A 144179-nucleotide genomic window follows, 5' to 3' on the forward strand; every position below is an offset into this window, starting at 1 on the left:
GTGACTTCATTAGATGAAAACTAAACTATTTCAAAATAAAGCTTGAGGAAAGGCACTTTGGAGACGAGGGGAAGGAGCACAAGTCTACGAGTTTATGCCAAACACCTTTCTGGACTGTGTGAGGAAATTGAAGGAAAGGGAATTAGATTGAGTGAGAATTTAAAAATGTTAAAGATATTTATGCATGCCAAATAAAAAAGAAAAAAAAAAGGGGGCTTCAGGTCAAATGCAAAGAAAATGTTTAAACACACAACTTGCTGTGCTCTATACATGACCATGGCCAGTGATAGTGTATATGAGCAGAGATATGATCAAATTATTGATCCACAACTGGTGGGATGTCCATGTACACGGCGAGATGGTTACCTTATGCTAACTTTCACCTGTTATGTCTCATTCTCATCCAGTCAACTGGAAAAAAAAAACAGAAAAATACCAACCAACCAACCACCCAATCATCCAAACTGTCCAAAAATCACTATAATGTTCCCACAATGAGAATCCCATGCTCCACTAATGCCCTGCTGAAGGGCTGTAATTTCACAGCAGAGCCTGTTTCAGTCTTGATTTAGGACGGCAGCTTCACATCTGATCAAGTCTGATGAATACTGTTATCTCAGTCTCTGCAACAATCCAAATAAATGTGCTTTCCTGAAAGCCAAACCTTCCCTCTTTCGCGCTGTCCTAAATTGGATTGCGAGGTACAATTTCCACCCAGTTAAACAAAATGAGGCATTTTTTCCTCTGTGGCTGCAGACGCATGATGAGGCCCAGCAGAGGTGGGCTGCTGCTGGAAAGCTGCGCTGACAGATAAGAGGCCGTCCCTTGTTACTAAGCAGAGCTGCCAAGAGGCCGGAGAAAACAATCAGCGTCAGGGGCAATTAGGCCTCTGAGGGGGGGGGGCACAGCTGGTATCTGTCCTTCACTATAAACCACATCACTGTCAAGACAGAAATACCAGCCAGGAAACGTGCTCCTGCAGAGAGTTGAAATGTGGTTCCGATCAGCTTCGGGACGTACCAGCAGCCGTTAATGACCCCGATCAATACTAATCAATCTCTGCTGAGGTGTTATTTCATTCTGCATTAAAAACACTGATGATTTTTTTGGATGTCTTCCTCCCCCTTTCTCACCAATGCATGGTCTTTGTCTCCTTCTCTTTAAGGGTGTTAAAGGTGAAGTGGGCAGCGGACGCCTCGGTCTGAATGTTCCACATTCCTTCCACACCTGCCTCCAGAAGTGAGTGTGACTCACTGGTGGCTCCACATCTGAGAAGTGACAGCGAGAGAGCATGAGAGCCCACCACAGCAGTGACAGTAAAGACCTCCTGACTGACTGACTGACTGACTGACTGACTGAGCCCAAATACGGTCTCACGGTGCGCGACCAGACCAGCCGCTGACACATTTCTCGTCCAGAGGGGGGTTTCCTGGAAAAGGCCCGCAGTCAAGACCGCACTGATCACCGTGAGCCACTTCTAGACAAACCCAGAGAGCGCGGCGGTTTTTTTGCTCACGCTCATGCAAACATTACGGCTCCTTTATTTTAGGGTTATTCTGATGCAGGCTCGTCTCGCAGCTGAGAGACTCTAAAAATACCCCGATGACATCTGAGCAATCCTGAGACCTGGAGATGAGGTTTTCGAGCTGAAATGAAATCATGTCATGGACGAAAAAAAGAAAGAAGAAATAATAAAGAAAAAAAAAACGGACATAAACTTAGTTTCTGTTGTAAAGATGGAAACTTGAGTGTTTCCTGTGTGACACATAACCTCGCTTCGGTGAACATTCATACTGGACTTTCTCAATAAGAAGATGTGACTATAACGGACTTCATCAGTCAGATCTGGACCGCGTCAGGCGATAACAGTCGATGATTGACGTAATTCACACCATTCCAAACGTTTCCACTGGTTTGAGCAGAAAATGGAACAAGAAAATGATGAAACACACATTTAGAGAACTTTTTACTACTTTTTAGCCGTTATAGATCAGACTTTTTTCAATTCTAAAAATAAGTTAAAAGAGCAAAAATATGTCATAAATTTGAAATCATATGATTGCAACACAGGATACAGATTTTGTATGTACAGCAGAAATATACAACAGTGTGAGCTTGGATATCTCTTTTTGTAAACATGTTTTGCAGCACTAGATGAACTTTATTTGGAGGAAAGTGGAAAAAAACAACTCTGTTAGCAATAAAGGTTTGAAGACCCCGGGACTAATCAGCCCCTGAATGCACCACAAAGACTGTGACTGAAGCGACTAAACACACAGAAGACCCTGAAAGCATCATTATGAAACCCTCTCACGTGCCAGTTTCAGACCACAGGAAGCCGTGCCACGTCTGAAACTCAGAGGTCGACTTAACATCAACACAAATTTCAGTTTGTTACCAAATTCAGCATGTCTGATCATTTCCTCCACTAATATCTAAGAATAAAGAATCAACACAGTAGCAACATGACAGAGCCCTGATAGAGGAAACTTCCACTTTGCTTTGGTTTGATTCAGACTGATGACTCCAACATTTCTCAACACGTTTCATTGCTCATTCTCAACATACACAGCCCAGAAGCACCATGACAGTCGTGTCTGTGTGAAAAGAAAAAAAAAAAAGAAAAAAATCAAGTGGGGCGTGTGCCATGACAACCAGGTTGCTGCAGTTTGCAGAGCGCTGCAGCGTCTCGCTGCCATGGCCCCGGAGTGGTCAGCCTGAGGAAGTGGCAGGTTTTATACGCCGAAGGAAACAGAGCAGAGCTTGACTTCCTTCCTACATGTGTTTCACACGCGAGCTGCTGCAGCATGGAGACGCATTTCACTTTCGTTTGGGTTCCTGTGAGAGGACAGAGCGTTCGCATCTTCGACCGCAGAAACTGAGAGATGGCAAATACGACAAGTCAGCAAAGGAGGGGGTTTTTTTTGGTTTGTTTTTTAATGTAGAATTTTGAATATTTGTCACCTGAATTTCCAGACAGTCTCAGAAGTAAAAAAAAAAAAGCTTGTCCACATGCACACAAACACACACACACACACAAGGATTACTGAACTTTGAGCCTCGACAGACAGCTACTACACTTTACCATCAAGAGAGACTCTAAATATCTACAAAACAGCATTGAAATGAGTCAGCATGAGAAATAACAACAACAATATAGAATCAGAAAATGACCAGAGAAGAGAAACAAACAGATAACAGAGACCTGACATGACTCCAGACAGCTGTGTGTGTCTGTATGGGGGCATCCTGCTGTCTCAGACTCGTGTCTTCAGAAATCAAGGAGTTGGAAAAGTACCTTGTGCAGTAAATTCAAATTTCTTCCTTATTTTGGATGTGTAGACAGTTCACACCTTGACTGAGCTGGTGGCTCTCAATATTTCTATCTTTTTCAGTTAATCAGTCATTGTTAAGTAAGAGGAATACGGTTTTACAGCAATCATGCTTAACTCAACGTCTGGGACATATTAAACTCTTTATCTCTTGTACAGCGCCCTCTAAATTTGCACATGAAATTTTCTTTTTAAATGCGGTGTTATCTTTTCGGTCAAACTTTCAACAACACAGAAAAGCACCATGGTTCACAATTTCCTGAAAGAACTAAAACTGCTGAAATGCTTAAAAAAAACAGCTAAATCAGTTGAAATGGCAAACAGCGAAATGGCAAAAACAAACAAAAACAAACAAAAAAAAAACACCTGAAACAACTAATGCAGCTAAACGACATAGAAAACAAGCTACGACTAAAAGGGAAAAAATAACTGACACTGTTATGACACCAGATCACAGATGAGTTTTTAAATTTCATAAATGCAATAAAGTGCAGGTTTTTTAAAAAGGCAATATTTTTTTATGCATTTTAGCTCAAGGTAAATTTACTTGGTGGTAAAAATGTCTGTCGGTTAAAAACAGAATGCAGGTCGAAGTGCGGTCAGTGTGTGAGACTGACGTTCAGCTGAAGCTACATCGATCAGCCGGAAGTGAAAAGGTGTTCGACATCTTAGTTTGTGCTTTTTTAGGTTATCAGACTCTGATATCCTGAATATAATAGTCTACAACCTCAGCGTAACAATCGTTTTATGAGAGAAAAATGGATCAACGAAGAAAAGAGTCCAAACAACCAACTTAGATGGCAACCGGAAAATGTTTAAAAAGGGAATTTAATGTTTATTTGGTCACTAATATTTATCAGTGCTGACTTATATAATTATTATTACATTTTTTGACTGCAGTTATTAGAATTTCAAAGGATTGTCAATGCAACCTTAACAATGGAATACCCAGCAAGTAGTCTAATTCATAGTGAAAATGTTATTACCGTATTGCATGATTGACTTTATTCCATGTAAAAGTGTTAAAATTGTCATGTTATTGGCAAATACTCCATTATGGAGAATTAATTCATGATGTGCTGCCACAGCGGCCTCACGGAGAGACAGCAGCTCAGCAACTGATCATACATAACACATTTTTGTGAGGCTTCGTAACTGTATCTGCTCCACTGACGTTATAACAGCAGTGATTCAGACGGTTCATCAGGCAGGAGGCTCAAACGTCAAGTAATCCACCCATGCAGACGGTTCTCACACATCCGGGCACTCAAACAACAAATAATTATTTTAAAAAATGTACAAAATCCTAATAATAACACAGGCTTTGAAAAAACAAAAACAGGGTATATTTGGCAGGAAGAAAACGTATTTCTGTCGGAGGTCTTTCCTGCTGCTCTCCAACATTCCCTCAGTAACATTTCCACGTTTCAGATCTCATCAGAGGTGAAGGTTCCGAAAAGGTCACAATCAATACATTTGTCTGTGGGATCAATAGTCCTTCAGTCAATAGACGTTTGCCTCTCCCTTCTTCTGTCAAGTTCCCGTTTTTCCGCAGTGAGGAAATTCTTTGGAGGAGTTCAGAAGACGAGACGGTTCATGTATAAATGCCAACAAATGGCTTCCACTACATTAAAAAACAAAAAAAAATCTGACAAACAAGAAAACAAATGGATGGAATTTAAGGCTGTGATTGATTTGGTGTGAAAACAGGAAACTTTTAAACCTGTTTAATGTTTCCTGACTGTGTCCGTATCATGGCTTCCGTCAGGATTTAAAGCTCTGCTGGGTGAAAGTCTCGGCCTTCAGGCCGTCTGCAGGAAGGTCTTGAGCCGTAGCGTCTCCTCCACGGATAGCCTGTCGTGGTAGAAGCTGAGTCCGGTCAGCAGCTCGATGTCTCGGACTCGAGCGGAGTGGAGCTGCAGCCAGTCCTCCACCCACAACAAGTCCGACCCATCCTGGAGAGGAGGAGGAAAACGACATCAAAACGTGGATCATATTCAGATTTATGTATTTTCTGCTCTCAGCGATGTGAGGCCTCGGCGGGGCAGCTCACCGCGCAGCTCTCGGAGTGGTCCGGTCTGTGGGGCAGGATGAAGGCCCGGGTCTGGAGGGGACCCTCACAGGCCACGGGGCTGAAGGTGGAGTTCCTGCAGCCGGTCAGGATCAGGAAGAAATGTGTCGGGATGGGAGCCTCGTTCCTGAACAGACACAGACACAGATTTTTGATGTGATTACACTAAAAACGACATTATCTCATCTAAAAATGAACAAATGACCTTAAAAGTGACCTCAGTGTCCTGAAGGCTCCTTCAAAATAAGATGCACTACTGCTCTTCGTATTTTTATTGTTGTGACAGAGCTACGGGGAGACCTGGAGACGGTCTTCCTGCTGATGTCTTACCCTGAAATTTTTTGCAGTGCGTCAACATTTCCATCATAGTCCTCATCGAACACGGGCCCACTCATGACGTTGACCCCGTTCAGCTCCTGAGAGTATTTTGGAAGCAGGACATCATGGAAATAAGTCCAAACATCTGCAAAAAAAAAAAAAAAAGAAAAAAGAAAAAAAGTAAGTTTTATGCTCAGAAATATAACTGATGTCAGTCTGATCTGCAGAGAGCAAGAAAATGCATAATTGTGTACCAACAGCTTCAAACCACCAGGGGGCAGCATCCGCCACATGATTGAATTTGGACTTAATTTTGTTCTTTATGACCTCAAATAAGTTCCAGACTTTCCACAGTCTGCCACAAACTGAGCAGGCTCATTCGAAACCCAGCAGGAGCCTTGTTGTCTGTGTCTCTCACCTTTTAATTTACTCTGAAATGTAAAATTACCAGCAGAAGTGACACGTTGCAACACAAAGAGTGACTCAGCACCGGTGAGGAGTAAGAAAATCATCACACGGCACCGAAATGTGTTTGTACTTTCAACAGATTTCAGTCTGCGAGGGCAAGTAAGGAAAGTTAGAACATCTGTGGCTGTCCTGAATGAAGCAACATGATCGCCGAAATATGATGACACAACATTACGGAGTAAAAAGTGGCACAAAACTGGACAAAACCCCACATATTTGATCTATTTCTAGATCTCCCTCAGAGTTCAAGTATACATTAAACAGCTCAAGTTTTAACAAAACATTAGGAGAAATGTTCAGTGTAGTTTGTGATTCACCACAGTTTCTGTTCACAAGGCCGACCGGAGCGAAAAGCAAAGACAATTTGTCAAAGCGACTGACCTTTGAATGCAGGAAACATGGGCGCCATGTTGCTGCTGATTAGAGAATCTGTCACCGGACCGCTGGCATTCAGACCTGTGGAGGAACCAAGAGGGGAGAGAAAAGCTGAGAGCTCCCAGCGGAGGACTTGGCACAGGAATCAAACCTGGATCACACGTTGGGAAAGTCTGACACGTCTGCTGGGAAGAACTAAGACGTCCACAGCAGGTGAAGGCGGAGTAATGAGGGGCTGCAGGAGACACTGACTGCTGCATAAACATCCAGTGGATGAGGAAAAAAAAAGTGGAAACACAGATTTCCGTTTGGACTCGAGCTTGATTTAATGATCAATAAATTGTCAAAGCATAAACTTGTAGACTTTATTAAACTCCACACATGGCAGCGTGGGGTAACTGTCAAACAGCCAGATGAAGATAAAACGTCTGATTCTGGCAGCTGTAGCTGCCTGTGGTTACTCTCCTGCAGCTGTTAAGCTGACAAGTTCCCTTCTTTTTTTTTTAAACGAGAAACTACCTGAAAAAAAAAAATCTGCATTTCTTTTTAAATGCAGCCTATCTCTGGGGGGACGGGACGCTCTCCTCTCCCACAGCGTTTTTACATGAGAATGTGGCTCAGGAACGCGTCAACTCGAATTCCACACCGTGGACGGCGAGCTGCGAGCGGCGAGCTCCCCGCCTGGACGCCACACACACACGCCGCAGACACACACTCACTGGGGGGATGCAGGAGGCCGTAGGACAGAGTGGGGTCGTCCTCGTAGCGCGCGCACAGCTGGCTGGACGCCGCCGGGACGCGCACGTCGGCGCGGACGCACGCCTCCGCCTCGGGGATCGGGGGTCTCGCTTCGGCCTGAGAGGGGAGATCGGTCAGAGGAGGACGGACAGACGCAGCGTTGCGTAACAGCATTCAGCTTTGGTTTCACTTCGCCTGTGTGTGTGTGTGTGTGTGTGTGTGTGTGTATGTGGGTCAGTGAGGGCGTCGCACGTCAGGGACGGCACAGCTCTCTAGGAACTAAAATCTTTCTGGCACTCAGAGCAACAGCAGCAGGTTTATTCTGACTATTAAACACAGAAGACAATTGCTTTTTAATTAATTTATGCTTCATGTATATTTTCAATGTACTTTCCCACTTCCTGTTTCTAACCTCGGTAAAGCAGTTTACAACGTAGATAACATCCACTGTGCCAGGATGTTATCAGTGAAGTCTTACAAAACAATCTGGCATCATTAGTGGATTATTGATATAACATAAGGCTCAACTTTAGAGAAACCAGTTTAGATCAAATGTTTTCAGAAATATATGATCTATAAAGTTAATAATAAACACACACAGTCAATACATGTTTTGGTACCTGGAACGGGACACATTCGTGCCACTTTCCAGAACTCCTGAGGAGTTTTCTTCTTACAGTTTTACATCCAGTCACAGACCTGCTCCTCCTGCAGTGAGTCACCCTGGCTGTTATCATACATGTTAAGATATCAGTGTTTAAAAGCTCTTCTGACAGCGAGTTGCTAACAACACCGTCCAGCAGCTGAGGCCGAAGTTTCGCCGTCAGATGTTACATCACATGCAGCATGTGTGTGTATGGTTGTGTAAGTGTGTTTATGTGTGTAACATCTGAGTGTGTCACCAGGTCACACGGATATTTAGTGGTCGGACTCGGAACAAATATTTTTTTCTTCATTTTACTGTCGTTGTCAGGGACAGGGTAGTCTTGGAGTCAGTGGAGTCTGTTGGTTGTTTTGTTGCGGCTGTGAGATTCATTGGGTTCTTTGTATACATGATAAGTTGTTTTTGTTTTGTTTGTCCTCCTTCATGTCCCGGAGCGGGGTGGAAAACCGACGCTGAGGCCGACTTTATAAGGAGATGCTGGACTGGCTGTGAAACTGATGTGGAAAGCCACGACAGTCTCAAACACTGTGACGAGAGTTTAGCTTCTAACAATAATAAAAGCCGCAGATGCAGAACAAGCAATATTTTAATAGTCGAGCATCTACGTGACAGTGGAACGGAAACAAATCCTGAACCTCGCTGAGGACGTGATCGTTGGATGAATGTTTTTTGAAGCAGCGAGATGATTTAGAATAGAGAGTAAACGCCGCCTGAGGTCATAATTTACAAGAAGGGTCTAACCAGAGCAGAGGAGAAGAGCTACAGCTGCTCGGAGGACGGACTGAAATGCCCGGCGGAGGCCCTCACCAGAGGCTGGACGGTGTACGACACCCAGAGGGGCATGAGGCGGTCCCTGCTGTAGCCGCTCAGGTAGTCCGGCTGGTGCAGCAGGCAGAAGGAGGCGTCCGGCTGGACGACGCTCGGAGTCCCGAAAGGGTGGTGGAGGCGCCGCAAGCTGGCCTTCACACCTGAGGAGAGGAAACCATCATCCTCAAACTTAAATACGTCCCAGAAAAAGACCGCAGACGGAAAGGGAAAGACACTCACTTGAATCAACTGACAGGAGATCTGCGTTCAGCCTCGTCTCCTGAAAGGAAAGACACACAGCTTTCACTTTGATGTGACAGAAACCTTCATGGAAACACACAGGTCACTTTGTGGAATCAATAACTTTTACCTTATATTGAGAGAAGTGAGAGAAAAAAAAACTATTTTAGAGTTTGTTAAAGTTTTTCTAATGTCTGTAATTTTATTGTGATCAATAACACAAACTGAACTATGAACTGAATCAATGAACCACGAAAGGAACTTCCTGGAAACATTCAGTGAAATAAAAGCACTTTTGGTTATTTTGAGTTGGAAAATAAAAGAGTGCAGAATTGAGTGAAGTATATATGAGCACATGAGTCTCTTTTCAAGAAGGTCCAAATAATCTGAATATGTATTTAGATACATATTCAATCTTATTCCCAGTTCCAGAGAAATCTATTCTTGACAACAGGACAGAATAGCACCAAAGCCAACAACCAAGATAATGGTGAAACTTTCAAACAACACGTTCTCAACACAACACTGAGATGAACTCGAGCTACTTTGTTATGAAAATGCAAACCAGCATTAGTCTCTTGCAGTCAGAGTGAGTCAGTGAAAACATGAGGATGCAGCAGCTGCTCTGCAGGAGGAGGTTTTGGACATTTTACTGTATTTTGCATTAAAATCGGCTTCATGTTGAGATTGATATCAACGTTCAATGTGGTTTTTCTCTGCTGCAAGTTAATCTGTATTTCAAAAAGTCTGACTGATATTTCAAAATCTCACGTCTGAAACCTGTCAGTACTTTCCCACAAGGCTTTTCTCTCAGGTGACTCACACTAAAGCATTACTTCATATTTCCTCCTTCTTCAGCTGCTGATTAAACAATCAGAGCCTCCAAAACCCACCACTTATTTGTATTTATGTCCTCAAATCAATGGAAACTCAGTTGATAAAATGTATTCTGTGAGAAAGAAAGCAAGTAAAACTGCTCAATAATTTCATCATCTGGCGACTACCAGGAATCCTGTCGTATACGAGTACCGTATCCGGGGTCAGCGAGGGGCAGGAGCACCGCAGGCCGTCGGAGGGGGCGGGGCCGCCGGCCTCGCAGGGGGTGTCGTGGGAGAGCTGCGCCGGGTGGACGGGCTGGTGGGCGGGGCGCTTCAGCAGGTGGTTCAGACTGCCGTGGCTGCCGTTGTTGGGAGCGGGACGGATACCCAGGAGATCTGGAGGAAGACAGAGAGCGTTCACGATTAAGACAACGTCGGATTAATCTGATCTACTAATCAGATTAAGATGAAACTTACGTAAGATTTCAGGAGCCATCATGAAAAGTATATTTCCAAAAACAACAACGTGACTTACCACACATCACGTTGTACAGTTCAATGTTTTCAAAGGGAGGAACCACTGTCTTCACTTTAAACGCCGGACCGTAGCCGATGAAGATGGCCTGAAACACAGTTAAAATGAATTTAGCTTGGAGATGGAGCTAACAAACAATGCCTGAGACCTCAAATTAAACAAAACAAGACGTTGAACACTCAATTATACCCTGTGTATTCATTTAAAAACGGCCTCGTGTGGCTTTAAAGCAGCTGCCAGATGTAGGAGGATGAACCGGGTGGATTTTCAGGATATTTGTAGATGAATAAATCATCTATTTCAAGCACAACTAGCTGCTTTTCTCTGATTTAGACAAGTCAACAGCGCTCTGAGCTAATTTTATGGAGTAAATTTCCAGTCAGACACACTCACTGTAATCGGCGTGAGAAAATGTCTCAACAGGAGTCATTGCAGCACATCAGGAAACTTTCAGTATTTCCTCATTTAAATCTGCTTCTTATTTCTGCAGATGAAATTCAGGCTCCCTCGATTCATTATATCCAAATTAATTAACAAGAAACACCTTTTAGACTATTCTGAAACTAATTCTGAACCTTCCAGAAATCTATGTAATCTTTTACTATGATCCTGGACAAATTATCACGATCTAATACAACTTTTCCTGCATTTCAGAGGAATTGATTCATTACCAACCACACAATGAGAGTGCTTTACATCACTGGTTCACACATGGGTGGCAAAAACTGCGAAAATAAATGTGGGAAGGCGTGAAATGAAGAACAGAAACAAAGTACTATCTGTTTGGTCACATGGAAGGTGTTTGTTTTCAAGATGTTCAAGACAGTTTTTCTGTATTTCTATACATATATTGAGCGTTCAGCAGTCATAAAACAAAAGGGAATTACCGCCGAACAATGCTGAACATCTCTGGGAAATCTGTTGTTTTGGATCTTGATTGAAAGTGTTTTTTATTCCCAGCAACAGACTCAAAGTGGTTTTTATAAAACGATTCTGTCTTTCTGCTGTAGATGAAAGTAGAGTTTCCAACCGAACTTAACTCTCAATAAGCTGTGAATAAATGCAAATATTTGAATATGAATATAACATTAAAGAGATTTAAACAATTAAAAATGTTTTTAAAAGTGGATAAAATGTGAAAAAGAGAAAAAACCACTAAAGTGGGCGTGTTTACCCAACACGCCCACTTTGTCCACTGTGTTGCTTTATGAGCCGAAAAAACAAAGGTTCACGGTAAAGTCAACAGTGACGCAGGCGGCTATTGTCCCGCTCCTTTATAGCGACGCGTGTCCCGCTGGACAACCTAAACAGAACGTGGAGATTAAAGCCCATCGCGGCGCCCTTCCTTCCTCTGACCTGCATGTTGGCGAAGACGTTATCCGAGCCGTGGAATCCTCCGCTGCAGTACTTGATCTCCTTTCTGCTGCTGCAGAGACACACAAATACATATTTCAAGAGATAGCCTAATAATTGTGCTCCCGTGACTACTGTCTGTTTATTCCTGCAGCCTGAAGCAATTTTCTGTGATCACAGCGACGATTGATGAAAAGGATTCCTCCACATGTGATTGTTTATAGAAATCACCAAAAGAGCTCCAGCTTCTGGGTGGCCAGACACAGATAAAGTGACTCGTGTGTCTTTCTCACTTCACCGCATAACCAACAAATGTGTGCAAATGTTTTTTATTCTCTCAGATGAGCAGCTTTTCTCTTTCTGGAAACAGTTTTAACAAAACCGGCAGGAACGAAACAGCAAATGGAATTTGTTTTGGGAAGTAAACGTCTGGCGCACCGTCTCGTAAACTGTCTCATGTTTCAGACGATGTTGTTTTTATGCAGCATTCAGCTCGGAAGAATGTAAATACCTCTGCAAGAACTTCTAAAGCAAACTGACGGATCCATGAGACATGGTGAATCAATCAAATTGTGTATTTTTGGTGGATAAAGTTTGTCAGTGTGAGCTCCCTGGCTACAGCACAACTAAACTGACTGGATGATGATCATGTGACGAACTTTAGGAGCCTCTCTGTGACCCTGACTTGAACCCAACAGGCAGGTGAACATTAACAGATATGTTCGAGGGAGACGACATTTGTACTTTGGACTCGCAGTCAATGTAAAAGTCACGTTAAAAAGTCGTGTGAAAGCAGCAGTTTCTGGTGTGAGTGAAACCTCAGCCCGGCTCACTCACATCGCCGCCTGCCAGCCGGCCTTCATGTAGAGGTGACCCCGCTCGATGCGCTTGTTGTTGGCGAAGTGCAACCGTTTGGGGAGGTTTTCTTTGAGGTACGGCCTCATTGGCTGGTCGGGGATCCTGCACTTCAGGACAGACAAAGGCAGGGGGAGAATGGGATTGTTTGACCTGAAGTCAAGCCAGCAGATAATCCTTCATTCTTCCTCTAAACGCTGGAGGCACAGTGGGAATATTTGGCATACCGACAGGTGGTTCACCAGGCCCTCGTAGTCGACTGGGGAGAGAGCGGCAGAGATTCAGTGATTCTGGATCCGAACAGGGTGACATGAGGCGCTCTAAGATCAGGAACTCACAGGAGAAGTAATCGTTCGGGAGGTCTTTGGGTCGGATGCGAGCCGCCGGGCCCTGGATCACGGTGAAGTTGGAAACATCGTCCACATAATTTGAAACGAAAGTGGCCTTTTCGCAGGAGGCCTCCTCCATGCCTGGGAAATGAAAACCGAATGTAAAAAACACTTATTTTTCAAGTGATCTTGTAACTTTCGAATAAGGATGCCATGTTTTGTTGGATCAATAAAGTATGAACACCTGGCTGCTTCTCCAGGAACTACAGTGCTAAAGTTCTCATAATCCTCTTTGTCCCCTCGACTCACATCTGAACTCATAACTCAGACTTAGTGTCCGTGTCTTCCTCGCTATCCGTCCATCTTACAACCTAATTTGTCTAACTGAGACCATTACATGAAGAAACCTGACGTAGCTTGATGTGACTGACAGTAATTGATTCCATGAACATCACAGTCTCTATTAGCCTGACCTGATCTGCACAGCTACTCTGACATATGAAGGGGGCTGGCGCCATTCTTCACCTACCTGCAGGCTAAAAGTAACCGTGAAATGAGCAACAAGAGTTTGAGGCCCCTTTCTAAATTCTCTACAATGCAAACTTTATTTCTCAAAACTCTCATTTTCAATTTTTTTTTCTTTTCAAATTGACAAACTAGTTGATTTCTATGATTTCTCCACTTGAACTGACAGTATGACAGAGTTTTTCCCCTTCATGACCAGCTCCACACTGATGACTGGTCCAGTCTTTTAGATTTATTCTCTCCTCTGGTAGAAACATCTTTCATGTGAATATGTGGGAAATCGCCCACGTTTGCTCCATTCGTCTCTATCGCACGTAATTACAAGGCTGAACATATGGTCGCCAGATATGGAGAAAGACTTGTGCCTGTGTGTGTGTGTGTGTGTGTGTGTGTGTGTGTGTGTGTGTGTGTGTGTGTGTGTGTGTGTGTGTGTGTGTATGTGTGTGTACTCTGCACTGTGTCTGAGTTCATCTCATTTTTCATTGACTTCCTCTCTGGCTCCGGCCTGCAGCTTCCTCCACAGCAGGTGCAGCGACTCAACCAAGGCAAACATTTGGAGCCTCAAAAGTCCCTCCTCTCTGGCGCTCACGCTCTGAAATGATGCTGCGCCTCGCTATCGTGAAACCACACACGCTCCAGACAGCTGCACCATGTCTGTCTTACTTTATGTACACAAAAAAATGCACAAGTATGTAACGGTGCAGTTTATACGACACCCCGGAGAGCTGTCCAAGAACGCAACACTTACACAGCTAATTATACTAAAAGCATTATATTAATCAAAATCACATGTTTACTATTGTTTTTTCATTATTAATTATACCAGTGCATCTTAGGGTTAGAAATTATGTAATTGGAAAATCCTATTTTTATCCTAACTTTGCAGTCATAACACAAGTAAACGATATCTATGGCCACTGCATAAACAGGACAAACACCAGATCTTTTGACATTTTCAGACATTTTATGACAAAGTGCTGTTCATTTTAATAACATATGGCAAAATGCCAAGAATATATTTTTAAATTTTTAATTTTATGAGTAAAAAAAAAAAAAAAAAAAAAAAAAAACTATAATCTTTTATTTGTTGCACTTCTATTTCATCATTCTTTTTATTTTTTATTGTTAGGTGTCCTTGTGACGCATAACTTTAGGTTCAGTTAATGGAATTTAAAAAGTCAGAACATGAACAGAATCCATACATATCTAAAGATAAAGAAATATTTGGTCAACATGGTGTTGCATTGAGTAGCAGCAGTCAACTACGAATCAATACGCTAATGAAGGCAAATATTTAATGCATAACGAATTGAGGTGAACTTTTAATTGTCTATTCAGGGAAAAGTGGAGCCCCAGGCAGCTCTGAATAAACCATTTAAACATCTTTTTTTTAAATGATTTATTAAAGTTCAACCAGTAGTTTCAAAGAATTTTGACAAATGTAGCTAATACCCAATTCAAAGTCAAACATTTCACCACGTTTCGTGTGTTTTGAATCGGTGAGGACATGTGTGATAATCTCACCGTGATCTGAGATGATCATGATGTTGACGCAGTGGTGCAGGTCTCTCATCATCAGGCCGTCCATCAGCAGACCCATGATCCTGTCCACATCTTTTAAAGCCTCAAGCACCTGAAGAAACGAGGAATGGAAGCATGAACAGTGGACGAGATAATCAATCTTTCTTAAACGGGGGTTCTCTTGATATAGCTTTATTTATTTTAGAGACCAATAAGAAGGATTCAAGCAGTCAATTAAATGAAATGCTAGTTGCTCTGAGCTAAAACCGCAGAGATTTGTCACTCATTCTCCACAGTAGGTTGTTACAAAATGAAAACTTAGCAGTTTCCGTGACAGTGAAGAAAACTTTGTACGTCAAGTTCTGGGAAATGCCAAAGTTAAGTTCTCTATTTTTCCACTAAAGTCAGTGAATAAGTCACCTCTTGACTTTCTGGCCCGTAGCGGTGTCCTGATGAGTCAGGTTCCTCCAAGTACAAAGTATAAAAGTCAGGTCTGAAATGAGAAAAAAAAGACAAGTTAAAGCACAACATTCTGCCTGCTTGACAAACTGACCTCTGAAACAGTGAATCAGAGGAGCGGGACCTTTGATCTTCGGGTAAACTGAGCCACTCGAACACCGTCGACACTCTGTTTTCAAACGCAATGCTCCTGCAGGAGGGAAAAGACTTCATGTGATTTATGAATTCATTCTTCTAATTTTTAAATGCAAAATTATTCAACATGACAATGAGTTAAGACAATGTTCAGAATCAGCCAGCCACTGAATGCTTTTAACAAGAAAGAGTCCAACCAAAAATATTAACCATACAACACAACAGAACAGAATGACCTTGCTCTTACTTATCGTAGATTTTATATAAAGTTGGGAAGGTGCCATTGACGGCGACGTCAGAGCCCGGCCAGAAAAAAGTCGCCGTTTTAAGTTTTTGACGGGAAGCGGTGACCCAGACCTGAAGAGAGGAATGAGAAAAAAATAAGACTGATGGTAAAGACAGTAAAGAACAGTAAAGAAGGAAAGTAAAGGAAGGAAAAGTAAAGAAATGTGAAGGCAAAAGAGAGGAAAAATAAAAATCATTAAAAAAAGAGAAGAAAAGGGTGGAGTGGGAATGTGAAGTAATGAAGGATGATAAATGAGATGGAAAGAGGTAGAAGAAAAGAGGTGAAAGGAGAGAACATAAAAACAGAACACTGAGAGGAGAACAGGATGATCAACTGGGATCCAGTGAGTAATGATCTAACAGCAAACTCAGCATCACAGCCAGAGTTTGATCCATTAGGATGAAAGTGTCATCCCTCACAGCCCCGTCAACTCAAATGGAAATCCAACAGCACTTTTCTTATTCCAAATCAATATCTATTTGACCAATCTGCATTTCGACCAGTGTTTTCTTTGTGCAGCTGGCTTATAAACACATTCTGGCAGCTGCACTTAGTTGTATTAGTTTGGAAGTCATCGTGAAAAGATCCATCCATCCCAGCAGAGAAACCCGGCTGGACAGGAGTCATCCGTCTCCCCCGTCCTCCTGAAGCATCGCCGCGGAGCCTCGTATCTTAAGGAGGAGCGGCTTGTCACACAGTTGAGGAATGTGATTTAAGGGGCCCCACATTTAAATGAAAACCGCCACGATGCATTGAAAACAAGCACAACACCCCCCCCACACACACACACTTCAATCCAGGGCTGTATCGTGAAAGCTCAGCGTGTAGAGAGAGATGAAACCGACTGAGCAGCTGAACGGTTCTTGTCTCTCCCTCTATGTGGCATCTGGTGGTCGGACGCCGACTCACCGGCTCTCCTTGGTACCACCTTGGGTCGAACTTCTCGTCGGTTTTCAAGCTGAAGAAAGCGTGCCGGGTCACGTCGTACATCTTGTTGTCCACGATGCCATGGGACTCGGGATAAAGACCCTGCAGATGTCAGAGGTGAAACCAACACACAGTCACAACGAGGCCCTTTGATCAAACGGGCGATCTCCTCCTCTCTCTCTCTCTCTCTCTCTCTCTCTCTCTCTCTCTCTCTCTCTCTCTCTCTCTCTCTCTAATCTTTAAAAATCTTACGTGTTACTGTAACCGCAGCAGTTTAGTTTAATTACAGGGTCCGTTTTCAACTGCACAGAGGCTGATTCCACTTTGCTGGGCCTCAATTCTACCGTGGAACTTTGCCAAACACATGTAAACCATTAAGATGCAACAGAGTGTTTTTTACTATCAGAAACTGAGTTGTAATTGCTGGGAAAAGCCCCGACGCTCACTGTTACCCTGCTGCAGCAGCAGCATGGCTCTAACATGTAGTAATACTTTTAGACTGTGAGATAGTTATACTTCGAATATTTTACTACTTCAAGTATCTATGCATTACAACAAAACACAGAGCTTCTAGTTTGTGCTCAGGAGAAAAAAACTGCTGTCAAAACACACATTTCTAATTCAATGTGAAGATTGAGGGAAAAAAAAAATTCTCCTGGAAACTCCCGGACAAAAAGTTCTGTTTTTTTTAAGCCCACAAAAGACACACTTCCTTTCTAAACCCTGGCAGATGGTTTCATTTAAATGGGCATTTGAGTTTAAAGGATGCAAACCAATCACAGCAAATATCACAGAGATACATAACAGTTTACACATATTTGTTTCAAAAAGGTTTGACTTTCCTCTTTTCCTACTTTTCAGACGTTTGCACCACCTTAACTTGTGACAGTATGAATCATAACAGAATGACCCGGACAGTTCAAACAACTGATAAATTCACTCTGAGTGTATTTTGTTAAGATATCCTGAATAAATGAGATGATTAAAAGCAATGCACCAGTTGGTGAGACTTACAGTCACAATGCTGTAGTGGTTGGGGAAGGTCTTTGTGGGATAAACAGGCCTGATGTATGGCGCTGTTGTTCCTGTGTTTCCTGTAACAAAGTGACACTCAGTCACGCCAGGACGGCGGGGAGAAGGTGAACAGGGGCAACCGTGCGCCGGCAACTTACGTAACTTGTTGATGACGGGGATGTGAGCGACGTGATCCTTCATGTACGCTGCCCGGAAGCCGTCCAGGGACACCAGGAGGAGCGGAGACTTGGAAAAGCTGGACAGGAAACGACACGGGAGTGAGTTCTTTATCGGCAGACGTGGATATCTCCGGCACCAGCAGCGGAGAGGTCGTGCCGAACGGCCGCTTGCGAGGACAAAGCGGCTCTTTGAGCGAGCCACCAGGAGGAGAAGCAAGGTCAATGCAGAGAAGAGTGGAGAAGTGTGTCAGGGGCCGACGGAGGGAATCTTGGTGGATTTTTGTTCCCTAAAATGACACAGTTTTTTTCCAGAGAATGAAACACGTCATTGCTCTAAAAACACTGTATCGCTGCTCATTTTGTGCAAAACATGTTCCAAGGATTTGAGTGCTGCAGCTGATTTGTAGAGGTTTTAAAAAGTCTATATCTGCTTTATCATGTGTCTCATGATGTATTATCACATGCATAACATGAACGTGGTTTATAGCAGAGTTGTCCTGTCAGAGGGTCTGATCCAACCCGTGAGATGACTAAAAACTTACCAAGAAGACACCGAGCAGAAGCCCTCAATAAAAAGTATCTGTTGTGCCAGTTTGTTTACCAGGGATTGCAGTGCTTCAGTGGCGGCTGAGGACTACAGAGGTTATAAACGTAGCATTGAATGGGAGCTACCACATTTCCCAGATTATAAACTGTAGTTTTTTTTTTAGTTATTTAGCTGATAATGCAACTTTTTTTAATCAACATATACTAATGCGCACCATGACCATACAACACCAGAATGCTGCACCAATACAACAGAAACATCTCTATTATTACTGTGTTTCGCTGCAAGTGCAATGCTGGCAAAGCAGAAAATGCTACACAGAGCAGAATTTGAAGTATATGCAACAGAAAACAGAAAAAGAGCAGCAGAAAGAGGTCAGAGATTCTTTTTTTTCACAGATGCATAGTCGGGAAAGTACAGTGCCTTACCGCTAATAAAGCAGCATTAGAATTAGCATTCGCACTAGCATTAGCATCACCTGGTCAAGATTCATCTGTAAGCTAAAGGCTGCAAAACACCTCAAAATAAAGCACATTTGTTTTGATATTTCACTGAATACTGCAATATTTAAAATGACATGATGTTAAAATTGCACAATATTTAACTTGTTTTGATTTTTATATCTTATACTACATTTAATGGGGTTTTTTGTTAGTTTTTTTTTTTTTTTTTTGTATTAGTAGCTCTTTTGTCTAAATCTTTGCATCTAAAGGTTATTTTTGCTACTATTCCACTCGGGATCAACAATGTAATCACAAAGACAATTTGAAAGTTTTAAAATAACACCTAACCCTTGCAATCAGCATTAAAAAGAGTAGAGAGAGAACCACACAAACAAATAGGTGTTTACCGACAGAACGACACACAAACCAGCTTTGACACAAGAATCTCAGCACAGAATTACTTTCAGACTGTAGCCTCATGTGGAGACGCAGGTTTTCATTCCCAAAGAGAGATGAGTCTGTCTGAGGTTGCCCTCCCACTGACGCAGGAACACACACACACACGTGACCGTGCTTTCATGTGAACCCACACACACATAGAACTCACCAACACATGCCTGATTACTCACAGTCATTAGCCCAGTTTCCCTAGAAACAGTTTATTTCCCAATAAAGTCACACCACTGGAAAAATGTAGTCAACTAAAAAAAAAAACAAAAAACTGAACGACAGATAACGTGGATGGTTTAAAAAGTGACAGAAGAGTTTTATTTCTAATTTCTGTAGAAATTTTTAGAATAGCTCAGGGAACAATAGTTTCAACTCATGAAAACTGTGGGCGAAGCCTTTCAATAGTTTCTTTCTCAGCACAAAACCTAAGTCAGCTGAGATCAGAGTCATTATTTTCCATTAACACAGACACAGGCGCACACACACACACACACACACACACACACACACACACACACACACACACACACACACACACACACACACACACACACACACTCACACACAGATCAGTTCTCACATAGCAACAGTAGAAAAAAGGGGTGTTTCATTACCCTGCTGGACACCGCGGCTGCAGAACTTCTTCAGAGGAAACATGGAGCCACAGCTCTCCTTCTGCAGGACACAAGAAAGGTCATTGTTGTAAAATCTAAAAAAGATTAAAATTATACACTTGGCCTGTTTGTTTTGCATGCTCACAAAATGAATTGGGTGAAACAAGAATAAACACAAGACTGTAGACACTTATTATGTTTTCAATATGAAGACAAATCATCAATCATGCTGTTATAGATCAGTGGTTCTTAAAGCTGCAGAGGCAATCTAGGAGAAGCCTTGTAGCAACTGATATCTGTTAATCATAGACAAATTTGGAAATTTTAAATGTAATGAATCCAATAGAATAACAATAACTTGTCAAAACTAAGATTAAAATATAAATACTGTTTGTTTTTTATATAACAGGTTTTCACAGCCATGCAGCCTCAGACTAAACTTGTAACTCGCAAAGTGTAGTTTGTAACTCCCAAACAAAGACGTGAGCTTGTACACTCCAGTTGTTGGATGAGTTTTCTCCTTAATCTCCCTCAGACTGTAACTTAGTCTGCATTCACTCACCAAGAGATTGTTTGTTCTCCTTCTTAGTTTGAACCCTTTTGTGTGTTTCGTTGAGTCTTCCGGGGAAGTTGTGTTCATGTCACGCTGCTCCCCCGTGGTTAATGTTTGCAACCAGTGTTTAGCACTCTCAAATTACACTGAGAAGGTTGTGGGTTCAAATACTGGCCTGTATGGAGTTTGCATGTTCTCCCTGTGTGTATGCGGATTTTCTCCCACAATCCAAAATCATGCATTAGTTCAACTGATGACTCTATTTTTCCCTTATGAGTGCAGATACGTAAATATGGAAGATTAACTACCGAATTATCGGTAAAAAACAATCCTCTAGCTTCTCAGTATGGTTGCAGATAAGGGGGCTTGAAATGTTGCAAGCAGGCATCCAGTCGCTCTGTGCCAAGAAGCATCCTCTCCTCTCCTCTCTGTGAGGCGTCGCCTCAAATCCAATGACGGTTTATTTTTTTTCGCAATAAATCTAGAAACAATATGATGAAATGGGATTTGTGAATCATCAGTGTCCTCTAACAGGATATGAAAGTGCTCAAACAGACATTCAATCAGCTTTGTTGTCCACATTCATGACGTAACCACAAACGATGTGTAACCGAGAGGTTTCCGCTCTCTGTGTTTCTGCTCTCTGTGTTTCTGCTCTCTGTGTTTCTGCTCTCTATGTTTCTTTAACAAGAAAACAGCACAACTCTTTCCAAACGACCACGGACAGAACCAGACCTCATGAAGTGAGGAAGAAAAAACTGCCTGATCATCACATTTTTAAGGCAGGTTCTGTTCTGGACAACACAATGAGTCAAATTACAATGAAAACCAGCTGGATATTGTTGTTGCAGAAGCAAATGAAGAAGACAAAAAAAAAAAAACCTGTAAAGGAGTAAAATCAGGGACGGAGTGATCATAGGGTAGTGCTGTGTTTACACCACTTGCTCCTACTTGAGCATTAACAGTGCCAGTAGAACATTAAGTGTAATTTTAATGTCTTTTTATTGTGTTGATTGCTATATGCATGGTGCTGACATAGCATGTGGAGTTTCCATGTTTTCCTCACGTGTTCGAGGTTATTTGGAAACTCCGACGCTGCTCACAGGTCTAGATGTGCCCGACCGTGACCTGTCCAGAGTGCAACCTGCCTCCACCCACAGTCAGCTAGGGCCGGCGCCAGGGTTCAGTGTCCTTAAACCGCACACCACATGCTAATGTTGGTTTGTCAATAAAGTCTGAGGTGAGAATATGCACAATAACGCTGGAGCAGTGTGGAAACAAACCTAAAAGCAAACACAAATGCCCGACTCAAGGACTTTCCCACAGACAAGGTGACACCAACCAGGAAGCCCAGAACCTCGTCTTTCTCCGTTTTTAAAAAAAAAAAAACAACTGTCTCGCCAGCCCATTCGTCAGCCGGCCTGCGGCTGGCTGGACCCCTGACAGAGGCGGCCTCCGCACGCCGGTGAGAAATCCCCTCCTCACGGCCTCTCCAGGCCAGCAGTGCGGTCTGGACCCAACGCGGCGACGCTCTGTCACAGGAGACGGGTTACTGTGGTCTGTAATCCAGTGGAAAACCCGCTCTCTGTGTTTCACACTGCACACTCTGAGTCTCCAGGAAGAAGAAGAAGTTATTTTTCTCTTCTTTTAATCTCTTTCCAAAGGCCTCCCCCCGAGACGCGGAGGTTCAGGCAAAGTGAACGACTTCTAAATGAGAGTTCGGATGAGTGAAAAGTCAAGACGTATTCCTCCCATATGGCTTTCATATTGGTTGGGTAGGAAATATAAGTTGAGGGGAAATGCCGCAGCAGAGGGAGCGCCCCGCCCAGGCTGAGGACAGCTGCCCACAGTCACCACCGCTGCCCCCGAAATGGAAGAGGAGTGTTCTGGCCTGGCGGTTTGCAACAAAGAGCGCACTGACGCCGCGGCCCTCGTCTAAACCAGAGCGAATCTGAAGCCGCAGGAAACACTCCTGCCTTCCCGAAACTCGAGTTTAGGACAACTTGGGCGAAGCACGAGGACGAATCACACCGAGAGGTGAGGAGTCTCCTCTGTTTTCCTCGTTCACGGACTGCTTGGTAACTCGAGCTTCCCTCCTCTGCTACTCTAAATACTCCAAAGTCTCAAGTTTCCAAACGCCTGCAGCGAGTTGTGTGCTCGTCAGATCGAGTTGCTCCACAATGGAGGCTTGGATTGTTTTTCCGCCTTCTGACCGCAGAGCCAAACAAGTTTGCAGTAGGAAAGAAAACCCAAATGTAACCTGGGATGAGGCTGATGCTCTTCAGTCCATGTTGAGTGAATACAGTGACCTTAACACAGTTCAGGCAGAAAATGTTGCCGTGGTACTTCTAAATATGGGTGAAAGGAAAAACAAGCACCAAGCAACCTGCGTTTAAGGAATGCTCTCGCAGAATGACGTCTCCAGAAAGAGAAACGATGTCAAGTGTGAATGTTGCTTTGTTTGCCTAGTTTTTATGCCCAGAAGTTAATTTTTAAACAGATTAACCTTGAAAATACCTTCAACTTTGTGTTTTTAAGGAATCAGCGGGTCACTTTGTGTTTCAGTGTTTTCGAAGGGTGGGGGCCACCCGTTTATTTTTATCCAAGTCCTGCTGACAGCTCAACTTCCCAAATATTCCAGCCTGGAATGAAGACGGTTGCTTACTAGTTCCAACTAAACAGAAGCAAGCAGATGTTTCAATGACAGAATAAAAACATTCAATGAGTTTATAAGATAAAACCCATTTTTAGTGAGAAAAAGTCTCTGATAGCTTCACTGCTACTTTATCTGATTGGACGGTATGACGACACTACATGATCCGTTACATCCATGGACTCACACACTAATGTGATGTTAAGGTGCTCACACACCAAGGGGAAATTGATTAAGGACACTATGGCATAAAGACAGAGTGAGGTGATTGGATGCCATCTAATATCCCTCAGTAACCCTACGAAAAGCTCATACAGAGCAAGATGAGAGGACTCTGTCAAGTTTTTCAGGAAACTACCACTTTTGTTAAATTTTATAAACAGACATCAAATGTAAATGAAGATAGCAAGAAATCAGAGTGACTGTGGACAAAAAAATAAAAGGGTTTTAATGTTAAAATAATTATTTGGATAGCTATTTTTTTCAAATCTGGCCTTTTACTTATGCGGAAGCATTAACAAAACGACTTAAAACTATGTAATGAAGTTTGTGACACTACCTTGTAATAACCAATAATGCAGTCAAATAATACACTTTTTTCTAACCATACTTTAAAGAGAGTGCTGCTGAGTACATATATTCAATCAAAAAGTAAAGAAATGATGCCATCCACTATGTCTATTTTCATTAAGTAAGCTGCATAAAACCAGGATAAAACTGCTTTAATTTCCAAGTAACATAGCCCTATGTGTGCATTATTGACTGCAGTTATTACATTTAAATGGATTTTTTAATGCTCCTGCAATCAGCTTAATAAATTATTGGTAAAATGTTACTACGATTAATGGATCAAATATCATATGGGCAAACTATGGCCTCTGAGTTGTCTTTTAATATGAAAAGTGCATTATGAATCAAGATTGATTTGATTACATTTGATTCATTACATTGCTGGTTATCACATACCTCTGTGTTCTCTTGTGTGACTTAAATAGTTTTCACACTGACCGGGCAACCCACTCAGCAGGAGCAGGGTCAGCGTGAGGGAAACGAGGGGAATTCTGCTGATCTGAGTCGAGATTTTGACCCTGAGTCATGAAATTCGTCAAACGCCAATGAATCATAGAGGCAGAAACATTCTAAACTAGTGAGTTTCAGTCTAAAAATAGCTTTAGTTTAATGATTTCTGCACCACAGCCACGAACAACGATGTGATATTCCTCAGTGTTACAGTTGATCAATGTTGACAGCTTTCGGAAAGCTGGAAAAATACTGACAGAAAACTGCTGCTTCGACTTTACTGTATTTTAACAGCATTTCTCAAATTTTGTATAAATTCAACTCTGACTATAGAAAACTAACCTGAACTAACATTCGCCTTGTTCAACACATGCTTTACAGGTGATCAAATTTTTTTTGCTTCTTTAAAATGATAAGTATATACATTAAAACAACTACAAAACACATTAAATATATAAATAAAACAAAACATAGTTTTGCAGGACAGCAGTACCACGTGGTGATCAAGAAGAAGCTTTCTGAAGACACATGTGAAAATTTTACCATATTTAAAGTCCTGAGATACCATGGCTTTTGGTTTTAACAACGCCCAAGTGTTGAAATTCTCCATGAAAGTTTTATCCAAGCTTTTATTTAAAAAGTGTCACGATTATGTAAGGAACTTTACACCTACTGAATGCTTGATAATATTTTAACTCTGATAAAGGTTTGATGTTGTAATGTCAGTTATTGATTACACCTTTATGTGAGTCCAGTAGAGTACAATGGAACCTAAACAAGGTGCTGCTTTAGTCACGGCCCAGACTGCGCAGCGTTGAATGGACGGTCAATACAGAGCTTTGCTTCATTACTGGGATCAATAAAGACTATGATCATCACTGCAGGGCTGGTTTGGGAGTTATGGAGGATTTGCTGCTTGTATCTGATGGGTATATTGTAAAATGCAGATTCGTTGCAGACGCTAAAGCTTTATCTGTTGCCCAATAAAAGCTTCACCTCGCTTTTGTCATTTTACCTGTTTAAGATTGTTCCGAAAGATGTTTGTAATCTAATTCTAATGGCCTCTCTTTACCTTTTAAAAGTATTTTTTTTTTCCATTTTTGTTTTGTGTTTTCCTGTTCTTTCTTATTTTACCATGTTATCATTATATCAATCTTCCAATGAGGTTAATGCAGTTGCACCAATCTACACAAACGCTGCTGTGGCAGAGACTCAAAAAGCTTTCTTTCAATTTAAACACCATTTAAATCAACTATCTTCAGTGGTATCGCTGCTCCTTCTGCTTTACAGACCCATAAAACACATGGAAACCCATTACAACACGCTACAAATGTAACGCTGAATGATAAAATGCCTCTTCAGGGTGATAAACCTGGTGACGAGGCTGTCTGAGGAAACGCGGGTTGCGCCCGGCCTTACCTGCTCCGCTGGCGCTCTGCCTCAGAGAGAGCGCCACAGCCAGGATGACCACCAGCAAGCACAGCAGCAGCACCTGAAAAACACACAGCAAATGGCAGCATGCACGTTAAAACCACACGCACGTGTGAAATACAACTGTAACATCAAACCCTGTGCAACATCTTTAACAATGGCTTTGTAAGTGAATTAAAATATTACATAATTTTAATACTGCAAGCACGATAAGTGGTACTTTTTTTTTTTTGAGAGGACTGGGTTTCAGGTTTCTTGCGCCGGCCCTTCACAGACACACTCCACAGTCGGCTGCATGCCTTTGTGACCATAATACAAACACGCTGGAGCAGACCTTTGGCTGCGAGCGAGGAGCCGTAAATCAACCCCACTGGTAAATATAACAGCTACTCTCACACACTCCGAGCATTAACAACGTTCACCCCGTTCGGACGGACAGCTCTGTGTAAATACCCATGCCCCCCCCCCCCCAGAGGATGATCGTATTTGAATTGAGCCTGTTACTTTATTAGTGCCATACAGTGCAAAGTTTACTTTACTGACTCTTTCACCAAATAAGGCAGCGAATGCTGAATGGACCTTCATATCGGTACAGTAGGAATCTTTCTGTCTCACAGTCAGGCCCAGAATCCTTTCATTCACATTTTCACACATTTGAGGTTAAAATCCATTCAAGAAATTGCCATGAAATTTAGCTAAAAACAACCCTCAGCTGCAGTCTGAGCAGCCGATTACCACATTTAATGTTATTATGCCAAACGTTGATGGTAGCCCCGCCCCCCTCTCCACCCTGGCAGGGCCGTTATGAGCAGGTAAACATGCCGACGTCAGCGTTTAGTTCAAAGCACCGCTGTGTCCAAACAGAGAGCTGCTGATGTGGCCGCAAGCCTTCTGCATTCAGCCATCCTCCATCATGTTGACTTTATCTGCAGCTTCACTTATTGCAAAGAAGACGTTCAAAACTGTGAAGGAAAGCGTTGATGACTTCCACTGTGTCAACGTGTTCCTCTTTTTTTTTTTACTGCATACGCAGCTCATATCTGCTCGGGGCCGATCAGAGGAGGGAGGCGGGGTGTTTGAAGTTAGATGGATGGTTAGAAGAGCTGTGAATCAGTGTATTTAGAGATCACAGTAGTCATAGTTGCTCATTTTGAAACCCACACAACTCCCAGAGCAGGCCTGCAGCGGTTATCATCGTCATTTACTGCTCACAGTAAAGAAGCAGAGCTCTGTATTTACCATCTGTTTACAGACACGCAGTTTGGGCCGGGACCTAAAGGGGGAAAAATAAGTCTGCAACAAGTGGATGAAGTGAGCTTTCTCTGCAGGGGGGTGGGCTTAAGTCTCCACACAAAAGACAGGAAGTTGTTCGATCATTGGATTAACTCCCAGTGGAGATCGACCCACCGCGTCCAACTGTGACGAGAGCATGAGGGGGATCCAGGACCTGCTGCAGAGGTTATGTCTCTTTCTGGAGCAGCTCAGGGCCCCCAAGGTGACTATCGCCCCTGTAACCTCATGAACTCAGCATGAAGCAAGACAGACGGATGAAAATGTGAGACTGAGTGAAATCTTAGATGCAAAAAGTCTAGAGTCTTTGATATTTGAACTTGAGTCGGATCTTGAACCACATCTGAGGTTTCTGGCAGCGTAAGACTCAGTTTCCCCATCAAGTTCAGATACACACGATCTGTAGTAAAACCAGAGCTTACATCAGATCCAGGGTGGAGAGGCTATTACGACCTGGAAGACCAACGCTTGGTGACAGCTGTTTCTAAAAATGCACACTCGAACTGAATGGATCCAGAGAGAAAAGCTATTTTCATGACGAGACCGAAGACAAACAAACGGGCGAAGAGGGAGTTCAGTCTGAACAGACACACACACTCACACCGTCTCACTGCAGTGTTCAGTCTGGATATTCTAATTCCTTGGATATGTCTTTGGATCGTGAAAGGAAACTTGAGTACCAGCAGAAGATCAAAACTCAAGAGCCTGGACACTCGACACAAGCTGGAAATCAAACGGGTCATGCTCTCATGTGAGGGGATTTGTCGAGGAAAGCAAGGGTTTACAATGAAAACAAGCTGAGCCGTGGGTCACATTTTTACGTGATTCAAGACAAATATAGCCTCCTGACTCAAAAGTCAACCTCTGACTCCTCCAGTGTCAGAAAGCTGTCTGGAGCGCCGTCTCAAAAACAAGACGGTGGGAGTCACCGACCACAAGAAATCCACTCCGAGCGACGCAGATGTGGAAGGCCCAGACAGGTACGGCGAAAATATGCTGCACCGTGTGTGAACTGCGTCTGGGTATGAGCGCTTATTTTCTCCAGTTATAGGTGCAAAGAGGGGAAAACCCTGGTGGGGCTTCTTGGGAAAACCTTCAACATGCTCCTCGTGGGCTGTGAAAGTAAACAGCCTGTCTGGTGGAAAAGCTCCACGTCTGACTGGGAGACACATTTTACTGCCTGCATCAGGTCACTGCAACGCCCTGGCTCTGTGCTTCCCTCATGAAAATCTGATGATTCAGCCAGGAGACCAGAACCTGCCCTTTAGGACAGTCCAATCCGCTCAGCAGGAACACAAAGATTAAAAGTTTAAAGTAAGAGTAACATGCAAACTCCAGACAGAAATGCCTCCAGTCTGGACTCTAACAGGAGAAAGTCGAAGTGAGACACTCTTCCTGCTCTGTTGAGTCATTGTGCTCTGTGATTTTGGTTTTTAAGTTATGAAAATCCAGAACAGAATTTCAGAGTATTGTAATGTTTCATAAGATTATTGACCCACACCATGACGCTCACATTAGAATTTCAAGACGTGCGTAAAATATTCAAGTTGACAAAGAGAAAAGTTTTGCATTTAAAAACGGTGTTTTCGGAGTCTTAAATTTACAAGTCTGACGGGGTTAAATAGTCAGCATAAGGCGAGTTTAACACTCATACTACAATAAGTTGACAGTAAAGAGAACATTGCCGTAAAATAAGCCCCTTTTGGGCAGAATACGGTGATGTTCACAGAGCAGCGAGTATCGTCACTGTGAGAGCAGAGAATATCGTTTTTTAAAATTTTGACTGTTACTTGACAATTAATCCTTTTTGAAACATCTTAAATCACCTCTCCTTGTGTTAGTTACTTGAAGATGGTGTGAGGAGCGACATTAAAAACAGGCCTGGGTGTAGAGCTGTCTAGACTTTACCCACGTTTAGGAGACCGGAGCCAAGCAGCCTGAGGCTCTGTGGTTTCCAGCTGCAGTTTACAAGTGAACAGTTAGAAATGTGTGTGTGAGTGTGTGTGTGCGCACTGTCATATGACCTTCTTTGTGCATCCTTGATTTTTCAGTCATGAGCTGAACGACACAAATTCCTCACATTTTTCACGTTTCAACGTTTCGCTGTGTTTCACCGCTCTGCAGTAAACAAAGAATTTCACCACAACAGCCTAAAAAAAAAAAAAATCACTTAAAGCATAAAAGGTATTTTTCTTCCAAGACATTTCTGACAATTAGGATTTTTTGACTGCATGTACAGGCTGAGATGTCTTACAAGTTTAGCTCTCGAAAAGAATACGATGTTTTTCTGGATATGACTGAAAGAGCTGCAAACAGTTTATGTTGTTACTTTTGTGTTACAGTAATAAAGTTACGAGGGCATTAAGACGAAAAAAAAAAAAAGCGAGTTGGCTTTGTTTTTTACACTGGCATGTTGATCGATTAACCATTATCTGGCAATCATTCAAATTCATTAATCCCTTACACTCGTTACCTTTTGCCACTTTTCAAAGACAATCTAACAAATGTATATTAAATGTTTTATATATAGTGATGAAAATCTGCTGAAAGTGTAAAAATAACCAAATTACATCACATTTCTCAACTTGTAGCTAAAAAAAGTGTCTAAATAGGCTAAAATTTATACTGACTGTCATCAAAAATCTTCACAATCCTGCAAAGTCATGATATTTATAATGACGGAGTCTCTAAAAACCACTCCGGTCTACAGATGCTTCCTCAAAGATGAAAACTACTTCACCAGCAAACCGAATAAAACAACAATAAGTGGTTTAGTTGCTGTTTTATCATAATGTGCAGTAATGTCAGGTCTGGCAGTGCAAGACAGAGAGTATTAATTAAATTTTGAACTGTTTAACAAGCTCCGTTCATCTGCATGAAGGGTTCAGCAGGAAGTTTCCAGTTTTGGCTCCGGAGGTCTCTTCCCGCCTCGCGCTGACCAGCGAGGGTCAGGTCCACCTGCAGAGCCGCTGCTGGCCCCCGGCCCTCTGCAGCGGGGTGAGAACGTTTAGTTTCCACGTTCACACCGGCAGCACGGGGCGGCTCGGCCGGGGGACAGCTGCGGATTAACACCATGTGAGAGCAAACAGAGCAGCAGAGGCGACCCCACGCCCAGGTTTACCCGTCCGATGAGGGCCTTCACTGAGAAGAGTCACCTTTATGACTCGTTTTTAATTCACCTGATAGTCACACACAAGTCTAAGAAAAGGAAGAAAGTCTGACTGACATGTTAAAGAGTCTGAAGAAATCCACATTTGAATTAAGTCTGATTGATTTTAAGTCTGAGTAGCAGAGAAATAATGCTTTCATATGCATCTGTTGACAAGATAGATTATTATTATGATATGATGTTTGTGCTCCATTGTTTGAAACGTGGATCAACTCGCCAGGTGAAGGTGTTTCACACACTATCAATTTTTCACCTGTTTTCTAGTGAACTGCTTGTTTTTCTTGTGAAATAGCTCTCAGCACTGCTCTCAGACCAGATGCAGCGCAGAAATAGACGAGAGGCAGCTGAAGGCAGAAGTGGGAAGAACTCCTTCTAAATATTCTCATTACTGTCATCAAGTACTTGTGAAAAGTGTAGATTAATGACATGTGAGGCTGATGGAGATGTTTACTGAGAATAAAGTCACCTCAACTGCTCCCAAGAGTGACTGTTGTTTTTTTTCCAGCAATTTATAAATATTGTTTTTTTCAAAGGGATTAAAGACAATAGCAATGGGATCTGCTTGGCCACTTTGAAGTCACGACAGGGCGTGCCCACAATCTGAAAATATTCCTTCAATTCTTCAATTGCATTCGCTGACAGGACAGATTACTGTGTTGAAGATGACTGTTTTTATGTTTTAATTGTTTGAGAAGATCTGCTTTGTATACAGCCTAATTCAAGCCTGCTAGTAGTCAGTTTTTTCTTTTAATCAGTTCAGGTTTTGGCTGTTTTTAAATTGTTATTTTTAAAGCACTCAGATCCTGGCACTGCAGGTATTTAAAACTGCAAACGCAGCAACAGGTTCAGTTATAAAGTATGGGATGATAAATAAAGACCAACTACAGTGCAGAAACAGTGTGAATGTCTCTGATGACAAATATTTGCACGTTGTGCAACAATTTAAACTTCACTCACACCTTGTACTATTTGCACGGTGTAATCCACTTCACTGCTTCACTGCACGATTTCAATTTAAACTTTTTGACCTGCGGGTTTAAAGCTAGTACGCTTACTTACAACACCAAGAACTCCAAAATGACATTGAACACCCTTTTAACAGATAAATAAATAACTGTTTGAGTTCTTTTTTTTTCATTTTCCACCCTAAAAGTGACTTTGACATGTGGATCCACTCCAGTCCAGTCCTCTCCTGTATGTGTGAGACGCAGGTGAAGTTGAACATACCCCAGTAATGATTTTACAGTGGTTTTTCCTCTTCTTTCCTCGCTCAGAGTCGCTCCTCTGACTCTCCAGCTGCTGAGTCCCAAATAAAGCCGCAGCCTGCTCCGCAGAGCGCTCCTCCGCTTTGCTCCCGTCCATGCTGCAGCGCGCGAGAGCCTCCTGCCACTGCGCGAGTGTGAGTGACTTGTGTGCGTGTGTGTGTGTGTCTGTGCGTGTGTGCGCAGGGGAAAGTAGGATGTGACCCGGTGCTGAAGTGTGTAGCGCCGCCTTTTCTGACGTCTTCCAGTCCGCAGCGGCGTGTTTGATCCGCGAGGAGGAGGCTGATTAAATCCCCGCTGCTTTTGGCTCGTTCTCACCTCTCAAACTCTGAGGGGAAACTTTTACAGCATTTAAACAAAAGTAGAACGTTAAAACAAAAGCCACACGGAGACAAACTGCGAATAAAGGCGTATAAAAGTCACCAAAAGGCGTTTTTATTACCTTTAAATTACCGAATGAGTCAAACAGACGCAACAGTTGTTTATAAATGAGAAACGCTGCCACCTGGTGGTCAGACTGAGGTACTGCCATGGACTTTATTTATAACGTGAACTCGGAATTCCCAATCGGGTTGTTCCCTTTACAGCAGAGATTGGAATTATTTTTCAGTTCTTTGGTAGAGAGAAAAGAGACAAGAGTGATCTAATAAGCTCAGTCAATGACACAGGAAATTCTAGTAAATAGGTTAAAAGTTATTACAATGCCTGCAAGAAATGGTAACCCAAACATAAGGTATCATTACTAATTAATCTTAAAAGTAGTGAAATTATCTGTCCATGCAACAAGTAAAATTTAACTTAAAAAGATATATTGATATAAGAATTTAAAATCAAAAAATAAGTCTCTGTATCTTAAATTGATCTTGAATCAAGAAGGATGTGACATTATGACTGGAAACAAGATGAATGAACTGATAAGATTTTGAATGTTTTCAATTTTTGCAGTTTATGGCGCGTTTTCTGAGTCAAAAAAATCCCAATTTATGATTGTATGTTCAGTCTTTATACTTATTTGAAATATTCACAGTGAAACAACACAAAGACAAGCAGAAAGAACAACAAAAAGCAACATCCAGGTAATAGTTTTAAGATATCTTATGCAATATTTCTTAATTGTCCTATTTTACCCTCAATAAAATGCCAGTTCGCCAAATGTTCAACTGATGATGGTTTTATAAGATATTACTGAGTTGTTTTTGTGAATTTTCAAAAGGAGTCTTATGTCATTTACCTTTATTAGAAGGAAAGAGTCAAACTGAGCAAACCTTACAAATATTTCACTATTTCTATCTTAAAATTTTCTCTTTTCTCTTACTGGGATACATATGATAAAAATACAAGAAAGTATCCTATTATTACAAAATTACATTATTGGCACAGTCATCAGCTGTGTGTGTACAATCTCTGTTAAATTGAATTTACCATTCCTTGATAATTATTTGCTGAAAGGAGGAAAGTCATGCATGCACAGGGAGAACATGCAACTCCTCTCAGCACTAATCCCAAATTGGAACCAGAGATTCTCACTGTGAGTCAAGAATTGTAACCACTACACTGCTGTGGTTTGGTGCTGCTCTAAAAGCATCCAGAAGGTGGCGCCACTGCAGCAGGTTTGCAGTGATTTTCCATCTCGTCTCACTCAGCGGAGGTTTGCGTGTCAGATGGAAAACCCTCGTCTCTGACAGCTTCAGCATTCTTCAGCTCTCTGAGGTCCGTGCTCGTTTCAGGCCCCGCTGTGCTGCACAGCGTGATGACAGAAACCTCGGGACAGTGCTCCTGACCTTTGACCTCTGACCTCTCTGTTGTCTTGCACTCATGAACAGTCCAGGGTTGCATGGCCTTGCTGTGTGTGTCTGTGTGTGTGAGTGTGTGTGTTTAGTTAATGGTTGAACTAACACATAAAACATTTACAGAGCACTAACAGAACTCAGTGTGCCAGTTGTTCACATGTTGAGCTCCAAAACACATTCTATATGTGACATTTTAAAAAGTGAGAAATTGTCCACACAGAATATAAAATTTGAATCATCATGTTCACATTCAGCTCTGATTTGTTGTGTTTTGCCTGTTTATCTGATTTAAACTGCGTATTCTCTGAAAATACATCAGAAACAGCAGTCACCTCCATTTAAATATTAAAACTAATGTTTTCTTTTAAAATTTCATGATTCGCAGTCTGGTTGGTTTTCGGCCCGCCGGCAGTACGTTTGGCACTGCTGATCTAAAGACTATTGAAGGAAGCTGTAAATAATACACTGTAATTGTCTCACACAGCATATCGGAATAAAGTCGTCTCGTTTCAAAGCTGTAGCTGCTTAAAAAGACTCCGTGAACTTGGAACAGCCCTCCTCAGGGGTCCCCCCCCCTCATACTGCATATTCATGTGTCACACATCCACAGTCACTTTCTGCAACACCTAATTGAATTTAAGACGTCATGGATTCAGTTCCAGAGGATAAATAAATCTAAAATAAGAAAACTTTTGCTGCACTGTGAGCTTCAACCAGACAGACTAGTGAGTCTCAGAGCCGCAAAAGTTGCTCAGAATTGAAGGTTAAAAGCTTAAATCATGTCCGCAGGGTGTATTTCTACTCGCTGACCTTTGCATTACATTTGGTTGTGACCACATTCCCATAATGCAAGTTGATTTAATTTAGAAGTAGACAAATTTACATTTTTGTAACCATTTTCTGTATAATCCTAAAATAATTTGCAAATCCCCAGATAACAAAGTGATGCTTTGTGTTCACATGCAACAGGTTTGAGCAACAAGTGATATTATGTGGGTTTTTCATCACAGGCTCTGCAGTTTGAATCCGACGCTGCTGGGACCACTCAAAGCCTCCGGCGGGGCTTGAAGTGAAGTGAGGGGGGGGGGGGGGGGGGGGCCTTGAACTCGGGCCGAGCCCTGATTCATGAATGATGCATCGGGAGAGAAGCAGCAGTAGATGTGCTTAAAGAATTCATCAGCTGACAGTTAGAGGCGCGCGCGTCCCGTGAGATTTACTGTAAGGTCCTTGTAAATCTATCATGCATTATTCACACGACACGCCGCAGTATTCAGCGCAAGGTATGGAAGGCTGCCGTCCGGCTGCCTGCCACTTTCCTCCTGTCCTGAGATAACGACCGCCTGTCATTTTGGATAAAACAGCCCCTCCCACTCACTGACTGGGTCCACATGTCTATTTTCTAATAAGAACTGAGAGTGAAGTTCAGTCTTTTTGTCACATCTGTAAAGATTGATAAACATCTGCGCTTCAGCTGTGCAGAGATATTTATATCGCCGTCTAATTTGCCCTGAAATTATCCCCGTTCACGCCTACAGCGCGTCAGGCTGTTCAGGAGGAGGAGTGAGAGCTGCTCAGAGTTTTGAACGATGCCGTGAACATGCCGAGGTGGTGCAGGATGTTTAAAAATAGACATGAGAAGTAGAGACACTGTTAAAGGATCTCTTTAAAGGTGTGCAATGTTTGCACAAACAATCCATCCAACATCCTGTAAGTTGTTAGATTGGGGCTGTGTTACAGTATAAAACATAATTTATGCCATCTATAAGTGTGTCTCAGTTGACTGGCTTTTTTTTCCTCCACCTTTTCAAACACAGCTGACTCTGGACAGACAGAGTGCATCCTGGAAAGGTCAGCCGGAGGGCGGCAGCAAAAGCAATGCATTCCTAGAGAGAACATGCAAACCTGTCGCCAGTCAGTCACAAGGAAAACAAATGCATGCACACATTTACTGAGAGTATGGTTCAGTGTTGGAGAAAGCTGAAGTTCCTTTCCTGGTAAAATTAACAGGCTTTGCTCCGTTAGAACATGCAAAGCTCTGCATGTAGTTCACAGCAAAGACAAATACTGCACAAAAAATGATATTCATTTGATTTCATTCAAAGATATTCTGTAGTAATTCGATCTCTAAATGTCTCTGCTTTACGTTAAGTGAAGTTAGAAAGTGAAAGTCACGGCGGGCCAGCTGCGGAAATGTCTCCCACCAATAAATTCAATATCTTGTCTACAAGTTTTAAGGTTCAATTCCACATGATCGTCTAAAAATAAATCCTTAAGCAAGACACTGACCTCCAAAAAGCTTGTAATTAAAGTGCTTTGCATGTCAGCCAGTGTGTGTGAGTATCAAAGTGAAAGTAACTAAGAGTGTAAAAACACTCTGACACTGATGACATGACGCAACTTTATATTTAAAGAATGGAAAGAAACTCACACACAGTACACAAAATAGCTGAAAAACTAAAATAGCCTAACATAGCAGATCAAAAACAGCTCTAAAGGCTGAAAAACAGTGAAAAGTCTAAACTGTCTGCGGTCTATAACTTTATTTCTTATTTAATTTTTTGATAATTGCAACGTGAATCACAGTTTTTGCTTACATTCTGGCTGTGTTTGATTAATTATTTAGTTTGATGGCTGTGATTTGCACTGGTTTAAATATGCACTTGGGACTAAGGGAGTGAAAAATCTCTTTACGTCATTCTCTAAAAACGCCATAAAACTCACTGTGTTAGCTGCTTTTGAAACACGTGTCTAGCACCACTTTTCCAAACATGTCACTGTTATGGGGAAATGGGGAAATAATATGTTAAAAAGGACCTCTTTCCTGATGAATTTACTGCTATTTAGACTTAATCCAATTTTTAATAGACGCATCTACATTAAAGTTCAAATTATGTAGGCTGTTAATGTCAGTCTATGAAGGATAATTTATGTATGTCTGTAGCAACCAAAAAATGAATAAAATATTGTGATCAATACTGTAATAACATTTTTTCAGGAAATTAATCATCTATAACAAAACTGTATTGGTTGCTCTAAACATGAAAAAATGTTGAAAAGCTCATTAATCAACTGACGCATCAGTCAAACTGAAGCTGACAAGCTTTTAATGCACCGTCATTAATCAAGGAGGGTGTTCTGAATTATTTCAACTAATCTGAACAGTCAACCCTGACATCTGCGTGAATTATGGCTATAACCAAACAATAAGTGACGATAGAGACATTTAGAGGAGCATAATCCACCTGTCAGGTAGTGTCATGTTCAGAAGAGGAGCTGCAAATCCAGTGTGTGTGTGTGAGTGTGTGTGTGTGTGTGTGTGTGTGTGTGTGTGGGACCTGCAGCAACAGAAACCCAGACTTCACTTCTTAATTGTTATCATCCATCAATAATACAAATGCAGTAACCTCTGAGATTTTTTTTCTTTCCCCAGAGAGACATCTATTATTTGACCTCCGTGTTCCTGAAGGTTTCTCGGTGTCCTCATGTGTGCATGATTTATAAACGCATCCCCGGGAATTCATGCGCTCACCATCGATCGGTTTGCGCTGAATCAACAACTGGGAGCCCGTACGTGACCTCCCCCCCCCCCCCCCCCCCCCCCCCCCCCCGCAGGTCTAATGAGGGCCCTGCTGTCAGTGCTGATTGTGGAGACTCGCCGGTGACAGGCAGGGTGGTCGTGGCTGAAACGCTCATCTGGAGAGACAGGTGTTATGTAACGAGACAACAGACATGTGACAGCTTTCATTAGAGCAGGGGGGGTGTGATAAAGCAGGCAGCAGCAGGGGGGGTGACGACGACTGGTTATGAGGGACGGAGGCTCCAGCACACAGCGCGATGACAGGAGGGTGTCCATGTGTTGTAAAACAGGGAATCAAAGACTCAAGTATTTCATGACTCATCAGTGCAGGGAAATGTGAAGCAACTTGTTAATTCATGCAGATTTACAGCTGATATTCATCATATTCTTTTTCGTGTTCAGACTCCAGACACTTTATTTATCCGCCGATCTTATATGTTGCTTTACAAAGTGGACGCTGCATAAATTGGGCCCTTCTTACGGCAGCGTTTCCTCTTCTGATGTTCCTAGTTTTGAGGATATTATTGATGTTATTAAAAGTGCTTCATTTCTTTCCATCTTCATGTGATAAAGTTTTAGATCAATAACCCATCGTGAAGTAAAATAGTGACAAGCTTCAGTGCTCCTGAATGCTTTCCAGACGCTCCCGGAGTGAAAGAGAGGCCTTTCAGATGACATCGATTCAGCAGAAACAAATGTGACAAAGTAGAAAATCACGAGGAGCTGATTCAGTTGAAGTCGTTTTTAGTGAATCCCATGAACCAACATTATCATGCTGAAGATGCCCTGACAGCTCAGGAGATCTCATTTATAGTAATCAATGCTGTTATCAGTTCATTTTATGCGTAATTAGCTGCGGTTTGACTCTTGGTTTACTCCGGTGACGCTGTGAGGACAAATGAATCTAACCTCTTCGTCTGAGCCCAAAACTCTGAAGGAACCCTGGTCCTGTGGAGCAGCACAGGTGTGTCTCGCTCACTGAGGGGGGGCTAACAAACAGTTACACCTCTAATTGGGAGGGATGTTTGGAATAATTAGCAAGTGACAGCGGGAGCAGCGGCGGATGACGGGAAAATGAAGGAGCCTAATTGAATGTCAGCAGGACGCTGCGGGCCACGATGAACCTCGTGTAATGAGATGTGGGCGGCTGAAGGGCGTCCCCCACCCCCCCCCCCCACCCCCCCACAGGGTGTTCGGGGGGGGGGGGGGACCGCCTCCTGTCTCCCTGGGACTGCCTTAATGATGTCCTCATATCATGGCGTTATGTAATTTGTTCCCCAGTAAAGTTTAGTCAGCCTTATTCACCCTGCTAATGTGTGTGTGTGTGTGTGTGTGTGTGTGTGTTTGTGTGTGTGTGTGTGTGTGTGAAAACACAATGTGTGAGAGGACCAGAATGAATTAAGTCTCGTACGGCTCCTCATACAATTAATAAAGAAAACACACAGATTTATCGAAGGTCAGTCAGACAAAAGTCACGCAGACAAAATGAACCAAAATCCTCAGATTTCTTCAATAATATTTGTAAGAGAAAAAAAGAAGAAGAAGAAGAAGAAGAAGAAGAAGAGAAGCAAAGAAAATATTGAAATATTTAAAACAAGGTCAGTCAGGTTTTAGTTTCAGTCTGTTTTCAGTTTTTCAATTTTAGAAAAATTGTAAAACAAAAATAAAATGAAATATAAAAGGAACATTGTACAGTTCTGTTGAAAACTAAACATAATTGAAATAAAAAAGACTTATACTTTGCATTAAACCATACAAATATTAAACTGGATTATTCAGAGTTGAGTTTAATAAAGTTGTAAGAGATCAGATAAAAATATATTGTTAAGCAACATTTCTTAGATTTTTTAACTTGTTTCATAAGCCATGTTTGTAGAACTTTGTCTCTTATGTGACACCTTAAAACCTTAAAACAGACGATGAAGTTACAGCTGACTCTCGACTATAAAGCTACAAAGTCCAGAAGAATCTGGACTGGGGGTCGTGACCCTCTGAAGTGTCCACCTACTGGCTCATGCTGCAGAACTATTCACTGCAGCGGTGATGAGCAGGTGCATCGTAGCAGTGTTTCAAAAAAAGTTAAGTTTTCCTCCGTTTCTACGGAGTTGGAGCATTTTCTAAACTTCACCCTGGAAGTGGTTTTCAAGAAGTGGATCTGACCATAACTGTAGTTTCCAAAATGTACGTGTGCCTATGTTGTGTGTTTTTTTTTTTTTGTATATTCTATGAACATCTGTAGATTTGAAGAAAGGTCTTCAGGAAGAGGGAAACAAACCTGTTCAGTCAAGTTCAGGTTTCCTAACTTCGCCACAAGGTCGAAGCTCTTCCTGCAGCGGGGTGACCTCCCCGCGCTGCTGCTTCCTCCTCTGAACCTTCCGCCGAGCGCTCCCAGACCGTCCGAGTGTCGCTGCACATCACGGAGGACACGTTTCAGAGGGGACGCCATCGAACCGAAGGCCTGTTGGAGCGACTTCCTCTCTCTTCACCTCATTATATTTCACTTTACACTCTCACAGGTTTCACACAGGGAGAGTTATCCTTCCTTTCTCCTCCTTACATTTCACAAACTGGCTCATTATGACAGCGTTACTTCAAATTCCACATACCTGTATCTAAATTTGATTTTCAAGTGGGTCAAACTGGTAAAATGTGGCATGATGACCCTTAAAAAAAATCTTTTTAAAATGTATTACTTTTGTTTAAGTCCAAAAAACAACCTGAGCGCTTAGTTTTTACAGAAAGTAAACTACTAGTGGAGCACTTTAAAGGTGTCCATGAGGAAGATCTTTGAGGTTGGTCTGACAGCAGGGACACTGCAGCCTCTCTAAAATCGCAGTAATGAGGATTTGGGGTCCGTCTCTACCGACAGGAAGTTGTGTGTGACGGGCCAGCGGCTGCAGGAAGCGGTCGAACGGGTGGGGACGCATTAGTGATCTCTGAGTTCAGAATCTGAACTCCACCAGGACTCCACAGCTCCACGGCCACTTACTGAAAAAACTAAGAAGTTTTCCTGAAGAAAGAACGCGAATATGAGCATTTATAATGTGTTGGGTTTCACTATGCTAGTATAATAATTTGAAAACTAATATTATTTATCAAAAAAAATGATACATAGAAGTGAGATTACTGACATGATCTAATTATTTTTGTTGCAATAAAAGTCACCTGTTGACCAGACTGTAAATATTAATGCAACTGCTTTAGGATCAAGAAGATACATGAGAGATCATGAAAATTCATGGAATTTCACTTCATTTTTTGTTATTTTAGTGTATTTATAATAATATGTTTTTATGTAAATTGTTGATTTCTGGATATTTGACTACATTCTATGGAAAAAAAAATCTCCCCAAAACAAATCTGTTTCCATTTCTGTCTGATGTGAACAGAGCGGGACACTCCTCCTTTTCTTCCTGTCATGTGAACATTTCTAATGTAAACGTACAACTTTAAACAACATAAACATTAAATGAATAAATGACATTAACCTGCATCTACCTGTAACCTTTTGAGGTCTTTGTTATGCCATGTTTTTTTTTTACATTTGAAGGAGAATCCCTGATCGGAGGGATTAGTTGACACATTGATGGGCTCAGGATTGCAGTGCTTTGGTTGGAGAAGGGAGGATTTATGCAGGCTCAGCCACGCTTGACTTGACTGACCTGTTTATTGGAGTTATTTTTGGCTTGGTGGCTCGCAGTGAGGAACATAAGATTGGCCGCGATCTATCAGTCACTGATCGAGGCAGCGAGGTGCAGCTCCAGTTTGGGTCAGACAGAGACGGCTTGACGGCGACGGCAGCTTCGAGTAACGTAGCTCGGATGTTGTGTATACAGTGAAAAGTCTGAACTCAGTAATCGATTAACAAACGGGTCTCCCACTTCCTGCTAATGTTCTGCACACGAGGGAATCATTTAGTGGAAATTACTGACTCCGAGGTCTTCATATTTGGCCTTTCACTTGACATTCTGTCCCTCTGCGTCACCGTCGTCATCGTGAAATATTTTGGTTTTTGCCTGGATGTATTTCTCACACACCTCTCACAGAGCGTAAACACGGCGTATTTTAACAGGGATTTAAACTCTTCGGTTTGAAGTCGAGGTCAAACTGCAGGTTTTAACCCTCGGAGCCAAAATAACAGCTGGATTGGGAATAAATCAGGGGGTGAGTCACGTCAGAAGCATCGAGAGAGGAGTTTCCCTCTCGCGGCTCGCAGCAGTCAGGGTGCCTCTCCGCCTCTTCGCCCCCAGCTGCTCTGCTGATCTAGGTCAGCGGTCGCTGAAACAAAAAGCTGTGATCTGTGTTGTCTCGCAGGAATTCAGACCACTTCCTCAAAAAGGAAACATTCTTATGTTATCTGAGTCTGTGTGTTTACTTCAGTCTGAAGGTTCACTTTCAAGTTAAAACTAATATTATCGCTCGGTCTTCAGTTTCACTCTCAGAGCGATGCATTTGTGGGATGAACCGCCACCGAGCGGCTTCTCCTCCCGTGACTTTGGTCTTTGGCGTCCGGCATGTTTGTGGGACACGTGTGCGACAAGCCGCTCGTGTGTCGTGTGTTCGGTGATGAGTTTAACGCAGCAAATCCTCCTCGATGCTCAGCACTCCGTGACAAATGGACGACTGAAGCAAACACGTCCAGACAGGCGCGTCCATTCATGTTTTTGTGTTTTGTTTGTTTACACTTTCTATCATTGTTTCAGAGACAGCAAGTTTCTAATGGAAGTGCAAAATAAATTAAAAACAAAGATATATGAGAATAAATGATCATCAAATGAGATTTCGTGATTGTTTTTTTGCACATCAAGTGATAAATCGAATGATTTACTGTCGATAGCGTTTTGTAACACCTTAACATGTCGCACTGGTTAAAGCAGATGTAGAACAAAAGAAAGCAGGAAGTCAGCAGCAATGCTCAGTATTGCATGACAAATGGTTTACCAAAGCAAACATTTCCAGCCCAGTGCATTGATGTTTTAAGGTCCCTGCAGATTTCTCCTTGCAGACATGTTTCCTTTCCCAATTACAGAAACCAGAATGGAATAGTGACTCTATTATTGTTGCTTCGCAAATGAGGAGAGAATTTTGAGGAGTTTTTGATCAACAAATAAAAAAAGATGTCAAATACAGCCCTCTGGTTAGCACTGATACAGTATAAAGTTATTTCTACTTCAACATTCACATCAAATATAATGGGCCCGTGTTGACTCACTGCAGTGTTTTCCTTCTGTGATGATAACTCACTATAGTGCCATAGCACTAAAACATGGGTTTATGGGAAAAAATACAGTCAAGAAGGACAAAATTTCACTTGCATAAATCCTGAAGGTAAAGAAAAAGGCTGACAATCAGGATGTCATTTAAGAACTTCATTCAACTTCCTTCATTTTCGTGGTTGAATGAGAAAGTTTAGGATGGATTTCAATATGAAATATTTAGCCTGGAAAATCCTGGTTCCCCATTCTCCACACAGTCACATTCACTTTCAGAGGCAAATCAATCTCACATGCATGTTTTTGGGCTGTGGGAGGAAATCATAGTACCTCACATAAAATGTATCTGCAAAAGGTGGAGAAGACCCCCGACCCCCCCTGTGGCCCTGCACACAAAAGATCAGGAGATCCGCCACTCCTGAAATATGATATAAAAACAAAAACAAAAAAATAAAACGTGTGGTTAGAGTTATCTCTGACTGATGGAGTGAGAATGTCGAATCCAGGCAGAAGTTAGTGGCGTTTGCGCGTGGAGGGGGAGGGCCCCGCGCGCCGGGTGGGTGTGGTGGTGCTGAATGAACAGCTCCTCTCCTGATAAAGTGATCAGAGGAGTCCTGCGCTCCGCCAGAGCGGCCCAGCCATGAGCCAGCCCAGCTCCCCGTCCTCCAGACCCGCGCTCACTCTCCGCCCGCGCCCCTAGCCCGCCGCGCACCGCCACGCACCGCCGCGCAGCGCAGCGCCGCGCGGCGCACCGCAGCCACCATGAAGAGGCAGAACGTGAGGACCCTCGCCCTCATCATCTGCACCTTCACCTACCTGATCGTCGGAGCCGCGATCTTCGACGCGCTCGAGTCCCAGAAGGAGACGAGCCAGCGGAGGGAGCTGGACCTGCGCAGGGAGCAGCTGCTCCGGACCTTCAACCTGACCGAGGACGACTTCGACGAGCTGGAGCGCGTGGTCCTGCAGCTCAAGCCGCACAAAGCCGGGGTGCAGTGGAAATTCGCCGGCTCCTTCTACTTCGCCATCACTGTGATCACCACCATCGGTAAGAGCCGGACAGCCTTTATCCCGATGCAGGTGGGAAAGTTGGGAGCCGATGGATTGAAATCACAGCAGGGGTAACACGTGTCTTTAGGCTGGAAATAAGTGAAGTACTGAAATGTTTCCTTCACAGCTGCTCTGATCCTATTTATCACTGCAGGAAACATAAAGCCGACCTGCTGCTGTGTTTGCATTAAAGCATCACCAACAACCTGTGCAGTGCAACAGGTGCATCGCAAATAGCCTGAATTTTTGCTACAAAGTACAATTCCAAGGAAAATTCTTGTATTTTAATCATAGAAATGCTATTTTAAGCGCATAACTCAGATTTGATAAAAAAAACATTCACACTGATGGAGACAGCCCTGCATCTGGGCCACCTCCATGTCAGTTTGATGTGTTTCTGGCATTCAGATGTAGAAGGAAGTTATCACAAATCCTGTAAAATTGTATTTTTGGGTCCTTCACTTAGAGCTTTTTGCTCTTGGCAATTTCCTCAATGTGATTTTATCCCTTTAGAAAAGTACCCAGAAAACTGGCAATGAAATGATAAATGACAGAATACTTGTATATTTATGATTCAAGCCTCTGGAAAAAATAAAAAATGGAGCAAAATCCTTCATTTTCTCATAATTTATAGCTTAAAAATGCATCTGAATGTTAAAGATTTCTCAGTGGATGTCTGTAAAAGATTCCATCAGCTTGTCAAATCATTATACTAATGAATCATCTAGTTTTATGCATTACATATATTAAGATTTATGTAAATAAAGCAGCAAAGAGGACTTCACCATGTGTGCATTTTGAACAGTCTGTGATAGTTATGAAGCGGACAAGTTAATAAATATGACCTTCTGTCAAGATAAACAGTTAAACTCAGGTAGGTTCTGAGTAATTTCAGTTAATAATCACATCTTTTGAACTGTATTTTTGTAGTCAATTCTGTTAAGAAGCAAAATATGTCCTTTATATTCACACTTGTTATGTATTTTATTCAGTTTTTTTTCTAAATTTTTTGAAAGTAGATGTTTTACAGATGAATTGAATTGAACCTCTAACAATGACAATGCAGTTAAGAATATATAGAAAATAAAGTCTAGTTTTAAGTAAAAGGAATAGATTGCTAAGCCTAATCACTGCTTAAAGTTTGATACTCCAGACCTACATCTGTATATCATGCACATATTTCTAACAAAAGTAGTCATACATAATTGAAAAGTACTCAAGTGAAGTGCCAGTAGTTGTACAGATTTTCCGCTCTGGCCTGAGCACAGTTCAGACAGCCTGAAGAGTGGAAATATTTCCTGCTGAAGCCTTTTGTCAAACTGGAGCTCTGGATCGTGTCAGTTCAAAGTCAGATTAGCAGCAGTCAAACGTGAAGCTCCTCAGGACACCAGAGTCCCAACGCAGTCGCTGCTCGCTGAAGGTTTGTTATTAAACTCGATGCTGCGGGAGAGTTAAGTTATGACACGTCCATTAGCCTCCTCTCCGCTCGTGCTCATCATTAATGCTGTGAATCCCCCTCCAACGCCGACAGGCTGCAGGCTCTTCTTCAGCAGCTGCAGCTTCGCTCATCAGTCATCTGACTCAGCATTAACTGAAACTCTTCATCCACGTTCTTCTGTTGGACTCTGTGAGGGTTAGAATGAGGTTCAGTAGAAACTATTTCTATTATTTGCAAACATGAAAGTTTGACGTAAAGCCACGGAAAGAATTGTCAGTGATTAGATTTGTTGTTTTGTCCCCATGCAAGCCAGAGATTCAAACTAGGGATCATCGCACAGTGAGGTGAAGGTGCTAACCACTCCACTCCCTTATTCAGTGTTGAATGAGCTTTACAGTAGATTTCAGTTCATGTTCTTCTATTGTCTCGTCACTCATGTTTTCTGATTTTGACAACATTAATTTTTCAGGAACAAAAAGTTCTAAAAACCTAATATACACGATATACTTCTCAGCAAAGGGCAAATAGTCAAAGATGAATTCATTTACTTAAAAATTAAACAGCACAATGACATCCTCTGAAGTTTTTTAGACCCAAAAACAAAGCTGAAAGAGTTATTATCAGATAACATATAAGCTAGGAAGAGAAAAAAATGTGTGGACTGCTTCTGACTTAAGAAAAGTTTTTTTTTTTAATTTGTGCAACTTCAACATCAGCCACTGTGATCACAAGCAACAGATGTAGACACGTTAAATGTGTTACAATTTTACAAAACAGCATCTCAGACATCCTGCATGTCTGTGGATGTGAGCGGAATGAACTCCATTTGCGCAGCGTTTATTGAAACTTTGCTCTCAGACTGAACCCATTTAGCCCATTAAACCCCGGCATGTGTGACTGTTTCATCTCTCCCCTCGCTCTGAAAATATAAACTCAGCCATTCACTTTCATTTTGTGATTGTTTACAGGGGAATTTTTTTGATGATCAGATGAGAAAATCGTTTGCGCTAGTCCTGTTTTGGAGAGACTTTGCTGATCTCCCTGCCGATCGGAGTCCTCCTGCTGTATTTAGTGACCGGGGCAGTTGTCAGTGCTGACCTGTGGCTTGTAACCCTATCAGATGCAGGCCGCTAATTGCATACTGAGCCCAACCCTGGGTGTCTGTAACCGCATTCTGTAATTGTGAGCCTGCAGGCTGCTGCAAACACAGTGATTGGCGTTTCGGCCTGTCATCAAGTATTAATGGCAACACCAGAGCCTCGCTGTTCCACTGGACCTCTGGCATACAAGATGAACACAGCAGATACTGTACGCTGCACACACTATACCCCGCAGCCATGACTCGTGGTGGTGCCATCAACGCTGTGGGCTTCACAAAACAGCTCATTTGTGAGGCTAAAATACAAAAGAAAGACGTGAGAGTGTTGTTTTACTGACGTATTCTATGAACTTATATTTAAAGTGGTTTTAGAAATGAGGTCTGAGGATATCAGGACCAGACGGCTCAGCTGACGTGAGAGCAAAAAAAAAAAAGAAAAAAAAAAAAAGAAGAGGAAGTGAGTCAGTCTGAATGCTTTGAATTTCATATTCTGTATGACACACGGGCTGTTTATTCAATGAAAATAAATAATATCCTGGAAAGCGATGAATAAATAGACACTTCCGTTCCAGTTCCTGCGGTGAAGAACAGCCAGCAGATGAATGGATCCGCCCCTGGCGTGCTCCGCTGATTATTTAGCATAAGTAAAGAAATCACTCATCACTCATCACTTTCCACAGAAGAGCGGGGACGCCCGGTGTCCGTTCACAGCTGTGTGGGAGGAAGAGGACTTGAAGTGCTGTGAGATCCGACACGCCACTGGATGAAACGAGCTCTGAGCTCTGAGCTTGACCCTGGCAGTGGAAAGCTACTGGGAAGCTTGTTTGGGAGCTCGATGTGATCAAAGTGAGGAGCTCAGTGAAGCTTCCTCCTTCCTCTGTCCTCACCCACCTCCAGGCTGGGGGGGGGGTGGGGGGAGCGCCTTGTCAGCGGGTGTGTGAAAGTGCTCCAGTTCAAGGTCGCCCACAGTTCATAGAAGGCAAATGTACAACATGGAAACTCTGCTCCGGGACTGAGACATGACTCATTTCTTCTGTGTGTGTGTGTGTGTGTTTGAAGTCTGATAAGGACGTGTTATTAAAGACATGCGTGTGTGTGTGTTTTAAAACACATCCTTACATACAGTGCAGTAAAAAAAAAACAGTGGAAAAAGCAATATTGTATTTCAGTAAGTTTATAGAGGTTAAATTAAAGGATCACAGAGATGCAGATTCTCCAGTTTATAGCCACTGACAGGTGAAGTCGATTACACTGTTTATCTCTGTATTATGACGGCAGCGAGTTGTCGGGATGTGTTTGCCAGCGAGTGAAATCTGATGTGTTAGACGAAAGAAAAATAGGGAACTAAGGATTTCATAGTTTGGCAAGGACCAAACTGGGACGGAGAAAAGTTCCATCGTAGCAAATTCTTCATATTCAGATTGGCTGAGTGCATCAGTGTGTGTGTGTGTGTTTCATGCCAGTCAAGTTTGAACAAAAAAATGCAGACTGGTCCAGCATGACAGAGAAGCCCACCTTCTCCCACCTACTAAGTTTTCTGCCTTTTATAAACTAAACGACAGTTGTGCAAGTGGAAGCACGTGCAGCCTTAAATAAAGCCATAAATTCACGGGAGTGGAGCGCCTGTGTTGACTGGCTGGATGGTGATTTTCCGTTGGGAGTTTGTCCAGAATGTAGAAAAGATACAAATACAGTGGAAACGAGCAGGACTCTGCTGAGATTCCTTTCTTGGTGTGGACGTTAGGAATCCTCTGGGTTTTTTTTTTTTACTCCTGATACCTGCAAAGTTTGGAGAGAAAACACGGTTTGGTTACACAACATTTAGCACCTGTTTCATTGCTGCTCCTCTGGTTATAATTAAGACACACACGGGCTGGAAGAGCTGTGTTGACTTTCTGTAAAAAGCACACATGTATCAACACCGTGATGACTTTCTTATTTAAAGTGAAAACACCAAATGTTTGCACAATTTATCACCTCCAGCAGCACTAGGAATTAATCATTACCTTCAGATGTTTGAAGACAAATTCGGGGCTGCATGGTGGCGTAGTGGTTTAGCTCACATCCCTCAGAGGAAGAGGATCCCCAGTTCGAGTTAAGGGCCTTCCACAATGGAGTTTGCATGTTCTCCCTTTGTGTGGATTTTCCCTGGTTTCGCAGAAGTGTTGTGTTTAGCACTGTTACCCCAAAGCATGTGAATATAGTTGGAGTCCAGCCTGGGAGCTCACAGGGGAGTCCAAACATGCATTTGGCATTAATTCATCCGTTAATTGGTGAGTGTAGCGTTACCATTAAGTATGAATGTGACTGTGTGTGACTGTGACCGTTCCTCTGACTGGATAATGAAGCGGGGACACGTGCACAGTGTGCACTGCCGTTAGCTTCAGTCACTTCAGACAGAAGTGTGAAGGTAAAGTAATATTTCCCTCGAAAAGCTCTCATTGCCTCTGATTTGAGCTCGGTCTTAACTAACGAGGCCACAGGCCGATGAAAGAGCAATTTAAATATAACATCACCTCCGCCTTTTTATAGAGTTTGACATTCACGTCTAATGGCTGTTGGTTGTTTTCATACAGAGAAAGATCTGCTTATTATAATACAGTGACAAGGTTTCTGCTCAAACTCCAGCAGCGCTCTGCATGTATACATCATTATTCAAATATTGCCCAGTCTTATAAAGGGAAGGAAAATTCATCAGCATGTTTCAGTAAATCTGGATAATCCACAAACCTCACTGTGAACAGACTTCACTCTCCACGGAGACAAAGAGGTGCTTTTATGTGGCTGATGATCACATTGAATGAAGAATCAGACAGAAAATGCAGAATACCGCTCCGTATTTATATGCAAATTAACCAGGATTTGGTGAGGATGAGCATCTTCGGCAAATATCTCAGAGGACGCCTGGTCACTGACTGAGAGGATGTGTAATATTGTTGTTATTCAGCTCTTTTAAACCAAGCTGGAACGTTGTTTTCCCTTTTCCAACGAAGTTCTTTTGAGTCCTTTGAACAATAATGTATTTTGTGTGTTTGTCTAATATCTGATGTCTGAAGTCATTCATCTTCCCTTTTGGCTCAGAAGCGCACCTTTTTCTGGAAGATGACTCTTTCAAGCTACCATATGGTAATAGTTAGAGGAGCATTGCTTCGGAGAATCACGCTACGCTCGGATGAATCACCTCTTGTTAAACACTTTTTGTACAAAAATAACTTGGCCGTTCGCCTCTTGTTGATTCAGACGTTAGGTCACTGTTTCGACGGAGGAGAGGACCGGAATGCAAGCGCACGACATGTGAACGCTGTCCGTCGGCCGTCGAAGCGCGGGGCGGCTACCAGGCGTGCAAACGCACACGAGTGTATGAATGCGGGTGTAGGCTCCAGCTGAGAAAGACCGGGCGAGCTCAGCAAATCCTCTCTGGGTCAGTGAGTCTGACGTTTCTAAATGCGGACCGATACAGGTGAGATATCTGACGGGCCTTTCTGTTTCCATCGCCGGCGTCGCCGTTTGATCTGGAGTCAGGTGTGAGGCCGTTTTCTGCCGTTGCGTAATTACACGCGTGAGCCCCGTCCTGAATTATTAACGATAATTACTTACATTAGTTTCATCGTTATTATTCTGTCAGCAGGAGAGGCTGGTGCAGCGAGTGGCTGAGTGCACAAAGAACGAACCTCTCAGCAGCTCTGATCATCATCAGACGGATGGAGACGTGCACCGAGTGGCCCCGGTGTCTGTTTTAAAACACACAAAAAAGGCGAGAGCATCAATGAAAATACAAACACAGATGACAGAATATCCACAAACTCGTCCTGGGATTTACTGACATCAGTTGCGAGAGGATCAGAGAGATTACATCTGTTTTCTGGTCAAGAAAGACGGAACAACGATGCGCTTGGGAGCTTTTTCAGCGCTTGACTCACAGTTAAGAATCTGGGCACATTCACTTTATGAATCTGACGCCACCTGTGGAGGTAATCTCCCTCCTGAATGCCAATAAACCTCTGCAGAGGAACGACAAGATGACAGTTTAAACACAGAAACAGTCAGGACTTGATGATTTATCTCCGTGCCATAAATCACAATGAATTTTTTATTAGAGCTTTTTTTTGTTTGTTTTCTGTCTTCTGTCAAACTCAAGGGGTCAATAGAAAAAAAAAAAAAAACCTCTTTAAAAAGTAGTATAAAACACATCGCTTTGCTGAATCAGTGGAGATACAGTGATGATAATCAAGCAGGACGGTTTCTGTTTCCAGTTTAATTGAATTGGGGGAGAAGTGATCCCTGCCTGGCTGCAGAGCGGCGGCCGAGTCAGTGATTTAGAGGATAAGGTAAGGTAACTCTTCCAGGTCCTCAAACAAATGGGGCCCAAAACGCAGCATCCTGCTCTGCATAACGCAGCCTCTGCAGTAAGACTCTGCTGCCAAACGCATCATGGAAATACACTTCAGTTAAATAGTTACTAGTTACTGTAAGGTTTTTTTTTATTTTGGAAACACAACACAGATTAAAACACTGAAAGTGACTTTAAATGAGAAGAATCCAGAAAACAAAAGTCTTCCTGAAACGAATTGGACAAAATCAAAGTTAACGTTAAAGTTAACGCCGTTCTAAGGCGACAAAAATGTCTCACAGGAGCCGAGTGGGACACAGTGGTCCAGGGAGACGAAGAGGAGGAGGAGGAGGAGGAGGAGGAGGAGGAGGAGGAGGAGGAGGAGGAGGAGGAGGCCACCAGGAGAGGCGTCAGCAGACAGGCAGGAGCAGGAATGTGCTCACACACAAGTATTTATGTAGTGTGAAGCTCTTCAGAGGTGATTTAACCGTAGTGTCAGGAAGCTGTTGCTGCTTCGGGCGACATTTCACAACGTTTCTCACTTGTCACCTTTCAAACTGACACAAAGTCAACTTCAATCTGAACAAGCTAAATTATCAAAAATGTTTTTTTTTTGTAATTACATGGATAACATGGGGTTCATGATGATTTGATCTTGGCATCAAATTGTTTCACACAGAGGGAAGATACAGCTATACCTTATAAACGAAAAACAAAAAAGTGTTTTCTTTTCGCATAAGATGGAAACAAAGCATAACTATAATGGTGAAGATGCTATGTAGAAAATGTGTGCTTCCTTCCACTTCTTTTTGTATTTTTTGCTTTATTTATAAAGATATTGTATCTGTATTATATTGTATATCTAAAATGGCGAAATGTTTCCAATTCTTATGTTTCTGAAGCTGCATTAGAGGTATGAACACGTCACTGAGAGCTGCAGACAGGTGTGGTTTATGAATTAACCGCTGCCATACATGTTTAATGTTCCAGTGAAACGCACATAAAGATTCCATCAGGAGGAAGATGTCTCCTCTGTGAATCCCTGTCGGGCTGAATGCTGCATTAGTGATTTATGTCTGCCCGGTGATGTCCGTCCTCTCACTGTGGCCGGTGCTAATTGTCTCTGATCACATCGGGTTGGATGTTGAGTGCTGGCCTGCACAGCGGCAAACTTTCTTTTTTTTTTTTCCCCTCCACAGAGAGATAGATGTGACGTCTGTCGTCTCATTATTCTCTGGTGGAAGTGACCAACTGGCCGAATTCCCGGACGCTGGCTGTTCATTTTGTTTAAATCCAAAACCGCAGAAGGCTTTTTAAAAGCCGCCATTACTCCTCACTCCAATGGCTTCATGAGCTTCTATATATTCGGCTTGTCCACAGCCGATGATGAATGATGGGTTTTATTCCTCGATCAAAGTTTATTGTGTCCGTGCAGCAAAAGTGCGTAAAATTAAACCAAAGCATTTCTGAAGACTGTTCAGTTTAAGTAAAGTAAACTCCTCTTTAACAAATCAAACAGACTGACAGCTTGGAGTTATAATCTGAGGATGTTTGGCAACTCTATAGTGGAAATATTATCACATGCTCTCATACGCCATGAACATATATAAAATCTGTTGAAAAGCATTACACTGCCAAAAACACACATATTCCACCATTTGCATCGTAAAAGTCCTCTCAGCTGGGTACGTCTCTCCCTGGATTTCTGTAGAACATGAGCTACATGCTGCTGAGAATGCTGATTAGCTTTAGTTTGATGGGTAGATGACAGAAAACTGACATTAGTTTTACGTGGATGATGCTTATTTTAGTCCCAATTTTTGATAGTTTGATATATTTGTAATGTATCAGTCAGAGGGATTCTGAAACAGACAGGGTAAGAAACACATCGCACATCCTGTGGTCATATTTTGACCACTGTATCATTTCTGTTATTGGCAGGGTTGGAGAGTAACGGATTACATGTAACGGCGTTACGTAATCAGGATACAAAAAAATTGTAACTGTAATCCGTTACAGTACGTGCCAAAAATATGTAATCTCGTTACAGTTACTTCTGATAAAAACACGGATTACTGAGCGGGATTACTTTTGAAAATCAGACGGAAAATACCATAGATATCTTATATAACACTAGATACCTCATCTCCGCTGCTGGCCAATGAAGTCGGACGTCTGCAGAGGTCGGCCATCTTTGTACGGGAATCTGGCTCGCTCATAACATTGTGTTGATGAGACATGAACTGCTTAACAAGCTATAACTTGCTCAAATTTTTACCGATTTTCAAACGGTTTGGTTTGTAATAAACATCAAATCTCTGTTAATGACATGACATATGTTTGAGTATGGCATGCCTTAAATATATATAATAAATATATATCATATCGTAAATATTCATAATATTCTTCATATTAGGCTCCATGTTCAAATCCTTACACTGAGATATATTTATAGCACTTACGAATAATTTAGACAAGCCATACATGTCCATATTTTTAGTTTTGTGTGAAAATATTTTAAGATGTGGCAGAGCTGCAGTGGAGGCTGAAGATAAACAATTTACCCACCTGAAACTTCAGAAATACTTAAATCTCATGAACCTCATTATATTGAATGTATTATATTATTTTTCATTAATATATAACATTAAACAGTAACCTTCCACATTATTAAATCTATTGTGAATGTATAATGTCCCCCCATTGATTATTTAAACATGAAATAGTGCACCAGAAAACACATTGTTTTTTTGAAAAAAAAATTGAATTAGGCATTGTAAAAATGTAGAAAAGGAGCTCAGAAAGTTTCAAGTCAAATAATGGAGTTGCAGTCACAATATAATTAGGTAAATGAATAAAAGGCAACTGAGTGAATCTCTTGAACAATCAATTTTTATATAACTCAGAGTCACAACAGCAATGGGGTCTTTTCACAGCTTCACTGCTTCCTGAAAATAGCTGTGCACATTCATTTCCTCTCTTGCATTATTGGCCAAACTGATTAATCCAGGTGTGTCTGGTTTAGACGGCTGCAACAAGACACACCTGGATTAATCATTTTGGCCAATAATGCAAGACAGGAAATGAATGTGCACAGTTAATTTCAGGAAGTAGTGGAGCTGTGAAAATGGCCCATTGCCTTATAGTGCTTTAAGATGTTCCATTAAAAAAATGCAGTGAAATAAGAGTATAAAAGTCTGCACAGATCACCAACCTTACATTGCGTTCCACAGAAACTCTGACAACTTTCCCGTACAAAGATGGCCGACCTCTGCGGACGTCGTGGACTCTGCCGTAAGGCATCTAGTGTTAGATATCTATGGAAAATACCAGCAACAACAGACGCGCCGTATACAGACATTGTGACACTTTACAGCACCTTACAGCACTTTACGGCACAAACCGCCATATTGTAGATCTATAAACAATAAACACCGTAGATATATAAATGATAGACACCGCATCGACCGCTGTCTTGGAGCAGCCTCCCGCTCTACTACTTTTAACGCGCTCTTCTACGTTTAACCGTGAATGAAACAGACCGCGATGCCGTGGATTTTACCACCTGCTGCTGGAGTCATGGCTGCTCCAGGGAGAGAAACTCTTCTGGCTGGAAACGGAGACATTTTGTATTTAAGTCAGATGAGGCCCAGAACTTCTCTGTACAATGTAAACTCTGCCTCCCAGCCGTGAAAATGCTCTCAACATCCAGGGACTCATCAAACCTGAAGACACATCTACAGGTATGAAACACACCTGAACTCACAGTGAAGCTAAAGTGTTATTAGCCTGCTAACCTGTCAGGAACCTGCTGCTGAGAACCACAGCCTCACCAGGCTGAACTCAGAAGAATCTGATGGAGGCAATAATATCTTCAGTCTGTATGGAGGATTTATTAGAGACTGCATGTTACCTTCTGTCACTGAGGAATGAATCAACTCTCAACTCCTGGAAAAAAATACTTTGCATGGCCTACCTGAACACAAAACACTGCTCCTCGCTTCAGCAGTACAGCTACACAGCAGATTGAGTATATAATATAAATGTGTGTTAACACTGTCAGAACAGCTCCTGGTGCTGCTGCTGGACTGCAGAGCTACTAGAGAAACAGTCTGAACTGATGGTTCTGATCCTGAGTCAGAAAGAAAGGAAGTCAGATTCTCAGTAGGTTTAGAGGATGTCGTGTTGTTGGTATTAATTACTGCGGTAAAGCCATCCCTCCGTGAAAAAAACGAAGTGCCGCGGTGCGCACTTACACTAGGCATTACGGTAAGAGCGCAGGCAGGCACATGTCACTGTATAACTGGATTTGTAAATATAAAAAATCCCTCTGATATCCACAAACCCTTTCACCTCAGGCTGGCAGTAGACCTTCCCACGATGTAACTCACCAAACTTCAGAGCAATCTGATGTGGCTTTTTAAAACTAAAAGCCCTCCAAAAACACCACTTCTAGGATAATACTTACCCTCATTTCAAAAAATCACATAAAAAAATCCCTCTGATATCCACAAACCATTTCACCTCAGGATCACAGTAGACCATCCCACGATGTCACTCACCAAACTTCAGAGCAATCTGATGTTGCATTTCAAAGTAAGAGCCCTCCAAAAACATCCATTCTGCGATTTTTTCTCACTAACTTCAAAAAATCATATAAAAAAATCCCTCTGATATCCACAAACAGTTTCACCTCAGGATGACAGTAGACCATCCTATGATATCAGTTACTACACTTTAGAGCAATCTGATGTGGTATTTCAAAATAAGAGACCTCCAAAAACATCCATTCTGTGATTTTTTCTCACTAATTTCAAAAAATCATTTAAAAAAATCCCTCTGAGATCCACAAACCATTTCACCTCAGGCTGACAGTAGACCATCCCACGATGTCACTCACCAAACTTCAGAGCAATCTGATGTTGCATTTCAAAGTAAGAGCCCTCCAAAAACATCAATTCTCTGATTTTTTTTCTCACGAACTTCAAAAAATCATATAAAAAGATCCCTCTGATATCCACAAACCATTTCACCGCAGAATCACAGTAGACCTTCCCATGATGTCAGTCCACAAATTTCAGAGCAATCTGATGTTGCATTTCAAAGTAAGAGCCCTCCAAAAATAGAACTTCTTGGATTAAATTTACCCTAAAATAAAAAAATTCATATATAAAAATCCTTCTGATATCCACAAACAATTTCACCTGAGGCTGACAATAGGCCACCCCAGGATGTCACTCACCTAATTCCAGAGTAATCTGGTGTGGCATTTCAAAATAAGAGCCCTCCAAAAATATCATACCTGGGATTAGATTTACCCTAAATTAAAAAAATTTATATAAAAAAATTCTTTTGATATCCACAAACCATTTCACCTCAGGATGACAGTAGACCATCCCATGATTTCACTTACCAAACTTCAGAGCAATCTGATGTTGCATTTCAAAGTAAGAGCCCTCCAAAAACATCAATTCTGCGATTTTTTTCTCACTAACTTCAAAAAATCATATAAAAAAATTCCTCTGATATCCACAAACAATTTCACATCACGCTGACAGTAGACCATCTCAGGATGTCACTCAACAAATTTCAGAGCAATCTGATGTGGAATTTCAAAATAAGAGCCCTCCAAAAATAGAACATCTTGGATTAAATTTACCCTAAATTAAAAAATTCATATAAAAAAATCCTTTTGATATCTACAAACCATTTCACTTCAGGATGACAGTAGACCTTCCCAGCATGTCACCCACCTAATATCAGAGTAATCTGATGTGGCATTTCAAAATAAGAGGCCTTCTAAAATAGCTATTCCGGGATTATACTTACCCTCATTTGAAAAATTATGAAAAAAAATCCCTGTGATATCCACAAACCATTTCACTTTCAGTTGATGGTAGGCCAGCCCAGGATGTCACTCACAAATTTTCAGAACAGTCTGATGTGACATTTAAATTAAATGTGTTGTCAACACAGCTTTTATTTTTAACATGTGTCAAACACACAACTGATTTTACAGTACAGGACCACATCCTTTGGAGGTCCTTCAGGCACGTCAAGCAGCAATTACACATAAACTGGAGAGATAGAATGGATGGATGGAGTACCACCACAAAATCTTTTGTACTGCAGCTAACGCTGAGTGTATTTTCTTTCTTTTGCCATACAGATCTAATGGGACACCTGTGACAGATGGTTCCGCTACAATTTTTATGATTACTTTTGTAATCGGTTTTGTGTTTGACACATGTTGAAAAATTGAAGTTGTGTTGACAACACATGAAAAGTTGTGTTATTTATGGGGCTCTTATTTTGAAGTGCCACATCAGACTGTTCTGAAAATTTGTGAGTGACATCCTGGGCTGGCCTACCATCAACTGAAAGTGAAATGGTTTGTGGATATCACAGGGATTTTTTTCATAATTTTTCAAATGAGGGTAAGTATAATCCCGGAATAGCTATTTTAGAAGGCCTCTTATTTTGAAATGCCACATCAGATTACTCTGATATTAGGTGGGTGACATGCTGGGAAGGTCTACTCTCAGCCTGAAGTGAAATGGTTTGTGGATATCTGAGGAATTTTTTTGTATTTTTTCTAATTTAGGGTAAATATAATTCAAGGAATTTTATTTTTGGAGAGCCCTTATTTTGTAATACTACATCGGTTTGCTCTGAGATTAGCTGAGTGACATCCTGGGATGGCCGACTGTTAGCCTGAGGTGAAATGGTTTGTGGATATCAGAAGAATTTTTTTATATGATTTTTTTTTTTTTTTGGGTAAATTTAATCCAAGAAGTTCTATTTTTGAGGGGCTCTTATTTTGAAATTCCACATCAGATTGCTCTGAAATTAGTCGAGTGACATCCTGGGAATGCCTACTCTCAGCCTGAAGTGAAATGGTTTGTGAATATCAGAGGAATGTTTTGTTTTTTTTTTTTTTAATTTAGGGTAGATATAATTCAAGGAATTCTATTTTTGAAGGGCTCTTATTTTGAAATACTAAATGGGATTGCTCTGAGATTAGCTGAGTGACATCCTGGGGTGGCCTACTGTCAGCCTGAGGTGAAATGATTTGTGGATATCAGAAGGATTTTTTTATATGAATTTTTTAATTTAGGGTAAATTTAATCCCAGGTATGACATTTTTGGAGGGCTCTTATTTTGAAATGCCACATCAGATTTTTTTGAAAATAGGTGAGTGACCTCCAGGGATGGTCTGCTGTCAGCCTGAGGTGAAAAGGTTTGTGGATATCAGAGGAATTTTTTTAGATGATTTTTTACATTCAGGATAAGTATAATCCCAGATATGACATATTTGGAGGGCTCTTATTTTGAAATACTACATGGGATTGCTCTGAGATTAGCTGAGTGACATCCTGGGGTGGCCTACTGTCAGCCTGAGGTGAAATGGTTTGTGGATAGCAGAAGGATTTTTTTATATGAATTTTTTAACTTAGGGTAAATTTAATCCCAGGTATGACATTTTTGGAGGGCTCTTATTTTGAAATACCACATCAGATTGCTCTGAAATTTGTTGAGTGACATCCTGGGATGGCCTACTGTCAGCCTGAGGTGAAATGATTTGTGGATATCAGAAGGATTTTTTTATATGAATTTTTTAATTTAGGGTAAATTTAATCCCAGGTATGACATTTTTGGAGGGCTCTTATTTTGAAATGCCACATCAGATTTTTTTGAAAATAGGTGAGTGACCTCCAGGGATGGTCTGCTGTCAGCCTGAGGTGAAAAGGTTTGTGGATATCAGAGGAATTTTTTTAGATGATTTTTTACATTCAGGATAAGTATAATCCCAGATATGACATTTTTGGAGGGCTCTTATTTTGAAATACTACATCAGATTGCTCTGAAATTTGTTGAGTGACATCCTGGGATGGTCTACTGTCAGCCTGAGGTGAAATGGTTTGTGGATATCAGAAGGATTTTTTTATATGAATTTTTTAATTTAGGGTAAATTTAATCCCAGGTATGACATTTTTGGGGGGCTCTTATTTTGAAATGCCACATCAGATTGTTTTGAAAATAGGTGAGTGACCTCCAGGGATGGTCTGCTGTCAGCCTGAGGTGAAATGGTTTGTGGATATCAGAGGGATTTTTTTATATGATTTTTTGAAGTTAGTCAGAAAAGAATCTCAGAATGGATGTTTTTGGAGGGCTCTTACTTTGAAATGCAACATCAGATTGCTCTGAAGTTTGGTGAGTGACATCGTGGGATGGTCTACTGTCAGGCTGAGGTGAAATGGTTCGTGGATATCAGAGGGATTTTTTTATATGATTTTTTGAAGTTAGTCAGAAAAAAATCTCAGAATGGATGTTTTTGGAGGGCTCTTACTTTGAAATGCAACATCAGATTGCTCTGAAGTTTGGTGAGTGACATCGTGGGATGGTCTACTGTCAGCCTGAGGTGAAATGGTTCGTGGATATCAGAGGGATTTTTTTATATGATTTTTTGAAATGAGGGTAGGTATAATCCCAGAAGTGATGTTTTTGGAGGACTCTTACTTTGAAATGCAACATCAGATTGCTCTGAAATTTGTGGAGTGACATCGTGGGATGGTCTACTGTGATCCTGAGGTGAAATGGTTTGTGGATATCAGAGGGATTTTTTTATATGATTTTTTGAAGTTAGTGAGAAAAAATCGCAGAAGTGATGTTTTTGGAGGGCTCTTACTTTGAAATGCAACATCAGATTGCTCTGAAGTTTGGTGAGTGACATCGTGGGATGGTCTACTGTCAGCCTGAGGTGAAATGGTTTGTGGATATCAGAGGGATTTTTTTATATGATTTTTTGAATTTAGTGAGAAAAAATCGCAGAATTGATGTTTTTGGAGGTCTCTTATTTTGAAATACCACATCAGATTGCTCTAAAGTGTAGGAACTGATATCATGGGATTGTCTACTGTCATCCTGAGGTGAAATGGTTTGTGGATATCAGAAGGATTTTTTTATATGATTTTTTGAAATTGGTGAGAAAAAATCGCAGAATGGATGCTTTTGGAGGGCTCTTACTTTGAAATGCAACATCAGATTGCTCTGAAGTTTGGTGAGTGACATCGTGGGATGGTCTACTGTCAGCCTGAGGTGAAATGGTTCGTGGATATCAGAGGGATTTTTTTATATGATTTTTTGAAATGAGGGTAGGTATAATCCCAGAAGTGATGTTTTTGGAGGACTCTTACTTTGAAATGCAACATCAGATTGCTCTGAAATTTGTGGAGTGACATCGTGGGATGGTCTACTGTGATCCTGAGGTGAAATGGTTTGTGGATATAAGAGGGATTTTTTTATATGATTTTTTGAAGTTAGTGAGAAAAAATCGCAGAAGTGATGTTTTTGGAGGGCTCTTACTTTGAAATGCAACATCAGATTGCTCTGAAGTTTGGTGAGTGACATCGTGGGATGGTCTACTGTCAGCCTGAGGTGAAATGGTTTGTGGATATCAGAGGGATTTTTTTATATGATTTTTTGAATTTAGTGAGAAAAAATCGCAGAATTGATGTTTTTGGAGGTCTCTTATTTTGAAATACCACATCAGATTGCTCTAAAGTGTAGGAACTGATATCATGGGATTGTCTACTGTCATCCTGAGGTGAAATGGTTTGTGGATATCAGAAGGATTTTTTTATATGATTTTTTGAAATTGGTGAGAAAAAATCGCAGAATGGATGCTTTTGGAGGGCTCTTACTTTGAAATGCAACATCAGATTGCTCTGAAGTTTGGTGAGTGACATCGTGGGATGGTCTACTGTCAGCCTGAGGTGAAATGGTTCGTGGATATCAGAGGGATTTTTTTATATGATTTTTTGAAATGAGGGTAGGTATAATCCCAGAAGTGATGTTTTTGGAGGACTCTTACTTTGAAATGCAACATCAGATTGCTCTGAAATTTGTGGAGTGACATCGTGGGATGGTCTACTGTGATCCTGAGGTGAAATGGTTTGTGGATATCAGAGGGATTTTTTTATGTGATTTTTTGAAATGAGGGTAAGTATTATCCTAGAAGTGGTGTTTTTGGAGGGCTTTTAGTTTTAAAAAGCCACATCAGATTGCTCTGAAGTTTGGTGAGTTACATCGTGGGAAGGTCTACTGCCAGCCTGAGGTGAAAGGGTTTGTGGATATCAGAGGGATTTTTTATATTTACAAATCCAGTTATACAGTGACATGTGCCTGCCTGCGCTCTTACCGTAATGCCTAGTGTAAGCGCGCACCGCGGCACTTCGTTTTTTTCACGGAGGGATGGCTTTACCGCAGTTATTAATTGGGGCTGAACACAGAGTTCAGCAGAGTTCAGAACACTCAGAGCATTTAGTGTTTTCTGTGTAGAGTTGTTGTCAATACACTGTGAGGACGACACATCGTATTTGTCTTTATCTTTTGTTTGCTGGTGAAGTAATCTAAAAGTAACTAAAAGTAATCTGGTACGTTACTTTTTAATTGAAGTAATTAGAGTAAGTTACTGATTACATTTTTTGACAAGTAACTTGTAATTGTACCGGATTACAATTTAAAAGTAACCCTCCCAACCCTGGTTATTGGTAGACTGCATAATGTTTTCTCTGGTGATCTTAATAAATACCTGTTATTGACGAAGCAATTCCATACAGTTAGAAAGTAACTAATAACTTGAGATGAGAAGAATAGTTTCACATTTGACTTGAGCGGTTTTTTGACCTAAATAAGAATTATAAAGTCATTATGGACACTTTCTTATTGACAAAGACGGCCGGTCCTTTTAAGGGGAAAGGGGAGTAGTGAAAAAATGCAATTAAAGTTACAATTATGAAAATATTGGAAATACATGTTGTTACTACCAGCTCGTTGGCAAAATGATGACCGCACTTATGAAAGAGTAAAATCAGACAATATTCAAAACACCGAATGTGATCAAGTACAATCAAGCATCGTACAGAAATATCACTATTGAGACAAATCAATAACCTGAACAACAGAGTTACCTCGGTTCCAAATAAATAAGTAATACTAAGTATAATTTTAATGAATTAATATACGAACAAATTCCGTCAACAATTTGAATCTCTCTCTCTCTCTCTCTCTCTCTCTCACACACACACACACACACACACACACACACACACACACACACACACACACACACACACACACTCACACAGACGCAAGATGTGTAAATGAGCAGAGTTGGCAATTGACCAACATGTCCAAATCTACAGTGAGAGCCATGTGAGAGAATCTGCAGTGTGTGTGTGTGTGTGTGTGTGTGTGTGTGTGTGTGTGTGTGTGTGTGTGTGTGGGGCGCTGATGCTCAGTCACATGCGGTTCATACGCAGCTGCGTCACATCAGCGTTCACCATCAAAACTCAGTCGACTAAATTCACAGCGGTGGAAAGTGACAAAGTGTCTTTAGTTACTGTTATTTAGGATTTGTTTCTTTGTTTTTCTGGCATACATGATTTAGTGGAGGATTTACTTTCCCCTCAGTTCATTCATCAGACTGCCTCGTCTTTGATGAATCAGAGTTACAGTGGAGGAACGTTTGCAAGAAATACAAATTAGAAATTACACTTTTACTCAAGCAGACAATGTGATCATTTACTGTTTGTAAACTGAACTATAAAGCACAGGAACAGCTCTGATGCGTTTCTTTATTTTCATGAAGTTATTGATCGGGGAGGATATTGCAGAACCACAGGGGAAACAGAGCGCTTCATTCTATAGATTCACTATGGAACAACCAGAGAAAGAAAGCAAACATTCATTTCAAGGGTTTTAGTGGCTTTTGGAAGGATTTACAAACACAAACTCATCAAAGACTCATTTCTTTCTTCAACACTCCTTCAGGTGCTAATATTAACCCCATAAAAGAACTTTTCTATACTTCAAAAAACTGAATAACTTATAAATATTTAAGTTTAAAATAGTGATCAGATTTATGTTCATTCCTATATTTCATATTAACATTTTTTGTACATTTTAAACCTTTATACTCGTGAAAAAAGATTGGCTTCACAATAAGGAGTTCAGGAGGATAATGAAGCAGTGAAATGAAGGGTTCATGGTATCATTTGAGCGTCGGAGTCAGGCCTTCACACGGAAACAGACCGGGCCTGCAGAGGAACATGTTGAAACACTCACGGCTATTATTGGCCGAGCGGGCCGGCTTGGTGGCCCGGCTCGTCTGAGAAAGTTGATGGAAGCGACTCTCATTGCTGCCTCTGCCGCGTTCACATGGCCGGCCAATGTTTACCTATTGTGCGTCTGCTTTATGCTCGGCGGCCTCAATGGAAAGTTGAACGCTTGCCCTGACTCACTAAACACAACATGATGTTGTATTTATTAGAGTCCATCATCCAGCAGGAGCAGGCTGGACCTCAACCAAATAAAATAGTACACAGTTGTGAGATCTCGAACTCCTCCGCTACACGTTCTCATCAGGAGTATAAATATACTTTGAACCTCATGTAGAAGGCAGAGCCGTAACGATGAAAGAAAGCCTCAAATTGAAGAAAATGAGATTTCTCCTGCGACTGGAAGAATGCCTATAATATCATGGAATTCAATACGGTCTTATTACGTGCCTCTCAGCGTTTAGTGAGGGCTGGCCACGGCCACTCCATTAACATCTTAGTGGAAATACGAAGTTAATGCAATACGTTTTACATTATTCAATATGAAAATGATCAAACAAGTAGGTAGAAAGTATGAAATATAATATTCCCTGGTTCAGTTCTGTGGTAGGAGGTGATTGAATAAATCTTCAGAATCTTTGCTGATTTGTTTGCCAGCAAAACTGATTGTTTGCAATCAAGACTTTTTTTTCCCAGGATGCATCGTCAACATGTCTTTGTTGTGAATGTGTGAAAACTTTATTACCAAAGTAGATTTTTTTTCTCAGCTGAGTTGATTTGAAGAGACAAACTGCTTTACAGTTACAGCGTCTCATGAATAGATGTATAGATTCTTAATTATAATGTTATGGGGGGCTGAACACACGTAAATGCTTATTAAATGCATATTTTATCACCTCACACTGTTATAACAAGTTTTTCCTTTTAAACTCAGGTCGTTCAATCACTACTGATGCTTTTGCTCGACTTTTGTCCTACCTGAAGACTGTCAGTACTTCTGTCTGCTCGGGCTGATTCGCATTAGGCAGTCTCGTGCAGACTGCAGCGGGAGTTTAAATAAACATCACCTTCATCTTGAAAAATATCACCCGGCGCAACACAACAGCGCACTGATGACTGTGAGTGTTTGGACAACCTCCGATCCGCCGTGACACAGAGGAACAACACACGTCGCTTAACATGACCTAAAAAGCCACGTTCTCTGTCTTTGCTCCGTTTCGATCCTTTTTCTCTTGACACAAAACAAAGACGCGCTGCGAGAGCGAGCGGCGCGGCGTGAGCCCCCGCGCTGAACCGGCGGCCGTCTGGTGAATAAAGCGGTGCCATCGCGTTTCTCCTGCTGTGACCTGAAAAGGAAAGGTATTGGAGACTCCTGCTCACAGTCGGGATGAGATTCCAGGAACGGTTCTCATCAGGCGGCCCTGTCTGTTATGACTGCTTGTGTTTCCGATTGAGAATGACGGACACACTGCAGGCTAAAGTTCATCACAATAATCACTCCTTTCTTTGATTGTCGTTTTGTTTGATCGTCGATTCGACTGGAATTGTTTCCGAGGAGCAAGTCGGACTCCTTCGAGGAGTTGGACTGATTCCGATCTGCTTTTTGAACGCAAAACGTCGTATGTGGTCTGGACATCAAAAACAATACAGCTCCTAAAGCAGTCATTTGAAAAACTAAATAGTTGTGTTTATATTCAAAAAGAGAGGAAAGAATTAACTTTTAACTTTCTAATAAAGATAACACTACGACCACTGTTCCAAACAACAATCTTTACGAAGCTTGCCTTGGAAATGATTTGGTCTTTGGCACGATGTCGTGGTGACGCTACAAAGAACAACGAGAACGACCGTGTTACTGTTGATGAACAGGTGAAACGGTGAAGAGCGGTTCTGAAGTTAGAATTCTATTCAGTCGTATTTTATTCATATCATGATCCTCAAGGGATTTTTCCAGGGATGAAGGCAGCTCCTCCAGCCGGCGCATGTCGTTCACACCACTCTAGAGAACGAACGGCGGCGTTTCATAAGCAGCTTTCGTGGATGCGATCATGCTGCTGACTGAACTTGTAAAGTGGAGCAACCTGTTCTTTTCCTCGGAAGTGACGTCGCCCTCGTCCTGCGACGGGATTCCCGGCACTGACGCAGCTCAGACAATTAATCAGTCGTGCGTACAACATCCCATCCGGTACGACCTCCCAAAAACCCTTTAGAAGATATTCTGGCAAAACATAGTAACCATTACCATAACACAAGATGTTTTATGACGTTCAGCCACAGATGTACAACTAAATGAATTTATTTAATCTGAATCTGTGATGGAGTTCACTCTCATTAATTCACAGTAGCTCCAGATAAACAATGTTTGCCTTGTCACATTTAATCAGATTTTAAATTGAGTTCAAATGCGGGTTTTGTGTGCATTAAACACTATTTACACAGGAGTGATGTGCTGGAAAAGCGATCATTTCCCTTCCCAGTTGCTTGTGTTTGTCAAAGAGTGACTGGATACAGCACTGAGCCCCAACAGGAACTCAGTGGAATTAATTTCATCACGTTTCAAAGGTAGAAAACTAATGCAAGGGGTTTTATTATTCCGATTTGAAAGCACAGTTTTCCTCGTGGTAGATTTTTTGGCAGTTACTGGCAGTGGAAATCACTGCAAACTGACGACAAGTAGCAACAACCTGTTTGGCACAAACAACAGATTTCCTTTTAATTGGATGACAGGTTTGTGTTTAACAGCTTTGAATACTGCAGGATGAGTTTCAGGCATTTTCCACACTCAGTTCAGCTCTCTTCTCGATTCTGGAAAATGTTATTATTGTTTCTTTGATGTGCACGTCCAGAACCTCGGAGCAGGCAGAGCTCTGGCTGTGTTACTATCTAATTAGTGTGATCTGACCTATCACTTGTTTTTAAAAGCAGCATTCATGTCTTTCCAGAGACTTTCCATAGAAGTTATAACGCAAAATTGTTGTCTTCAATTGCTTCAAAGATTTAGCAATATAACTCACACTGAGTTCATATCTTTGAAATAGGTAATTTTGTAGTAAAATGCTGATTAAAGATGAAGGAAATTGCTATGTTGTGTTTGAAATCAGCACCACGTTCAATGATCATTAGAATCCTTGTTTAGAGCTACAATTATAACCTGCTCACTGCGTCACAGTCAGTTAAATCAAGAACTTTAAGAGAAGTATTTTCTTAAAAAAATGTTTCTATTAAGAGTCGAGTATCGTCGAAGCCGATAAAATCACTTCTTATGAAAAAAAAGAAGAAGCGATGATTCATATCTTAAAGGATCCCCCAGAGTCCCACCTGACGATCTTGAACAATACGAACCTCTTAAGACAGAATTTCATTCTATTGAATGCTATTTCAGACCAACATGAATTAAAATGAGCCTCTGTCGGTATGAAATATCCATAGATGTGTCGTCACAGAGTCGCACCAGAGAGATTCCCCCTGAGGAACGCACAGTGCCATGAATCCTACCCTTCACAGAGAATTCTCTCTGATCTGGGGGATTCATGCCAGCCGGCTGAGTGTTGAGTTTGCGCCCGGAGCGCTGAGCTGTCTTCCCCTGCACCCAGAGATGGTGGAGCCTCAGTAGCCTCAGCTTTTCTGCCTCAAAACATGCATGTACCAAAAAAAGAAGAAGAAGAAGAAGAAGAAGAAGAAGAAGAAGATGTATTTATAAATCTTTACCCATCATGCATAGGGGTGGCCTCAGCAGTTTGTACAGCGTGTACTCTTGAACTCTGATGTTCTTATCGTATTTATTAAATTCTACAAGTTGGTCCCAATGAAATGAAACCAGCTCATAATTACAATTAAAAAACAAAGGAGGACAAACAAAAAATGTACAATAATACAGGGAATTTTGGAAATAGATGTTAAAGCTGAATATACAAACAATATTGTTTTCGCTGGCATAGGGCAGGTAGTCAATAAACAGTTTTCCCCAATTAATTTCTTTTTCAAAGGGTTCATAAATGCCTCATTTTGACAGTTTTTAAAACCAGTTTCAAGTCTGGCCAGTGCAGTTTGTTAGAAATTAAATTATTTCTGATGCGTTTTGCACAGCCTGATCCAACAAGAGAACACATCAATAAATGACAGTCTCATCAGCATAAGCTCGTTTCTATTCCCAATCCTCCCCAAATAGGTGACGAATAAAAATGACAAATAAAAGAGGCCCTGAATCGAGCCCTGGGGGACACCTTCTGTCAATCTGAGAGTGTGGAGAATACACTTTTGTAGTCTGAAGAAACAACCTTGTCTTTTTGTTATGTCTGCTAAAATAAAAGAAGTCATTTTGTCACACGTCATTGGCTCTCAGAAAAAAAAAGAGCTGGAGTTAAATCATTTGGCGCGGCGTCACTTTGACTTTCGACTGTCTCCGAGCGTTGGTAGTGACTCAGTCCAGCGGCACCGGCTGAGTCTCGCTCGCCGAGGCTACGCTACATCTCTGAGGGGAATTTGCTTTCCAATTTATTTCAAGCATCTGTTGAGTCTCTCAACAAGCCGACCTGGATGAAGCGGACTGTCATCCACCGGGGGCGTAATGATAAAAGCAATAGCAGTGATAGGTGAGCCGTGTTTACCCCCAAAGGGCTGTGATCAGAGCTTGCGCTTATGAGTACGCATTTAATATAAAAAAACAACAACAAAAAATAACTGAAAAAACAGAAAAACAAGTACCATGAGAAAAGCCTTGGCTGAAACAACAGGCTGCTAACCTATTTCTTTCCAGAACGATGTGAATATCACAGCCCTGAGCGGTGACACATGTGTGGTGGCAGAAAGCAGCACCCAGGGCTTTTCATGTTCACAGCAATTCACACTCGTGAGTGACGAAACAATATGATTGGTCAGAGGTGTATTGAAAAGCTTCGTGATGCCACAATAACACCAGTGCTTTGTATAGAAACAGAAACATTTCTCTTTAACAAATCTATTACATATAAATGCATTTTCTGTGTTTCAATCGGCGCAATGTATTTAATTTTTGTTTTTATTCTATTTTGTGCTTCTGTTTCTGATTGAAGTTGTCATTTCTGTTTGATCAATCTTTATTTCTTCTCCTACTAAAACCTCTCTACCATTTGTTTTCCTCTTCATATTCTCTTTTTCTTCTCAGTTCCTCCGTCTCTTCCTCCAGTCTTCTGCTTTCTACACTCCTGCTTCCTCTGTTTCTCCTCCCCTCCCTTCATCTTCGCCTTTTTCTTCCCCTCCTCTTCCTCCTCCTCATCCTTCATCTGTTATCTCCTACTCCTCCTCCATGTTACAGGAAGTAGTTTTTTCTTAAGTTTATTTTTCTGTTTCCTGTTAAATATGAGAACCACTCTTAAATGATGTCAATTCTGGGCAGCGGAGTACTTCTTATGATCTAACTTAACAGAAAAAAAATATTTTGACCATAAACAGACGTACTTACAACACATACTGATGAGGCAATACCGCAGATTTAAAATCCAGATTGAATACAGAAGAAGCTTTTAAATGCTTTCTTTGGTTTTACTGGCTTGGCAGTAAACCAGCGAACGATCGCTGCAACATTAAAAAATAACGGTGAGTGACATTTATGGCATTCAGTTACTCAGCTCTGTGTCAGCCATCAGCAGTGAGACATTTGTGAAGTATTTAGTCGTACAGAGGAAACAGCAGGGTTTCCAGCCACAACCGAACTCCGCATTTTTACTTTTATTTTTAAAACCGCAGCAGTTCATGATGTCTTCAGTTGTATTTTTTCATAAGAGGCTTCAAACCTTTTCTTGGATGCTGTGTTTTACGGGTTTCGGACTCTGACTGCCGAGTCAAGCCTTGGCGCATCGATACCTCTTTTTCATTGGACAAGTATGAATACTACTTGTCGGTGCATTGAGTTCATTCATTCATTCGTACTGACTGTCTAGATATGTATGTATTTTCATTTGAGGAAAGAAGTGGGAAGATCTTCAGTGGAAACCTGTCATGTTCTTGCAGCTGCAGCAATTCCGAGGGAACAACTTGTTCTGCAGCCAAAAGCAAAAGTGACGACAACAAAAAGCAAGAAAAGCAAACAATAATAACAGATTTCAACTCTTTGCATTGTTGAAGAGGTCAGTCATGTCTTCCTGAGCCTGTGAGTCTCAAAGCGTCTGTGGCTTCAGGGAAAGAGACCTTAAAATCCTTGAAAAGTGGACAGCAGCGATCAGCCAGGACCTCAGATGACCTCAGATTACATAAGTAATTCAGGCTATTTAGGGTCAAATCTGCAAGCTTGCAGCAGACTTTGACTTTCTCATGTAGCTGATATTTGTTTTTAATATGGATCGACTAATATAACTCGGTTTTCACCATTAATCTTGATGTCAGAGGTGTCATAGGTTGCGATTTGACATATAAATAAGGGTATTAAACAGATCTCCACATCTGGAAGTATTAGACGCTGCCACGCTGTCCTTTGAGCCTTCCCAGCCTGGAGGAGCACTTTTCTCAAGGCCGCTTTAAACTAGAGAAGTTGTTTTATTATGGTTTTATTTGACAGTCCAAATCTAATTTTGACATTTTCAGTCAAGGCAAAGCTTCCAGGCCCCCTGGGTTCTTTAACGGCCACCCAGAAGGGCCCTGCACCCCCCGGTCGGGATCAAATGTTCCATGACATTGCCTTTGGTTTCAGAGAGATTATTGGAATAAATGTTATTAAGTCTAGTGAATTTATCTCTCTAAGAAAAGTAATAACTTCTGCAGAAAGTTTAAATTGTGATAACAGGCAGCATCAATATTTATAAAGAAAACCCTGATTATGTTAATACGGAATCTTTATCGTGCAGTCCTCCATGTGGGTCAAAACGAAGTGCATGGCTGGATTTGCAGATTCTGTGCGATCTGGTGAGGTGAAGCTCGCCGTCTGTCTGCCGCAGCCATATGGGCCGCCCGAGGCGGCGGTTACCTCGCCAAGGTGACACGGAGGCTGCAAACCGGAAAGCTCGATGGTCACCCTGTCACAGTTTTCACAAAGTTGTTGTCATCTGATGAAGGAGCGGTTCGAGTCCGGGATTGGGTCGCAGTGCAGATTTGGGACGTATTCCCTGCGAGTAACTCACAGAGCCCCTAAAAGTGCATTTGAGGACAAGTTGCGACTCTAAACTGCCCGTAGCGGTGATCGTGATTGTGTGCGATCGTCTGTCTCTCTGCGTTTGCGTCCTGACGGACTGACGACCTGTCCGAGACGCACCGCGCCTTCACTCATAGTCAGCTGAGATCAGCCGCAGCGACCCTCGACGGGAAGCTGGGCGGAGCTGTACCGAAGGTGGATTTTTCTATGAAATGATGGGTTATTTAGTTGTTTTTGTTCCTCTCTATGAAAACACACTCAGGACCTCTTTGCAGAGGGGTGACCGTACGAACCGCTGCACCACCGCGCTTCCCTGTATCGCCACTGTGCATACACTGATTTGGGCTCAAAAGGCAGAATAAACAGCTGTCTGGATTTTTAAGGTCATTTCAGCAAGGATGAACACTGCAGGAGAAAACGTGACCTTAGGAAGGGACACCAACACCTGCGGAACTGGAACTTTTCTGGCTCGGAAAGTAAAATTTTTATGAAATGCAGCAGCTGCACAGGAAAAAAAGCCTTTTAAAAAGACATTTGTTTCTTTTTGTCTCTTCATTATTGTTATGGTTCAGCTGCACAGCCTTTCCTGCCATCTCGATCAAAGCGTCGAACGCTTGCCGAGAGACCAACTGGCTCAGGTTTTTTTTTTTTGTTTTTTTTTGCTGTCATGTTAATTTTTGTTTGTCAGTGAAGAAAAAAACCCATCAGACAGACATGAGAACATCCTCTGTGAGCAGACGAAGGTCTGCGGCTGTCGGTAATGCAGTTTGGGGTTCCTGTATCGCCCTAATAGGATCCATTACTTGATTTAATAGCCTGCGGCCGTCAAGCCAGGTGCCAGCGTCCGTCTCCTGTGTCACGTGACGTGACATACGATAGCTTCACGCCGCCGCGGCGAGCGCCGGCAGACAGCTCAGCCGGGTAGCTGCTGGCCACTTCTGTGGTTACTCATTCACTGCTTCATTTTTTAAAATCATGAGAGGATGAGTGACCGAACCCAAACCCCAGATCACACATTCCTGAAAAAAAGTGTCCTCATGACGACATATTATATTTGTTTATTCACAATGAAGAAATAATGTTTTATATTTTAATATCTGTCTCTTTTTGTGTTTTCATATCAAAGTTTAAGCCTCTGAAATCCTCTTCCACCGATCCCAGATGTTAAAAACCGCTGCCGTACTCATCAGAAACCTCATAATGACACTCACAAATGTCTGACAGTTTAATTTTACTGAGGCAACCTTTTGTGTAGCATTTCATGATTAACTCAGCTTCCATCATGTGCCTTCCATTTTAAAATATACTCAGTTAATTGGAATAAGGTACTGGAGCGAAGGGTGAAGCACGTCATTTTCTTTTTAAATATTTGATGGTTACATTTTGTACCGGCGCAGCGCTACATTAGAACAGAATCGCTGACTGCCATGAAGTCGGACGTGAAGCCTTCACTCAGATAGAGCTGGAAATCTGCGAGAAACAGAGCGAATCGATGTACGTTTCCGTCCGCCGACACTATGCAAATGTACAACGCGTTGGATAATCATAAAAGGTTGGTCGCATTAATTCTCCGACTGAGTGCCATCAAATCATTGCGAAAGAGGATGCTGAGTGATGTAACGCTAGAAGGGCACTCATCCGAGCTCAAACAAAGGAGGAGTAGAGCTGCGTGACTGAGAGTTTGACCTTTAAGTTTGTTCACGCTACAGACGGCTCATCACGTCTCGTTTGTCCGCCGCTGTGTCCCGCTTCTTCAAACAAAGGCGTCGGCGCCCGTTTAAGGCTCACGCTGCTCCCCATAAAGTACTTTATACTCTCTGGCTGTTCCTGACACATTTCCTCTCACAGCTGGCCACCTGCAGGAATTTTGTTGAGGTATTTTTTATTCATCCACAAGTTGGAGAAAGTGATGCAGAGAAATCAATCAAAAGTCAGGGATAATATACCATAAATCCTCTTATAGTAGCCGGGGCTTTTATTTCTCTCAACTGTAGCTGGCATCAGGCTTTTAATGGAAGGAGGCATGCATAAGAGAGAGACTTGTATTTTAAAAATTTTCAAAAAGAGCAGGAAGATCTTTTGTGTCAGTTTGAACCCAGTAAAATGTACTGAGCTCATTTATTTTTTCAATCGATGTGAAAAAATTAAATCTCAACATCGAGTTTAATGTTTTCTGTCCCTCCACCATTTTTGCCGGATCCATGTAATACACACAGTCGCCACCAGGAGGACTGGCGCTGTAGCACAAACTACTGTCACTACAGCGCTGTAGCGCTTCACAGAGAAAAAGAAAAGTGTTTAGAGGCGGCTTTTATGAGATTTCTTCAGAGACGCACCGGTTTGGACGGGCTTGTAATGGAATACAGGTCATTATTAGAGGATTTACGGTACATTCAGGTGCAATTTAGAGTCAGACAAAATTACTGCAATTGCAAACTTTACGTAGAAGGTTGATGTTTTTCAATCCTATAACTTCATGAATGTAATATTTTCACTTTGAATTCAATTTGAATACATTTCCACATGCTCTAAGTTACTGCAGTCTCCTTGTTTCTTACATTTTGACAGATATAGGAGACCAAATTAAAAAAAAAAAAAAATGATGTCAAGCTTCCAAGGGCATCATGTCTGCAACTACCTGTTCAGAAGCTGTGAATAAATTGTATCTTTTAACTTGAAAATTAGGGAAGTCCCACATTCAGCCGCTTAGCCATCATAATTCAAAGAGGCAGCAACTGAAACGATGTTCCACTTTTGATGGTTTTCACACCCAGATTTAACTTTGAAGCATCAAGGAAACCTTCCAAACGGTTATGTTGGTGAAAATAGCCCAGTAGTTCATTTCAGTGGTATTCACCAGTTTTTCAAGCTCATTTGTAAAACAGATTTTTTTTGTTTTTGTAAGCATTAGACATGCCTCACTTGAAAAAATGTAAAGTGTAGCGCTGGGCTGGAAGAAGTATGCAGAGTGGCAGAGTGCCAGCGAGCCTGTGTGGGCACAGTCGTGGTCTTTGGCAGTCTGAATCGCTCTTCTGCTCTGCCGGTTAAGGCCATAACAAACAGCAGAGGTACACATGGGAGCCTCGGATAAATCAACATTTTTAATTCGGGAAGTCATAATATCCTCAACTTAATAGGATGGGAAGTCTGACGTCAGCGTGCGGTGCAGGCGAGGGACACGTGCGGCGCCACGTGCGGCTTTAGTTTGTGTGCCTGAAACAGAGAAAAGAGAACAGAGAGAATCATAACGCGGCCGTCCAGCTGGGCTCTTGGAAAGTTACTACTTGGGAAAGTCATATTTCCCAGTTCTGGGAATTCATATCGTTACAAGCAGGAATCACATCCCCCACTGCAGCCATCAAAAGAGTGACATTATGCTTGTAAATTCAGTATTGTGCTGAGGATGGTGAGCGTTTGCTTGAGTCTCAGGAAGGAAATGAATGTTGATGTAGTATTTTGTCAAATTAACCTCCCTGGAAGCCATGAGTTTGACGTTCAGATGTGAACTTTCCCCTTTTCGAGTTCCTAATGAACTCAGCTGTGCAGACACTGACACAGTTTCTCCAACCCGAGACGATGGAACCGACAGTAAACAGACGACACACTACTGGCTGCACTTACTTTTGTTTTTTTTTTTTTTTTATTTATCTAGAACACCAATCTAATTCCTGACATGGTCTGGCTGGCTGCTGCCTGCATGACAGTATTTGATCTCATCCATGTTATCTTTTGTTTGGACTCAGCAATAACTAAACACTGTACTGTTTTAAAGGAGTGACATATTAATTTAAGTACCAGTAATTGTCATTACCTTTTGGGTTATAGAAGGACTAACGGTTCTTTTCAGAGCTGACTTTGTTCTTGCAGAGTTTGGACCTTATTAGCTGCAGACATAAATTCTCCAATCACCAAAATAAACATAAAATTCTGAGCAGTGCCTAGCAGAGAACACAACACATCCACTGTTTACGCTTTCATCGAATGCCTGACTGTATTTTCTTTTTATGTCAGTAGAATTGTTAAACTGGCAGTTCTTCAATATTACTGTGTGCTTTCTGTTGATGCTGAAACTTGAGTTACAGAATCTTGTCTGATTGGAAAGTCTCACTTTTAACGTCCTGAAAACCACCTGACTAGTAAAAAAAAGTCTCTTTGTCTGCTCACTTGTGTTTTTTTGAGTTTTTTGGACATCAGAAATGTTTGAGTAGTTATGATCAGAGGAAATAAAACTGTCGTATCCCTGCAGATGAAGCCAGTGAGGATGACGAGGATGATTTTCTGGGATATATATAAAGAGGAGAGACACACTTACATCCAGGCGAGGAACTGGGCCAAGTGTGAATGAGAAGATGAAAACTCACACATTATTAACAGCCTTTGATCCACTTGCAGTCCAAATGGTGTTTTCGTGTTTGATGCACGTGATGATAAAGAGGCAGCTGGAATGTGGGATATAAATAAAACTGTGTTGTTGTGTTTCCATACAAGGTGAGAAATCGCATGTGGTGTCAGCCAAAGGGGTCATTTGAAAGAGAACTCGGCGGTGATTTAGGCAGCAGCAGGATGAAGCGGTGCTTTTGATCACAGCGGAAAAATGTGAGCTTGTCACGAACAGGTAACCTCTCTGAGGCGTTCAGTCTCTCCCCTGTCAGTCGATACATAATGCCTTGCTTGATAAATACCACCTATTTGTCTTATTTTGTTGCTCCTCTGACTTTCTTCTCCAGCGTTAATTGTTTTCCTGCTCCGACTCTTCTCACTGATCTCTCTTCTTCCGAGCCCTCAGCCGTTAATTCAAAGAGTTGTGTGTGTCTGCCCGGTTCAGCCCGGTTCAGCCCGGTTCAGTTGCTCTCGGGGAGCAGATGCCGCCCGAAACGAAACGTGCGCTGGCAAAGAGGGGAGGAGGGAGAGGAGGGCACCACAGTCCGGCACATAGTATGCAAAGATCAGTTTACACAGCTGAAAGGAAAACAATATGGAAAACCCCCGGGTTAAAGGAGGGAGCAGTGGGTCCCACAGATCAGCCTCTGGGCCTGGTCACAACCAAGGATGTTACGATCAAGTGTGTCCGAGGATGAAATAAATGATTTAAAATTGTCATAACTGAACCGGACTCTAACTTGTAGATGGTTAAACTTAGAGTACGTTAGTGGAGGGATCAAACAAAGACCTGCCAGAGCATCAAAGGACAGAAACCTGATTGAGCAGGAATTTTCAAAGGTTAGTAACCATAATGCAACCTGCTCCAAGAGTTTTTTGTTGTTCTTGTTGTTGTTGACAGGATCAATGAACAGTAAAAACTGTGAAGCTTTTAATTTGAAACATCTGGTTAGTCTTTGTATATAGTCTGCAACTGTCATAACTGTTGTAGTTTTTTTTTTTATGATTTTAGAACTTATTTCATGAGTTTATTGGTATAAAATATATAGTTATGCTGTTTTCTTCTACTTATTTCTTCACTTTTTTAAAAAGAAAAAATTGTGGGGAGAAAATAAAGATGAGAAAAGCCGTCAAGACAATGTTCTGGTGGTTTTGAAGTGGGAAAAGTGGATTTGTGATCTGCACAGCTGACACATCACTGCCATGGGTCCTCGAGCGTGACCCTTGGCCCCCACCGGTTCCCCCGGGCCGCACCTCATTTCAGCCCACTGCTCCTGGAAATAAGATGGGCTAAATCCGGAAGAACTAATTTCCCCGAGAGAAATCGCTGAGGATTCACTGTAAAATCCCTCTCTGTCTGCCCGTCGCTTCCCCGGTCACAAGATTTCTGCGTTTTCCCCACTTCACCATTATGGATCTGATCCAGCGGACGCCGTCAGGTCATTACTCGGCCTCTGTCTATTGATTGTGCGATGGTTCTCAGCACTGATGAGCCGACACGTTCGACTCTCTCGCCACGCACTCGCCGGTGAAGCAATGCGCATCTCTCCGCTGAAAAAAGAAAACTACTTTACATTCCTGTATCATGTTACACAACACACACACTCTCCCAGAGGCTCGCTTTCAGAGCAGAGAGCCCAAATGGAGCCCTTGAAAAAGATACGCGTTACTTGAGTTGACTTCCTAAAAGCCTGGAAAGAAATCCTAACTCACGGCTCGTACATTAGCAATGACTACAAATGAATGACTACCAGTGACATAAATTCAGTTTTTTTGGCTTTAAATGTCCTTTTTTTCCCCAGTGGATCTCTTTGTAAATTCACCACTGTGTATGAATTATGTCCTAAAAAATGTGCGCTATCCCTCGGTTAACCTCTTCCTCTCTTGTGTATGTCCCTCTGGATCTACATCCCTCTCCTCCCTGAGCATTATTGGGGTATGTGGAGCCCGTTTTGAGTGCAGCTGTGTTGTGAGCTTTGAAAGAAGTCGGTATCAGCTGTGTATCAGGTACATAAATCACGTGAATTATTTAATTAGCCAGCCCTTCCAGAGATCTCACACTCTGGCTGGAATGCCTCGCTGACTGACCTCATGGAAAACAGCGGCCTGCCAAGGTTTCCTCTCATATCCCCTAAAAAGGAACATAAGGAGTACGTTTGGAAATAGTCGCTGATAGGGATTCTTTTTTTTTTTTTTTTCACAGTGAAAGCAAAACACGAGACGGTCAGACACACACACACACACACACACACAGGCTTACAGTGGTGCTTTTGATTGCAGATAAAGGGCTTCAGCGGATGAATGTTGTTGGTCGTATCGCACGGTGATGAAAAGGTTTCTCGACTAGGCAGGTAGATTCAGGGCAGCTGAGATCTAACGCTCGCTCGCTTTCAGTGTTTGGGTCTCAGCTGTGCGCGGGATAAGAGCACATGCTCCCAGCACTTATTTGGAGCCCACACACGGGTAACCGAGTTAAGATGAACCCAGACAGACGCTCTGCCGACGTGCCATCCCTAACCCCCCCACCCCCGGCGGTACATCAGGACGCTGGTGATGGATACATCCTGCGTCTCACCAGGTTTCTCCCTCTTTCTCGTGCTGGCTGGGCCGGCTTGTTGCAACAGCTGAATGGCACAAACTGGAAAATGTGACCTATTAACTGTGCTCTGAATGATAAAGTAGCTTGTTACGAAGCCAACAAGCATCAGAATAGTTGGACGGAAGCCAGTGACAACAGAGAGTGGACCAGAGCGCTCTCAGCGTACTGAATGTAGACCATGCTCGTCTAAAGTCACTTTTTATCGACACTTTTGAAAATATAAACATCAATAATGCTACCATTTTATTGAATTTTTTTTAATAACAAAACTCTATTGTCAGATATACAGTAATATTAAACCCTGAACCCTGGTTTCCAAACTGTTTCTGCTTTATATTTAGAATCTTTTGTGGGGTTTTTTTTTTAGTCAACCATAAAACCCACCATTCTTTTACCTTCTGTATTGTAAGAAAACAACCTGATTTCAGTTTATGTATTTCTGGCGAAGCAGCATTAACACCACAGTCATTCTGAGAGTTTGAATTGGTGCAAAACGTGTTCTGAGTTCTGAAAGAGCTGTGTAACCTGGCTTTTGTCACCACCAGTCAGACGAGAAACGCTGCAGCAGACTGAATTTCACAGCTTTTATCAGACTTGGACGACCTCACGAAGCTCAAGGTCAAGTGTTTCCCTCTATTTTTGGACAAAAACAAAATTCTGAGAGAAAACGTACGCTGCGACGGGATGACATAACTTTCGTCATGATTTCACAATATTTTTGCAGCGCGGAGCAGCAAATCACGGCATGTGGCCTAAATTAAAATGACTTTCATTCCCCTGCTGTAACGGCTGCGCTCGTCTGTCTGTTGCACAGAACAGAACAAAGTTAAGGCATAGTTTAGAATTTTAATTCATTCAGACTAAGATAGCATTAAATGGGACTTGCTTAATTCAACTCATGCGTTATGAACTATTTGCCAAACTTCAATCACATTCTTGGCACCATCAGACACAGCAGCTCTCTGTTATGACGGTTGCTTGATGCTAACTGCAGAGAATAATGTTTGTACTGCAACCGTGCATGAATAATGGGAATAATTCTCACCTCCTGAGCTTTATTTCTTCTTCTCTTGCTTTATGTGTGATAACAAGCTCATTTATCTCCTTTCTTTTTTTGGGAGTTTTGACCAAAACATGTTAACAAGGCTTTTTTTCCAGCTGGTAGCTCTTCAGGTTCCTCCCTTCATGAGCACAGTAAAAGTTAAATATCTCTTTTAAAGAATCAATACTGCATTAATTGTCATAATTTCAAGAAAAAAAATCTACTTTTTTTGTTTTTTCAGTCATGAAGGAGGCCAGAGCCTCAGTGATAGAACCCTGCGTTGTCTTATCCAACTATAATGTGGAAAACCTACTTTTTGTTCAGCAAAGTTCGATCATGTCTTTACAGATTCAGTGAAAAGGCTTCTTGTTCGTGTTCGACCCAGTGAGAATGACACTGTATATATCTTCTTTTTTTTTCCTTTTCCAGTTGAATCATATTCCGAGGATTCTTTACCTTCACAGACGTGTACGTTTCCCTGCAGCTGCCGGCGCGACTTTATGGGTCAAAAGCCGGACAGAGTAATGGAGGGAGGAGCAGAGCTGTGTTTAAGTGCCTGAATAAACAACGGTGGGGTCGTCTGGAGTTTCAAGCGGCTGTAGATGAGGATTGATGGAGGTCGGCGGACTCACATTATAGATAGCAAAGATTTAGAGCTCATGGGAAACGCAGTAAGGTAGCAGCCCTGAGTGTCGGCGAGGAGTTGGAGTTTGTCGGCTCGTGTTCTCATGATATCTTTGGCACGGATAGCTGGAGATGAAAAGGGAGTTGAGGAGGAGACGAGCAGGGAGGCGGAGTGGGCAGCCGCTCACAGACCACCTGTAGCAAGGAGACGATATGATCGGTGTTTATTTGCCGGCTTGTACAGAACATTCCCGGACCTGCGCTGCTTTTTTCGGGGTGACGTGAATGCAGACCGGCGTGACGTCGCGCCGGGAAACTCCCCACGCCACCTGTACGTTCAAAATCTAGGCCGACCATATACGGCTGAAAGTCCCGATTGTGTGAAACACCTCTGAGCACGCTTCAGCTGTGGAGAAGGAATCTGTTTACACACCAGTAAAGCTGTACACACAGGCAGTCATGTCCTGTCAGTGAAGACATAAATTCTCATAGCTGCTCTCCTCTTGCTCTGCTTCCATTGTCTTGATTGTAATTAAACTGCTTCATGTATGTTCGGAGAATGACTTCTTTATTACACTTTATGTAATGACCTTATTTGGTTCTCATACACACTTTGTTTTAATCCTGTGCTCAAGTATTGGGCGTGAGTCGTCTCCAGACATCCATGTTTTCAGCCAACCTGTTCGTTTTCTTTGAAGCTCCTGTGAACTGACCCACTGATCTCAGATGACAAATGTTACAGTGAAGACAGATGCTGGCGGGAATACGCCGCACTTTCATAAAACATATAAAAGCAGTAGCCTTCAAAATCAACCCCTATCCAGATCCTCTTTGATCTTCTAACCCTAACCTCCTGCTCTGTGGCCAATAATGGATTTAAACAGATAAACGTATGTGCTATATTTACAGTAGTTTACAAAGCACATAACATTGGAATTGGCTTAAACTTGATATTTTGTGTGGGAAATGCACACATAGAGATGACGTCCAGGTGAACTGAACTGAAAAGAGTACCTTGTCTTCTTACTCTTGTGTTAGTGCTTTAATCGTTTGAACAGTTTTTGGTGCAGACGTTCAGTACTGTCTATGGGCAGAATAGTAAGGCAATGTTCAATATGAAACTCAGTAAAGTATCTTTTAAACAGTGAACTGAAAGACGCTGCTACGCTGCAGAGGTAGGTGGTAAATTACAAGCGCTTCTCTTAATGATAATGAGTCGTGCACAACAGATGATGAATGCATTGTTTTTGAAATCATTTTCTGTTGGCGTGTTCTTCTCTTCTGCTCTAATTTGTCATTATTGTCTCATGCGGCTGAAACCTGTTGTTTTCGGGAACAAATTGAGCTCTCCGCCCATCCTCGTACACTCACCTCTCTCTGAATATGTATGAGGATGATTACAGAGCTCATTAAAACATTTTTTACAACAATAAATGCTCAGTTAAGATGAAAACGTGTATCATGTTTGATTTAATGTAATTGTAGATTTTATTTCACGGTACATAAAACCCAGATATGCATTTTTTTTCACCAAGAAAAGCAATGAAATCCATCAAGCTGGCGTTTGTACCTTTGCCTCAGTGAAACCTTGCAGTACACACACACACACACACACACACACACGGGTGTATTATGGGGCATGACACTGCCTGGTCTCCAGGGTGCAGATGTCTGAGGACATTATCAGTCAACCCCGGAGTTCAGCTCTGCCACCAGCGCTTCTGTGACAGAGTTTCATCCTCAGCTCCACCATGGAGACTCTCCGTCTTCTTACTCACGCAGTGCGCACACACAGCGTGATTTATAATATAACCACACACTGATCACCTGCGCTGTCCTCCACCTTCCTAGTTTGTTCTTGAAGTCCTTCGCTTTTGCGTCACGGACTTTTCTATTGGCCCCCTTCTTCAAATTGCTGATAAATTAGCCTCACAATAAATGCAGCGCGGCTTTGAGAATCCCTCCTCATTAGGTGAGCCTGGGCGCTTGATGAATAGGCGGAGCGCCTCGTCTTGTTGTTGAGAACAAATTGTGCCTGGTGATCAATGAAAATTTAATCGAGTGACAGAAAAGTGGAGCCTTAACAGTTGCATTATGCCATTCTTTGATGTGTTTTCAAAGCCTGTTTATTTCTTTTTTTGCCTAATTAATCAGAGTAATGATGACTTTAGATGCAGTGGGAAGAGTTATTGAGGAACTGCAAGCAAGTGTGCTCTCCTCTGGAGGTAAACACGGAAATCACAGCACTGAAGGGAGACGTAAGCACCGGCCAGGAGAGGAAATGGCTTCAAGAATTAATTCAAACCTTGAATATGTGCTGTTTTAGTGATATGATGTAAATTTGAATGGAGCATGATCAGAATTGCATGATTGAAATAAAAACACATGAAACTGTAAGCAACAAAAAATCTACTGCGTTACGACAGGAACATGAAGATTTCCATACATGCCTGCAGCCGGCAGCTGTTTGACATCTGCAATCGAGTCCCGTTGGACATCAGACATTTAATTTACAAAATCTGATTGGAAGTTAATACGGCGAGGCGCTGAATAAAGCTGCACGCCCATCTGCTAAAGTGAATGTGGGGTGGGGAAGGGGGGGGGATTAAAAATTGCAAAATGAATGAGAGGGTAAAACGTGTTACAGGCCAGGACTGAAGTCTTCAAATTAAATCTCTAATTTACACAGTGTTGGCAGGGTTTCAGAACGGTAAACCTATCATTGGGGAATATTTCTTCCCCCCGTAAAATGATTGGAAGCCTTTAAATTAGCTGCAGCCTGTTGCTAGAGGCATTAGCTTCAATGATTGCCAGTAAATTCTAATTTCATGATGAGAATCGGTGAAGACGAGATGTGAATTTTGAACACGGCGCACCTGTGCGCCGCTGATATCTTCAAGCATCCTTCCTTGTTAGTCTTGTATAATAGGTCGATATAAGGCTCGTATCGTCTTTCAATATTATGCAATTTTCATAAATTTTTTCAAATTATAATTACAGAAATTAGGTTATGAGATAATCAGCCTCAAGAGAAAAAGACTTTGATACTGGTTTTCTGTCTGGCAACAATCCCCCTGAAAATTGAGAAACTGAGCTAATTTTAGAGGGAATTACTGTTTCCTTAGGAGAAAAAAAAAAAGTGCTGATAGCCTGTAATTTCCCAGATGTCTCTTCTCTGTTTTCGCCCATCAGTACGTAAAATATGTGCAGATACGTGCAGCCGCTCCTCCATTCTGACGCACTTATTTCATTTTAAATCCAAACATCAGCATCGACAACAATGTCCTAAACATTTTACACCTGAGAAAAGACGAAGACCAATCTGGACATACAGTAGTGGAGACCCGCCCCCCAAAACCCAGTTTCAGACAGAAGACCGTCTCAGCGTGAGTGCTAACCACTACACACTAAAGCTTCAATATAGTCAGTATTAATGGAGCAGCTGCTTCAGACAGCCGCTATTAGACTCTGCTGTTCGGCCGTCAGTCAAACCTCTTTGGTCGGTTGTTTTTCCGCCTCTCAGAGTGTGTGAGTCCGTACCTTTCCTCCGCCTGTGACTGTAATCGGTCCTAACAGGGCAGATCCCCCGGAGCGCCCTGCGTACTGGCTCTAGTCTCGGAGACACACTGTCTCATAATAACTTTGTCACTGCTCAGGGAGGATGAGCTTGTCATGCAGGCCTCTTCGCTCGCTCGCGCGCGCGAGAGAGAGGACGACTGGTCCTGTCGCCTCCGGCTCCCATGTCGGCAGCACCGCTGTCATTCAGGTCGTCTTGATGTTCGCTGCCGACAGCCGGGCGGCTCGGCCTGTTCACCTGGACACATTGTCCTGCCTGATCCTCTGAGAATGGTTAAAAAGCCTGCTGGCCCTTTTTTTTATACTCACAGGTGTCGACACATGCCGTAAAACTTTTTAAATAAGATATACCATTGTGTTTTTCAGATATACTGACATTTTTGCCCTGGGGTGCACCCTGCCTTCTACCAGAGGACATTTATCTGATGTGCCACCATGAGTCTGCAGCCTAACTCTGTGTTTAATATTGTGAAATTATAAACCAAACTCCTAAACGATACTGAAGTTACTATAACAGATCTGTGGGACTTAATGTGGAAAACATTGCTCTTTACATCCTTATTATGGTGATCTATCTCTCAGATAAAAAGGGCCGCAGCCATCACTCATGCTTCTGTCACTGGAGGAGAGTAAAACACTCGTTGCAGATGCCATTAGAGATAGTGTCCTGTGTGTCCTCTCCTCCGCGCTCGGCCGCCGGGTCAGTTCTTTCCTTCCACGGGGAGATATATCAGTTGTAACGGCGCTCATTTTGGCGGCACAACTGGGAAAAGCTTTAAGCAGATTTGGCAGCAAGACTGACAGATGGGTCGACGGCACGGACCAGTGCAACAATACAGCCAGAGCCCGAAGAATTGAATCAGCTCTGCGGTAATTACGTTCGAACTGTTGGTCAATCTACTCCGTTTGCTGAGCCCGCAGTTATGGAGGGACGTCATCTCTCGGCTCTCGCGTGCAACAGGTCAGCGATCCGTGAACACCAGCGGAAAAAGAAGATGACGTTAGGAACATAAAAAGGTCGATTCTCAACCCGAAAATCCATCCTGACACGTGTGACGTCTGCAGCGAGAGTGCAGAGGGAATCCTGCTGAATCAGCACAAAACTGAAACAGCAGTCAGGCAGTTTGTTTTTTTTTTTCACAATAGGGGTATAAATCTCACACCTATATTATAATAATAGAAATAATCAGAGTGCCGAGTACGTAACACACGACTGACAAAGCGATAATAAGTGACACTGGAGTTAATTCGACTGAAAATAAACTTTACACACAACATACGGTGGGCTGCACGGCTCGGTGCAATCCCTCTATGTGGTTTGATCATGTTCGAAATTAATCTCTACAAGACAAACAAATGAATAAATAATTTTATGTTGCATATATCTGGTTGCTGTTTTGACACTGGCGCTTTACTTGTTACCAGGCAGCTTTTGTTTGAGTGATTCAAAGGAAAACTTGACTTCTTTTCTGTTCGTCAGGTGCTCTCAGCTCAGTAGATGTGCATAAAACAGTCTTTGATAGCTCACTGCAGTATTAATCTGCTCATATACTGATATTGTTTTATTTTCTTCAGGTCTTGTACATCTTCAGAAACAATCAGCTGAATATTCCTTTCACACGGTGGTCGTCGTTTTAATTGCTGCATCCAAAACGCCGCGAGGTACAATTTTTTAATCATATGAACAAATAAGGATTCACGACCTTTGTAAAAGCTTAATAATGTGCAAATGTTGTCGTTATATGAAGCCACTCCGGGAAGACCAATCGCTGTTAAATTATTCAGTCTCTCTCTCTCTCTCCTGTACACGACACCGATACTTGGTCATTCCAGCCACACGGCTGTGTATTCTCATCTCCAGTTTCATCCGGCCGCGGCGAAATGAAGAGTCTTTGAATTTATCTGACGAGCTGCTCAGAGAATACAAATCATTTATATCCGAGTCGTCCAGGTTGGACTATCTCTCCAGCCTGCAGCTTCCTCTTTTCAGACGCCTGTCCTCTGCACTGTAGATTTAATTAGTTCTGCCCCAGTAACCCTGCGTCTTTCTGCCTCCTTCCCTCAGGATACGGCCACGCAGCCCCCAGCACAGATGGAGGGAAGGTGTTCTGCATGCTCTACGCCCTCCTGGGCATCCCCCTCACCCTGGTCATGTTCCAGAGCGTGGGCGAGCGGATCAACACCTTCGTCAGGTACCTGCTCCACCGCCTGAAGAAGTGCCTTGGCATGAGGCGCACCGAGGTGTCCATGGTCAACATGGTGACCATCGGATTCATCTCCTGCATGAGCACGCTGTGCGTGGGGGCGCTGGCCTTCTCGCAGTTCGAGGGGTGGACCTTCTTCCACGCCTACTACTATTGCTTCATCACCCTCACCACCATCGGCTTCGGGGACTACGTGGCGCTGCAGAGCGAGCACGCCCTGCAGACGAAGCCGGAATACGTGGCCTTCAGCTTCATCTACATCCTGACGGGCCTGGCCGTGATCGGGGCCTTCCTCAACCTGGCGGTGCTGCGCTTCATGACCATGAACGCCGAGGACGAGAAGCGGGACGCCGAGCAGAGGGCGCTGCTCGCGCACAACGGTCAGGCCGGGGGCCACGTCCACTGCGCCGCCGACCCGGCCTCCGCCTCCTCCACGCCGTCCGGGTGCGGGGGCGGCAGCGCGGTCGGCGGGAGCGGCGGGGGGGGAGCGGCGAGTCGGGGTCTCCGCAACGTTTACGCGGAGGTGCTCCACTTCCAGTCCATGTGCTCCTGCCTGTGGTACAAAAGCCGGGAGAAGCTGCAGTACTCCATACCCATGATCATCCCGCGCGACCTCTCCACCTCGGACACCTACATGGAGCAGGGGGAGGCGTTCTCCAACCCCCTGCACTCCAACGGCTGCGTGTGCGGCCTGCAGCACCACTCGGGCATCAGCTCGGTGTCCACCGGCCTGCACAGCATCAACACCTACAGGAGACTCAATAAACGGAGGAGCTCCATCTGAAAAAAACAAACAAAAAAAAGCCAGGAGGACTTCACGGTTTTATGAGGGAAGCCCCTCGAAGTGTGGCATTTTTTTTTTTTTTTGGCTCTGGACATGGTGAAAAGCCAATTTCAGTCACGCAAGCGGTGCCTGCCAACTGGGATTGGAGGTGCAACAGATGTGTATTTAACTTCCACAGGCTCTGCGCGGCGCTAACGTCGCTGGTGGTTGTTCAGGAGCTCCATCACTCAGACTCTGGAGCTGTCTGAAGACGGGGAATACATTTCTGCACCTCAGAATACTGAATATTTTCTCTGTTCACGAGAAAGAATACATCTTCTAGTATGAAAATGAACAAAACACACTGTGAGACATGTTTTAGGAAAGGATCGGGGTGGAATAATTGTACATAATGGCCAACTAAAATTATTTTATCAAAACAAAAACAACAAAAAACAAAAATGTAAATCCATATTTTTCAATTACACTTTCCCTGGAAGTTGAACACTCACTTGAGAAAAATAGAAATGTGTATATATTTGGAAACTTCACCACTTCAAAACGAAAAATATTTTTTCAGTCAAATTTTTTCCAAAACCAAAAAAAAAAAAAAAAAAAAAAAAAGATCTCGGCAGCATCTTCTATGGTGTGTGTGTGTGTGTGTGCGTGTATGTGTGTGTGTGTGTGTGTGTGTGTGTGTGTGTGTGTGACTACAGTTCAGGATCAACACCGAGTTTCTTTTACTGTTTCTGCTTCCATGAGTGAAATCACATGACAGGCACATGAATGACGTTCTGACTGAGAATGAGCGAGCAGGTTTGGTTTCGCTGCTTGTGGACAATCAGGACACGTCTGACGCCGCTTTCTCGACGGCGTCTTTAACCACTGGGCCTCCCTGCCTCTCCTTTCAAACTATTACTATCAATTAGTTTCCTTCATGGTTTCTTTGCGTGCATCAACTGTTTCATGTCCATGTTGCTTATCATATAGCACGACTATATTCCGAGAGTTTGAATTAGAGCATGTGAGCTCACCTGTGTATAGTAGGACCTCGTATTCTCTTCACTACTGCACCTTATCAGGACTGCTGTTTTTCTGACACTGGACACCAGTCTGCTATTTTAGGTTTTTTTTTTTTTTTTTTGCTATGTAAATGACACAGTGGTGTTACTTCTTTCTTGTGTTAGCAGTGGGAGGTGTGTATCTTGATACTAGTTTCTGATTGAGAATAATAGCAGAACACCTCACGAATAAATGGCCTCAGAGTTTGCACCTCATGCACTTAGAGGGGGTCTTTGCTCCTGCCCCATCCGACCACACTTGACTCAGCCGACTGAGGTCCTTATGCAGTGTTTTCATATGTTTTCTTCTTTCATGATACGTGTCTTATTTAATTTTCTTTAATTTTGTTTTTCAGTGTCTCATTTTTCTGTTTCATTTTATTTTCTACTGGAATGTTCTTATTAACTGCAATATGCCTGTTAACATTGTCCAGCATCTCTCATTAACTGATGAGTGTGTATCTATACATTTAGATTTTTTTTTTGTTTGTTTCTTTACCAATAATAAAGTATAATTTTAAGTTAAAACAATGGTTTGATTTTTTTGGTCTTAGCTGATGAAGTAGTGTATGTGTGCTCTGTTGTGCTCCCACAATAATTATTCTATTATGCTCAAAAACAAAACATTGACGATGTGAAGAGTCTCACATGAAGTTTAACTCAATGCTTATTAAAAAAAAAAAAAAAAAAAACTGCACTCACCAGAGTCCACTCTCCTCCCAGGACAAAAAAAGGAGAAAGAAATCTGTGGTATGATGTATTTAAGTGAAAACTAAAAATATATATTTCAGTATGGATGATAAGGTAATATAAACTATTTAATTCATCAAACCATTATATCACAGCATGGGAACTATCAGATTAAAAGAAAAAATACAGAGAAATATGAGCACAATATGCTCTGTGGACTTTCAAAATTCAATATGACAGGAGCTGTGCTTCAGAATGATGAAGAAAACATGAGAACATAGAAGAAGGTGAATGGCGGTAATATATTTCTGGAGATATATTCAAAGGTAGCTCCTGTTCTCTGAGGAAGGCGATGCATTCAGCGGCACGGTGGAGTCATGGTGAGACGATCCTGTTAGAGTTTGGACTTGACGGCATTTCTGTGTGGAGTTGTGAGTAGGAAGCACCCAAGTTGGGTAAAGTGGTGTAGAAAATGGAAATTCACAGCATATCTTATCAGCAAAGGATTAAACATGTGCATCTGTGATTTCCTAAGTAAATAGTTTTTGTTTGTTAAAGAGACTCTTGAGAGTGCCGTTAAATAATTCATGTTTTCAGTAGCTTTTTGTAACAGTCAAAGCATAACGAGCCCTTCCTGTGCTTTAACTCTCAGTGGGGAAAAAAAAACAACAACCAAGAAACACGTCGCAGCTATTAACATGAGACTTTAAAGGCTGCCTGCTGCTGCTAGAATTAAAAAAGAGGAATTCTGAAGATCAGACGTGGCTGCAGCAGGGTCAACAGTCATTGTTTACTAGACAATGTAAATTACAGAGCAGACTGTTTAAATGAAGCTTACAGTTTCCGACAGTGTGAGGTGAGTGAACAGCCTGCCACGTGACCGGCCGCACATCGCTGGAACAAATTCCTCAATTTGAAGCCGACTGTGTCGGCGCTGCTTTCAGCAGGGCTAACTTTTCACCAAGGCTTCAATGACAAGTTGCATAACCAAAGTTTGGATGGGGTGACTCGGGGTGTGTTCACCCTTGCTGCGATATTTATTACATAAACCTCACCGTCACACCTTTGTCGCTGCAGACCGTGAACTTTTCCACTCCACTTCCAAGGAGAAAGTGTCCCATTGATCAGCTGGGACCCAGAGTGGTCTGAGTCACTCTTGGCTCTGCAGTACTGCAGCTGTACAGTCACCTCACCTGTCAGGACGGTTTAGGTGACTGCTGTCTATCAGTGACCGCTGTCGCTTCGCAGCAAGAATAGAAAGACGTTGGTTTACGTTGAAATTATACTGCAGCTCAGACGTCAAACACAATGCATGGAACTAAAGGGGCATCAAACAGGTACCAAGCTGCCTGTGGCTAGTGGAGGAGCCTAAAGAAAACTCAATAGGAATCACTTCTAACTAGCCAGGAACCAAATAATAAAGAGGACTGGATCTGTTGTCAACCTAAACAAAGCAGAGTAATTAAATAGAGGCTACTTCTAATCCAGGAGGCTGTTCCAAACAAGATTACCATTAATAAGGTTATTAAGTTTACCAAACAATTCAAAATGGCAAACAAAGGGACTACGCTTACACTGTTAATCAGCAGAAGGACACGAGTAGGTAAAGGTAAAAGGTCACAAAGAAATGACCTAATTAGGGGAATTCGCAGCGGCCTGCTGTTACTCTCAGCTGTGGGAACAAATCAAATTCACAAAGAGTCAACGCCAGGCAAACACTTTCAATGCTATTGTTACAGAGTTCACAGACAGCTGCTACAACTGGGTTAAGTGGAGTCAGCTGGTGGAGGAGTTGAGCTAATTAACCACATCCTCCAATCAGAGGGACCCATCAGGCAGCAGTAGGAGGAAGTAAAGATGTTCTTGGCCTTTCACAATAAAGCACGCATTAGGAACACACACAGAGCGGGAGCACAGCCTGCGGGCTGGAACGGATTTCTAGTGTAGCACTCGTGTCACTAATTCCCGAGTAACCACGATCACTGGACCAGTTCTAGGTTTGAATTGAGTGGGGAAAAGGAAATAATACACCAGGAATCACTGATAACAAAATGCTGGCAACTTTACTTAAACTTTTCACAAAAACAATTGAACAATCACACAATAATGAAATAAACACCCCTTTTTTTCTTTTAAGAATGAGCAAAGTTTTAACTCAATATTATTTGAAATGATTCTTAAATTCTAATTTGGTTTCTAATAGAAATGATGTTAATTCCTATTTTTTCTTTTTAGACCGGTCAAAATAAATTGTTCTATTTTTTTTCTCAAATGAAATAAGTAACACCTGCTTTCTTTGAGTTAACTCTTATTTTAGATCTTTGCAGACCTGCCAACCTGTACGCATTTTGCGTAGCAGGTACGCAATTTGACATCAAAATACGCTGGTACGCTCCGCCTCATTAAACTACGCAAAAAGCTGCAGACGTCTGTGAGCGCTGTTATAAATGCGGACCGTGGACGTTCTCATGTCTGACAACACGATGCAGCAGCAGGGCTCTGAAGTGTCACGCATTTCGGTGTGTTGTCACACATTCACGGCACACATTGTATTTGTCACGCTGAAAAAAATACCGGTAAATTAGGCTGGTGCGCCGCAGCTCTGGAACCGGGAGGAAACACATGTGCTACCCTCGTAGTGCTGCGACGTTCAATGAACGAGCCGTTCGTTTGAACGGCTCTTTCAAGTGAACGACGAGAGCCGGTTCACAGCTGTCTGAGAGCCGTTCCTTTGTGCAAATTGTCCTCGCTTCCTTCACGTGTCTCCTGAGTCCCTCCTGAGTCCAGCTGTCACCGCTGCTTTCGTGTTAACGACCGAGTTTCACTTTTCCGCAGCAGCTCCAGTCACCTGAACGCAGCAGCTAGCTAGCAGAGTAGGAGTGTTGCGAAACCGGAGCGGAGCCGGTGTTTTGGAATAACTGAGTCCCTTTTAAATGGCGACTGGGTTTCTTTCACGTCCCTTGTTGCTGATAGATATAAAAAACCTGACAAAAAGTCGTGTCAGACCTTTTATTAGTCTGATTTCAACATCTGCGGCTACTAGCAGCAGCAGCAGGAAATGCTAAAGGAAGTCGGTCACCAGGTAACAAGGACACCAGTTAATTTGAAACACCGTATTCACGGCTTTATAAAGGTTTTAGTAATGGAACACACACGCGCACGCATGCGCACACACACAGCAAAAAATGCTTAGTTAAAGGGCACGTAGCAGCATTTTGAAGCTCTTTTCTGGGGACAACGTGCACGGTCAGCTGCAATGATATGTGTATCAGAAAAACAGCTGTTAAGTCTTTGCCAATAAAGAAATTAAAGAACCACATGAGAACTTAAACTGACAGCCCCCCCCCCCCGACAACTGTTCCGGCAAGTGGTACTCAAAAAATTTCACCAAGGTTGGCAGGTCTGTCTTTGTATTGCAAGTGAATAATTTTAAATAAATCATCTCTTTTTAAGGTTAATTTTAGGGCTGGGCGATATGGCAAAAAAAATGATCACGATTTTTTTTTTCATAACAGACACTGGACGACACTGGCTGCGTTTACGTGCAGTCAATATTCATGTTAAGATAAATATTCTGGTTTCGGAAACATAATAACCCCAGGGAGATCCTCATTCAGACCATGGGCACAGGTGACGCCATGACTGCATTTGCACTTCATGCCACTAGGTGTGCTGTTTGCATGTTCAACCTTACTTTACACAGACACCACAGAAGAAGAGGGGCGCTGCAGCACTGCAGGTTCTCTCTGCATGTTGTTAGAAGAAGAGTGTTAGCGGCAAGACGTGGGCTGTGTTCGAAACCGCATACTTACGTACTACTCATACTAACTTATTGAGTATGCAGTGTGTTTACACTGGCAGTATGCGATTTTGAGTATGCGAGAAGTTCCCAGATGCATACTGCATTCGCCAGAAATGTTGAGTATACATCGTGTGTTCACTACTCATACTGAAATTGCCCAAGATGCAACGCGACGGACATTTGAATAAACTTTATTCAGTTCACAATGACTGTTTCTTCATGATGTACATTTAGCAAGCTGAGTATGGTTCTAGATTTAATCTTCCCTCCATTGTTTGTGCTCGTAGGTATGTTATGTTACGAGATTTCTGATTGGATTGACAATGATTAAAAATAGTAAAAACAAAAAACAAAAAAACAAAAAAAACCCTTACATCTGAGAACAAGTCCATGCTGAAAGCGACCATGATGTACCGAAGACGGCGAGCCGATCTTTGTTGAAGAGCCGAAAATACTCTCCGTCGGTAAAGCATCATAATTGGTATAATAAGTGGTCCGTTAACGGGACACCGGTCCAAACGGCGACGTTAAGCGAGATATATTGCTGAAAGATTGCCTTCTTGTTTTCAAAGTAAAAGCACAGATTTATCACTGAGGTTTTTTTGCATGAGAAAGGGAAAGGGGTGGTTTATTTTGGTGAAAATAACCGGAAGTGCGTTGCTCACTGCGGCTGGCTTGAATTTCGCCGAATTCGTCCGAACAAAATCCTAAACGGCTGGTATTCGGACAAATAAACGACACACTCGGGCTCTAAACCACCACTTTGTCGCCTAATTTTAAAAAAAATCTCGATGAAGTTATACATTTGACGAGTTTAGAGCTAAAGTGAAATCAGCTTTAGCAGGTCGATTTCTGCTCATGGAAGAAGTGCAATGCATTGTGGGTTATTATGTAGTATGCTGTCGTGTAAATGCTTCGCATACTGTTTGATGGACTGAGTAAGCAGGATGCAGGATGGATAGTATGAGTATGTAAGGATGTAGCAGACAGTATGCGGTTTCGAACACAGCCGTGGTGATATGTTCAAGGATGCGAGGCATCGTTTTTTCAGTAAAAGAGAAGAACTGAACGATCGTTAGTTAAACTGTATCACCAGTAGTTCCTGGACTCAAAAGACAAGATTCCTTGCGGATCGGTGTGCTAGCAGCAGTATGCTAGCAGCGGTATGCTAGCAGCGGTGCGGCGTGGAGCAGCCTTTCCTGTCTACAGCAGCCTCATCGTCAGAGGAAAACGCCGAGGCATTACTGACTTCATCTGCTTCGCTGCCCTTGGCTCCACGTTCAGCTCCATCTCTGTTTACTTCTCAGACAACTTATGGGTGGATGTTCAGCAGGAAAAAGTCGCCTGTGATTGGCTGTGGTCACGCACATTTCTGCCATGTCTGATCGAGTAAATGTGCTCACAGCTGATCACCGTGATCGACGGGAAATTAATCGTGATCACCAATCACAATCATACAATCGCCCAGGCCTAATATCACTCCATATATTACAGCCTGTACGTCTGCTTTAAGTGACGTTTGAGGCACAGCGCCCCCACGCTTTAATGGTGAGGACAAGTACTGCATGCAGGCCGGCAGCTTCATTAAAGTGAAATAGTGATGTGCAAATCATACACTAAAAATGGCCTAATTCTGCATATGATCCATGATTATGATCATACAATAATAATAATAATAAAATACAGGAAATACACGGGGGAAACAGCATTTTGCCAATATTTAGGATATTTATTTAAGAAAATTTCAACTCTGTGTCCGTGTTCTCTATTGAATCAATTGTTCTCATGCTGTGTTCTGTTTCATCCCTCATCTGTCATGAAGAACAAACCTGTCCGGCCAGAACAGAACCTGCAGCAGGTGAAAACCAAATATAAAAATATTCTGCAGTCTGGTCAGTTACTTAAGTGTAGCCCAAAGATCAATTATCAAATGAAGTGATAAATTTGCTGTCTTCTGAGAATTAATTTGTGTACGATTTTAGCCGTTAAAAAGTGGAGTCAGAATGATGTGGGACCCTTTCATTCCTACAGGTGGAGTCCTTAAATAGGACAATTTTCCTATATTTTCAGGAGACAGTTAAGACAAAAGGATATGCTGTCTGTTATACTGTCGTCCATTTCAGTGGTGTGATACATTTATTTTTCCTTTGTTTCTCATTTTACTCATTGTGTAGCTTCAGGGTTGTTTCATTTTATTTCTTATTCTTTATTTTTTACATCAGTGTGGTTTAGTACCAATTTCATTAAGGGTTTTCTTCCCATTGTCTTTACAATAATTGTGAACCTTTTATTGTAGGACTTGTATTAATAAAGAAAGGATTCGGAAATGTCTGTGTTGAAAGTTATGTTGGTCTTCATATAATCTGTGCAACAATATAATACTAAAGTCAACCAGACCCTGCAAATGCAGTGACTACAGTAATAAGATTTGGCTGCAGGATGATTAAATGATGTAATGTGTGGAAAAATCCAGGAAATGCTGTAAACCACGCCCATTTCTCACATTGTTGACAGCAGTGTAATCTTATCCTGGGTAGTTAGCCTGCTGTGGAGCAGGCTAGCTGCAGAGAATAAATCACCATGGTGACTTGTCCGGGATAAACTTGGCCAGATTTTGTGCAAACCGACTTGAGGCTAACTTCGTCCAGGATCACTGCAGGATCACCACAGGATAACAACAGTTTGCCGGCTTAATCCCTTATCCTGGTTTTGTGCAATAATCCCCTGGGCTTCATTTGAAGGCCATCGTTGTAACATCTCACATTTGCAAGGAGGAACTGAAGAAATGATAAAAAATGGTTTTTAAAATCCCTTATCAGGACCAGGTCAGGTAGCTGCAGTCTGCACGTTACTCCAGGCAGCAGGGGCACAGAACAGAAAAGCCTGTTTGCCCAGCTGTGAACCTGAGGAACAGTCAATCAAAGGAAGTCATTTCAGTACAGACAATTATTGCTGGTTATATGCCCACGAAGGTAAGAGGGGAGCATACAAGGATGGACTGGTAAATAAAACTGTACCAATGGTCAGGGAGCTTCACCAGACTCTGGCAGATAAGATATAACGGTGAGTTAGAGCTTTGCAGAGCCATGGCACACTGTGTCCAGGCAATGCAAGCAGTGGACAGGGACATGCACAAACTGCAGATCAGCACTGCCCAGCAAAGGAGGATTGTTTCCTCTACCAATTCCTTTCCTGCAGCAGAGGATGGTCACTGCTTTAACCCCATGTTTATTTCAGTTTCGCTTATCCACACATCATCACGTTCAACACAGTACATACACAGGATGTGTTTTTACAGTGGCCGTACATGCGAGGGAGCTATTTCAAGCTTGAAGCAAGTCACTCAGTTTCCCACAGACACAGTGAGCAGACAAGATTTGGACGGATATCTTTAGAATACAACAACATACAAACAGACACAGAACAGAAACAATCCCAGCATCCTGCTCATTCAGATTTTGGATATAGACCAAGATATAGCAGTAACTCAACAATAAAGTATTTGTTTCCCTTTATCGTGATTATTATTCCTGGTAGTATGTGCATATGAAGAAAGATGGTGAATGGTTTATTAGTTATATTTTTCTTAGCATGTTTTATTATGAAGGTTTTGCAGATGACTCAATAGTTTGTATTTGACCGATAGCCTCAGTTCTTCAAGAGATCATGTCTTTGAATACTGAACTTACAGAAGCCATTCTCTATCAAACAAATACTTGATTTTCCCTTTTTGAATCAAACTATTCCAAACTCCTAAAAGGATGTATATATTTTTAGCCGCAGTAAAGTATTTATTTAGGCCATTACATAATGTTGCACATTGTCAGAACACATGCACTGTTGTTAACATGTTCCGTTGTTTATTGAAGAGACTGAATTATTACTGAGCTGTGTGACCGCACCAGCTGTGAACTGTGGAGCTGGACCGGGCAGCGCTTTCAGCTGCTGCCGTGCAGCGAGACCTTTCACTGGCTCGGCTTCGTCTCGCAGTGTTTAGATGTTCCTGCTCGTCTTCTTTTCATCATTTATAAAAACGGACAACTTGTCGTCGGCATCTTTGGATTTCTACCAACCACTCAACAGGACAGAAGTTTGCTTATTTTAGTGGAAAACTGGCTTTTTGTGGTACAAAAACTAATTGTTTTCCAATCATTGTGCCATTTGGGGTTTGCAGCTCACATATTCACCATATTTCATTCACAGAACGGAAACAGTTCCTCAGATCCTGAGGCTTATACGATCTACAGACACCAGATTGATTTTATGTCTCGAGAATTGCAACAAAATGTGCACTGAATGAGTGCTTCCACCACTTTTTCTTAGAAAACTTCAACTGTCACGATCTGACAGGTCTTCAATACTACAGTGAGGGTTTGATAGTACTGAGAAGGTCATGCTACTAATGTGTGATATTTTGTGCGTTCACTGTCGTGTAATTGTTTGCAAAAGGTTGCAAAATTTGAAAGTACACATTCTAAAACCCTGTGCTTTTTTTCTCTCCATTTTTTTAATCTCATAGTTGAAGCACAGAGAGGCATGCTTCTGGCTTAAAACACTCCAATTAGCCAAAGCCGAGTTAAAGTAATGAAGCAGAAGCTTCAGTCGCCTCGAAATTTGTACTTCCTGTCTAAACTCTTCCTCTTGCTTTAAATCTTATGAAGAAAATGCAGAAAACACTCAGAAAGTCAGCGAGAACTGAGATGACAGGCGGGTTTTTCCTGTACGAAGTTTTACGTCAGCTCAGACTGTAGTTATGGCGAAGATGATTGCTGTACATCAGACTCGAAAAGCCTCTTCCATCAGTGCATAATCAGCTGGAAAAGGTAATCTTCGCTTCATCCTGTCAAAGTGGAAACCCCTGGTGACACTGGATAATCAGCACACTGTCAAATCAAGACATTAACGCCAGGGAACTTTTAGGTTTTTCTAAGTCAACATAAAGGTTGAGAGGTGCTGGCAGGAGGAGAAATGCTTTGTGGACTCAAAACATTTGATAAATCCATCCAAATTTTCATCCTTTGAATGTCCAGATCGCCTCAGATCGCAACCAGAAGCACAAAGTCGGTTCATCCGTCACATGAAACTGAAAAGTACACCCTGACGAGCTGAAGGGATGTTATTAATGGTGTGCTTGAGTCTCCAGCCGTCCAGCTCATGAAAAGGAAACGTCTTTCGAAGTGATGGAAACGATCTGAGGCGAGGATAGCAGAGAGATGTTGTGTATCAAACAGGTGACATGTCGACAATTACGACTGCAATTACCTTCCTGGCCGGTTCTTCCTCATCAGTCAGTGGCGTCCAGTCTTGAAAACACAAACACTTCGTTGTGTTTTTATAGACTGACTGTGACGAAACACTTCAAAATATGTCAATTCAGAACAGAAGCCTGAGCTTTATTGTCTCCCGTCAGGGTTTCAGGACATCGGCACATCAAACTGTTTACCAAAGTTAACGTCACCGACGTCACGGCAGGCTTCAGCGGTTTGATGGCGAGCAGATGCTGACGAACCGCCAGCTGTCGTTAATCTTGTCAACAGTAAAATCAAAGCCTGGCATTCGGCCTGTGTTGCTCCTGGTGATGTTCAGCTCTTGGTATCAGATCAACTCTCTAATCTGATTTTACCCTTCAGGTAGTTGCAGTGATCCTGATGGATCTTTGGTTGCAGACGAAAAGATTTTATTTAATTTTTCCAGCTTCAGTTTTGTTTTACTGAGCTCATTTTCCGATGGAAAAAAAAAGCTTGTACACATCAAAATACAAGCTGTTAACTGAGGAATTTTGTTTGTTGCTGTTTTTGTTATAGGAGGGAAATAGGTTGAAATTTGCATCCTCAGTGGGGATAAATTAACTTCCTGTTCTGTGACATTTAAAAACCAAGATCTCACAGAGATTGGCAGTGTTCTCTGTTCCCTCCACCTGGAGCTTTTCTGTCTGTTAGCAGATGAAATGACGGGCTGCTCGTCATCGTGGCAGGTACAATGAATAAACAGCTCTGAATCGACACCTCTCATCTTCGGCTCCCATTTCCAAATGATTTTCTGGAGTTATCCCTGTAATAAAGCAATCATGGGAGGAGGAATGTTTAACAACCCGATCCGACATGCTCCGATGATTACGTGTCAAAATCAATCACCGGGAAACTCAGCAGAGCTGAAATATGTTATTTCATGTCAGTCTTATGAAGACATAAAACGTCAGAACATACAGACCGTGTTTTATTTCCATTTTACACCTGAATCAAGTGGACACGCTGATGAGGAACAGCCACTGTCCACGTTTCAGTTCGTCTCCAGTGTGATTATTCTCAGTGATGGAAAGAGAAAATGGCACAGAGCAACAGGGAGTCTAGGGAGGGTCTCATCTTATGTGAAGGTCTGACATTAGCGTTACATAACTGTGACCTCCGGCTCCGCCGCCGCTGACTGCGGTACAGTCCACCCCCACCCAGCTCCCCGTCCTCCCTGTAATCATTCTGCTCGCATGGCTTCAGACACGAGCCCGGCTTTGTGGTCAAACAAGCTGTTGGCACTTGTTGTGATGCTCTTCTGATCAGATGGCGCCAGCAGCTGAGAGCAAGAAGAAGCAGAGCCGAGTGCGCGGGAACAGACTGAGAGCGCCTGTTTTCACTCTGAGATGATGGTAAATCTGTGAAACTGGATGAACTGTAACCTCCTGACATGACCGCCATGGAGTCTCTACTATTATGAACATTAAATTCATGGTATACATGGCAACCTTACGTCACTGGCATGTGATTGCTTTAAAAAAAAGAAAAAAAAAAAAAACCCCAGCAGTATGCACAAGCAGCAACCACACTGCGTTCCCTGCCTCAGGTCTTTCCACGCTCACACCAGACATGCAATAAAAAGCACGACTCATTTTGTGTTATTTAAATGCTTCAAATTTTAAAATATGTGATGAATCCTCATACACAATCTGTAACTAAAGCCCCATTAACATGAAGTTTAAAAAAACAGCTTTGCAGTTTCAGATTCAGTACTAAAATGGGCCAGTTTCATGCTTTTCATTTTAAATGTGTGATAAGTCTCTACATATAGCGTGCAACCTTGGTAACAGTTAAAAATTTACTTTTGAACTGAAGCCTGTTTTATTATGTATATAATACATGTTTATATCATCCTAAAATTATTTCTACAGTGACCCATATCTCCTGAAAGCTTTACATGTCATTAAATTAAATCTCTTTCTCTCTTCACTCAAACGGCTCATTAAACTCCACTGTCGCTTCTCTTTCTCACTTTCCACCCGTCCTCTTGTCTCCGTGTTAAGTGATCTTTTATTTATACTGAAATGTCTTGTTCCTCTTTCTTAACGGGCTTCCACTGTCTTGGCCGAGAGTGTCTTCCCAAAACACACACTCGGGGATGAACAAATAGAGGTGGGGATGAGTGTTAGTCCGACGTGAGACTTCTGGTTGGCCAACGTGTGTGTGTGTGTGTGTGTGAGAGAGAGAGAGAGAGAGAGAGAGTGTGTGTGTTTGTTGTTGAATTATCTGCAGGTCTGTGTGAAGTCAGAACTAACAGGTGACTAATGAGTAGGCTCACCAGGCTGATTTCACAGAGCGACGATCAAAGGAAACATTTTCCAGCCTGGAACATGAAAAAAAAAAAAACAAAACAAAAAAAACATCATACTTCCTCAACAAAGGCTCACAAGAAAGAGGCCTGATATGTAATTTAATCAAGTCGAACCTTGTACCTGAAGCCAATCATCACTCCATCCATCTTCGGAACTGCAACATCAAACTTAAGGTCAGTGGAATCGTCGACTGTTAGAAGGCATCATGCCTTCTTGTAGAAGAAGAACCGATTTGATTTATATACAGCAATTAAGAAAACGTCTTGTTTTTGCATTAAAAAAACACATCATTGGTGCTGTTTATGTGATAAAACCACATTATACAACGCAGTATAAACACTAACAATGTCGAGTAAGACAAAATGTGCAGTTGTAGTACAGTATTTCCACCATTGACACCGATACGGAGCCCAGGCGTTAAGTTGCGTTTTTCCGTTTCCATGAAAACTGAGAAAAGTCGGGTTTCCACTGGCTCTGGGCACCGTTGTGTGAATTGACCCCCAAAACGCAATCAAAGTTCAGTGTTTTCACTGGAAAACATTGTGGTGTAAACAGGGCCTCAGTCTTTGTGAGACCATGAGCTGATCCCAGCTGACTATGCTTGACAGCAGTAAGTAAATAAATAAGTAAATTTTATATGTGAAGCACTTTTCACAGATACAAATCACAAAGTACTTCTACAATCTCATTAAACACATTATACTTTTTACAGGATACACAGATCAGCAGGATGAGACTCATTCATAAATTTAAAGCCATCTGTTCACCTCAGTTTGTTTTTCCACTGTGGAAGGAAGCAGGAATACTGGATCAATCTACAGGAAAAACATGCAGAAGAGAGCGGACCACTACACGCACAGCGCAGCTCCTCTCAGGAATGCTTTCGTTCTCTAAAGCTTTTCCTTTGTCTTCTCCCTCCATTGTCACAATGCATTGTGTTCTTGCATCAGCCAGTTCTCCAACAGTAGACAGAGCTGCGGGGGTTCTCTGTCATACGTCAACCTTGGAACCTCAACTCTGCTTTGACAGCCAAAAAAAGTTCACTGTGCATGTGTGCGTGTGTGTTTAACATCATTCCACGTGTCGTTACAAACCTAATTCTTTCCAACGCTGTACACTGATTCAGGTGGGAAAACATCTTGCTGGCTCAGCACATCGTGAAACACGCAACCTGCAAGGACAACAAGAGCTGGCATCCGGTGTCAGGCAGCGCCACACTCTCCAGAGTGACAGACTGAACCTGCACACAGCCGATCTGCCCCCGAGCCCCGCTCCCTCCAAGCTACAGCACTGAGAAGCACCCAGCTCCTCTTCCTTCGTAGCCTCAGGCGTGCATAAGTGACTGAAATAGGTATCATGTCCCGGCTTTCATGGCACAGTTTCAATTGTGCCCTTTTATCTGGAAAGAAGCACCGAGAGCCTGGGAAATGTTTCTGACTTCGGCGCGGATTAACATCAAGTTTGCAGGGCTGCTCCTTTGTCACTTGTGATTAGGTGTCCTCCAAGAAGATCTGCGAGAAAACTCGCCAAGGCCCTGCGTGCAGCCCGGCCACGTCGTGAAGCTCCTCCACCGTTAGATAATCAGCTCAGAGATGAGCTGAAGTGATTATGAAATCCACACACACCACTTGTGTAAGATCAGGAGGAGACATGACAGTAAGTGTTTCTGGACGACACATGATGGACTAATAATAGAAGAGGAGGAACCACCAAGTCTAATTATAAAATACACCCTGCAGTACAGTGAGTGTCAGACAGCTGACATCTTACAGCTTTTACAGGATTTATGTAACAATCGGTCATTTTAATATTGTCTCAATCACCACAATAAGTATTTTAATATGAAATATGAAGAGTTTCAATACTTGAGTATTGTTAAAGAATATCTGACAATGATTTCAGTCACTCTTAAGAAACAACTGAACGTTATTGGTGTGTGATCAAATTTGTTGGAGACTGCAAAATTGACACATACACTAATTTATTTTTTAATTTAAAACACATTTCTTCAACTCCATTGCTTTTTCTCTTTTTTCTTTAAAAAAATCTACTATGTGATTTTTTAAATTATTATTAATACTGTTTTATCTTGGGAATCTTTGAGTTTACTCAACATCTTAACTTCTCTTTATCAACCTTCTTTCTAAGTTGCAAAAAAAGTAATTATTTTATTTTATATATATATATATATATATATATATATATATATATATATATATATATATATATATATATATACTGTGTTCTCACCACCCCGGCGGTATTGTGTCTGTCTCCTTCAAGCTCGGGTCCTCTACCAGAGGCCTGGGAGCTTGAGGGTTCTGCGCAGGATCTTAGCTGTTCCTAGGATTGCGCTCTTTTGAACAGAGATCTCAGATGTTGTTCTTGGTATCTGCTGGAGCCATCCTCCCAGCTTCGGGGTTACTGCTCCAAGTGTCCCGATCACTACTGGTATCACTGTTGCCTTCATGCCCCACACTCTTTCTCTTCCCTCTCTCTATCTGTGCTGTCCTTCAGTCCAGCCTTTTCCAGCCACTGGTATGTTTTCCCAATGTCAGCCACTTCTTCAATTTGTCGGTGGTACGTGCCATGCAGAGCTATCTGTCCATGATAGCTCCTCTGGCTCCTCCTTACTGGGCTTTTGATGTCTGGGGCATTCACTTAGCAGATCATCACTGGGGGCCATCTTCTTGGTATACTCATGGAGGCTTTTGGTTTCCTCCTGGATAGTGGCTCTGAGGCTGTGTTCACACCAAAGCATTTGGCTGGACATAAATGATGTGGTGGAGCCGGGTAGCGACAGTGTGAACACGTTTTTCACGTTGGAGCGACCTACTTGTGGGTCCAGCCGGGGCCGCCTCAAAGAGGAGGTCCGAGGTTGACCCCGGCTCGATCTACATGCGGTGAGAACACGGTCGCTCCCCGCGTCCAGCCAGCTTTCCTCGTTTGCCACACTTTTGTCCGTGTGAGGCTTCCGTAACGCATGACACGGACTGTTATTCTGAGCGCGCACGTCAAGCATGGCGGGGAGTCTGTGCTTTCTTCTGAAAGTCAGCGATTTGTATGATCTGCAGAAAAATCATGTACAACAGAACAACCGTTCTTCTGGCTGCGTTCCATCTGCGTTCCTCCTCCGCTGGAGGAGGTTGCTAGATATGTCGATCTCGCACCATAAACCCGTTTAACTCAATAGAAAGCAGCACAAACCGCCATCTCTGTTGAAATGCACGTTAAAACCGTATTTGTATAATTTAAAAAAAACACTTCATAAACACATAATCATTTCATCAACCCGTCAGACGTGTTCAAAAAAGAAGCTTGATTTGGCGGAAACCTGCCCAATCTGGCAACACAGATCCGCCCCTGTCAGAGAGCTGTTTTGTGCAATTTTAGAGTTGTTTGACTTTGCTGTAGTGACGAGGTACAAAACCGTTAATTATTCTAATGCGTATAATGACTACATCACATTGTTTGTTCTGTTTTCTACCAGAAGAAGTAAAAAATAGAATATTAAGGCAAAAACACGACACAGCTTTTATTTTGAAATCACTTATTTTGGAACAAGTATCGCATTTTCTTTCGGCACCCGACTTGCTTCTGTCTGGTTTGATGCCCCTTCGGTCTGACGGTGAGAACACGATTCAGTTATTTATGAGGAGGCTGATTTACAAATTCACACTTCCCAAAAGGGGTCCTGGCTCGACTCAACTCGGTGTGAACACAGCCTGACACTCACTAGTCCTCGGCCTCCCTCCTTTCTCTTGGTGTATGGCCTCAGTATGCTGGACTTAGGCTGGAACCCTCCATGCATTGTAAGGAGCTTTCTTGTCTTGATATCAGTGGCTTGCATTTCTTCCAGTGGCAAGGATATTATGCCAGCAGGGTATCTGATTACTGGCAGGGCGTAGGTGTTTATGGCCTGGATCTGAATTTATATATATATTAGCGGTATAACAATACATGTATTTGTATTGAACCGTTTCGGTACGGGCCGATCGGTTCGGTACAGGACTGTGCACGGGTGAGTTCACGGGCCAAAGTTTTTTGGGTTTTTTTTCCCCAGCTCACGGGCCAGATGGTGCGTGTGTTTACGTTCTGCGGCTAGCATGTGCAGCTACACCTGCAGGCATGATTGCTACTGCTAGCAGCTTCGTCCATGCTTCACATGTCCGCGTGGCGCATTGGTCCCTAGGACCGCGTTGTGCGCATGCGCACGTCGCGCCGGTACACGCATGCGCCAGAGCGCCACAGCAAACAAACCATGACAGACGCTAACTTTGAAAAGTCAGTCTGTGAAGCGAACAGGCTGCAACTCTGTCTGAAGAAACTCAGAGAAAAGCTGGTGGACGGAGAGAGCAGACTCTGTCAGGAGGAGGAGAAGGTCTGTCACAGAAGTGAAAGCAGTGTGCGAACTGTACCGCGGCTGTCGGGGGGCTCACTTATTGGGGGATGCGCGCGCCTCGGAAGCTTGGCATAGCGCCCCCACACTTCAATTGTGAGGACAAGTACTGCATGCAGGTCGGCATCTTTATTTAAGTGAATAGTGATGCGCAAATCATCCATTAAAATTGGCCTAATTCTGCATATAATCCATGATTATGATCATACAAATCAATAATAATATATGAAAGGAAATAGATGGGGGAAACAGCATTTTTCCAATATAGGGCCCCCCCAAAATTTCACAAATCATGTTTTCAGGGGGGCTCATGTCTCATCAAGGGGGGCTGAGAGCCCCCTGGCTCCCTCATAGTTCGCACCCTGAGTGAAAGTATCCAATCGCTCGGGAGCCGCCCCGAGATTCAGAAACAGTCTAGAGAGCTGGAAAAGCTTCTCGAGGATTCGTGGATCAGTGCGCCTGCATGGAACGTACACAGCTGAGCCCAAATGTAGCAGGAAAGAAGAGCGTTGGCATCGGTGATGTGCCGCAAAGTGGACACAGACACGCAAACATGGGAAGTATGGACAGCAACAAGAAAATTTAAGTTTTGCATTTTGTTCCCTACTGTATCGAAACCGAACCGAACCCTGACCTTAGAACCGAGGTACGTATCGAACCGAGATTTTTGTGTATCATTACACTCAAGTGTTTAGACAATATAAATCTTATTTTGTAATCTACTTTCTCTCTCTTTCCAGCTATCTTTCTTTTTTTTCCAGGCATAGACATACAATACAGCATTGAAAAACTTCTGTTTTTACCCTTTTGTTTTACCCTTTATTGAAGAATCGCTAAATTTTGTTTCACTTTTCAAAATTATAATTTGAGTCACTGAAATATGAAAAGACATGCTAAAAAAATAAACCCATGAACTATAAACAGACTCACTTTAGAATTTAGAGTTTCAGTTCATTCAGTACTGAGGACCGCATATGAGGAAAATAAATCAATGAATGAATACTTTGATTTGATCAGATATCAGTTATTATGAAGTCACAGTCATTAGTCTGGATGAAATGTGAAGAAATGAGGAAGTTACATGTTTCCTAAACTAATGAATGCTTCATTTTGATTTAATCTCAATTAAAGTGTGTATTTTTTTTTTTCTTTGAAGGAAACTCACACAGTACATTTTGAAATTTTTGAAGAGGTACCCTTTAATCTATGGAGCTTTGTTTGACGGAGGAGTTCTTGAAGAGCTCTGGAGAGCGATTGCGTAACTGATGCTCGATCATGACAGCTGATGTTGCTGATATAGTGGATAAATCAGCTAAAGAACAGAAAAGTGAACAGGAAGGACAGTGGGCCATGGGCTGGGCCTGTCTGCGTCAGAGATTTTGTCACATTTTGAAATGTGCAGCGTTTTGTTACCACTTTGCAGCGCCGACAGGAAAGTTGCTGAAGGAGCAAAAAATGTCCCAGCTGGCAGTTTTGTGGCACAAATGTGGGGGGAAAAGTGCATTTAAGCATAATTTTGACTTTTTATTTGCTTTCTCAAAATGGATACTTGTGTAGTGGACAGCGGTCTATAATCACAGAGTCTGATTCCTGGACTGAAGATCTTTTTAGGGGAGTTTGCACTTAGTCCACTATGGTTCTTCCACACATTTTCTCCACATCATGGTTTTATTCTGAAGCCTCTCATGCAACTATTTTAATTTGAGTTGTGATGTTTGTACTAAATATGTAAGATTGAAAGCACAAATGAACAGGTCCAGAAACTAGACAGATATAATTCTAAAGGAGTTGAGAGATTTTCAAAGTGAACAGGTTCCTTATATCAAGTAAACATTTTGTGGGAATGTTAACTTTTCTTGTATTTTTCACCTTACAACATATGCTTTTCATGTTTTGGGATCCCAAAGCAAACTCACTTGTCTTAGGAGCTTAGAAATTGAAATGTATCTCAAGTCTTTCTACATAATACGTATCGAAATTCTAATCTAAAATGTGGTTTGATGAAAAAAAAACATTTACCTTTCATTTATTGCTTTTATAGTTATTTTTTTCCCTCATACCCTGCTGCCTCACACTCTCACAACCACTGGAGGAAAAAGTACTCTATGGTAGATATTGCTTGCTTTTTGTATCTAATTGCATTGTCAGCAAAATTTAACCAGATTAATTAGCAGATCTATTCAAAGCACAATTCTCAGACAAACAAGGCAAAATAAGAATAAAAAAACCCAGACATGACAGGAATGTCTGTCGTAATTTGTTTTCTGGATATAAAAACCTGCACTTTCAGTTCAAAGAATACATTTCTTACAGCTCAGACCAGAGAAATTATATTTTCATTAAACTCAGTGATATATTGAAAGTTGTTTAAATCTCTCTGCTCTACATCCAGAGAGGTTTCAGTTGTTTGAACCTTCAGGTTCCAACAAATAATTAGATTGGTGTTTTATCTAAATTGCCTGTTTAGTTTCTGATTCAAGACTTTGATAAAAGCTTAGTCTGTGTCACTGTCAATGGTAAACAGAGCAGTTAATGGTCCAAACTAAGGTTTTTTAACATTCATCAATGTTAAAAAAGATTTACTTTTTGACTTTTCAATTCTGAGGATGCATAAATGAAATCGTCATAAACATACAAGTGTTGAGAAATCATGTAGATCTGTGACGTGATGTTTGTTTGCTGTTTGCCTGCTCTGATGCTGGAAGGAGACTAAGAGCTGTAACCTTTTCTCACACGCAGCGTCACACAATAATCTGATCATGATTTCAGGCTGGTTTTCGACTCTCCCCCCCGGAACAGCGGCACACGTTTTGACGCTGTCCAGCTGACGCTCTTTAAAGGTGCACGTGCACGCCTCCCATCCAGAAGAATCCGTTATTGTTTTTAATGACTCATAGTTTCCCAAAGGTCAAGAGGAGCCTTCGGTGGAACTGCGTACAGTAGACGCTCATGTTTACAGTTCACTCCTGTAGCTGAGCTGTGTGTTTAAAGGCTGGGAATGAATTGAAGGAGAGGGAGGAGCAGCCGATCCGGCAGCATGTGAATGGGGCTCTGAAGTGGTCCGCTCTCTCCGGGGGCTCCGGCCGCAGTAAAACTCCCTGAGACCGTTTCTGCTGCTACTGGTGCGACATGAATGAGCTGAACTGAGCTCAAGTTTGGTCGCATCCCAGGAGAAAAATACACTGAGGCATCTGCGCAACTGTTTGCCTTTCTATTATTTGATCACGAAAAGAAGAACTGAGACTGATAAGCCCTTTTACCACTGCGGTTTTGGTATTTAAATATTTCTGACTTCTTCTTGATAGATAGATCCATGACTCTCCACACTTCTGCAGTCTGTCAGCTTCTCGTCAAAACACAGTAACACTGAAAATCTGTCAGACATCCTGGCTTTTGACCTCTATTGGGATGTGCCGTTCATTACTGCGATCTTTATTTTTCGCTGTGCCCGGGCTTCAAGGACAAGGGTGCTTGGAACAAGATGTTCAGTTGACCTGGTCGTTGTGCATCTGTCAGTTTGCATTTGATGACTTTTTGAGGTGGAAATGTCAAGAAGACGCCTCGGGCTCAGTGGGGAAAACTGAGCTGGCAGCAAGCATCCCAACATGCTTCTACATATTCTTCCCAAATGATCAAATATACATTGTGTGTGTTTTCAGACAGTGTCGTTGATCTTCTTGTCAGTTTCACACAGCCTGATGATCAAGGATGAATTGGGTCACAAATCAACTCTGGTGAGCAGGATTACACAACCACTTTTCTAAGTATGTGACGGCTGTGAATGGTTAAATAATTCACTGTATACGCTCCTAATCAATACCAACGCAGCCGTTCACTGACCTGTAGCTGTCTTACTCAAACATATATACATGTAGGTTTCCACAACACTTTGCTATACAGGGCTTGGGATCACGCTTTGCATTGTGGGGAGTGGCGGACATGTTGGCAGCTCACGAGTGTAAACAAACATACACCCAGACACCAGCAGGAGAAGACGTACGATTAGAGCTGCAGAAAGCAAGAAAAAATGCTGAAATGCCGAAAAGGGTCGGATATATATCAACTTGCACTTAATAAGGAAGCCAGGAGCTGTTATCTTGAAAGAAAAAAAAAAAAAATCGCAGTTATTAACAGTTTGAACGATTATCAACTTACTGTATTTTCTTTGTGGTTGGTTGCTGTGTTTATAGGCTATATTTTAGAATCTTCTCCTTTTGTATTTGTATTTCCTCCTTTTATTCTGTTTTTCTGTTTGCCTACTGTATTTGTGTTCATTTTGAACCGTGAACTGGTGCAGAGCTGCGCAGTTGTCACGGGGCGGAGAGCCCCAGTTTACTTAGGTCACAATGGGGAGTTCCTCTGAATAAATAAACATGCAACGCTAGGAGTAAATGTCTCTAAAACTGATTTATTGATTTCAAAAGATAGATAAAAAAGAGAAGTCCTAAACGGCGCCAACTAAAAACCTAAAAATCTAAAATCTAATAATATATCCGGTGAACATGGGATCCAGGCTCAATGTCCTTGGTGCTCTGCTCCTCTTCTGCTGTGGGGATCAGCCGGGTGGACAGGGGCTGGTGGACACCTCCTCCTTCGACGTGTCTCTCTCTCACACGCAGGCCGAGACGGGACCCTGTATGAGGGGGCAGGGTAGGCGGCCGTCACTAATAAAGGGGGGGGCAGCGGCAAGCGTCGAGCAACTACGTTTGGCTCGGGGTTGGTTGGGCCGGAGCCACTGTCAGTACACACTGCAACCACACCACACAAAACATCAATCGGTGTACTCCGACCTACAACCACCAAACACAAAGCCATGAAGGGAAAACTTAGCTCGAAGGAGGGGGTTTGCACTCTCCCCCCCTCCTGTGTTCCCACGACGCTTCCTGCCACTGCCCGGGAAGCTCTCGCTCTTCCTCTCTTCCTCTTTGGTCCACCGTCCCTCCGGGTCCGTCCAGGGTCCCTCTGGTGCCCTCAGGTCTCCGTCTTCTTCGCTCCTGCCCCAAGTCTCTCCGTCTTCTCTCTTCTCCCTGCCACTGGAGTCATGCACATGCGCCCACACGCACACAACCTGTGCCCAATTTACTGATTCCAGGAGGGAGGCGGGGCACAGCCACATACACTCCAGCCCAGCCCAGCTCTGACACACCCCCCACAGATACACCTGTGACACCGTCACTCCTCCATCCCGCCCACCGGCGCAGGTGTAGCAAGAGGGAGAGGAAAGTGGGTTTAACCCAGCTGAGCATAATTTGACCACTCAAATGAACACCATGCACTGCAGCAAAGCTCGCTGCTCACTTGATTAAATCTGAGGGACTAAAGCTTATTTCTTGCTTCTAGTGTCAAATTCAGGTTCAGATGCCATAATGAATGAAAAACTGTCTTGTAACTTCAAAGACTTAATGACTTTATTGTATGAATATGTGTAGAATAGTATTGATTACATACAACCCCCACCCCGACTCAGAAGCAGAAAAACAAAACAAACTCCAATACTAAACCATAAACCAACAATGTATATGTTTTCTTTTATATATAAATTAATTTTTGAAGCGCTTGGGGAGCTGGACAATGAATAAAAATGCAGACATCCTACATTTAGAGGCTGATAATCCTTTCTCAGTGACTAAAGGCCTCTACATATTCCATGAGAAGGTTCAGCTGGATGACAGCAGGAAGAAGGTTCTCCAGCCGGCTGACATTTCATCCTCCAGCAGAAGAGGAGAACTCCGAGGCCACGCCCCCTCACTGCAGGCCTGCATTCTCCTGTTTCCAGCAACATCGCCCAAGGTGTAACAATGGGAGAATTGATGAAGGATTATTATTGAAGCTTGCATTTGATTTAAAGAACATTAATTAGAAATATGTATCTTTAAAATTCTGGTTCATCATTTTTTGAAGAGAGTAAGGACTATGCAAGTTTTTTTTTCTTTTTTTTCCGGGCTATGAAGTATTGGTGGTATCTTGGCAATATTTAATAAAGCCATTATGTTTGAAAACATCGTTATCAAAGTCATGAAATCTTTAAAAATGTGTTTGCTTCACTGATTAAATAAAATCTGTTTAAAAATAATCTGAGTCCAGAATAATTTCAATGTACGAGGGGGGACCCAAAAGTTCCTGGACTGTGGTTCTAACTTTTTATTTTTTAATCTTCACAATTATTTGAAACTGACACTTCAAAATACTCTCCTTTGGCTTGAATACAACGCTGCACCCGAGATTTTCACTGTTCAGAAGAGTCGCCATGACCGTGCGTAACTGTGCCAATAAGCTAGAACTTCAATTTTCCATCCCCTGCCTGTATGCCTGTCTTACCTTTCCGCTGCCGCTCCAGTTTCATCTTTGACAACAAAAAAGCAGTCGCCTGGGGCCAGATCAGGGGAATATGGTGGTGGGGAGGCTGACTGGTCATGGTTTTAGTCAAAAAATATGCTTTACGCACAACATGTGGTACTATTCTGTGTGTAATGGTGTGTCCTGTGGTCTGCTGTCTGCTATGATGCGGCCATTTCCGGGTGCCTTCGTCTCACTGCTTCTAATAACCGCCTGAGCATTATCTGTCTGGATCTCTACAATACTCCCTTCAGTTCTGCAATGCCATCAAAAAGTCCTGCGTGGATCTACCATGAGGTCTTCTTCAGTTTTTGTGAGTTTTCCTCTGTTCTGGAAGTGGATTGTTGTCTCTGCGTGCCTGGTCTTCGTGATGTAATCTGATCGCTCTTAAAGGGCCCAAACCACTCAGACACCCCAAGAATCCTTCTTAAAGAATGTCTGCAACATGGCGAGTGTTTCTGCCGCTGTTTTCCCAATAAAAAACAAAATGTTTTTGACAGAGCGCAAATCAGGGATATGCGCCATCTTGAAAAATCGAAGAGCTGGTTGTCACTCTGTCAACATAAACAATGATTGTCAGCTGACCGCATCACGAAGACCAAACCTGGCACAGTTATGCATGAGGTTATCGTGTAGCGACATCTGGCGGCCAAAGTCAGAACTTCATTGTATTTTTTTATTAATAGAATCAGTCCAGAACTTTTGGGTCCCCCCTCGTCTAAATAACCAAAGAGGCAGTTCTCCATTGCATATTAGTATCATTTTGTTAGATAAAAAGCAGTACAAGTAATGTAAACATGTACGTGGACAGATAAAAATTGTAAGATGAACTCAGCTGATTGTATGAGTGATTGTTGCAAACTGCCAGCTTTCTGCTTCATTTAATAAATCAGGGGCTCTTCGTGGCTCCACTTTGGCCCTAGTCTGCTAAAAAAAACACTCATTTTAGGATTGCAATATTTTTTTCAGATTTGCCTCTTTTTTTCCGTGTCTTCCTTTTGCCATCCCTTATATTTTTATTTTACTGAGAATTCGACTTAGGCCATGGTTAGGGCTGGACAAATTTTGATCGCAATATATCCCGCGGTATATTTTTATTCACAACGTGATATGTCTTTTAAACAAATTTACGATATAGTGCATTACAGTATGCGTTTCACAATTATTACTGCTGTTCACGGCGCCGTTGATTAAAGTCGAACAGAAAACCCGTGAGAGAGTGATCACGTACTCGGCAGCACACCAACAGCTGGCTGTCCTCAGCTCAGGCTACAAGCTAGCTCACCGGTAGTTTGAGCTCCAAAATGAGTACTTGTGATGTAAACGCGACTGAATAAGCTTCCACAAGCTAATTTTGTGCCACGAATAATAATCGTGTGCACAAAATATATTCGTGGCTACGAATTGGTATATCATTCACTCAACAGTCCAGTATAGTAGCAACCTATTGACAGATGCGGATTTTCGGTTCTCAATAACTCTTTAACAAAACGTCAGTAACACACAAAGGGTGCCTCCATCCCATCGTTGCGAGGTGGACTATTTGCTACAAGCTCATTTTTATTAATGTATCTGTCTATCAAGCATCAGAAATAATATTAATTTCTAAGAGCAGCCATAGTGCTGCGGGGGTTAAGGGACATCTACAATTTTACAAGACGCTGCAACAGTGAAGACAAATACCACAAAAAAAAAAAAAAAAAAAAAAAGCACAGGGATTTACTGCAGCATCACCATAATCACTACAATCTTAAGTAATTCTGTACTAACCTTAGTAATTCTGAGCACTTTTATTTTCTTCCTGGTTGAAGCACCTTTGTTTTGAATCTATAACAATAACATTACTGTTTTTAAGTGTAAAGTTAAGGGACTTAAGGCAACTTTTCAAAATTTACCTCAGTGCTGCCGCGATAGGTGCTGCGGGTAACTGCAGCCACCAGCCAAGGCGGCACGGTGAGCGCGCACAAACATTTTACAGAATGTCCGTCTTCACAGCGCTGCACCAGGGATGCTCATGCTGTTTACTACCTCGCGGATTACTGCAAGACCACAGCGCATATTATGTGATTTTTGTAAGCATCCATTTTCACTCCCAAATGCAGCTGAAGTTCCCTCCATGAATCAAACGCATATCCAATATTTTATTCGGGTGCCTGCCGGCTTCGGGTCAGTTTTTATTTATTTATTTTGACTCACAAGATACGCTGATAATAGGGCTGCGTTAAATGATTACTTTTGTAATCTATTAATCTAGGAAATAGTTCTTCGATGCATTGATTAATCTACGATTCATTTTTAAATCCGTCGCGGAGCTCCTCTTCGCCTCGTGTTTATGCGGCGGGGTCCCTGCGTGCTCAGCGGCCGGCACGGAGCGGGTCTCCGCCCAGGAGCAGAGATCCGGAGCTCTCCCGTCAGCCTCCGTGGGGCAGCTCCACTCGGCCCGTGGAAGCCGCGGCCTGCTTCACGCGCCTCCGTGGAGCAAGCCGCGGCGCGGCAGCTCCGGATCTCTGCTCCCGGGCGGAGACGCGTCTGTGCCGGCCGCGGAGCGCGCGGGGACCCGCCGCAACCACGGAGGCGCGTGAAGCAGGCCGCGGCTGCTGGAGCTCTCCCGTCGCCGCCGTGGAGCGGCTCTGGGCCGTTTACCCAATCGGCCCCAACTCAGCAGGGAGCGCTAGTGAGACTAGCCGTCTGTGAGTGCTTTGGGACGGGGTCGGGGCTCACGCAGCACCCGCTGCTGGCTGAGAACAGCGGAGACGTCCTGTCACGTCTCCAGAGCACCAGAAAAAGTCGCTAAATTTGTCGCTAGTTACTTTTGACAAAAAAAGTCGAAAAGAGGCTTTGGAAAGTCGCCAGATTTAGCGAGAAAGTCACCAAGTCGGCAACACTGCCCGCCCCTGATCACAGTAGTGTTTGAGTCCGTGTCCACGGCGGCCATGTTCTTCCTGTTCGGCAACACGCATACAGCATCAATTTACGTCACATCCCCACGATTGCACGGGAAATTCGGACCCCGAACAGCAACAAATTATTTGGCACACATCCTGTATAAGACAACAGACAGATACGCGGATTGGCCTGTTATTTTAGGTTTTTAATGCTTCACGACCCATTAGCATTGATAAAGTGGAAATGCATGTGTAGTTTTTCACAAATCTTGCCTTAAGTCCCTTTAAAGCTATTTATATTGAAAAGGTGAAACTTATGTTATTTGACAGTGATTTCATATTTCCTAAATAAAAGGTAAACATTTATTTTATTGTAGCTTTTATTTCTAAAATTTATACTGGATGAGCTTCCTGGATAGATAATTTCTAGTTTTACAGGTAGTACATTATGTACATGATTCTTAACAGTTTTTCTGAGGCTTTTGTATTATTTATACCGATATCGGAATTATATCGTATCGACCGAAATTATGAACTATATGGTGGTAAAATTTTTGGCCATGTCGTCCAGCCCAAGCCATGGTAGAAAATAACGGAGAATTGACCGTGGGTCGCTGCCAGTGTTGTCACAGATTACTTGAAAAGGTAATCCAATTACCGATGACTGATTACTCATCAAAAAGGTAATCTAGTTACTTTACTGATTACTTTAATATCAAAGTAACTAAGTAACTTAGGTACTTTTTACCGATTTCCTCCCTTTGCTACCTCAACATAAGAACGACAACTGGTTGTTTAAATAATACTTTACTGAAAGTACACAAACTTGAAACATGAACATGTTTTTTTTGTTTCTGTTTCATTGGCTTTACAATACAGCAATTGGTATATAACAAAGACAATGTATGAAATGCATACTGACACCACATGCATATCAATACAATGACACAATTATATCACAGGAAAACAAAAAAAAATCCCCTTTGCAATATGTAAACAATAATATCTGCAAAATTCACATCAAGAAAAAAAAAACAATGTGCAGTGTGCTGTAGAAATGCACAATGAAGCTAAATGTGCATGTTTCAGAATAAAAAAAATGCCAAATATCACAGAAATAGTAACTATTTGCCATTCGCATGCCTCATTCTAGCAGCACTGTGCAGTTACATTCAAAGATGTCTCCCAGCTGGATGATGCCTCAGCCACGTGTAACATATCATTCGAAAGCTTGCAAGACATAGAACGTCAAAAACTTTATTAAACTCCCCAAATTTTTTTTTTTTTTTTTTTTTTTTTAATACCCTTGTCCTGTTCGGCAGCTGGGGCGTGCAATATTGTATGATTGTAGCCTTTTACTATCCGAACAGATTTTAATGTTAGCAGCAGGACGAGACTGAGTCTCCTCCTGCTGCTGCCTTTATTTAAAGCTGGCATCCGGCATGACTGCCGGACAGGACCGGGACGGAAACACTCAGAGAGCAGGGACAGAAAGAGAGAAAAATAAAGAGAGGGAGAAGGGGGGGGGGGGGGGGGGGGGGGGGGGGGCGGGGGGGGCACAACCTATGTACAAAGTCACAATACAAAACAGTGTTGTTGACGCACCACACGCAACCTAGAACAATCCCAAACCCCAATCTAGACAACACCAAAACAGAGCCGACAACCAACACAGAAAATTACAGAACCATACATACTTTTTTTTTTCTCCGAACCATATTAGTGAACAGACCAGGCCACAAAAATAAAAGGAGGTGTAGGGGAGGAAGGAAATGCAAGGACACCACAAACCCTTTTTTTTTTTTTTTTTTTTTAATAGCTAGCTAGCTATATACCCACAACCCCCACCCGGAACCCACCCCCCGTCCACGCGCCGGCCCACCCTTCCCACCCTGTCCTCTCCCGCCTCACTCCCCCCGCCCCAACCCAACACTCATACCCACTCACTCATACGACACACACACTTGCACACACGCACACCACAACAACTTATCCCTAAACCAAACGCACACACACACTCACATTCCAACACACTTCACGCGCGCGCACACACACACACACACACACACACACACACACACACACACACACACACACACAAAATTAACGACAGGCCCACTAGATGGTGACAAGGGGCAGCACATCCAATTCTGACGTATGACGCTCTTTCACTACTCCAGAGGATTATGACGTAAGTTTTGGTCAGAGGAGAGCGGGGATAGATGGAAAATGACCACAAAACGGTAAGGAAATAAAACATGTTGTGTTTGGTGTGAATAGCTTTGATATTTGTTGAAGTGTGTGAGAAACATGCGATCTGAAGTGCTTTCTGTGAAATGTAAAGATAAGTTTGGGTTTGTTTGCCGCTGACGGGAGGCGGTCGGTTCAGAGAATATTCTGACTGGTGTCATCTTAAAGTGTAGATTTTCTAGTTTCATTTGATATCCAATATGTTGCGGTGGAGCAGACGGATCTTGCGTTCTGTTGCGTTTTGTGTAGAGAGGTGCGGCTGAGGGGGGCATGTGGAATCGTTGCATCTGGATTTTAAAGTTGTTATAAAACAAACACTCGGTCGTCAAAGTGCAGGTGGAGCGTTCAGTTAGTGAGATTAAGGCTTCTGTTTGAGACACAATTGAAAGAAAAAATCCATGCAGCACTTTAGTCACTTTTTACACATGGTGAAATCGCGCACAGCTGTCGGGCCGTCAGGCCCAACGGGTTAAATAAATGAATTAAATTAAAGCTGCAAGCGGCATTGGGCGGGACTGAGCCCCCACGCTGGTCGGCGACTGAGGCTGTGCTTGTACCTTGCCGACCGAAGTCCAGGTCATCGGGAACCTTGCTACTCCAGTAGGAGTAGGAGTTGTTAGCGCCTCCCATCCACTAACATGTAGCTGTTAGCATCTGTCACCCACTAACATGGAGTTGTTAGCATCTCTCATCCACTAACATGTAGCTGTTAGCATCTGTCACCCAGTAACATGGAGTTGTTAGCATCTCTCATCCACTAACATGTAGCTGTTAGCATCTGTCACCCACTAACATGGAGTTGTTAGCATCTCCCATCTACTAACATGTAGCTGTTAGCACAGAAGTCCAGGTCATCAGGAACCTTGCTACTCCATAAACATTTTCATGACTTGACCTCATTTTCTGTTGTAAACGGGCTTTTAGTTTGAAGGAATTTTGGGCTTTTATTTTGGAAAGGTAGGGGGAGAGTGGGGTAATTTGTGCCAAGGGGCAAGTAGTGCCACCCCTATTATTTAGAAAACTATATTAGTTTTTGGTCATGTGACCACATATTTTGAAGAGGCGTCCATTCCGCTCATCTTGCAAAAAAGGGAGACACATGGCTTGAGAGGTAAGCACATTTAAGTTCAAAAAACATTTTTCGCCCTCCAAAGTAAAATTTCCATGGTTGAGGTTTTTTGATTGCTGTGTTTGAACAATTATAGAAAACTTTGAAAACATTTCACACATGTTTTATTGCTTTAGTAAGCTACATTATGAGTCTATACAGTTAACATGATGCTAGCTCAGAACAGCTGGGGGAGGCATTTTTTTCGAAATGGTGGGCCTGGGGTAATTTGTGCCAAAGGACCTGGGGTAAGTTGTGCCACTGGCACAACTTAACCTAACTTATGATTATTTACTATATATACTTTTTTGTATTTTACCGTTATTGTACATCTTTTCTTCCATTGATCACTAAAACTATGTGTCATTCTTAATTTCAGATCAAAATCCATCATGTCACGCAGATACTAAAGGAAGACAGACAGGGCTCCAACTTTTCAAAGTTTCTGAAGCAAAGTTATGAGGCCTGTTGATGGAAAGTCCATCTTAACATTTAGAGAGAATGATGAAGGAGTCATCCCTTGAGGTGATGTGCTTAAAAAAATTCCCCCACCATAAAAGCGTGGTGACAGAGCCAGAAGGGAGCGCAAGTTCATATTCCACTGCAGCATTGACAAGTGGAACGTCCAGTAGTAGGTCCGATCTGTGAAGATATTCAGATGCAGATGCAGTTAGGTGCTCATTTTTGATTTTTGATTTTGTTCTTAGCCTGGGTTCATGTGGCACTGGGCCTTGTTGAAGCAAATGGCCTTTGATGATGTTAAAACTTTAAATAAGTATTAAACAAGTACTTTTGTATTGAATTTGTCTTGTTTTTATCTAGCATTATCATTTTATATAAACTTTATTTCAGACACAGTTGGTCCATATGAAAATACAAAAAACATTACAAAACACAAAATTTTATATTAAAATGATCTTTTACTTCAGTTATCAGTGGCACAATTTACCTCAGTGTATTCTGACTAATGGCACAATTTACCCCGCACTTGGGGTAAGTTGTGCCACAAAACCATTTTTTTCCAAAGCTATATTTCTCACACAGTTTATTCAAGATCCAAAATGATTGCTCCCAGGGATGCACAACATCCTGAACTGTATGAACATTTTAGTTGCAGGCATTCCTGTTATCCCCTTGTGTAAAAGGCACTTTAAGTAAAAATTGGCACTACTTACCCACTCTCCCTACATGCTGTCATAATCACCAGATAACCCTTGGTACTCCATAAACATCCATTTTCCTGACTTTACCTCATTTTCTGTTGTAAACGGGCTTTTCTTTGAAGGAATTTTGGGCTTTTATTTTGGAAAAGTAGTACATGCTTCCATTAACACTGTTGAACCCGAAATTATCCACGTGTTTTGTTAAAAATGTCCTATTTTGCAAAAATGTGACTTCTATTTCAAAGGGGTCTGAGGCTCTTATTTTAATAGTCATGTCTGTTCCACTTAGGAAACACCAATATATCCATTTGAGTGTCAGAGTCGGTCGATTACACACGTCCAATTGTCTGTCTATCCATCCATCATCCATCAATGCTTAAAGCTGATTTCAGGTGTATGGTGTGTGTCAGGAGACCTTTCTGCAGGGTGACATGTTTAGATCATTCCAATGTCATTCAAGTGTTGCTTCTCAGCGGCTTGATGTAAACATTCAGAATGGAAGGCACTCAGGGGCTGCTACTGCTGGGGCATTGTTGCTTCAGTCATGTGTGATTTCTGGTCACTGTGCGCCATCTGCTGTAGAAACCAGGTACAACATGCAGAATGTTTGACAGCTGTCAGGGAGAGAAGCTCTCATGCCCATATATGGTGAAATTTGTCACATGTTGTTAGAGTGGGAGAGCAGAAACAGTTTCTCTTTGGTAAAAAATAGCTACTGAATCCATTCTGTCTGCCAAAGTCAGCAAAAAAAAAAAAAAAAAAAAAAAAATCACGTTTGGCAAAATTAGTTGCCTCTCACTCCAGAGGTTTCAGAGCAGTCCGACTTGTAATTTGACTGGGGAAGCCTGAATTGGTGAAGAAGGCGAGATTTTTGAGCAAAATTTTACATAGAAAGTGGAAATAGCGGACGGTTGGATTAGGTCATGGCTGTCAGTTTGAAAGTTGTAGATCTCAACGAGACGAACGCGTAATGTGATTTTGATCTCTGTACGAAATTCCAAAAGACAAACAGTCCATCTTAGTGTTTCTGGGTGAGGAGTTTTGAGGTAAATTTGATTTCACAGGAAATCGCGGCTTCCTGTTGGATTTAGGACAAGGGTGTCAAACTAGTGAATTTTAGATCTCGACAAGACGAATGCATCCACGTCCATTGATCTCTCCGACATTCGGTGGGACGCAGTGTCCATTGTAGTGCTTCAAGTGGGTTTTCAGACTTCAAACTTTAATGGTTAACACCATCCACACCGTGAGACTTTTGAAAAAGTTTTTAACAATATCAGAAGAGAAACTTGTCCTCTATTATTTCGCGCACTCTGACGTCTCTACGACAAGTGGTCATGGACAAGATAATGTTTAAATGAGGAGTCATTTTTTCGCCAAATATACACTGAAATGGAAGTAACGGACTCCCTGTTGTATTAGGCAGTATTCTCAATATTCTCTGTTACGCCCCCCTAGCAAGAACAAAACAATTCCGCCCTCCCAACACTCTCGCCGCAACTATAAATAATAGCATTTGTCTATAAAATTGTTATAGGTACACCTCTGCAAACATCCTTGTTAACATTAAAGAAAACAAAAAAGAAAGATACAGTTCAACTTACAAGAGGACTTTATTAACATTTATTAGTCAAAGAAAAGATTTTAAGTGCATTAATTTGCCTGAAATTCAAAAAATAATATCCTTGTTTAAAATGTAAACATTTTGACAGACTTATTGCACCATTTGCTGCTGGAAAATAAAATTACACAAATCAATAAATAATGACAAATTCAAATCATTTCAGCAACATGACTCAGCAGCACAATACGAGGGTGGACCCAAAAGAATCCGGAATTGACTGTAACTTTTATTTCTGACATTTCAAAATAAAAACATCACGGTCGCCTTCAAAATAGTCTCCATCGGCATTAATGCAGCGCTCCATTGTGTCTCCCACTTCACGAATGCGTCGTCAGACCCGCGCGTAATTGTGCCATTTTTTGGCGGCTGCTCCACATCTGCAAACGCTGTCCTTCAGCTGTTCTTAACTTGGGGAACAATAAAAAGTCACTCGAGGCTACATCGGCGAATTAGGGGATGGGGAGGAGATCATCTCATTCTTCGCCAGAAACTGCATGACGTGCAGCGCCGTGTCCGCTGGCGCACTGTCGTGGGGATCAACCGGGCTCCACTCCGCCATACGCGGGCAGCTTCCTCCTCATCCTCACGGAGCCGTCTGAGGACTTCGATGTAGTAGTCTGATTTACAGTCTGACCTGGAGGGACAAACTCGCTGTGGACGATACTCAGGACAGCGAAGAAGCAGCTCAGCATTGTTTTCATGGCTGAGTGGACCTGACGCGCGGACACCTGGCCCTTTTAAACCACCCGAACCACTCATGGACTTGATTCTTCCCCAGAGCATCATCCTTGTAGACTTGCTGCAACAAGGTGAGTGTTTCTGCTGCTGTTTTTTCCCAGCAAAAAGCAGAATTTAACGTTTGCGCGCTGCTCTGGCTTCCCAGTCAATGTCGCCATTTTGGAAAAAATCGCAGACCGCCTCTGCACTCTGTTACTATAAATAGCGCCTGACAGGCTTCAGTGTAACTCTCGGAGCTCAGATTTCTCACAGATGTGCATGAGGCTTACCTGTAGTGCATCTGACGGCCAGAAGTCGGAACTCATTATTATTGTTTTCTGACCAAATTCCGGTTTCTTTTGGGTACCCCCTCGTATATAAAACACTTTAACTACAAAACAAAAACTAATAAAACAATTTGTGCTGATTTTTTCCCTTTTTATCATCAAAAATGAGGAAGCCAGGATTAATGGCTACAATGAGCACGTTTTGCAGTGCACAGCTTCTCAAAGCGAGGTTTGAAGCATACTGCAGCTCTCAGCTCCTGCTCAATGTTTAGCTGGGACCTGTACCTGGTCTTCAGTGCAGCAACAGCAGAGAAGCAGTCTCACAAAGGTAAGATGTTGCAAAAGGAAGCATAATGCCCACAGACCTCTGCCCTAAGAGTGGATCCGGCCTCTCTACACTCAGCCAGAATTCTCTTTTGACTCACTGTCTTCGTCTCTCTCCACCTTTCTTTTCATCCCTGTTAAAAATGCCTTCATGTTGTCTCAGGGTTTGTTTACTGTGCTTCACATTGCAGCTCGTTGCAAAAAAAGCCTACACCGTAGAGCTGCGCACACTCTGACAATCAGAGCGCCACTGCCAACTACTGGAGTTAATATGCAATTACACTTCATTTTAGTCCGGCGGGAAAAAAGCATGTATAGGCGTTTCTCTGGGTGGAATTTAGATCTTGACGAGACAAACGCATGAGCATTGCTTTGATCTCTCTACGACATTCCTAATGGTTGCTGTGGCTATTTTACTGTTTCGGAGGGGCGCTAGAGAACAAATTGGGTTATGGGGGTAACTTTTCCATTTTATACATTTTTTCCAGTCTGGATGTGCCTGCCAAATTTGGTGAGTTTTCATGCATGTTTCGGGTGTCAAATTTGGGTTCAAACAGGAGGCACGATAATAAAAAGAAACGGACGAAAAAACAATAGAAGCCTTGCCCTCAGGCGAGGTGGCCTCAGGTCTGAGGTCACCTCGCCTGAGGGCTCGGTCCCTAATTAAATCGTAGTCGTGAATACGTGACCCGGCGTTTTGTCCTCCCCTGGGAAAACGTGACATGCGACGTCACTTCCAAATGAAGAGAAACATTTTCTCTTAGAAATTCACTTACACATACTGTATATGATGAGGCAGTAACGCACAGTCACTTAGGAAACAACTTCAGTGTTACTGGTTTGGAAAGATGAACGCGTTAGATTGCTCGTTACTGAAAGAAAGTAATCAGATTAAAATAACGCATTAATTAGTAGCGCGTTAGTGACAACACTGGTTTTAGAGGTGTTCAACTGGAGCGTGTTGCGCTGGGACCATCCACGAAGTCCTTCACCATGCCCTGTACTCCCTCCTCACCCTCCCTAATACATGCCACAATAGCAGTGTCATCAAAGAACTTCTGCATGTGGCATGTATCTGAGGGCTAAGCATCACACAAAGTAGAACTGGGGTTAACTTCTTAACCTAAAGTTCTCTTTCAACATTCGTTTCGGTATCTCACTATGGGATATAGAGACTCCTGTACTGTCAGACAAGCTTACCTCAAAGAAGGCTGAAGTCATCTTGCATTACAGATGTTTCTATAACATGAACTTTTGTCTTTTTAAATAGCACCATGGAAAAAACTGGCGATAAAATCTGTTCCCTTGAAGCGGAATATGTTGTTCAAAAAACACTCGGCAGTGGGACCTTTGGAGTGGTCAAACTCTGCAAAACGCTGCCCTGTGGAAAGCTAGTGGCTCTAAAGATGAATAAAAGGTAGTGCAAACGCACTCATGAAAGAGGTAAAGTAAGAGAAAATTCTCACATTTCACTTGTATTACACCCAAAAACACTGTCTAACATGAGATTTGATATGATCTGCTCCGATTCCAGGCCGATTCTCTGAAGAGGGTGAACAATTTGGGAAGCAAACTTCAATATTGTCCAAATAATTGAGTGGTTCACAGCACGTAATGTTTTCTGTGTGGCAATGGAAAAGCTGGACGTCAGTCTTCATGATCACATGAAGAGTCATTTTTTGAACTGATGGAGATTCCACCAACTATCCAACAGGTTGACTTTAACACAATTCAAGCCAAAACCTCGATCATAACAGAGTAAAGTGTTGCAGTGGGTTTATGATCCATGTGTGTCAACATTCTTTGAAATGTCGGGGACATGTAGGTGACTTATAGTGTTGGTATATGCTTTATTTCAGCTCGCTAACGCTCTAGACTTCCTTCAGCGCAATGACATCATTCATGCTGACTTGAAACCTGAAAACATTGTGATGGTAGGTCTTGCTCAGTGTGGCCATAATAAGAGTAGGAGCTCTGAAAAACCGTCCTAGCTGGTGTCTTAAAAGAGCATTCTGAAAATGGTAACTGTGTTTAAGAGATGACACATAATCATATATCATAAACTGAGCAGAATAAACTTCTGGATGTTGCGTTTCAGAAGAGATGCTCTTATTGTGGTGAGAGACTTTTCGTCAGCTGGTACCATAAATTTTATTAATGAATTTACTGTAACATATTTTATTTCTAATAATAAATCTTGATCAAGTGAACTCCAACACTTCAATATGGTGGAAAATAGTTTATATTTTATTCAATTGCTCATTTTGGCTGTATATGTTTGTATTATTCTATCAGATGACAGGCTAAATCAAATCTTACTATGAAAAGAATTTCTGCAGTCTCTCGTGGGATTTTAAACTTTACCTGAGAGGAAAGGTTCACTAAATAATGCAGTCGGGTGGGGTGACTGAATCTTAACATTTGTGATGACCTTTTGCTTTGCAGGAATAATTTAGCGCTGCTTTCCCAGTGACTTTACACCACAAAAAACACCAGTTTTAAACACATTACAGCTCTTCTTCTCCAGACACTAAACTATGCAACTGGTTTGGTTGGTTGAAATGCTATTTTTGTCCAGATCAAGATGTCTGGGAAACTAATGGATCGACCTTGATTCTTGTCCAGATAGCAATGGTTCCCAGGATATTTGTTCAAGTGAGTCCAGAGACTCGTTGGCTCTCAGCCTCCAGCAGCAGGTGTATCGCAAACAATACTGTAATACCAACAATAATCCAATTTAGGCCATTTTAAATATAACAAATCCAACAGAATCCAACAAGTTTGGATATTTTAATTGTAATAAAGCAAATAAAGTAATAACTTGACAATCGTATAAGAAAACACTGTATTTGATCATAACAGATTTTTTTTAAATAATTCAATAAATCATATATCCTTTGAAAGTGAAGTGCAATAATTGATATAATAAGATAGGATTTATTTCTTGAAAATAATGTTTCATGAAGTTTTTGTGCAGTTGGCATGTTAAAAATAAGCATAAACCACAGTCACATTCAATGATGCAGAATTCCCTCTCAGTTATTGTTCTGTTCACTTTTAATGACATTATCTTCCATTAATTCTTTTTTAAGAAGCCACAATTATTCCAGTATTGTCTGTTATCACATTATTTATTGCAGCAGTTTGTCAAAAATATGGCCCGAGGCCCAAAGCTGGCCCACCAGAGGATCTTTTACCTTAATCTTCCTATTAGACTGTAGTATATTTAGCTGCTTGTGGCCCCTGTGAAAACACCACTTTAACCTGTTAAAAAAACAAGCCAAAACGCTTCCTTTTGTTTGAACGTATCTGCAAAATCAAGACAATATTGTGGAACTTAGTTAAAATTTGAAGTTACTTTCCGTCTTAATGATCTCTCTCTCGATTAACATTATGCTCCAAGCACTGATGACAATCCTTGAGCAGTTGCCTTGTCTTGATGTTAAATGGCAGAAGGGGCTTTACAAGGAGAGGAGGGACTTCACAGGGAGTTACTGAGCAGATCACTCCTTGTTCTCATCAGCTGTCTGAAAAGTTCAAAGTCCAGGAGATGAACTCAAAATACCTCTTCATCCAAGAACACTCTTTGTGTGCCATCTTTGTTCTGTCTGGCTTTGAGGGGGTGTTTAAACACCATGGAAGGCGATCCATGTCATTTATTTTCAGCCTACTCATGATGTTGCTGAAATCTGAGCTCTGAATTACTGTTGACCTTTTATTTATTGGTGTTAGAAAAAAAGCAGACTGACGTAAAAAGGGGTCATCCTCATGGAAAGTGGACTGCATGTTCTAGTTTGAAGAAGTGTGAGGCCACAGAGGAGAGGAGGGGGGCTGTAGGGGTCCCAGTTTCCCAGCTGAGGTGGTCTCTCTGGTCTTTGACTCCACCTGCTGTTTCAGCACAGTGCCTGCCAGGAGGCGTTCAAGGTCCTCTTGGAAAAATCTTCCTTTGTATTAATAAATAAGACCGTTTCTCTCATTAATAGGGAAAATTAAACTATTCAGTCAACATTATTAACATAATAATATACAGCATTAACTTTCAAAAACAACTAAACTAAGTAGTTATCAAATGAAAGGCTCATTGTTGTCAACTTCGACTTCAAAATGGAAGAGAAAAATGTCTTTTCACAGGTAACATTGCAAAAACTACGGTGAAACACTACAGAGAGGTTGTGAAGCTGCAGACTCCCATGTGTAACAAATCCGAACAGTTCATTCACAGTTTAGGGGAAACATAAATCATTTACAACTTAAATTTCTTTAAGCTCAAATAAGCGCAATGCTCCATAAGAAAATAACAAATCTTCCGAAGAGCCATATGCTTCCAATGAGAGTAATGAGATTTTCATCTGACTTTCCAGAACAACTGAACAAACTCCATCAGCTGATGGTAATCATGTAATCAAATCAAGGCTTTCCAACCAGCAACAGTATTTCAAATATTGGATTAGAGACATATTTTATATGACATTCACTTCATAACAACTCAGCAGCTCAGAAGGTTGTAGGTTTAACTCATCACTACTCTTTTTATAGCTCATTTCAGTTCTTCTTCATGTTTCCTGTTTTAGAAAGCTTTATGATAGCGCATCAGGCTGACCTTTAACATGGGAGTCGGGGACTTTGGATTGAATCCAGTTGTGGCAGGAAGAGCATCTAATAAAGTCTATGGTGCATTTTACAATGACTTCTTATGGTGAGCACTATAAAAGCAAGCAATTTATTTGGGATATCATAAACCAATGTTTCAGCGTGAACAGAAAGGCAGTAACACACTGGGTTTTTTTCTATATTCAAGTACCATTTATAGTATATAATCTACTTCTAAAGGTAACATTTTTTATTTATGATCTAATAGTTTGAGGCATGCTTTGAATGTAGATATCATATTACAATGTAATTAAATCAAGTGCCTGCTGCAGAGTAGAAATATGGCACCTAATCCTCTTGACAGAAATACTTTCAAATAAATAATCATGGTGAAAGTTTATTAACCTTTTACCTTTTCTAGATTTTGCAGGTTTGATGTAATCTAGTTGATTATATTTTTAATGAGTGATTTCCATAATTTTCGGTTGCGTCTTTTCCGAGGCGACGTGAACGCAGCGTGCCGGTCAGCTGACTGTGTGAATTAGTCATGTGGCGTTCACTGACAGAGGTGAACCCGCACAGCTCACATTCTCAATAAACAACGTTTTCAAAACAAAGCGCACCTCGGAGCGGCTGTGTCGGGACCTCTTTTTTGGATTTCGGGATGGCGTGGACGAAATACCAGCTGTTCCTGGCGGGACTCATGTTAACAACAGGCTCCATTAACACCTTATCGGCCAAGTGAGTAAAAACGAATGTTTCTTTGTGTTTGTTGAAGTGAAACGAGCCAGAGCGAAGTCCCACAAGCAGCGAGATAAAACCGAGCTATTCTTCTGTTCAGCTCTTTTATACACGTTAATTCAAGTTTATTAATGAAGCCATTTGGTTTATAACATGTTTCTTACAAGCTGTGATACAGTTGTGGTTGTTCAGCGTCACCGGAGGCACGCGAGGACACGCAGGGTGAAAAATACCCGTATGTAAAGGTGTTTTTCTCCTCTGAATTTAAAACAAATCCGTCTAAAGCAGCTCTGAAACTGAAACTGAAGGGTTTTACTAGCTGATAAAAGCTGCTTCACTTCGGTGTTTGAGTCCAGACTGAAGTACAGACACGGTCCAGCTTGTTATTGAGGTCATTGATAAGGACTGAAGCTGTCATGTGATCGATCACAGCTGATTGAGTTCATCAGTGAAAGATGAATCTAAATAGATTATCCAGGAAAGTGACAATTTAATTATCTTTAATTCAAACTTCACATTATTCACAAACGTTTCCTTGATGTAAAAATAAATCCTAATCTAATTATAATTTCTGATTGGATAAAAAGCAGTTATAGTGTAAGAGAATGACATCAGGTGGTGATAATCCCACCTAAAGAATGCCTCAACAGGTACTACAAACAATATGAAATCTGATTCTTAAGATTATTAAATTGAGGTAAATCAGAACAAACAGTTGTATTTTTTGCAAGGTGTTGATGGGAGAAAGCATTAATAAACATTTTTGATGTTCCAATTTGTGCATGACAAATGTAAAATAATACGCTTGAGTCTAGAAAAAACAATTTTAAATGCAGATGCAGCTAATTGAGCATAGAAAGGGAATGCTGTCCTCTCTGCATCCTCATTTTGTTCTTCTTCATTAAAATGTTGGCGTACAAGCTATTCAATTTGATTATCTGAGGACGAAACTGGACCTTCTTTTAGCTCAGTGTGTGCTGAGGTAAAACATGCAAACTTCACACATAAAACTCTAAAGCGCAGAAAGTGGTAACCACAAAGCCTCCAGATAAATTCAAGTTTCTCAATCATGTCTCTTAGATGATTTGCAGATTTTCACTCTTTTTTCAGTCACCGCAGGAAGAGGTTGGTCATGCAGTGAAACAAGAAATTCAGCGTTTCTAACTTCTCCATTTATCTGTGACGTCAGCTTTCTGTGTATCACGTTGCGTGTGTGTGTGTGTGTGTGGTGTGTGTGTGTGGGTGTGTGGTGTGTGTGTGTGTGTGTGTGTGTGTGTGTCTGTGTGTGTCTGTGTGGGTTTGGTGTTAACATGCCAGTGAAAAACAGTAGTTACTAACAAGGTAGAGTTTCCCAGCAGTCACCTGAAACCGGCTGTGTCACACTCCGGCTCTGTTGCAACTCGCAGACCGGAGTCATTTGATGAAGTTCTGCATCAATCTGCAGTCTGCAGCTCCCTCAGCGTTTCTTTTATTGGCGTCGGCGGTTCAATGAGGAGATGGGTCATCATTCTCGTGTCTGCTCCGGTGCTCGGTCACATGTTTCCTCCCACTGTCTGACTACAAAGTCTAAGATTTCTGAAGATGTCAGCACTTTTTAAAAAGCAGTGTAACTCATTTAAATAAACACTTTAATCTGACTTTTCAACGCATTAATAAATTGATGTTTTGAATTCATAAATGAATTCATAAACAAATAAACATGAATACCTTGAAAATATGTAACACCCTCAAATCATTATGATTAAAATTGTTTTTTCCATATTGATTTACTACATATGTGTTAATCTGTGGAACCATTTTGTTGCAGTTCATGTTATAATTGTTTGCAATTCCTGACTCAGCTTGTAAAACTGTCTGTCCGTCTGTCAGGTGGGCCGACATGTTCTCTGCTAAAGGCTGCCACGACGGCGCGGAACACCAGTTCTCTCACCCGTTTGTACAGGTACAAGAAAAACCTTCAACATTTTCAACTGGGCCACAAGTTCAAAACAGGCACAGAGTATCTCAGCCACAACTCTGATCTCTTTCCTCTGTGACGCTTCCCTCCAGGCCGTCGGGATGTTTCTCGGCGAGTTGAGCTGCCTCGCCGTCTTTTACATCCTGCTGAGTCACGACAGACGCAGGTCCGAGCCCAAGATGAACCCGGGCCAGAGCTTCAACCCTCTGCTCTTCCTCCCTCCCGCCATGTGCGACATGACGGCCACCTCCATCATGTATGTGGGTGAGTGATGCAGGTCGAGGCCTTTTATAAAAACATGAGAAATACGGTGAAATGCGCCTGTTTTGTTCATGAATCCCATTCTTCTTTTCCAGCCCTCAACATGACGAGCGCCTCCAGCTTCCAGATGCTCCGGGGCTCCGTCATCATCTTCACCGGCCTGCTGTCGGTGGCCTTCCTGCGGCGCCGCCTGATGGCCAGCCAGTGGCTGGGCATCCTGGTCACCATCCTGGGCCTGGTGGTGGTGGGCCTGGCCGACTTCGTCAGCGGGAACAAGGACGACAAGCACAAACTCAGCGACATCATCACGGGTGAGCTTCAAAAGCCGCAATCCGGTACAACCTGAGAAGTGTTTCTGTCTGACGCTGCCGCTGCTCGGCCCTGCAGGAGATCTTCTGATCATCATGGCTCAGATCATCGTCTCGGTGCAGATGGTCCTGGAGGAGAAGTTCGTCTACAAACACGACGTTCACCCGCTGCGAGCGGTCGGCACTGAAGGTACGGCCGCACGCAGGACGGAAACACTTTACCCTGAGAGAAACACCAATCCTGCAGGAGTGGGGAGGAAGTTCTTAAGAGTCAGTCCTGTAGAGGGCAAAGGTCAAACGCCAGTATTCACCAGTAACACAGAATGCCACTTGAAGACAGCACAGATTTCTTTTAGTTTTTTGTTTCAGTGCAGAAGTGAAGAAGTGGGAAAAACATTCATTCTAATCATGTTAGCATGTTAGCATTCACAAGGCTCTATAATAATAGAACATTTAATTTATATGTTGATTTTAAGGCTCTGAGAACATGTATATCTATTCGTGTTCTATCACACTTCATGCAACTCAGGCTGGAGCTTTTCTGTGCTGACAATTTTTACAATTTCCAGTGCATAAAAGTTTGGATGAAAGCCTTCAGGAAGAAGAGTAATCTTTACTCTTTTTGCCCCGTTTACATAAATTTAAAACAATTACATATTTATTACGTCCTTATATTGACATACTATTAATGTACTAATGAAGCATTTTACTGTACTATGGTGTAACCACTTGATCTCAGAGTAAGAGACTCATTAATAAAAACAAATGATTAAAAAAATACAGTCAAACATTTTCTGAAAATGTGTTTATTTTTGATGCATCGCGTTGAAGATAGATTATTAGAGCTACAGCAGTGAGTCCCTAAGCTTAACTTGAACACCTAACCAGAGCGCTACTTATTTTTAAAAATGAAGCCGTTTTTAAGACAATTCTGGAAAACACTTAATGATGAAAACTGAAATATTACAATGCAAAAACTGTAAATCATGATACACTTCTGATAAACTATTGGTTCGGGGATAGAAAGAGGAAACGACAGAGAGCAAAATGCAAAAGATTGTGGTGATAAAGTCAGCTGCTTCCCACGGAGAGCCAGAAAACTGGATTAAAATGACACATTTCACTACAAAGCGATCAGCAGTGTGTCCTGAATACCGGTGTTCCTGATGTAAATCTATTCTGGCTCCTGTCCAGGATTCTTCGGCTTCGTCGTGCTGACGCTGCTGCTATCCCCATGTACTTCATCCCGGTGGGCAGCTTCGGCGGCAACCCCCGGCAGGTCCTGGAGGACGCGCTGGACGCCTTCTGCCAGATCGGCCACAAGCCGCTCATCCTGCTGGCGCTGCTGGGAAACACGGTCAGCATCGCCTTCTTCAACTTCGCCGGCATCAGCGTCACCAAGGAGATCAGCGCCACCACGCGCATGGTGCTGGACAGCCTGCGCACGCTGGTCATCTGGGCGGTGAGCCTGGCGCTGGGCTGGGAGGCCTTCCACGGCCTGCAGGTGCTGGGCTTCCTCATCCTGCTGGTGGGCACGGCGCTCTACAACGGGCTGCACCGCCCCCTGCTGGCCAGGATACCGTGCTGCGCCGCCCTGGCCGGCGAGGATGGCGACGCGGAGGAAACGGAGAGGCTGATGGGTAACGGCCGAGCGCCGGCGGACGGCGACAGCTAAGAGCGGCGGACTTATTGAGACGGGGACTGTCTTTATGTTTCATGCGTATTTTAACTGAACAGTTTTTTCTAGAGAGGTGATAAATATGTTAAATTTAAGAAACGGAACACAAGTGGAATCTCAATCTGAATCCAGCAGAACGCTGCCAGCCTGACGAATCACCGCCATGAAATCACAGTCTGCTGTTTTCTGCACTTTATGTTTGTTTGGATCAAACTGAACGAGACGTGGGTGTTGACCTCGGTACCTTTACAGGAGCTGCAGGTCACATGGTGTCGCCTTCTTTCTTCTTTTCATCCTGAACGTAATTCAACCTGCTGCAGTCGTACTGACACACCAACTGTTGGCCTAGAAGAGGTTTTCCTTTAATCTTAAGATGTTTTACTGTCATGGACGAGGCTCTCGGCCTTCCTGAATATTCTTTCTATCACAAAAACAAACTTGAACTGACAGACTTTTTTTTTTATTGTTGTTTAGTGCCAAATCACACAAGCACAGATTCATGAAAACGGAACATTTTTAAAGCATCATCACATTGTTTTAAATAATATTTTCAATATTTCTATCAGTGGTGATTTTATGTGACGTGTTCATCCTGATCCTAAAGGGTTTTGTGTTTTTATTTTTTTTTTTTTATCAATGTTGCCAACTGTAGGGTTTGATTCATCATGCAGATGAGTCGACTTTCCTGTGGCAACTCGATGGAGGCATTATTTCAGCAGTTCTCTGGTACTCCAGCTGTTCTTCAACCTCAGAGTATTCTGAAGAAGGTTTTTGAAAAGACACTCGGTACATTTGCTCTTTGACTCTTTCTTTTCTTGTGTACGCAGATGTCAATCTTTGTTGGGCCGTTCAGGGTGTTGGCTGTGATGCACTGTGACACAAAAGGGAACCGACATTAAAAAATGAGACTTGTCACGATTACTGCGGTGGTATTTTTGCTCAGGCTTGTGTAGAAAACTGCTCTGTAGATGAGGAATGATGATCTCATCAATGCCGGTTTTCTATCATGATCGAAAGGATGTGCACGTGACGTATTTTATTCAAAATGATTGGAATAAATTATTTAGGAGAAGAATGAATCGATGAAAACTGGGTTCACCAAGGAATCTAAATTGTAGTGTTTTTAAATGCACATGTGAAATGACTGCTTCTCAAAAAGTATTAACACATTGGAAACATTCCTTTTCCCACGCTTCAGTTCAAGGAAGGAAACTTCCAAACATATTACATTTATTACATATACATTACACTTTCAGGGTTCAATTTTTTTTGCAGTTCCTCAAATCTACAAAATCCACTGAATCTTGTTTTGAAAAGATTTTTTTGTAAAGGGTAGAAATTAAAACGTCTGATAGTTATCGTGTGCAGAGACATGTCAGTAAAAGCATCTAGTGTCACCAGCAGCTGACACCTGCCTCCACTTCCTGAGTCCAGCCTCTTTAATCCCAGAAGACCACTGTGAGGTCAAAGGTTAAATCCAGAACCCCCCTGGAGATCTGCTCACGTGACAGCCTCCAGTTCTATGGGAGTCGTCTGGAGATTAAAAACAGTCCTGATGGTTTATGCTCAAGTACAACTACTGACGCACAGCTTAAATTTTAACTCATTTCAACTGCGTATCTATATGTTCAGTTCTCATGCACGTACGCACACATGCACACGCACCCCAGACTCAGCCGCTGGGTGGCAGCATTCTTCCAGGAATAGCTGTGGCCTGTCCTTGCAGCGTGTGGCTGGTTCTGGTTGTGGCTGCTGCCTCCTGAGTGCTCTGAGAAAAGTGACATTACATTATGTTTGTCCGCAGAACAATGAGACTTGGATCATAAAACAAAAGAGACTCCGTTCAGACTGCCTCCGCTGCCTGCAGCAGAAATAGACCCGGTTACACAACATCAGCACACGACATGAAGAACAGGAGAGCATGCTGGGAACAGCATGGGTCAGTCATATTCAGGAGGTTTTTGGAGGGGATTTTTTTTTTTCTTCTTACAATTAAAATTAACTTCCTTTGCAAAAAGCAGCAAAGCAAATCTGTTTTGTGAGAAAGGCACAGCTTTTCATGGATCAAAATAAAAATGAATAAAACATTTAAAGACTCTTCTGGGAAAGAGTGGAATTAAAAAAAGAACATTTCCAGTAGCTGTTTTCTGCATGGAAGTGTCCCAGTGCGAATTGCGTGTCCCAAACCGCTGAGACCAACTGTGAGAGCCACGGCAAAAATGGAACTGCTAATCAGGAGATGTCCAAAGGCAGACATGTTGAAGCTGGTGATGCAGGGAATCCAGCCTTCATGCTAAATTACACACATTTCCTGAGATGTAAGTGTTACATATATCACACAACTCATTTTTTTTTTTTGCTTTTGTATACAAATGGATCCTGTTGACCCAGTTGTCGCCTCCCTTGCTGCTCTATCTGCTGCAGAGCCAGGCTCCTCCGTCTGATGGATGGAGTGTTTCCGTGGCAGGCCGCTCTGCTCGGGCCCACATGTGAAGTCCTGCTAGAGCAGCAGGCAGCGGCGCTCTGCTCTGCATCAAACCGCCTCATCTCCACACATCTGAAGGGTCTCACACACACACACACACACACACCACACACACACACACACATACACACACACACACACACACACACACACTGTACTGTATTTAATGGATACTAAACCAAAATGCAATATTAACATTAAAAAAAAAAACTCTTTCATTCATATCCATGACGAGGTTTTTCATGTCTACTTTTTATGGACATATCTCCTGGACTGTTTATGAGATTGAGCTTCATACACACACACACACACACACACACACACACACACACCACACACACACACACACACCACACACACTAGTCATTATGGCGGTAACATGAGCTTCTCGGTGGAGTTAAAAACACCCTGTAATGTGGAAAGTTTTGAGAGTTGAAGTTATCTCAGAAAAACTGGCGGAAGCTCTCTTTGATTACTCATTTTTTTGACGACTCTGCTGTTATTAAATCTAAATAAAACCATTCAGCACCAGAAAAAAATGATTTTAAACCTGGGATAATGTATAACATCAGACAAAACATCAGAGGTGGAAAAACTACTGAATTTTTTTTTTCTTATACTGTTATATTTCTGAAACTACAGTCAACTGCAGTATTTTATTAAAGAGCAAAGCACCTTCCTCAAAAGCATTGTCAATACACAACAAAAAATGAAGATCTACATTTGAGGCACACTGTGCAGCTGAATAATGAAATATATGGAAATTGTACAATAAATAAAGTCTTCATTTATTCTTTTAAAAAAATAAACTTGCTAAAAGATCAAACTATTTTAATAACTTTTCAAGACTCATTTCTACATATTACTGAGTCTTTCAGGTGTTGGGATGTGTGTGTGCAGAGCTTCCCGCTCCATCTGCAGTGGTCCAAACGCTCTGTTGGCCTGACCTCTTTGACCTCCTGCAGCTCAGAGCTGGGAGCCGCTGACGCGGTTCTGCTTACAGTTCGTGTGATTTACCCGTGTGTACGTTTGCACGCCGGGGCTGCGGCGAAGGCCTCCAGCCTCCGCGCAGGACGGGACTTTAATCTGTCCCAGCGTAAACACCGAGGCACAGAGTCGGCCTCGTTTTTAAAAGCTCCCATTAAAGCCGCCCCTCGGGTTGTTTACAGCCGGGGGCAGGCCGCGGAGAGAGGGATCAGGCTCACACTCCACCGCCCTGCTAATGACCATTTAAATGTTTTCAGGTCTGACAGGGAGAACACTGCTACCACAAAAGGAAACATTAATGGGATTTATTCTCGCTCTCTTCTGTCAGCTGGGTTCATGTTGAATGGCAAACATTTAGAAAAAAACTTGATGTATCTTGTTGAAAATACAGATAAGTGTCAGTTTAAATCCTTCACTGTGTAGGTGAACATTTTGCATCTTACAGTGTGTCTCCTGGGATGAATGACATTCAGCCCATTTTGAAACTTTTCGCCTATATACATTTAAATATATCTTCATTTGTATTCTTTTATACTAATACTTCCATTATCCAATTGTCCAGATATCAGTAAGATAGTATTGTGAAAGTAAAGCATGACACACTGAACAGAATGAAAATCAAGTTTCACAAACTGAACGTTTCTATTGAAACGAAGTGCTGTTCCTGATTTATCCACTAGAGGTCTCAGTGTTCCGTATGAGGAGCTCCTGTGATGTGATCAAGCTGTGAAACAGTGATGCTCAGTGATGAAGAATTAGCATTAAAGCCCAACTCTCTTCTTTATATTTTATTTACAAATAGCATCAAAAGATTGTTGAGTATATTGAGAAAATCAGGAAATTATTAATTTCAACGGTGGCTGTTCATTTGTACTACTTTTTAATTAAATATTTACTATAAATACTCTGTTAATACAGTAATTATTGCAGGAATTTAAGAGGAAAACAGAATATGACCATTTCTTGGTCAAATTTTGGAGTTGATCTTTCCTATTGTTAGATGTGCTGTCTTAATCTTCTGTATCCAGGTGGTAAAAATAACCTCAACGCCAGTGAGAGTGGCTCCAGCCTGCTTGAAATCAACACCTAAAATTGGAATTAATATAGTAAAATTATTCAAATCAAAGTTTGCTTCTGCTGTTTGTGTTTAAACATCGAAATCTCATCTTTTAAAAAGGAATAAAGAAATATTTAAATGACAGACTGGCTGTGCAGAGAAGAAGCCTGAATGGTAATAATCTAGAGATTCTGCAAATCTTCATCAAATTAAGATTTTTTTTTTTAACGATTTGCATCCATTTTTATGTTTAATTCAGGTACTTCACAATATGAAGATGGAGCTCATCCAGAATCAGAAGAAATGAAGATGTTTTAGGTACTTTAGGTATTTGAGTATAGTCTCACACACACACACACACACACACACACACACACACACACACCACACACACACACACACGACTAATTGAATGATACAATCCTATTTATATTTTCCTTACTTTGGGTGGAACATCTGTGGGAAAAATTGCTGCTCAACAAATTTGTTTGCACACAGAAGGTTTGCCTCTGCAGCACAGAACGCACGTTTAAGATAAACTGCTATGCTCATTTATTGTTGTTTTACAGTTGGAAGGTTGTTTTTACCCCATTTTAAATCAGCTTTACTACTCATCTTACAAACGCTTGCGACTCACATTTTTCTCTGTTCCAATTGAAATCCATCCAACACGTATTCCTTCATTCCCTGGTCTTCATCTTTAATTTAATCACTATTTGAAATGGAATAAAAGGATCCATTGTGTCTCATATAAAATCGATGTTCCCAGTTGCAGACAGCATTTTTTTTTTTTTTTTTAATTTACTCTGACCTTTGACCTCTGGCATGCTAATTAAAACTGATGCGAGCTGCTGTGGCCCTGGGACAGAGTTCAGCGTGTGCAGCACGCTGGATGTGTTCAGGGTCACTCAGGCTGTGTTCTGAGAGCTCTTCAGAGGTATCCCTCTCTTCTGTTCTCTCCCTCTCCTCTCTGTGGAAATGATGGCAGCGTGCCATACAGAAGGCTGTGTACAATGGCCCAGGTCCCATTAAATCTGCGAAAGTTCCTTCCTGAGGCAAACATTGCCAGAAATAGTAATCTTGGCCGGGGCCGGAGCCCTGCGAGAGGGGAGCAATAATTCTGGGTGTAATAATGGAAATCATTTAATTCTGTCCAGCAGCATGTGATCCAGCCGAGGCTACATGCAGTCCGAGGTGCTCATTCAGTTTTCCTCCGGCTGATAAGACTTCCTGAAAAACACGCAGCCAGCAATCAGGCGACAACAATAGCCCCCTGAAGCCCCCCCCCCTGTCAGATGCTTCAAACTCCAGGCAGTCAAACGGAGCACAGTCGCTTTGTTTCCGTGCACATGTGACTCATAAAGGCTTTGACATTCTGTTTTCATGTTGTTTGGAGTTTGATGAACGGAGCTGCAGCTGAAACTGATCTAGGATATGGATTTCACTCTATTCCTTCATAGTTTAATAAGCTCTGCTTAGCTTTTCTAAGAGTTCCTGCTGAAACTTATGAATTCTAGTTTTTTTGCTTTGTGTTTATGATCACGTGTTTGTCACCATTTAACTTGGAAAAGGGCAAAACCCTGTTAAACATACAACCACCACCAAATTTAACGCATAAATGATCCATTCAGTAGCTTGTTAACTTATAATAGAGTATCAATAATAACTGATCCTCATTTTGTCTCTGTTTCGGCCGTCAGAAAGTACTCCGAACTATTAGTCACATTCACCAGCTCGCACGATAGCAGCTGCTGTACACGGCACTCGACCTCCATTGGGAGCAATTTGGGTTTCAGTGCATCGCCCAAGGAAACTTTGGCACATCTGTGGAGGGGAGGTCGAACCACCGACCTCACAACTGGAAGATGACCCACTCCACTGACTCACAGCTGCAGGGACAAGTGGAGAAGCCTCCAAACATTATCACTTCCCTGAGATCAAGAATAAAGTTAGAGCTTTTTTTTAAGATGTCAAGCTGAAAAATGAAATATCTGGCATTACTTTTTCATACTCTGTTAAAGCTACATAATGAATCCTATCATGATTATCTTATAAATGCAATGGCTATGGTTTTAGTTAAAGGCTGTGTTGTATTGTGAGAGGAAACTTATGAAAAAAATCCTAGAGCAATCTTATTCTTGAGACTGTAGGTCAAGTCTAAAGTGCTTAAAGTCATTTAAAAGCACAGACTGGAATTGTTGGCACCCACTTTATTTCCACCTGCAATCATTTATACAGCTCCAGCAGAACTGGCTGGGAAAAGCGAAATAAATGTGAATAATGGCGTCCAGCAGGGGTCTGGCACGAGCAACGATTTTAAATTTCAACGTGTGATTTGTGGATTAAATTTCTATTTTTTTTTTTAAATAATATTCAATTTTCACATTTAGACTTTTAGTATCCCTGTAATGCATGAAGGCTGAATTCAGGATGTGTGTTCACGGCTGACAGATTAATGCTTTCTTCTTTCTCTACAAGAGCTTAAATCAAGCTTTATGCGCAGTGGCATTTTAAAATGGAAAAACATTGTGCACAAAAGATTAACTGTAATGTTCTATAAAGTCAAAAAAGGTGTACATACGTGTTCGTGCATTTTTACGTTATTTTCTTTCTTAATATTTGTGAAGGGCCTGCAAAATAAGTTTTTCTTGGACTGTGGTAAAAAAAAAAAGAAGAAATTGCAAGAGATATATTTCCTCCACCTTCTACTCTAATTCAGGATTTATATCGAAGTTATATCTTCTGCACATAAATGTATTTAAAAACCTAAGAAATAAGGAGACGCCATTCCATGATTAACTCTAAACTCATGCTGCCTGAATTTGTGCTGTTAGTATATCCATCTAATTTTGCTTTACACTGTTTAATGCTATTTAATCCTTTTGTCTGGGGTTCTCTGATTCATCAGCGCTCATTCCTTAAAGAGTCTGTGTAGTTTCTCTTCCTCTCCACTATCTCCCTCTCCACTGACGCCGTGCGTAAAGACGCAGATCGGAGGCCTGTTTTCTTGCGCGCTTCCCACTGAAGAAGCGCGCCGAGCACCTGAAATAACTCGAGGCGTGCTGCGCCTGCCACATCCTCTTCCCTGGATTGTTTTGACTGCGTGATGGAGGGCAAACGTTAAATGTCACTTCTAATTTTAACCCGGAAAAGTGTCACTCCAAAACATCATGATAGCAGGCAGTCGGGGTCATCGGCCCTTCCGCCCGCATGAATCAAGACTTTTTAAATGAATGCGGGCTTCTGAAGCCATTGTTTCAACACATGCAAAGAGAAACAGGCGATCGGAGGGTCCGTGGAGGCAAAAGGGGAAGAGGGGGAGGACGAGGAGGGGGGGCGCAAACAGGCTCTGCGCTGCAGAGAAAGTCAAAGAGTTCATTCAAATTTACCACCAGAACATATTCATCTCTTTGAGCTTAAATATATATGAGAATCAAAGCTGCCACGGCGATTACAGACCCTGAAAACGAGTCGTTTGGGGTCAAATGAGCCGCCTCTATCGTGCAGGAAAACATCATAATAAGGGCTATTTGTGTCCTTGATTATAACATTTTATTGGCCGCAGCCCAACGTGTGAATCTTGAGGGGCCTTGCGGATGAAGTATCGCCTCTGAAGTTAATTGTGTTTTCGTTTAAGAGGGGAATAGATTTCCTCTGTTTATTATGAGCATGGGGACGGATTTGCGTCACCGTGCAACTTGCAGGTTGAGATAAAGTTGCACAAATATTGAAAAAGGGAAGTTCTAACAGTCATTATAAAGTTTCCCCCCTTCTGCTCCGGAAGAAATAAGGATTTCTGCTGTATCCTAAAATACTAAAAGCGGTTCTATTTTGGGGGCAAATCTAGCAGGCGTATCCGCTCATTTAACACGAATCACAGCCCATCAAAAACAGGATGAGCTGCAGCTAATAGAGTCTCTCCTGGACCCGGAGCTGGATCACTGCGCACTTTATTACAGAATACGGACCATTCGCATTTTTATTGTATTATTATTATTATTTTTCATTATTGCTCTTGCCTTAATTTAATCTGATTATATTTATCAGCCAGTTTAGAGCTTCGCTCTTTCAGATCAAATATCTTCAAACACGTGATGTGTAGTAATTTTTAAAATAAGTGTATCAAAATCAACACGAGCTTGTTTATGCGCGCAGTGATGTGGGCGAACAGGAGGAGACTCTCTTCGAGTGATCAATCCATCATGACGGGATTAAAATTGTTCCGAGATGTCCCTGATCGTGCGCGCGCGTGTGCGTGTGTGTGTGTGTGTGTGAGAGAGAGAGAGAACTTGTGAGTTGCACATCATCCTCAATGCGTTTTCGCATTTTAAGGGCGTGATGTGAGGGAACGCGCAGCGCCCATTGGCTGAGCTTCGGCCCAATCGGGGCGCGCAGAGGAACTTCGGAGTGGATCAGCAGGGTTTGGATTTCAGAGTTGGGAGAGCGATTCTGGCACCAGCACAAAGAGGACGGTCATCTGTCCTCCTCGAACGCTACGCGTGCCTTCTTTTTTTTTTTTACATGTCTGTCCCGTTATAGCCTCTTGTGAGAGTCGATCCGCCGCGCGCTCGAGGCTCCGGGATGTACACGGCAGGGCTCAACCCGTTTTACGCATCGAACTTCAGCCTCTGGTCCGCGTACTGCGCGGGGGGCTTCGCTGTGGATACAATGAAGAAGCCGTCGTTTTGCATCGCAGACATCCTGCAGGCCGGGGACGCGGAGAACATCCCGGGATCGTCGGCGCTCATGGTGCACATGGGACACCACCACCACCACCACCACCACCGCGCGCAGCAGGGCCACTCCGGCGGCTCTCCGCTGCGCCCCGCGCCCGTCGCGCCGGAGCCGTCGCTGTACGGTGCCAGGATGAGCCCGGCGTCCGCGTACCACAGGCACGGACTACAACTGACCTCGGTGTCCAGAACCGCGTTTAGCTCCCAGCAAGCTCCGCCGCCCTCAAGCAAAGACCTCAAATTCGGAATTGATCGGATATTGTCCACAGACTTTGATCCAAAGTGTAAAGAAAAGTCGTCACTAAGAGGTGAGCAGAGAGTTTTTAATTACATTAAACTATTCCAGAAAGATGTGGGATGCTCTTAAGATGAGGGAATCTAGATTGAATTTGTCACAAGAAGACTTTTTTTAAAAAAGTTTAGAAACTGAAAGGAGACGCAGTGGGTGTGCACTCAGTTACCTGTTCCACTTTCTAACAGTGCCAGACTTGTTCACACAGCAGTTAGAGCGCAAATAGCCTCCTATTAAGGAGCCCTGTGGGGGAAATCCTCTCCTCTTTTGCCCCCTAACAAGAGGCCAGAGGTCAGATTCAGCTACAAACAGCAGCTGGAAGTTTATTTCAAACCTCGGGAAAAAGCAGGTCAAAACAAGGCTCCCTCTAAGTAAACTCGAGGTTCTCCTCGCCCATCTAGAGAGTCAGTGGTCAGTGTTGGTGCCATAACTGTGTGCTGACTGAAGCCTCTCGCTCTGTGACAGATCTCACATCCATCGTTAGCTCGAGCCGTCAGTCAGGCCTCCACGTCCCCGTTCAGCCTCCGGCCAGCCAGTACTTCTCCTCCATAGACCCCGGGATGAGCGACGCGTCCTCCATGATGAGTTCACTAGGCAGCAGCAGCAGACAATCAGGCCAGCATCAGTTTCAGGACACCTTCCCAGGTAGACACCCTTCCAATGCAGGACCGTAGCAGACGGAGGAAATCTCACCTGCTTCCTTTTGGTATTGAGCTTCAGAGCACCTGCAGTGACTGACGGCGCCATCCCTCCGTGTGTTGTAGGTCCGTACGCCGTCCTCACCAAAGACACGATGCCTCAGACGTACAAGAGGAAGAGGTCGTGGTCCAGGGCAGTGTTTTCAAATCTGCAGAGGAAAGGACTGGAGAAGAGATTTGAGATCCAGAAGTATGTCACCAAGCCGGACAGAAAACAGCTGGCTGCCATGCTGGGGCTGACAGACGCTCAGGTAAGACGCACCTTCATCACAGGGAGAGGAAGGCTGTCCTTTCAACACCAGAAAACACAGTAAAATAGAAGTGCTCAGAGAAATACAGCCAAGATGATTTTATTTATTTCATATAACCACTATAAACTGTTTTAGAGTTAATAGTCCAGTTTAATGATGCACTGTTAAATACAGTTGTTTGTATTTCCTTGGGGTGTTGACCCAGATGGAATTCAACACACCACCTCAAAAATAAAAATAAAACTATTCCGTCACAAGCACATCGGTAGAATTAAGGGTCACTTCCCTCTTTTAATTGACAGCACAGATGTATTTCATATTGTTGCGCCCACAAATGCATTATTTATAAATTTGCGTGTTTGTTTGTGCAAAAACTTGAAATGTGACATAAACAATGAAGAAAGGCAGGAGAGGCGGTGATCCAGGCCTCCTCCTCTCATTGTGCTGCTGATCCAGATCCATATCTTCTGCTGCATCTCTCCACTTGTTTTTGTTTACATTTCATCATACTCCAGTTAACCTGCAAATGTCAGAGCCACTTCATCTCCCCCAGCAGCAGAATGACAACAGAAACACATCTCCCCATGCTAGTACTATCTATATATTTTCCATGATTGTACAATTTAAAATATATGGGTTAAAACTGTTTCACTGTTGTTCAATGCACTTTCTGCAGAATTTTGTGCTCAATTCAAATAATATTTCTTTATTCGGACAATTAGTTGCAATGATTAGGAATTAATGTACATTTTGGAGAAGCTTGTCTGACGCCACAAAAGAGAATAATAATGCAAAAAATATATGCATATAAAGCGATAATTTTATTATATTCGTGTGTGTTTTTTTTAAATCCAGGTCAAAGTTTGGTTCCAGAACAGGCGCATGAAGTGGAGACACTCCAAGGAGGCCCAGGCCCAGAAGGACAAGGAGAAGGACGAGAAGCCGGAGCAGGGCGCGTGCGAGGCGGGCGGCAGGGAGTCCCACGAGCCGCTGTGCGAGTCGGAGTGCGAGAGCGAGGGCCGCAGCGAGTGCGAGTCCGACGAGGCGGAGGAGGAAAGCGGCGCAGACGGACAGTTGGACATTTTGGAGGCGCACAACAAAACCAGCGTGATCATGAGCGGGAGCGGGAGCGCGCCCGGCGGCGGCGGCGGCGCGGACGCAGTGACGGACACAGCGGCGTCTCAGGCGCTAATATGAAGGCAGGGACGCTTCAAGAACAATGAACACGGCGGGTTTTTACTATTTCTGGCAACTTGTTAGGACACCTGGAGACTCACTGAGGAAAACCAGGGCGGTTCAACCGCCCTCTAAGCCATAGTGCGTTATTTCAAAGCCCGGAACAGAAGGAAGTGTTCGAATTAAGTTGTGAATTTCAATTCCCTTTTTTTCCCCCATTAAAAAAAGAAACAGCGAATATTTAATTCTCGAGGCCACAGCCTCATCGCCTCGCGTCTCCTGTCGTGTTGATCTGAGAAGCTTCTGTGTGCATGTAGCTTTTCCTCCTCGGAAGGAAATAACTCGGCTGTGAATTTACGTCGAGGTGATGAACCACTCAGTTTTACCTTCTAAATGAAATCTCAGAAAATCACGGCAGCCTTCATGTATTTTTGATATAAATATATATATATATATATAGTTGTGTTTTTTTGTTTTGTTTTTTAATAATATTTTGCACTGAAAATATTGTAAATAAAATGTTTTCTTACTTCAAGAATTGTATTATTATTATTATTATTATTATTATTATTATTATTATTATTATTATTATTATTATTATTTCTAATTACAATTTGTTTCCTCATTATAATTAGTTGTCAGTGCTACGATTTTCACACAGGCCTTAAATAAAAGTCCCTTTGTCTTCATTTTTTTAACGTTTACAATTTGCCAAAATTTAAGTGACCCTCTGAATAAATAAAGAATCAAATATTAATAGGTTACAACAACCATCAGCTTCAAATGAAGCTCACTTTTTTAAAAATTCCAAAGGACGATGGGATTTAGGAAATGACCAGGCCATAATTTCAGGAATGAAAATGACAATTTTTAACAATTTAAGTGAGTGTTTCAGTTTTGAAAGAAAAAAAAAATGTATTATGAATGTAAGATTCATTTGAAGATGTTGTGGTTAATTTGATAGGTTTTCCATACAGGAGCTTTAATAATTGCCACGCAGTCCTTTCAGAGGGTTCATCAGTGTGTCTCGGTTTACTCACTTCCTCCTGTGAGCGTCTTGACTCTTTGCCTCCGGCCCTGCAGAAGACCAGCGTAATTTATAGCTGTATACATTGACTGGCTCCAGATAGCAGCGACGACCCGGATGAGTGTATTTTATGCAGGCAGACGCAGATACGATCAACATCTCCTCCGTTTAGGGCAGCTCATAAGCTCTGCAGTCACTTTCCAGCACCAAGCCTGAGCAGATCCGCTTTTCAGGCTGCAGGAAAAAAAAAAAAAAGAAAAAAGAAGCCACTCATGCACTGAGATCAGATGGTGAAATTGTAATTTCCACATCAGCCTCATAACGGTGACGCGCCCGAAATGACTGCAGCAGTTCCACACTTGCAGCATAATAGAAGTTTAATGAGTTAGATAGAAAAAGTCCTCTCTACACTTTTAAAGTAACGTGGTACTGTCACATGCCACTACTCTTAAAGTTGCAGTCAAGAAGCTTTATTTTTTTTTAATGTACCAGAAAAAAAAAAATCCTCTTCTCAAAAATCCCTTTAAACATTAGTCGGCATCAGTCGAGTTTTTAAGTATTTATCAGGCAAACAATCAGGTAAATAAAAGTACCTTAAATGATAAATTACTCTTTTCTGAGAGGAAAATATTGAACCCATTTTCTTTAGAATTACAAAATTGCAGTTGTATTCTTAATAGTACTATAGATTTTTTTGTGGAGAGTAAATTGTTTTGGAACATGTATTAAATTTCACACTCAAAAAAAGCACAAGTCCCTCATGAAATACAAATCTTTAATTCCCCTCAAACTATGGGAATTGTAATCACAGCCTGCTTGTTTGTCCCAATCCATCTTAATACTCATTAGTCACCACACAGTCATATTGCTGTTAGTGCAGAAAAATGATGACTTGTCCAGAAAATTCCCCCTGAATAAGTGTTTTTGAAGCCAGCTGCAGCTCTGTGACTCAGGCCGCTGCTCTTTATTAATGTGAGCATAAATATGTTTAAGAGCTCCAGTGTCCTGCAGTGAATCCATATTCTGAATTATTTTAGCATTAAATAGGATCAGTCGGCCTTGGCAATGGATAGAAAATCAGCCTGAAGGAGCTTTATGGCAGCGTGTGTTTAGAGTTCACGCAACATAAATAACCATAAGAAAGCATCCAAATAAGTGAATGAAGGTGTTTGAGAATTCATTGCCACTCTGTGGAAATGCTCCAGTATCAGTCAAAGTGTGTATCCAAAATATGTATCCAAAACCTGTAAAAAGAACAGCCAAAAATACCCTTTAAGCTATTAAAGAGTGTCATAGCCTGATATCACTGCACTCCCTGAACACACCTCTTTAAACATGCAACCTCATTAAAACAGCTCAGATACTGATCCAGTTTATTATTGTTCTTTTAAATGATGATTTTCCACTTAGAGTTTTCATAATTTTTTTGGGAAAATAGTTTTATAATTTATTGACCACCAGCAGAGAAAACATTACAGATATCTTAATGTTAATTTTACCCACATGTTATATATTTAACTGAGAGGTGGATCTGATCCCAGCCTGCTTGTCCCTGCTGAGAACTGCTGGACAGTGTGTGTTTCTCCACAACAGCTCTGGCTCCACTGTTTCCATTTTCTCCAGCTCCACAATTATTCCCTGCAGAAATCCAGGGACAAATAAGAAACATTTAACTCGAACACACCGATTTCTATAAACGTAGGTTAGAATTGTTACAGACAACAACAGTCAAACGTGTCTAAGTGGATATTAATGAATGAGCTTCAAAGGTTCAGATGGTTTATTATGAAGCTGGAGGGATGGTGCATTTAAAGCGTGACTCTTATTTTGGAAGAATTTTTCAGATAACATTGTGGTGCTGAAATGCTAAAGTCAAGGATTTGAGTAATATTTATATATGCTGCACACACACACACACACACACACACACACACACACACACACACACACACACACACACACACACACACACACACACACACACACACACAAATGAAGTTATTTACATTCATTATATATTTTTTGGACTCTGTTATTTATCTGTAGCCTTTCTTTCAGATTACATAAAAATAAAAATTCCAAGACAATTCATAAAAGACAACAAATTAAAAATAAATAAATACATATACTAATATGACTTCACATTTCCACACCTCTTAGCATGCTCATTCTCGTGTGTGTGCATGCAGCAATGGTATACACACACTCTCATACCTTTTTGCAAAAGCATCCTCTAAACATGCATTCACTAATAGAGAGAGAACAACAAAGAAAATTAAATACAAAGGGTTTAGACTGTCAGGAAGTATAACGTTTCAACAAAGGCATGAATTAGCACTCATACAGATCCAGTTGTTTCAAATGAATGATTGTTCATGAATGGATTCTGAATAAAACAGTCGCTACACTCACTGTGATAGCATCTCCACCTCAGTCTTAATATAATCATTTTAATATATCACAAACTCTTTGATGTGGTGAAGTGGTTAACACACCAGCAATAATGTGCCCAGTTCAAGGGTTGTGCTTAGTGTTATGGTACATCGACATTTCAGAGACTCAGTGAGGTTTCAAGACTTTCGAGACTGAATTTTCAGTAGGGTTTAAAAGTTTGCATGTTCTCCCTGTGCGTGCCAGGGTTTCCAGTACATTTGACTTTGACTGTAAACCGTCAGCTGCTGGTCCTGTGAAGAACTGCTGACCAGTGCGGACTGTACTTAGGTGAGCATGTTTTCTTTCCACTTTCCACGGCTCCATTTATTTTCACAGCTCTTGATCTCATTGTGGAAAAAAAAAAAAAAAAAAAAAGAAAAACCCTGACCTGGAGCGAAGCAGTGATCTCAGACAAATCCCCGGTCCTTCACACTGCTTTATATCTCAGTCAGGAAACTCAAAGCCCTCTGCTATTTGTTGTCATGTTCGCAGCAACATCATAGTGAATGACCCAAAAACCCAGACCACCACTGACTCCGTCTACGATGGGGTCCACTTCCCTCTCCTCCGGAAAGAGGACGGACCCCCAGAGAGCGGCAGTTTTTCCATTTTAGCTCCGCATCTTGAATTTCACTTTTTGTTTCCCACCTCCTGCCTCGCTGCACCATATACCTGCTGCCCTCTTTTCTTCTCTCGCTCATATTCCAGCAAATGTTTTGCCCCCAAATTTCAACACAGCCGAAGCAGATCGCACTAATCCTCCCGGTTGATTCCCGCCGGACGAGGAGATGTCGGAGTTAAGACGGCCAGTTTCCGTGAAGATACTCTAAAGGCCCCGGATACTTTATCAGCCTAATATTAACCGTTAAAAACACTTGTATTGAATGTCTGGGTGGGTTGAGTCTCGAATTATACCCGAAAAGCCATAAATTACATTAGTATTTGCAAATGTACAATAACAATAACAATCCA

At 42.2% G+C, this 144179-nt stretch overlaps 4 protein-coding genes across 5 annotated transcripts; 3 read left to right on the forward strand and 1 right to left on the reverse strand.

Moving 5' to 3' along the window:
- Nucleotides 1-3003: 3003 nt before the first annotated feature.
- On the reverse strand, nucleotides 3004-31518 carry enpp1 (ectonucleotide pyrophosphatase/phosphodiesterase 1). The gene is made up of 23 exons (XM_030110442.1): nucleotides 31347-31518; nucleotides 25649-25721; nucleotides 20004-20064; nucleotides 17929-18026; nucleotides 17771-17850; nucleotides 16739-16858; nucleotides 15791-15900; nucleotides 15533-15598; nucleotides 15370-15442; nucleotides 14953-15061; nucleotides 12913-13044; nucleotides 12802-12833; nucleotides 12557-12684; nucleotides 11723-11792; nucleotides 10367-10454; nucleotides 10043-10227; nucleotides 9014-9053; nucleotides 8774-8934; nucleotides 7284-7419; nucleotides 6571-6645; nucleotides 5734-5866; nucleotides 5386-5530; nucleotides 3004-5287 (listed from the first exon to the last, which is right to left on the reverse strand). Exons 1-23 carry the CDS (start codon nucleotides 31479-31481, stop codon nucleotides 5135-5137), a joined length of 2403 nt encoding a protein of 800 aa, XP_029966302.1. The 5' UTR covers nucleotides 31482-31518; the 3' UTR covers nucleotides 3004-5134.
- Nucleotides 31519-42616: 11098 nt separating this feature from the next.
- Nucleotides 42617-84308, forward strand: kcnk3a (potassium channel, subfamily K, member 3a). Its single transcript, XM_030110447.1, has 2 exons — nucleotides 42617-43006; nucleotides 83386-84308. The coding sequence occupies exons 1-2, from the start codon at nucleotides 42724-42726 to the stop codon at nucleotides 84306-84308; spliced, it is 1206 nt and encodes a 401-aa protein (XP_029966307.1). The 5' UTR covers nucleotides 42617-42723.
- A 39375-nt stretch (nucleotides 84309-123683) lies between these two features.
- Nucleotides 123684-129087, forward strand: LOC115402034 (solute carrier family 35 member F6-like). The gene is given in 7 exon segments (XM_030110450.1): nucleotides 123684-123864; nucleotides 125734-125806; nucleotides 125914-126085; nucleotides 126178-126393; nucleotides 126470-126580; nucleotides 127585-127617; nucleotides 127620-129087. Coding segments are annotated over 7 exon segments (1128 nt in total). The 5' UTR covers nucleotides 123684-123787; the 3' UTR covers nucleotides 128066-129087.
- Nucleotides 129088-137130: 8043 nt separating this feature from the next.
- LOC115402033 (H2.0-like homeobox protein) lies at nucleotides 137131-140276 on the forward strand. Of its 2 annotated transcripts, XM_030110448.1 has the most exons (4): nucleotides 137131-137638; nucleotides 138088-138267; nucleotides 138387-138571; nucleotides 139427-140276. In XM_030110448.1, exons 1-4 carry the CDS (start codon nucleotides 137179-137181, stop codon nucleotides 139766-139768), a joined length of 1167 nt encoding a protein of 388 aa, XP_029966308.1. In that variant the 5' UTR covers nucleotides 137131-137178; the 3' UTR covers nucleotides 139769-140276. The 2 variants fall into 2 exon arrangements, with proteins under 2 accessions (XP_029966308.1, XP_029966309.1); XM_030110449.1 differs by lacking the exon at nucleotides 138088-138267.
- The last annotated feature ends 3903 nt before the right edge of the window (nucleotides 140277-144179 follow it).

Source organism: Salarias fasciatus, chromosome 15, assembly GCF_902148845.1.
Source record: "Salarias fasciatus chromosome 15, fSalaFa1.1, whole genome shotgun sequence".
Classification (NCBI taxonomy): Eukaryota; Metazoa; Chordata; class Actinopteri; order Blenniiformes; family Blenniidae; genus Salarias; species Salarias fasciatus.

Excerpts from the sequence above, each read along its gene's own strand:
- enpp1 (XM_030110442.1), bottom strand. The coding sequence starts at position 31,481 with ATGGACGGGAGCAAAGCGGAGGAGCGCTCTGCGGAGCAGGCTGCGGCT. Across the intron at positions 15,901-16,738 it reads GGTGGTACCAAGGAGAGCCG|GTCTGGGTCACCGCTTCCCG; the intron begins GTGAGTCGGCGT and ends TCCTCTCTTCAG. Across the intron at positions 15,599-15,790 it reads TTATATAAAATCTACGATAA|GAGCATTGCGTTTGAAAACA; the intron begins GTAAGAGCAAGG and ends TCCCTCCTGCAG.
- kcnk3a (XM_030110447.1), top strand. The coding sequence starts at position 42,724 with ATGAAGAGGCAGAACGTGAGGACCCTCGCCCTCATCATCTGCACCTTC. Across the intron at positions 43,007-83,385 it reads CACTGTGATCACCACCATCG|GATACGGCCACGCAGCCCCC; the intron begins GTAAGAGCCGGA and ends TCCTTCCCTCAG.
- LOC115402033 (XM_030110448.1), top strand. The coding sequence starts at position 137,179 with ATGTACACGGCAGGGCTCAACCCGTTTTACGCATCGAACTTCAGCCTC. Across the intron at positions 137,639-138,087 it reads AGAAAAGTCGTCACTAAGAG|ATCTCACATCCATCGTTAGC; the intron begins GTGAGCAGAGAG and ends GCTCTGTGACAG. Across the intron at positions 138,268-138,386 it reads GTTTCAGGACACCTTCCCAG|GTCCGTACGCCGTCCTCACC; the intron begins GTAGACACCCTT and ends CGTGTGTTGTAG.